At 35.8% G+C, this 144179-nt stretch overlaps 1 protein-coding gene and 1 pseudogene across 2 annotated transcripts; one reads left to right on the top strand and one right to left on the bottom strand.

Annotated features, from left to right (window-relative positions):
* The first annotated feature begins 39918 nt into the window (after positions 1-39918).
* On the top strand, positions 39919-98116 carry LOC131810486 (zinc finger protein 133-like). 2 transcript variants are annotated; one of them, XM_059138512.1, is made up of 3 exons: positions 39919-40251; positions 82092-82132; positions 92020-98116. In XM_059138512.1, exon 3 carries the CDS (start codon positions 93039-93041, stop codon positions 94956-94958), a length of 1920 nt encoding a protein of 639 aa, XP_058994495.1. In that variant the 5' UTR covers positions 39919-40251; positions 82092-82132; positions 92020-93038; the 3' UTR covers positions 94959-98116. The 2 variants fall into 2 exon arrangements, with proteins under 2 accessions (XP_058994495.1, XP_058994489.1); XM_059138506.1 differs by lacking the exon at positions 82092-82132.
* Positions 58196-58767, bottom strand: LOC131838673 (vimentin-like; annotated as a pseudogene).
* Positions 98117-144179: the final 46063 nt, after the last annotated feature.

A 144179-nucleotide genomic window follows, 5' to 3' on the forward strand; every position in this document is an offset into this window, starting at 1 on the left:
TTCAGAATTCTCCTTTAGTGTATATTTCTCAAGAACTATTAGATCATTTTTTTTTAACTGGGCAAATTATTTAGAAACTATTCTCCATAAATCAGCACTGAGTTCTAGACCCTTTTTTCTTTGTACCTGTGAGATTCAAAGAAATGCTAAGTGAAATTCTTTCCAGTCAACTGAATAGGAAATTCATGAAGGGGAAATATATTTACTAGAGGATTATAGACTAATAAAAAGGCTTAGAAATCATCTATGTTCTTCTGTTGTAACTTTGCTAAGATAACCCTCTAAAATTACTATTGAAGAATTACCCGTGTCACTCAGTGTAACTAAATTACATAGCACTGATACTGAAATTGTTAAAAAACAGGAAAACCATAGCCAACAGAATGTTTAATATTGTTACAAAAGAAATTTAATCATGGTAATATTTCAGCAGAAAACTTTTTCTTAGCATGAATCCAATCTGAAAAATAGTTCTTTCTTACAAAAATTCACAATCTTTATTGAAACCTTTGGAAGGAGATAGTTTTAGAATTCAGAATGTTGTGATTTATAAGGTAAGAAGGGCAAATACCATATATTATATAACTCTCCAAAGAAGTTTGATATGTTACTTTGTAATCAATCATGAATAATATTAGTGTAATAAAATGTATGCATAATCACAATAAGTGGAGTAAAATTAAAAAATAATCTCATGAAACTTTGTTTGAAGCCTGGCCATGAAATGAGTTTCAAAATCTTTGGTTAGAAGAGATATTTGTTACCTAGTATTAATATAAAAGTAGCTAGCTGCTACACATAGTTATTGCTTGCCATAGAAGGAAAACACAAATCATAAAGAAAAACATGTAAATGAAAAGCTAGAATAAAAATAGAAAAGCAAAATAAATATTATATTTCACACAAGAGGGCCTAGATAAACACCTCCAAAATTATGGGTAAGGCAAAATATGTGCTCCTGTCTATGTTTTAGATTTTTGTGAACTCTTTTCAGTAATTTTGAAAATTAGCAGGAGGCTAAGTTAAAAAAATAAGCACTTTTGAGTTTTTTTTTTTTTTTTTTAACAATAATGAAACATGGTAGTATACATTCCTTACTTCAATAAGCTTTCACTAGTTGTCAAAGTTAATGTTAGGATTTCTTCCGGACAACAAAATAATCTGTAACATGGTTTCTCAATTTCCTTTAGGTAGTTTATCAGTGAGAAAGTTTTGGAGTTAGTGGAGGTGGGTCTTTGGAGTTCATGAAAATCCTCTTATAGATTTATTTTGGTTTAAATCACCAACTTGTTAACTTTTTAAAAGGTTTTTCTAATTAACATAAATGTTCATTGATTGAGTGAATAAATGAATAAATAAACTAAACTAATGAGCATCATGGGGGAGAGCTGATCCTCAATGTACCTTTGAATGTAAGAGAATGGAGACAAGGGGGACCCAACTCTACAAACCAATATATAGTAATAAAATGTTTATGAAAATGGGAATTTCTTTGTTTCCCCACTGAAACTATGCCTAAGGCTGTTGTAGCTTTAACATAATTTTGACAAGAACCAGCTAACACTATGTTTAGTCACCAACGCATGGAAACTACAAACTGTGTGTAGGAGATACAGTATCTAACTAAAATATGGTTACAAAAATAGATTTGTTGGAAGCCAAAATTCTAGGTCCCTAGGAACTTTGTTGTAAAATTTCTACATTTAAACCTTACATCATGCAATTCATTCATTATTTCACAAGGTTGTATGAAAACATCTCTTGTTTTTTAATCTTGCTCAAAGAAAGGATGCTGTTACATTTTTGGGACATCCAAACAATCCTAAAGAATAACTTCTATGTACACTGATAATATGAAAAAGGCATGTGTAGAACTTGAAGAACATTTTTAGAATAGCAGAAGTCATCAGTGAATGCAATGTTTTTGTCTTCTCTATTTTGAATAATTTACCATATTTTTCATTTGGTATCATACCTAAAATTTGTCTTTGGTTAAGTTTACATTTTTCAAAATAAGTTCTGATAAAGAAATCCAAAAAAAGCAAATATTACTCAATCTTATAAATTTTTTATTATGCCTAAACCAATAAAGTTCTATAATAGCTCACAAAAAGAATACTTTCTTATTTAGTGATAATGCATCTATCTGTCTTTTTCTCTCCTTTAGTCTTAGTAGAAAAACTGGCATTTATTCTTTTTATACTGTTAATGGATATTTAGTCTATAAACAGCTTTAGCATATTTTTTACTTGATTTAAGTATCATAAAGTGAAATTACATTTGCAATTTTTCATTCCACTTCTATTAGTTTTGAGGATCTTACTGAGTTTGTTAATGTGTTAAAATATTACAAATGCAGCTTTCATAGTAGTTAATAAAATAGGAATTTTATTGACATTACCATTCTTTTTTAATGTCAAGAAATTGTTTTTTATGAAGCTATTATACTATATTATAGCTTTTTCTCATTGTAATAGAAATATACTTTCATAAAAGAATGCAACCAAGAAATAAAATCACTCATAATTCTACTCACACACAGCTCCTCTTAATATTTTGAAGTATTATAAATGTGCATATAATCATCGTGTTTGTAATTTCTTATACAAAATTGGGGAGATTAGTATTCTTTAACATCCCCAACATGTCTGATTTGGAAGTTCGCTCTACCTCTTCAAATTGTCTTTTTTGCCTTTGGTGTGCCTTGTAATATTTTCTTTCTTGCTAGACATGATGTATTGGGTAAAAGGAACTGTCATAAATAGCCTTTAGTAATGCAGTAGTGAGGTGTGGGGGCAGGGGAATTATTTTAGGCCTCAGTCTTTTAGTGAGCTTGTGCCTCTAAAATTATGAACTTCACAAGTGCTTCTCAGTTTTTTTCTCCTCCTTAAGTGGGGAGAGGTGGCTAGACTAGACTAGGTTGGGGTTGGGTCAGTTAGGCTTTGATAATAACCTAGCAGATTAGTCCCTCGTTAACTGGTTTCCCCTGAAGTCAGGACTTGTTAATAGTGTGCCCAGGCATATTCCAAAATGGCTCCTTTTCCTCTATCTCCAAAAGCATAAGGGGATTTTTTTTTTCTTGTATATTTACTGTGTGAACCTGGTTAAGTTCATAGACGTGTATCTCATAAAACTGAGGATTTTATAATGGCTGGGTCTCCCTAGAGCTTGTCACTCTGAGTTGTCCACACTGAGCCTCCGGTAAATCCATCAATAACAGTGCAGGTTTTCCTACCTGGGCACTGGTTTCCATGAGTTTCTGTTCTAGTTAGCCAGCATTCTCTCCGTCTCTCCAATCTTGGGAAGAGCAGTTTGTCATGTGTGCTCCCCACTCTTACAGATCTAAGAGGAGTGGTCATTTTTCAGTCAGTTCAACTCTTTACTTAGTGTAGGGTCGTGGCCCCTTCCGAGCTTCTTACATGTGGACCAGGTGAGCTTCTTTTTAAATCTTGAGTTTATGAAGGGTTGTAGTAATCACATTTTTCTGGAATTTCTTAAAGTATTTGAAACCACTAAAATTGGTTGTTTTAAAGTTACATTTCTATTAACCCATACTAATTTTGTCTCTAACTTATGCAATTAAGACAACTAAAAAAAAAATAAAACACCCAAGAACGTACATAGGGTCATGTATATATGGGAGTCCACAAATAAAGGCAGAGAGGAGAGAGAGAGATCATTAAATGTTAATTATTATTTAAAGAAACATTAGTAGAAGTTCTTGAAACATTAACTCAAAACTCATTTAATTTAGAACTAGATAAAATTAGAAATAATCTACACCAACAATTTAATTTACAAAAGTAGAAATTGGAGAGCACATAAGTTAAGTGATTTATCCACAGTTAATATGAAATTAAGTGGCAGATTTTAAAAGAAACCCAACTCTAGCTGGCCACTCATTTTCTTTGACCTGCTGTCTTTTTCTGTCTGTCAGGCAATGATTTTAGGACCTCTAGAGTTAGACATGGTCCCTACAAAGGCCATTATATACAGCCATATAAGTGCTTAAAATCATAATAAAAGTACTCTACAGCTAATAACTTCTTTGATGTCAGAAAATATCATGTTGCAATCAAGCAGGGAATTCTGCATCTATAACTGATAAAGAGTAGTATGTATGTGCATGGATGTGTGTGTGTGTGTGTGTGTGTGTGTTTGAGCGTACATGTTCCCACACATCTACACCAAATATCTTTTATTTTGTCATCTACGTCTATTCTTTATTCTTTTCCATGTTGGTCTTTATCCTAGAAGGCCGACCTGTATTAAGTAGATCAATGAGCTTCCATGCCTCTGGCTTCCACTTGTTTCACCCAGTGGGTATTACCAGTAGGAGCTCAAAAGGAAAGGAGAGTAAGGTAGTATGTATTCCTCTGGTTGTATAGTTCAAGTGGACTCTGTCTTTAGAGGAAAGATTTTTGTTCCTATCAGGGTGACCATTATACAACTCAGAGTTAATCAATACATATATGATTGTGTGTGTAGTTGCCCAGCTCAAAGGGAAATGATTTTAGGACAAGACAAAAATAATGATAAACTAAAGGTTTTCAAGTGTTAGGTGTCGGGGAAGAGGGAGATGACTATTAGGAATAGGATATTATAGTTGGTATAATGTCTGGACATTTCTTAATTGACCCATAAAAGCTGCAGTGGGAGGGAGGAGTAGGAAATAAAATGAGACTCACACTCCATGATAAATTCCCAGTTGTTAGTAGGAAAGATACTAATGGAGTTCTTCAGGCCTATGGATTTACTAAAGAGAAGAAATAATTAACAAGGGAGCTACAGGGAAATCATCTACTAGGAGCTACAGGGTTCTGGTTTTTAGGAAAGTAGGGATCCCTCCACTTAGTTTCCATTAGGTTCTTGGATTTTTACAATGCTATTCGGAGGCCCAAAGACCATAAGCAATTTGTAAAACCTGTGTTTTCAAAGTAATCAGAGTTGTTCATCCCATGCTTGATAATTAAATCTTTTATAATCCTGTATTGTCCTCTTCATTTTAGTTGCCAATGATTCTGCTCCCTATTCCAGTGTATGGAGATTTTTTCCACACCAGCAAGAAATTTCCAACACCAGTTGGGTGTCCTACAGTACAAGTCAATTTTGATACTATCCACGTAGCAAGAGCTTTAGCTCTCACAGGTTAAAAGTTCAAGACTGTCCCCACTTCAGATGCCAGTTAAAATTCCAGGTTGCCATCTATATGTCTAACTAACCAGCTATAGATGGAAAGTTCCAACAATCTCTCCCTTGGGTTTCATTAATTTGCTAGAGCCTCTTACAGAACTCAGAGAAATGCATTACCTATTAGATTACTGGTTTACTATAAAAAGTTGTAACTCAGGAACAGCCAGAAAGAGCAACATAGGGCAGAGTATGTGGAAGGGCATGGAGCTTCCACGCTGTCTTCTAGTGCACCATCCCCTCTCAATCTTCACAAGCTCTCCTGAACCCTGTTCTTTTAAGTTCCTTGCAAAGTTGAAGGAAGAAGTAAGAGAATGTGGCCAGACAATGGGACTATTAGGGCCATTAAATGGTACTCAATACCAACAGAGTCTCTTTTATCTACACCTTTAATTCTCTTTCATTTTCTCTAGCCTTCATCCCCTCATATGACACTGAATGGACTACTCTCAGCTCTAAGCTATACCTTTAACCTCATTTCCCTAATCTTCCCATGAGCTCCAGCAGAAAATCCAGAAAAATATATAATTGAACCAGCTTGGCCTTAATTCCCTAATTCCCTTTCCAACCCAATCACTGTGAACATGAAGCTTCTTTTTAAAAAGAAAACAGGTCTGTCACAGAAACAGTTTGTGAGGATTATGCCAAGTAAAATCAATAGCTAACACAGAGTCTTTATTTTTATCTGAAAAATTAGATACTTTTATCCAATACATAAGTTTAGAATAAGGATAAATTAAATCATGTATGGAAAGCACCTGGGTTACTCTGGGGGTTGAATAACTATTACCCTTACACTTCTTTCTCCTTCTCACTGTCCTGGACACTTGCTGCCTAAGACAAAGAATCATTAGAAGAAAAAGAGAAGAAGAAAATTTGCTATTACACCTCTCTACTTTATTTTTCTGCCCTATGTTCTAAACATTTTGCAAATCACCTATGATAATGGAAATAGACCAAGATGATACTCCTCTCAGGAGTTTTACTTCATGCTTTCTTGTCTGTGTTTTTATTGCATTTTACATTTTGCCCAATTATAAGATTATAGTTTCGTCACAATGCATTATAGTTATTTGTTTGCCTATCTTTATCCCCTGGTACACAGATAGGTGGTAAGAAGCATGTTTTATTCATGCACTAATCCCCATTAGAGATACACATGATAAATAGTCAACAATGAATAAATGAATGAGCTCTAGATGCATGGAGTTTATGCTGCAATTATGTATCTATTCCATTGTTTATAGCAGATACATAATAATCACCTCTGTTTTAAAGGTGATGTGTCACTTATGAAGAGATTACTATATGACACATGGTACTAATTTCTTTTCATCTATTGTTTCACTTAATTCTGATAACTCTATAAGACATATAGTATTATTTCCACCCACCCTTTCCTACTCTTACCCTATCCTTTAATTTTTCAAATACAACAACTTAGAATTAAAAAGGTCAAGTGATTTTCCCTCAGTACCAAATTAGAAAGAATCAGAGTCAAGATTCTGGAATATTTTTCAGTATAACATTTGTCTGAATGTCATATACTTCACGTAGGGAAATATATAAATAGAAAGTACTGAATGCTACTGCAGGCTTTGTCAGGGAACATCATCTGTAGTTCATGAACTGAGAGCATTCTTCCCCCCGGGGCAGGGGTGGGGGTTGCTAGATACTTAAAGGATATAAAGCAATTGTTCTGTTATTGCAATGCTTCTACCTTGTTTTCTTGCTTTGTTTTGTTTTCATTTTTTACTGAAATATACACCTTTACGAAAGTACTTTTCACCTGATTCTTTGTCTTTGTCCCAGGAAGCACTTTAAAACTCATGTCATGAAGCCCATCTTGAAGGATCTATCTTAGAGAACTTGCAATTCAACACAATTATGACAGCTGGGGAAGTCAGCCTTTAGAGCAGAATAGCTACAAATCAGAGGGAAATAATTCTGAATTTATGAACCTCTTTCCACCACGGCAAATGATGTTCTCATTACTTCTCAGATACAATAATGTCCTGGTATGGCTTTCCACAACTAAATTCATGTGAGAGACAGATAAACATTATTCCATATGTTTCTGTTTACAGTAGGAAATATTCGTTCTCAAAGATGAGGAGGTCTGAATGCTGATTCAGGATATCACTTCCAAGTAGGAAGTTACATAGGTAGGAATATATATATATATATATATATATATATATATATATATATTTTGTTTGTTTGTTTGTTTGTTTGTTTTTCCCATCTGAGCTTGTACTCAGTAATTCCAGAGTTAGAATGGTCTGGGAAGAACACATCCCAGAAGATCAGAGAGCACCTGTGTCTCTAGATTGACACTCTGGACCACAGAATGGGTTTTGTTTGTTTGTGCTGTTTTGGTTTTATGTGATATCTTTTATTTTTCCAATGAATGGATTCTATCTTGGGCAGTATTAGATTCAATGTCGAAGTTTCTTCTCTGCATTTTACTTTTCTAAAATGGTGAAATCCTATCTGTTCATCTTCCCTTCTCAGTTCAGTCAATGCTAAGTTGATGTTATATTTGGGCCCTTTGACCACAGCTCACAGTAAAAATTCATTTTGCATTTATATGTATCTCTACTCTAGATAAATATAACTCCAGTGGAACAAATTTTCACTTAATAACCCTTACCATGACCATGTGTGATATATTTAGGTATTTTCTATTTTATCCTACTCTCCCTTTCAAATATTATAAAACAAATTATGACCCCTCAATTGATTTCATGATCTATTAAAAGGTCTTGACCCTACCAAAGCAAACTTGAAAAAGAAAAGAAAATTTGGAGGCATCACAATTGACTCTTAAAGTTATATTAAGAAGCTGTAGTAATCAAAACAGTATAGTACTGGCACAAAAGAGATACATAGATTAATAGGACAGACCAAAAAACCCAGAAATGAACCCACAACCATGTGGTCAATTAATTAAACAAACAGGAACGAATATCCAATACGAAAAAGATAATCTCTTCCACAAATGGTACTAGGAAAACTGGACAACAAAAGCTAAAGAATGAAACTGGACCACTTTCTTATACCATACACAAAAATAAATTCAGAATGGATTAAAGGCCTAAACATCAGACATGAAAACATTAAAATCCTAGAGGAGAACACAGACAATAACCTCTTTGACATTGGCTATAGCAAGTTCTTTCTAGATATGTCTCCTGAGGCAAGGAAAATAAAAGCAAAAGTAAATTATTGGGGTTTCATCAAAATAAAAAACTTCTAAACAATGAAGGAAAAAATTAACAAAACTAAAAGGCAACCCACTGAATGGGGAAAATATTTGAAAATGACATACCTGATAAAAGGTTAGTATCCAATCGGATAAACTCAACACCAAAGAACCAAACAAACCAATTAAAAAATGAGCAAAAGACACGAATAGACTTTTTCTTTCCCACAAAGAAGATATACAGATGGCCAAAAGACACATAAAAAGATGCTCAACATCACTCATCATCAGGGAAATGTAGAGAAAAACTACAATGAGATATCACTTCACATCTATCAGAATAGCTAAAATGAACAATGCAAGAAATAAGAGGTGTTGACGAGGATATGAAGAAAAGAGGAACTTTAAACTGGTGCAGCCACTCTGGAAAACAGTATAGAGGTATGGAGGTTCTTCAAAAATTTAAAAAATAAAACTACCCTATGATCTAGCAATCACACTACTTGGTATTTACCTAAAGAATACAAAAATACTAAATCAAAGGGATACATGTACTCCAATGTTTATAGCAGCATTATTTACAATAACCAAACTATAAAAACAGCCCAAGTGTCTGTCAGTTGATGAATGGATAAAGAAGTGATGCACACACACACACACACACACACACACACACAGGAATATTATTCAGCCATAAAAAGAATGAAATCTTGCCATTTGCAATGATATAGATTATGCTAAATGAAATAAGTCAGCCAGAGAAGGACAAACACCACACAATTTCACTCATGTAGAATTTAAGAGAAATAAATGAGCATGGGGGGTAAAAGAGACAGAGCAAACCAATAAACAGGCTCTTAATTATAAAGAACAAACTGATGGCTACTAGGGGGGAAGTAGGTAAGGGGGCATAAATAGGTGATGGAGTACACTTGTAGTGAGTACAAGGTGTTGTATGGAAGTTCTGAGTCACTAAATTCTACACCTGAAACTAATGTTACACTGTTTACTGACTAACTGGAATTTTAAATAAAAACTCAAGAACTGGAGGAGATTATGCTAAGGGAAATAAGTCAAACAGAGAAAATCAATTATCATATGATTTTGCTTATTTATTGAATGTAAGGAATAACATGGAGGACATTTATTATTATTTCTCCTCAGAAGGGAGAAAGGAAGGGGGAGAAATTGGAGTGGGAGACGAACCATGAGAGGCTATGGAGTCTGGGGAGAGTTCTAGAAGGGAGGGGAGTGGGGGGAATGGGTGAACTTGGTGATGGATATTAAGGAGGGCACAGATTGCATGGAGCACTGGGTATTATAGGCAAACAATGAGTCATGAAATACTACATCAGAAACTAATGAAGTACTATATGGTGACTAACATAACATAATTAAAAAAAAAACCTTAAGAAGAATAAGTTGAAGATTAGGAGTTATATGAATTTTGTTCCATCTCCCATTTACTATATAATATAGTAATATAATATATATTTTATATAAAATATAATATACATATATAATATAACATATAATATAGTTATATAATATAACCATGCTGTTTAAGAAATCCATCCACAACCATCTCAACTGTGAAATAGTAATTAGAATAATGTCATTGCAATTGCCCAATAGAATTGTTTTGACAATTAGATGCAGAGACATTTTAATATTAGCACAACAAGCTTCATAATTTACTGAATTGTAAATTGTTTCTGAAAAATAACTATGCCCTAATAACCAGAGTCACTCATTGTATATAATTAATTAATTTCTCTTTTATGTATCTTGAATGGTACTAATTACCATTCTTCTTTGAGGATTGAGAAAATAATTATTCAAACACTTTTTTAAAAAATTCTGTGCTTAGATGGGAAACCTCAGTCATGCCTGTAATTTACTTATATCCAGATTCACAAAAGATCCAGTATCTCTTAGTCAATGCATCTTTTCCAAGATAAAGGCAGAAATCCAAGTACTTACTCTTGTCTAAAGATTCCAGGTCTGTCCCTGCTTGTCACTGCCCTCATCCAGGTGCCCACCCCAGGATAAGGTGTCTTCCCTCTTATGCTAACTCACCCAAACTAACCTCAGCTTCCAATGTTACAGTGATGTGGATTCCCTCATTCAGCCACTTCACAGGGCACAGCCTGTAAAGATAACAGTCAGTTATAATAGATTGTAGAAACAATGATTTTGTGCTCCCAGACCCGCTTCTTTATCTTAAGTATATATCTTGCTTTTTTACAAAAATAGAGCTTATATCTGAAATTAGTAATGATTTTCCTATTCCCTCACCATGTAGAATAATGTAAATGAATGAAAATACACAGTTTTCACCATCTAGGAATTTACTATCTAGTAAGGGAGATAAATATATATATACTATAACTTTCCAGCAAAGATACATTTTCTTACATTTAACCTCTCTTTAATCTGAGTCTCATGATGTTTCAGTATTTATTTTTCCCTTTAAAAGAACTGTTATTGGACATGAAGTGTTTTATCATCAGTTGCTTCTCAGAATCAAATTAAGAAAATGTATTACTATAATACAATTACAATACAACATTTAGTTTGCACTGTCTAGATTTGATTTAATTTATGAATCTAATGAGAGAGACTTTGAATAATGGAAGTCATGAGAGTTATGATACAGATTCTTCTCCTGTTTTACCCTGCACACATACTATCAGCAAACAAAATTTACAACTGTGGGACAGAAAGTAAGTCATCTTTGTGTCAGTCTCATTTTTTTCATCTATCTGAACACACTGGTAAAAAAAAGAACACTTCAAATCCACTTTGAAACAATTTTATAAGTATTTAATATTCCCCAAACAATGTTGAAGTGGTAGGGTACAAATTATTCTCAGTGAAACTCCAACGATCCATGTTAAACAGACATAAAGCTCATCTCCATGCTCTTCAATTAGCATTCCCATTTCTTAGGTAAGTAAGGATTTGACTGATGCATTGAAACCCAAAACTAAAACTTGAAAATATAAGGCCAAGCCAGAGGAGGAAATTATGAAAAAATATTTTTACTTAATTTACACAAAAGACTAATGCTGTCTAAAAACATGAGTGCAAAATATTGGTACTGTCACTCTTGTGGAAAGATTAGTATGTAGACTTACCAACAATCATAGATTTTCCAGATCCATAGTCAAAATAGAGTCTACTCTTGTGGTTTACAAATATTTACTTCCAAGTAACACATGTTTAGATATAATTATAACTCTTTGAAAATGATGCTTTAAATTATCTATATTCTTTTATAAACACGCACATTCAGAATGCTGTGGAGTGATGAGAAGTTAAAACATCAAGAACTTGAAGATACTCTTATGACTGCATTAAGAGGAAAATTCTAGCTTAAAGGAAAGCCTGCTTTTTACTGTGCTTTTATGTGGTTCTATTCCCAATTTCTTTCAAATTTGGGGGAAGAATTCAACGTCATTTTTTTTTTTTTTAAGTGGTGGCTTTATCAGGGAGCTGCCCTTGGGTCCTGGAGGTCACTGCCATTTTCTTTCAGGGAGCCCTTTCTATACATAGTTCACAACATGGCCATTTGCCTCTTCAAGGCCAGCAGGTGGATCTTTCTTTCCAGTCCGTTAAGGTGGAGTCATATAATATAATGAAATTACGGAAGTGACATTCTATCACCTTGGCCATTATTAGCGGTAACTCATAGATACTGACGATTTGAAGGAGTGGGGAATCACAGGGGCAAGACTGATGATGGGGTGGGGTATGATTCCTCAGGGTTCACTTAGGGGTGTTTATCTCAGAAGTGACAACAAACACATTTCTCCTGTTTCCTTTCATCATATTTGGGCTATAACATAAAGCAGGAGTGACTACAACAGCAGCAGCAGAACTGGGACGAAGACACAAAGGAGATGTGTCATACCAGTATATTTTTCTGCAGGTTCCTGGATCATGGCAGGAGAAGGGTGAATAATGCATGGGGAAACAGATGATCCAAAGGCAGATGTAAAGCTTGCTTTGTGTGGGTCACTTAGCCATGAGAAGTCTGTGTGTGCACGGTCTATGGTAATAAAGGCTAAAAAAAAAGAAAGGGATTTAGGTGGAAATTATTCTAATTGCACCACAGAAAGTGCTGCAGATTTACTGGGATATCTGCTAAAATGAAAGATTTTATAATAGACATCTAAAATGGAATTTATCACAGTAGCGAAATTCCTCAATCAATGTCAATGCCCATAACACTTCAATTGCCTGTGTGAACAGAATAGGTTAGGTTGAAATAATCCCCACAAAGTAGAAACTTCTTTGTGAATTTTCTTTTCTTTTTTTAACTCTCTTGTCATAACATCTGCTGTAGAAAACAATCTCAAACCTAAGTCGCCATTTTTGTTTCATGCTTAACAGGTGCATTTGAAAAATCTAAATGTATCATGATCACAGCAAAGTTAGTATTCATTGAGCTTTAAGGTAGATAATTATGTAGTAGTAATAACCTACAGGAAAATATATTGAATATCTTATTCATCAGAGTGGGTGAAATAGCTATCAATACCATACTCAGCATTTACTCTTAAAATGTTGACTTCCTATGTGCTAAATACCTTGCGTCTCATGTATTATATCTGATGGTAATGACTAAAGTGAGTGCACATAATTTTCTCAGGCTATGCTACCAGGAAGAAGTAGAACTGGTCTTCAAAATCCAGGTTTGTCTGACAAACTAGTGTTTGCCACAATACCTATTATACTTTGAACCCATGTAAGATAGATGTCTTCCTTCAAGGATGCTAGAAATGAGAGAGAGGAAAAGGGACAGATACAACAAAGAAGAACTACAAGTCTTGTCTCAACAGGGGCTAAAAAGCTGGGCAGAAGGCTGAAAATGTTTCATTGGCATGAGAAATTACAGTTGAGAAATGTTGTACTCGAATAGAAAGAAAATCTAAATGAGGGTAAATTAAAAACTGTAATAATTTTGCTCCTAAGTCTTAATATTGGCAAGATTAGTAAAGCAATTACTTGTTATATGGAGTACTATAGATTTTCCTCAATCAAGTTAAATTATAAAACCATCTCAAAGGATATTAACATACTCATTTACTTAACATCTAGTAAATGCCAGACCATATGTTAAAATCTATCTAAAAGGCTATAAAGACAATTCCTTTCCTCAAGTGGCTTACAGTCTGATGAGTTGAACTAGAAAAAAAGTCATGGCTATGTAAACAAGTAAATGAGAACACAAATAATTGCAACCTCTTTTTTATCATTAATTTCAATATTATCCTGGAGTCTAGTCACCATTGTCTCTTGGTTTGATGAAGAGTAGATATATACTCCATTTCAGCATTTATTGGAATATTGTTTATTGTTTACAGATAGTTCCTTACCCGCAATAGTAATATTTACAAAAGTTTCCTCATAAGTAATGCCAGGTCTTTGGAAATGTAGAGCATGTGTGTTAGGAGAACAAAAAATATAAGTAATTTTCAAAAATAGTTTAATAAAGTTCTTCTAGTAATTATGTTTACATAAAACAATTGGATTTCCAAATATAAATACACACCGAATAGAAATGTGGAGTGGGGGATAAAAATACCCTCAGGGGGTAAAAAATATCCTTAGTTCATTATTCACAGGAATAGTGAGAAAATAATGTCCTTTTGCTTGAGACCTGGGTTCTAACACCTGTGATGTTAAAATTGTGACCTTGAGACTGTTTCTTATATTTGAGTCCTAATCCTTAATTTTAAAAATAATCATGCTAATTCATGTTAAGGGCTTCTGTAAGGATTAATGGTGACAAACTAAACTATTCATTAAAGGCTACTTTCAATATTTACATGTCATTAAAAGCTTAAGAGAACACAGGAGAACCACTGTCACCTCAAAGTTAGAAGAAATACAGTTTTATTTTTGTATCTCCTTATTTTCTTTGCATTGGCTTGTGAATTGCTAGCAAATATGAAATGTGTTTCCAGATCCCTCTCCCATTGCCCACCATCTTATCAATTTATGACACTAACTTCTGTTTTTGAAGCAATTGTGGAAAAATAACACGAGATTCCTTTAAGAATTTCTTGTTTTTACTAAGCAAGCATTTGTGGTCTTCCAGAAAACAAATAGATTCTTTCTGTGGAAAATAAACCAAAAGTCTCTTAGGAGATTCCATTGAATATACAGACCTAACAAGGTGAAAAGAGTAAAGCAAAACAAAACAAAACAAAACAAACAAACAAACAAAAAAGAGGGGCATTTGGGTAGCTCAGATGATTGAATCCGACTCTCGATTTCACCTCAGTTCGTGATCTCAGGGTCCTGGGATTGATCCCTGCATCAGATTCCACGCTCAGTGGGGAGTCTGCTTGAGGACTCCCTTTCCCTCTCCCTCTGCCCCCCTCTGTCCATGCACTCTCTCTCTCTCATAAATAAATAAATCTTTAAAAAAATTCATTGTGTACCTGACCTTTGCTCTTGTCATTATTCCACTTCTCCAAGAAACAAAAGGAAAGACATCCTTACTGATGTGATTGGAGAACATTGCCTCCTCTGACTCTGGTCAGTGATGGATGTTTTTTGTTGTTGTTGTTTTTGTTTGTTTGTTTTTTAATATTCTTTGGTTTCTTCTAGAAAGCAATTCTCAGATTTTGACAAATATTTCTTAGAGCACAATATTAAAATAAGGAGAGAGTAGGACACTAAAAATCAGACTTGAGACACTTTTCACATATAAATTCATGGAATATAGGTGATAGATGAGCTCTCTCCTGTCAAATCTCTTCAGTTTAGAGAAATGGTACCGGGAATTCAAGAAAACTAAGTAATCATCCTAATATCATTCAGCTAGAAGGAAAAGGGCCTAAACCCATAGATCTTATTTCTGAGACTAGCATTGTCTTACTTATCTATTACCACAGTTTATTTACAAAGGTTGGAATGGTAAAAAATTGGAAAGAATAGAAAAGTAGAAAGTATAAAACTGAAGTGTATGTTTTCCTGAATAAGGTTATACTATTTTTCTTTCTCACATGGTCCTTTTCATTATGTAAGTAGAAAACACCTTCCATATTTACACACTTATCTCCTTTATGTTGGGAACATGGAATATGTTGTTAAATACATTTTAATGTTCACATATGCTTTTCAATATATTTTTATTATGGAATATTTGGAATACACAAATGAGTATTTTAGCAAATTTCTGTATGTGTAATACTGAAATGAGCACTTGAGATGCTGGTACCGAGTTGAAGAATTAGGACACTACCAAGACCCTGTTTCTCTTTCTGCCCCTCATGGCCCCAATTTCTTCCTCTGTCTCCCTTTACTCAAGAGATAGTCTTTATCCTGGGGCACTTGGGTGGCTCAGTCAGTTAAGGATCGGCCTTCAGCTCGGGTCATGATCTCAGGGTCCTGAGATTGAGTCCCACATGGTGCTTCCTGCCCTACGAGGAGCCTGTTTCTCCCTCTCCCTGTTTCTTCTCCCTGTGCTCTCTCTCTTTCTCTGTGTCAAAAAAATAAATAAAATCTTAAAAAAAAAAAAAGGAAACAACTTCATCTTGAGGATTTTTTTTATCCTGTTGCTTTTCTTCATAGATTTATATACCATTTATTTTTACTTCTTTTTAAAATCTATATAGTTATTATTCAATGTTATATATTGTGCTCCCATTTTATATTCCTTTTACACATTAATTTGCTTCTAAGATTAACCTGCAATCACGTTGTATGGTATTTAAAATATAAACTAGAAACAGTAATTTCCAGACCATATATGCTAGATGAAAACATACTTTAAGACCAAGGTTTGTTGAGATATGCCAAATTTAAAAAAGTGAAATATTAAAATTATTTGCAGTGTTACATCTTCAGATTTCATAAAATTGAAGTAATCTCATAGCAAATAAACACTTGGAAGCTAATGCAATAAAATTGAACATAATATTGCAGTTAGTTTGAGACAAAAATCATATTTCTTTGTGTGAATGCATGTAAAATTTAAAAAATACTACATTCCTTTTTTTTTCTTCATTAGGATGAAAAATATATATGAAATTTACTCTATTCACATTTTTTAAGTGTACAGTACAGTATTGTTAGCAATATGCTCATAGTTGTACAGCAGGTCTCTAGAGATTTTTCCTCTTATGTAACTGAAACTCTGTACCCACTACCCAGCGATGGCACTTCTCTACTCCCTCTGTCCAGCATCTGGCAACTAGCATCCTGCTTTCTCCTTGAGTTTTACTACTTTAGAAAACTCATATGGGGGTGCCTGGGTGGCTCAGTCATTAAGCTTCTGCCTTCAGCTCAGGTCATGATCCCAGGATCCTGGGAAGGAGCCGGGAAGCCGGCTTCTCCCTCTCCCACCCCCTTTGCTTGTGTTCCCACTCATGGTCTCTCTGTCAAATAAGTAAATAAAATCTTAAAAAAAAAAAGAAAAAAGAAAAAAGAAAACTCATATAAGTGGAATCATGTAATTTTGCTCTTCTGTGAATAGCTTATTTCACTTAATATGATGCATTCGTAGTTCACCGAGATTGTAGCATATGCCAGAATGACCTTCTTTTTTTTTTTTTTTTTAAGGCTGAATTATATTCCCTTATATGTATATAATACATTTTTCTTATACATTCATCTATTGATGAACACTTGAGTTGTTCCCACCTCTTGAACATGAGGATGTTAATATCTCATTCAGATCCCAGTTTCAGTTCTTTTGGATATATACCCAGAAGTGGGATTGCTCCATCATAGGGAAGTTCTATTTTTAATTTTTTGCATCTTCTCCATACTGTTTTCATGTGGCTGTACAAGTCCTGATTTCTCCATATCCTCACCTACTCTTGCTATAAAAAATTTAAGAAATTAAAAGTTGTTTGTGAGGGTCAGTCATCATTGAAAGTAACATTTCTGGTTAGTTGAAACAAGTCTTTACAATTTGTATCGTAAATAAATACATGAAAAAAAATCAACAGCCTATACACATAGAAATCCTATGAAGCCAGGATGCTTGTGTGTGAGTACACATTGGCTGGTGCATTTATATGGAGGTATCTTGGATTTATGTTAGCAATTAATAGTTGAGCAGTTGCATTAATCTTTAGTAAGTTAATAGTTATTTAACTTTATCTGTTGTAAATGATGTATTTGCATTATCTGATCTTTGAGTCTCTCCCACGTTTACACTTTCTCTCCACACAATGAAAATAAAGTTTTTCTGCATATAAATCATGATAATTCAGAATGAACAACCAATTTTTGGAATCCTTATCCACAGGGAATTTAAACTGATTTTCTTGGAGGAAAAAAAAACACCTATATTATACAGAAATTTTCTATTAGCCTGCACACCTGTTATTCAAATGACTACCAGACTTCAATTTCACAACAACCTTGAAGACTGATGTCTAGGAATGAACTCAGTGAAGCTAGACAATATGATAGACAATTACTTGTCTTCACCTACTACATGATATGAAGGGGATTGATGCCTATAACGTCTGAGATTAATATGAAGAGTATCAGCTCTGTCTGCAACATGTGAAGTCTGTGGATATTGTTAAAGAGCATGTTTAAATGTTACAAGTTAACAACACACATTCAAATATATTATACTAGGTGGAAAAATGTCAAATCCTGTATATAAAAATTTTGGAGGGTAGTATTTATCTTATCTGAATTAAAGTTCTTTAAAATGACTTGCATAAGATGTAGTAAGCATAAGTACATTGCATAGGTTCAACCACTGTAGGCAAGCTAATTGAATGCACTGCCTTTGAACACTGAATATACATGAATCCCAATATTGACACTTACCAGGATTTGGACCATGGACCATTTATGTAATCTTTCTGAACTTTGTTTCCTAAATTCTAATAGGAAAATGGTAATATTGATTCTACAGGGTTGGCATGGAGTATTCAATACCAATTCATACAAATTCCATAGCATATGTCCTGGTATTTAGTAGGCGCTCCAATATAATACAGTTATTTTAGTGTCATATAAAAATATGTAAGAGTTAAGCTTTTTAAAAGTCAGTTACTTTGCAAAATAATCTACACCCTAAACTTCTTTTCTATGGTACTCTGAAAATCACTTCAGTTTTATATTTTGATCATTAGGGTCTTGAGAAATTATGAGAAATTTGAAAAATGACAGGAAGAGCTCTTTTCCTCAAGAAACTCACAATCTGAGTTAGACTTTTATATAAATACTCTAAAACAAAGAGCCACAATGGAGGTGTGATAGTTGGAGAGATTATTTCTGGCAGCCTGATCTAGTATAATTTTATTTTAACAACACAGAGCCAGCCAGTGGAAAGATTTCTGTGATTGATCAACTCCTGCACTAAAAGTCTGTTTTACTTACAGGAAAAATCAATATAAAAAGATTGCTGTGTTCCACTAAATGTCTATAAATTCTTCAATGCATCTTATTTAAAGAGAGTCATGCATGCTACATTTGACTGCATTTGCTATTCAAAAGAATAAAAAGAAATAAGCTTAAAGAACAGATGACAGATTCATGCTCCAGTGAAAATGGGCAAAAATCTCAGTCTCATGAATATAACAAATTATTAAGAAAAATTATACTTCGAGGACTTTGCATGTTGGAGTCAAAACACTTGGGGTGAGGTGATGAGGCAATTTATGCTTGGTGCTGACTAGAATGAATCACGGTTATGTGGCTTTCGCTGAGGCCGAAATGCTTTTTATTTTTCCAAACCTGGCAACATGCTACTTTTCAGAATCAAAAGATTGTGGATTTGGATTTTTAAAGTGGCAGTTGACTTCTGAGAGAGGACTAGATAATAATTTTAAAATTGTGTGACACCAGAATACTTTAAGGTTAAAATATGGCTGTTCTTTTAAAAGGAAATGCTTAGCCAAGATTTTGATTATTGAATTATTTTAAATTACCTCAGTTTCAATTACTGTACAACATGGGGCAAATTTTGACCCTATCTCTGAGTTTTAATTTACCATCTGTGAAATGGAAATATATAAGTCCAGTTAAAATCACAATGTTTTCTAAAAATCAGATAACACATCCATTTAAGAGCCGGTTGCTGTCTTCCTCAAAGTTATCTGGTCAATGTATTCCTTGACTCATACATCTTAGAGTTTCCTAAAGAGCCATCAAGACCCAGAGGTGGGCTGGAGTGAATAGTGAGCCATGTCATTTGGAAAACATATTGACATATTGAGATCTTTTTTTTTTTTTTTTTAAAGATTTTATTTATTTATTTGACAGACAGAGATCACAAGTAGGCAGAGAGGCAGGAAGAGAGAGAGGAAGGGAAGCAGGCTCCCTGCTGAACAGAGAGCCCGATGCAGGGCTCGATCCCAGGACCCTGGGATCATGACCTTGGCCGAAGGCAGAGGCTTAACCCACTGAGCCACCCAGGTGCCCCACATATTGAGATCTTAAATGTGCCAGTATTGTCCTTGAGGTTTTACCATTATATATTATTAAGAGTTTTCTTTCAGTCTTTAATTCAGAAATTAAATACGTATTCATCTTTTTAATTAACCATGATTATGTTTCATTTTACCTTTTCTCTCCTATTTGCAAAGTTAATTTTCCTAGTTTCATTACTAACTAGTCGAGTCTTTCCCTCTGTTAATGTCATCTCCTTCTTAATCTCCATCTTTCTGAGATTTTATCTTAGACAACTCATTTTACTTCTCACAGATCTGGTTTTATCCAAAAACTCTGGGATTGAGTTAAAATAATCTTTAGATCACTTACACATCTAAAATTCAGTGATTCTAACTTCTCTGTTTATTCTTCAATTCTCAAAATGGAAATGTATGGGGAGTGGTGTTACAGGCTGAATTGTATCCCTCCCCATCTCTTGCCCCCAATTCACATGACCTCAGTACCTCAGAAGGGAACTATATTTTGATTGGGGCACCTGGGTGGCTCAGTTAATTAAGAATATGACTCTTGGTTTCAGCTCAGGTCATGACCTGAAGGTCCTAAGATCAGCCTTGTGTAGGGCTCCGTGCTTACCACCAAGTCTGCTTAATATTTTTTCCTCTCTCCCTCTCCTGTCCCCTCTGTCTGTCCCCTCACTTGGGCGTTCTCTCTCTCTCTCTCTAATAAATGGAAAAAGAAAGGAAGAAAGAAAGAAAGAATGAAAGGAAGGAAGGAAGGGAATATTAAAAAAAAAAAAAAGGTGACTATATTTGGAGACAGGATGTTTAAAAAGGCAATTAAGTTAAAATGAAGTTATTAGGGTAGGCCATAATCCAATATGGTTAGTGTCCCTATAAGAGGAAATTTGGACACAGGTTTGTACAGGGGAAAGACCATGTGAAGATACAGGGAGAAAATGGCCATCTACAGGCCAAGGAGAACAGTTTGTTTCAGAAGAAATCAACCCTGCAAGCACCTTAACCTTGAACTACTAACCTCCAGAACCTTAAGAAAATTCATTTCTGTTCTTTAAGCTCTCAGTTTGTGGTATTCTATTGTGGCAGCCCTAGCAAACTAATACAGGTTGCATACTTCAGAAATGCTAAAAATGTATTTTTCAAACTATCTAGTGGTATAAAAATGTAAAGCAGATATGTTTAATGCAGTGTTGATAACGTTCACAAAACTCCTGCAATATTTGGCCATCTGTTTTATTTCTTACTTTATATTTATATAGAATAAAATGCAGTCTGAAAACTGGAAACTGAATCCCTCTCTTTGGGACTTTTTGGACTCTTTTTTTACCCCCTGATTTCTGCCCTCCTACGTCTACTGCCTGCTGCAGTTTTGAGCTGATAAAAGAGCCACCTTTCTTTGTTTTCAGGTGATTTCCCTGCAGACTGGGGAATTCTTTTATCTGTGGCCTTGACTCTGCTCTCAAAGACATCTGGTTAGTGCTCCATTTTATGACCCATCTGAAGTCCTGGGCCTATGCAGCTCAGGGTTATCCCTGCTGGTCATGGTAAAATATGATGGGAAGTTCACATAAAATAAGAATTTGTAAAGTTTGGAGGATCTCCTAAAATTTCCCAAGTCTCCAAAAGAACTGCGGTTTAACACAACTTCTACCTTGGTCATTCTGTGTGCCTATGAACAAGTTGCTTGGCTTCTCTGAGTCTCAAAGTCCTTATTTATAAAACAAGAATTTAAAAAATTCTCCTCTAGGAGTTATGAGCTGTGAAGTGTGTAAACCTGGTGATTCACAGACCTGTACCCCTGGGGATAAAAATACATGTTTATAAAAAATAAAAAATAAAAAATTAAATTAAAAAATGAACTGAAAACGCTTAACTGCTTGCTTTTTATATGTGCTTGATAATTTTATAAAAAATTTCTATTCATCTTTATTCTTTAATCTTAAACATTTCTAATTTATTATTTATTTTCTTCAAAATTTTTTAAATTTTTTATTTTTATCAGTAACTGAAATTATATCAGTTACATTTTTTAAAACCTATATATTATCTTAGTCTACCATGAAATCACCTGAGTAGGGACTTTGTTTTATTTCTGTGTTACATTTTCAGTAACAGGGACAGTGTCCTTTATTATGTTTGAAGTAAAAACTTTTAAATAAAATAATAAAAATGGTTTTATTTAATTTTAAGGATATACCTTTGAAAAATAAAATATAAATGATTATAGTTTGTTATTTCTCTGATTACTGCTAGTATAGCTAAATGTTTAGAATCTGTGCTGACCAATATTCATAGAACCAAAAATAATGAGGATCAAGAGACCCTATAATGCTTTATTCTATTTGGTATCCTATGGGTACTGGTACTGTAATTATGAGCTAGCTCAAGAGTTTTAATATAGGGAAGACTTGACTATGAAAAGGAAATTATAATGTGTTCTAGTTCTCCAATTTTTTTTGCATATAATCACATTAATATCATAGAATTTTAGAGCTGGAAAGATCATGAATTTTTTTTTTCTCACTATCAGTGATACTGTTAACCATTCAGGTATTTATTGAACACTTACTTTAAACTGATAATGGTAAATTTAAAAAAAAAAAAACAAAACACTTTTTGTTGCCCTATTGAAGTTTACACTTCAATGAGTAGAGATACTCATTCCTTTATCTAATATACATCTATTGAATGCCTATATATATATTTTGAGTCTAATTTTTCTCCTAGGTGTTTGAGACATGGGGATCAAAGATCTCCATGTCTGTCTCTCTGTCTGTCTCACTGTCTCTCTATGTAAAGAGCTCACAGTCTTGAAGAAGTAAGCCAAAGATGATTCTACCAACTAATGGAAATAATAATAAGATGTAGTTCTGCACTATGTAGTAAATTGGCAAGGCAATGAAAGGTTATGATCAGAAATGACATAGTAAATTTGGTGATGGATGAGCTATGTCTTTAAGCACATGCAAACCCAAAAAGAAACTCAGCAGGGAAAGGATATTCCAAAAAAAGAGATCACCACATGTGAAAAGTACAAAGCTGAGAGGGAACTTCAGGCATTTGCTCAACTGCAGGTAGATTTGTAGGCCTTCAGAAGAGTGATGGATACTGGATAGTGATGGCTGAGTGTAGAAAAGTGGAGACCAATGGTTTCGGTGCCAAGTGAATTCTAATTTTATAGCCTCTGCTACTGTAGGGTCTAAGAGCAGGCCATTCCAAATGAGCCACTTTGATGTGAAGATTATTATGAGCTGAAGGCAATGGAGACCCTGTGGCCTCAAGAGAAAAATGTGCTCCTCCCTTCACCCAACGGAAGAATCTAAATTGGGAGTCTTGCCCAGAATAAAGGTTATTAGCAGAAATAATTTTTATCAGAGTAATCCATCCATATGGCAGGACAAATATCTAATTATCAAACATATGTTCTTCACTTACTGCCCTGTGAATTGCATTCTATTCCTCTGGAGTCACAGACCCCTACTCCTTTAGTTCTGGATGAAATATATATATGTGTGTGTGTGTATGCATATGTATATGTATATGTACGTGTGTGTGTGTGTGTGTGTGTGTGTGTGTGTGTGTAAAATCTTGCCTGCCTTTGGAATTTCCGTGTCTGTGTGGATTTTCTACATGTACACTATTAAATTTGTTTTTCTCCTGATAATCTGTTTCATGTTGATTTGATCCTCAGAAAGACCTTCGAAGGGGACAGAAATTCTTGCTTTCTGACACTATAGAGACATGTAGAATATGACACGATCAAATCATTATTAGAAAACAAAACAACACCACCACCACCAAAAGCACTTAACCAATGTAGGGAAAAGGATGAAAACAATTCATGGGATCACAGGCAAGATAATCTAGATTCCCTAATGAGTATAAATCATTCAAAACACAACCATAGACAAAACAACATTTGAAATTAAATATATTTATTTGTAAAGATCACATTTGGAAAATAAATTATTAAAATATATTTCCCATATTTTTCCTTCTGCTTGCTGTTTCTTTTTATCTTCAACCAATTCAGTTTGATTCCATTGACAATGTTCAAGTTTTTTAATTCCTCATTCAACTTTCAAATGGAAAATTTCTTTTTTTTTTTTTTCAAATGGAAAATTTTTAAATGTTGATGTCAAAGTATTGATGAAAAATTGACTCGGAGAATAGGAATACTAACATGTGTATCACTGTATTCATGGTGAATCTAGATTATCTTGATTCTATGGCTCCTAAATAATGATTCTTTCCTTTTACTGTCAAAATATAACAAATAGAGGAACGTGTCATATTTCAAACTTTTTTTAAACATGATTTATGGTGCTTAAATTCTGTATTTGAAATAATGATAGTAATAAAGAGGCTCTGTACAGAAGTAGATCATATCTATAACTATTAAAATGTTGAAGGCACCAAATAAACTTAAAATTATACTAATCACCTCTTTTAAAAAGTCTCATTCCTGGAAACATTATTGAATACTTCTGCTAAAACCTAAGAAAACTACAATTACATTGTCAACATGGTAACAAACTTCTAAAAAAAGTATGCAAAATAATAATCTGTATCATACAGATAGTATATCAATGTACAATTTGTGTTATATAACCCAAATGGGCAATCATCAATCTGAGTGCATTTCTAATTACTTTCATATTATAGTTTTTACAAAGTAAGTATTTACAAAGTATTATCAGTCTTTACAAAGATGAAGGAAAAATGCTAATGAGGTTGTATTTTCTATGTTCACTACATTAACATTTCAGATTTGAAAAAATTCTAGTGCTATGGAAACGAGTATACAAAATTATCATATTTTTCTGTATGTTAAGTAAGTTATTAAGCTTATCTCTTTCTCAGTACCTTCATCAGGGACAAGAGTATAATTTAAGTATATTTTGATTCCTGTTTACCTGTGATTGCATATGAATTTCTAGAATATATTATAATATTCCAATATTTATTGTGTTCAAATTACATAAGGAGGTTTAAAAGAAAGAAAAAAATAGAACTTTTCCTTGAAAAAAGCCCAGAGTGGAACTTAGACTTCCAAGGCTTTTAATTTTTCATGTTTTAAAAAGATGACTCTGGAGATACTGTTAAAGTTGGATTAGATTTGGGATAGCTAGAGGTTGAAAGACTGGAGGCAAATGGGGAAACATGAATATCCTCCTGAGAGATAATGAACATCATTCCTAATCATACCCCTTCAGCTACATACACTTAATCCATCACACACAATCTGAAGAAAAATAAGGAGAACATACATCAAATTTAAGAAACATTTTTTAAAACACCACAAAAGTTAAGAAAAATAGTCAAGAATTGCATAAGGAAAACTTTGGGCCTAGCTGAAAAACATACCAAATTCTAAACTAGTAGCAATCTAGGTCTTAGAATGGATCTGATGACAAAGTCAAGCTGGGTTATTTTGGTAAGTTTTTAAAAAAATGATTATTTTCAGGGCTCCTAGATGGCTCTGTTGATGAAGCATTGGATTCTTGATTTTGGCTCAGGTCATAATCTCAAGGTCATGAGATCAAGACCCATATCAGGCTTCATGATCAGCGGGGAATCTGCTTGAGATTCTTTCCCTCTCCCTCCCCCTTATCCCAATCTCTCCCTCCTTCCCTCCCTCCCTTTCTCTTTCTCTCTCTCTTAAATAAAAAGAATAAATCTTTACAAAAATGATTATTTTCAAATATTTGGGAGATGAAGGAAATAATAACAACATAAGAGCATTGCTCCCAGCCTAGGAACATGGATAGAAAGCAGTTACCAGATTTAAGAGGGAGAGTTACAGGGATAGTGGGGCACAAAAGTACTCATAGACAAAGGATAAAGAGAATCAATATCCCAGTCTCACTTTCTTCTTATCCCTAGTGAATTCATTCTGGTACCTAACTGAATTTTATGAGAGGCTGGGTGTCAAGGATGCCTGATACTATCCTTAACAATCAAAATTCTGGGGCACAGAACATAGTAAGGAAGGAGGATAAAAGTATTAAGGGTTAAATGGAAAATGCTCAAAAAAATCACATAGAATAGTCACAGAGAGAGGATATTATTGATAATACAGTCTTCTAGCAATTAGGGAATGAGAGATGAGCAATTGCCTACACTATATTACATTTTTAAGATCATAGCCATCAATAAATCAGGCTATTCATCATAGAATTTCAAATGCCTGATACTTAGGAAGTATATGATGAGTATTTCATGAATGAATTAATGGAACAATGAGTGATTCAATTTACCTTTATCTTCTAGCCAATGCTCCATGTCTTATATAATACTACATTGTTATCTTGTGGACTTGGTGTTTTAGCATATTACATATTACATATATGCTTCACACATATATAAAGTTGAACATATTATATATAAAAATATATATAATATATGTATATATTATATATATACACATACATATATATATATATATATATATATATATATAATTTTTTAAATCCTGATTGAATTCTGGTGCTGTAATCTCTGCTTTCATCTCAGTACTCACCTGAAAAGTAGCACTTACATAGAGTGGGACTCACGTTAGAGCAGTGGGAAAGTGATCCAGAAAATCTTTAAGATTTTAAGAGCTGTTTAACAGATAGAATCAGTAAGATTTAACAACCAATGGGATTAGGCCATATGGGAGACACAGGAGTCTTAATGAATGTCACATGAAAGGAGCCACAATTTGCGATGACAAATTATGTCTCTTTGACAAAAAGATTATCTTGAAGACATTATTTTTTAAGAAATACCAGGCATAAAAGAAGCTCTGACAACTGAGTAGAAGTTACCCTTTCCTAAGGGATATTTACACCTATGAAGAAAATCTCCATTTGTAACGGTCTCTCTCTTTTTTTATTTCTCTCTCTCTACAAGAAAGAGAAGGATGACTCTAAATGTCTTAGGAAATTATCAGTGGAAAAGGCAATGACTTAAGTCTGCATAAAAACCTCACTTTTATGCACTGTGCTTTTCCTGGTGACTTCCTATAACTGCACCCCCCACCCCGGGCCTCATCTTTTATCTTCAGCTGGCCATAGTATTTAAAGTGATGTGGCTGGCTTTGGGAATTTCAGAGAGTTACTCAGTTTTCTTGGTTAGTGTCATTAAACTTTTGTTTTTCACCTCTTAATCTGCCTTTTACTACAGAGGTTGTCTCAGCCAAGAACCATTTTCCTCCCCTAAACATGGATTGTGGCTTAATTAAACATTTCTTTTGGTTAATTAGAGTCCTATAATAAACAAGCCCACAAACAACAACAGCAGCCGTGGTAAGAACACAAAGAGCAAGAAATAGTTCCAGTATGTTTTTAACAAAACCACTAAATGCATTGTTGCCTTCAAGTGGTCTGCATGAGAACGGCCATCAGAGCCCCACAGGGAACACTGCATGACTGCAACGAGTGTATAGTATATAATCATGTAATTTAAGGATGCTCCACCAATTCTGGAGCTCCTGATGGTTAACTCCTACAAAATGAAATTTGTAATCACTGGAAAAAGTGATGCACATGCTGTGACTTAAGGGACTCTGAGATGTTCTAAATACCATCTTCCCTCCTTGAACATCTCTTGTAACATTTCTCTACTTTGGATTATAGCAGTCCCTGTCAGTGTCTTCCCTACCTCCTTGTCAACATAGACTATGCAATGTCAAATGCATCTGTATTTACTTATATCTGAATCTCCTTCAGTAATGAGCATAGAATCTAATATAATATTCCATATATGTTTATTTATATTCTTTTTTTAAAAGATTTTATTTATTCATTTGACAGAGAGAGTATAAGCAGGGGGAGCAGCAGGCAGAGGGAGAAGCTTGATCCCTGCCAAGTAGGGAACCCCATATGGGACTGCATCTCGGGACCCTGGGATCACAACTTGAGCCTAAGGCAGATGCTTACTTGGCTGAGCCACCCAGGTGACCCTTTATTTCTATTCTTAATGCAACAATTTAAATTCTGTTCTTTTGCATCTTTGAAATGGATTTTAGAAATGGCCTCCTATGTAATGTTCCTGACCTTTATCTTTTATCATTACAATTCTCCATTATGCCATTTTAACCTCATTATCATCCCCAAACACACCTTTCTAGCCTCATCAATTTCTATTTTGCCCAACCAAGGCTGGTATAAGCACCAATAACAATGACACTTGGTATTTTCTCTGAAAAATATCCCTGCTTTCTTGCCTTTGCCTTTAATCATGATTTTTCTTTTCTTTTCTTTTCTTTTCTTTTTTTTCTTAAGATTTTATTTATTTGACAGAGGGAGACACAGTGAGAACAGGAACACAAGCTTGGCTGAGCAAGGAGCCTGATACAGGGCTGGATCCCAGGACACTGGGATCATGACCTGAGCTGAAGGCAGAAGCCCAACAACTGAGCCACCCAGGCACTCCTACTCATGATTTTTCAAAGGCCTAGTCTCACAGTTATTATTTTTTTCCCCTCCATCTATTAAAATCTTCTTAGTCTTCAGGAGCTATGTCAAATAAAACTACAAACTTTTAATCACATAGCATATTGGTAATAATTAGACTATAGTTTGATACACGGGATATATTGGATATTCAATAAATGCTGATTGTACTAAATAAAATTGCATTATTCATTTCATTTAGAACTGTTCAGTAGTTAGGTGTTTATTTGCCCCTGAATCACAAGTCATCACATTTTCCCCTGAATCACAAGTCATCACAAGATGACTGTGGTCAGAGACCAAGTCTAAAACATATTTGCATGGAGAACAATGTTGTGTATGTAACAGTTTCGAGATACATTCTTCTTATTAAATTTAAGTATTTCTTTTTTTCTTTTTTTTTTTAAAGATTTTATTTATTTATTTGACAGAGAGAGATCACAAGTAGGCAGAGAGACAGAGAGAGAAAGAAGGGAAAGCAGGCTCCCTGCTGAGCAGAGAGCATGATGTGGGGCTCAATCCCAGGAGCCTAGGACCATGACCTGAGCCTAAGGCAGATGCTTTAACCCACTGAGCCACCCAGGCACCCCATAAATTTAAGTATTTCTTTTTTTTTTTATTAAATTAATTAATTTATTTTCAGTAAAACAGTATTCATTATTTTTTCACCACACCCAGTGCTCCATGCAATCCGTGCCCTCTATAATACCCACCACCTGATACCCCAACCTCCCACCCCATGCCCCTTCAAAAACCTCAGATTGTTTTTCAAAGTCCATAGTCTCTCATGATTCCCACCCCCTCCAATTAACCCCAATTTCTTAAGCACAGGGAAAGACATGTGACTCAGGGCCTTCCAAAGATTACTGGAAACACATCTTTAGTTTAATAAAATTGGGTGTAGGGACGCCTGGGTGGCTCAGTTGGTTAAGCAGCTGCCTTTGGCTCAGGTCATGATCCCAGTGTCCTGGGATCAAGTCTACATCGGGCTCCTTGCTTGGCAGGGAGCCTGCTTCTCCCTCTGCCTCTGCCTGCCATTCTGTCTGTCTGTGCTCGCTCGCTCACCCTCTCTCTCTCTGACAAATAAATAAAATCTTTAAAAAAAATAAAATAAGATTAAGAGTCACTTATGATTTGTCTCCCTCCCAATCTCATCTTGTTTCATTGATTCTTCTCCTACCCACTTAAGCGGGGGAGGGGGGTTGGGAGAAGGGGGGTTGGGGTTATGGACATTGGGGAGGGTATGTGCTTTGGTGAGTGCTGTAAAGTGTCTAAACCTGGCGATTCACAGACCTGTACCCCTGGGGATAAAAATACATGTTTATAAAAAAAATTAAAAAATAAATAAATTAATTAAAATAAAATAAAATAAATAAAATTGGGTGTATTGATTTGTTCAATGAGGGAAAACTCAGAGCTTGAGGAACTATGGGGATGTCTTAAAGGCATGATTTGAACTTGTGTTTTAAGCTTTTCTGTGTATTGTTGCTATCGGGAAGGAAGGATAATTCTATGATTCGATACTCTTATAATTCTGATCTAGTAGTAAAGAAGCATGAGGTAAATTTAAAACTGTAATTTGTAAAGAAACAGTAGTTACTCATAGTAGAAATGAATTATGGAAGTTCTTTGTGGTTGGTGGTGGATTGCTTTGTTTTGTTTTGTTTTTGGTTTAGACAATGTTCTCATTTTTTATTACTACATGATTACTCAGAATCTTCTTTTTATCTTACTTTACCATGGTCATTAAGTGGCCTTATCTGATGTGGTATCTTTGGTATTTTTATGTTCAACAGCAGTGCATGGTTTAGCGTGTTCACTAGACCAAGTCAGAAGCTACTTTCCTTCTCATGAGTGAGTGGGACAGCCAGATCCAATCCAGACCTCTATCAAGTAGTTGGTTATAAAGGAATGTTGGGGATCACTGCCTGCTATGGTCAACATCATCGTCTCCAGTAGAGATTATTATTGTGCATGTACTGTGTGTCTAGCCCTGTACACAGAGGTCTGCAATCGTCTTCCCGTGTCATCCTCACAGCGATGCTACAGAAAGTGGCTACTAATCATGCTCACTTCACAGACCAATAAATTACCCCACCCAACCACATTGCTAACAATTCTACTCCTTTCCCTCAATCATCTAATTTACTTCCTCTCTATTTTCAAATCCCAGCTCCACCAGTAGTATAAAACATTGAAGAGCTATAATTCCTATGAAATTTCACAAATGTCAGGAGGCTAAGTCCCCTTAAGATATTTAGAAGATGTAGAAGATTTGGTACACCACCACAGAGCAGAGCTCAACATATTCTGATTTACTTTCTTTTCCCTCAACAACAGAATATTTGCAGGCATGCGGCATTTAAGCTTTCTTAATATATAGCACTTCTTACCAGAACATTTTAGAATTAAAAATAAAGAAATGAACTAATTTTAATAATACATATTTTTCAAGGAATAATTTATTCAATACTTTGTCCTTCGTAAGGCTGATTCTACTGATACCTAAGATAGAATTAAGGAAGGAACTTAAAAGCAAAAAGGAGACATCTTCCTGCTACCCATAATACTGAAGTTACCTACATTATCTCAGTCTTTTGGGACCATGATTCTGAGTCCACTTCTACTCTCCAGTCTCCCTCTAGAGTTTTTTAGTCTCTTTAGAAAAGTGATATCCCTCACATCTGGTTTTTGAAATCAGCTGTAAAAACAGCTGTAAAAACAGTTCTCAAATACAAATAGCATGAGGAGAAAGTAGAGCCTAATTCTTACAATAATTTACAACTTTATGGGGCACCTGGGTGTCTCAATCAGTTAAGCCTCCGTCTCTTGATTTGGCTCAGGTCAGGATCTGAGGGTCCTCAGATCTAGTTCCGTGCTTAGTGGGGATTCTGCTTGTCCCTCTCCCTCTCCCGTTGTCTCCCTTCCCCTCCCCCTTTGGTTCTCCCCTTCACATATTTGTGCTACCTCTCTCTCTCTCTCTCTCATAAATAAATAAATAAAATCTTTAAAATCATTTACAGCTTTTAAGAAATAAATAGTTCATGCTTGACTAAGTAAAGAAGGGGAGAAGGAGGACATAAGCAAAATATCCCAGATAGCCACAAGGTTATGAGTTATCACATTTTATTAATCCTTAACGCCTAGTACACTGCTTAACACACAGGAGTACTCAATAAAAAGAAAGCTTGCAGAGGACTTACAGCAGTTAGACGAGTAAATTGGATTTTGGTCCTTATCACAATCCAGCTCACTGATCATCATTCAGGGTGACTTTGGGAACATTACTTTAACTCCCTGTGCTCCATTTTCCACGCAGTATAATACTACCTAGTTTTATGTCCTGCATGCTTTGAGAATGTCAGAGTGTTATAAGAACCAAGCTTTATTTTCAATTACGTTTGTATTCAATTTTAATCAAAATCTCGTCCAATCAGTTCTTTTCAGAGACACATTCCCAATTTGAACTTTCAGATTTTTCCATGAATGGCTGAAGTCTCTGTGTCACTCCAGGTAGCTGTTTATGGGCAGCCTGATTTCCTTAAACAGCACAGAAACAAAGTAGATGTAATAGTAAGACTAAAAAAATAAACACCTGATTTAAATACAGATTTCAGATTTCAATGTTTCATGGCTTTTAAAATCACCTGACAGGCCAGAATACCATAAAACAAAATGTGTCTTTGATCATCCCATGGGGCAATGCATGGAAACATACAAAATCCCCGTATTTAAGGGGCGCCTGGGTGGCTCAGTGGGTTAAGCCTCTGCCTTTGGCTCAGGTCATGATCCCGGGGTCCTGGGATGGAGCCCCACATTGGGATCTCTGCTTGGCAGGGAGCCTGCTTCCCTTCCTCTCTCTCTGCCTGCCTCTCTGCCTACTTGTGATCTCTCTGTGTCAAATAAGTAAATAAAAATCTTTAAATAAAAAAAAAATACCCTTATTTATAATCTCAAACTGAAGATCATGAAGAGGAAAACTAAACAGCAGGACAAGGCTTAGTATGGAACTGAACTTTGAAGACTCATGGAACTGAATGAACACAAGGTTTGCCATCGAGTGAAATCCCATGTTATAACGAGAAGAGGGAAAGTGAAGTGGGTCAGACAGCTGCCGTCACTTTCACAGAGGCCAGAAAGAATAAAGTAAAATGGAATTTCAAATGTGGTTTAGAAAGTCCTCAGAGGTTGATGGGATACTTTGTGTGGGCTTTTGTACTATAAATCGATCCTCATGAAGGTCTGTTGTCTGACTCTTACTTTGTGACTCGAGGGATAAAATTCCAATCGGCCAGGGCTAAGGCACATGTGGGCTTCTAAAAGGATTTCTTGTGATGAGCACTGAGCATTGATTAGAAGTGTTGAAATACTATATTGCACTCCTGAAACTAATATAAAACTGCATTCTAATTATACTGGAGTTAAAAATAAATAAATAAAATCTTGAAAATAACAAAAATAAAATAAAATGAAATGAAATAAAAATATGTAGTATTTTTTTAACCCTATTTAAATACAAGAGGTTCTGCCGGCAACACAGTGATTATAGTTAACATTGTACTGTATATTTGAAAGTTTGTAGGAGAGTAGATTTTAAGTATTCTCAGCAGACACACAAGATGGTAACTACATGAGGTGATGGGTATGTTAATTAACTTGATTATGGCAATCATTTCACAGTGGATATGCATATAAAACTGTCACACCTACAGCTTGAAAAGTCATATTTTTCAATCTAAACATACAAAATTTTTGTCAATTTTACCTCAATAAAAGTGAGAACAAATAAAGAGCCAAGCACACACACACACACACACACACACACACACACAAAAGAGCCAAACACAAGAATGAAGAAAGATGAGGATTATTTATTTCTCAAAGGAAAATCAGTGTTTATTTTAGAAGTAAGATAATGGAGATAGGATAAACCAAAGAAAAAAAGTTCTAATATTTATATTAATTTGCATTTATATTTGTATTTGTACATGCATTTGGAGTATATTTATTATATATAAAGAAATACACAAATATACATGTTTGTATAAATGTCTGTATGCATACACATACATACACTACAATAACTCACTTCTTTCTTACTCAGCTAAAACTATTTGAGTCCCAGGTATTTGTTGATGTTTGTGTGAGGGTATCATTGGGTGGCATTCTGCATGAGATCTAGGTTTTGCTTAGTATGTGCAGAGGCACATTTGGGTGATCTGACTTCATGAGTCATATGACCTACAGTTTGAGTCAGACACCTTACCTTTCTTGGAGTAAATGCCACAAAGATCTATAACACACATTATTGTATTTCTAGGTTTTGTGGATGAATTACAAGAAGCAATGAAGCAATTATATAATTCAATCTATCAATGGAGACTTAATAGAGTGATTATTAATGCCTTCTTTAATGTTGTTCTATACTGCAGGTTTTCTAAGTGAGTAAATTAAAACAAAGCAAAACGCAGGATAGTATCTTCAGTAAAACCTGAAAATAGGCAGCTTTAAAGATGGGGAAGCTGGTTAAGTCCCATATCAACATATTTCATTACAAAAGTTTTATTTTATTTTTTCATTGTAAAAATTTTAAACCAGAAGAGCTTAAGATAAGCCCTTATCATGTCTTTATTGTGTAGTTTTCTCATTAGCAGCAGGTATTATAACTCTAATACAAGGCATTTACAACATTTGGTGAACATAATTAAGATCCTTAAAGAAATAAGCTTAGGTCACTAAACTATGTATTTAGTTTACATGCATATATATATATATATATATATATATATATACACACATTTGTACTTACATATGTGTATGTTTGTGTGTGTATATATAAATAAATAAATAAATAAATATATATATATATATATATATAGTGAGTAGTGTACATTGAAAGAGGCAGTTTACTAGTTTACTATATGGTGTGATACATACAAAAACAAAAATAAGACTGGATTTGGATTGAAGTCAAACCTCTACAATTAATACACTATTGTCTTCAGGCTTAAAAATGCAAAAGTGAAAACCAAAAATATGTTGAACTGGGTTAAAGTCAGATGTTGTTACCTTTTAGCTGTATGACCTCTGGAAACTTACGTAGCTTCTGAGTCTCTTTTCTCCAGTACACATAGTCATTAAATAATTTCCTATACATGAAAAGAATAATATAGAAGTTACTGCTCCTTGTAAAGGAGCACAGTTAGCCCTTGAAAATTCATTATAGATCTCCAATTCAGTAGAATTTAGCCAATAACACAACTGGTTAAATTCTATAGGCTAAGTAAGCTATGACTTATGTTATAAAGGTCATAATACATAGCATGTTTTAAAAAGCATTTATTAAGAGAATGAATAATTCATTTTAAGAGAAGAGATAAATGAAAAGAATAGGTGTAGCAAAACCAGGGCCAAACTTAATTATGTATGCAGACATTCTGCAAATTAAATCATACTCCTCAGATGGGATTATTTACAGTGAAACCCTGATGGATGTAATTGTCTCCCAATCCTGTTAGATTATGGAGAGTGGGTTCTCTGTAATTTTTTTTTTTTTTTTACATTCTCCAAAATCATTTATCTAGGTGTAGGAAGAGAAAACTTTTCCCTTCTTCCCTTCTAGATTCTTCGCTGGTCTAATTAAATTGATATAAGACAGACCAGCAGGAGAAAAACAAGTTGAATTTAGTACTACAGGAGTCCCAAAGATATAAGACTCCCAGAAGTGACCAAAGCAGATGGTCTTAGTACCTTTTAGACAAGGAAACAATGTATTTGTGAAGAATTGGCAAAGCATAAGCGTTTGGGCTTGGGGTAGCAAGTTAGTGAAGAAGTGACAAGGTTTGTTTATACAGCCTTTTGGTCCTAAATTTGATATCTCTGACATAAAGAGACTTTATTTCCTGCTTTCAGAGGGAAAAGCGGGGGGGTCAGAGTATCCTTCATGCACTGGTAATTTCTAAAGTAACTTTGATTCGGAATCATTAATATGTCAAAATGGCATATTTGAGGGTGACGTATTCTTTCTGTCACAAACTGATGTGCAGGTTCTCCAAAGGGCTCTTGCTCATCTGTGTTGGACTCAACGGAGTATAGAAGCTATCTGCTAAGTATCCGAGTAGCAGGTGGATGTTTGAAGCTTATGTACAAGTCCTCTGCTACTAATATGTCACTTATGGATTTGAGTATCCCTGTGACTGGTGACTTAATATATTTGATGATGACAAGTTATGGCCTTATAGGTCCCCAAGAAGAGAAAACTTCCCCTGAAAGGAAGAGTGGCATTAGAATTCAAAATATTTCTTTGATCATCTAAAATTGCAGGGATTTTGAAACCTTACCTAGGCCCAAATTCTAAGAGGTGTTTTCCTAATACTCCTACGGCCTTCTAAATTGGATGACTTTTATTTTTCTTGCTGGAAATGGATAATGGGCCAAATAATTTCAGAGTTACTTGAAGACATCTGATGCAGTAACATACTCAAGACTCACTTTGTACGAACAAATCTAAGAAAAGTTCATTTTGATATTTCTTGGGTTAATATGATTGATAAGGATTGTTGTTTAGTGCAACAAACAATATGAACAGACACTTCTCATATTGCTTTCTACTAGACATACTGTCTAGTAGACATATTGTTCTTTGGGTGTTGAGTTTGCTAAGTTCTTTATAGATTTTGGATTCTAGCCCTTTATCTGATATGTCATTTGCAAATATCTTCTCTCATTCTGTCAGTTGTCTTTTGGTCTTGTTGACGGATTCCTTTGCTGTGCAAAAGCTTTTTATCTTGATGAAATCCCAATAGTTCATTTTTGCCATCGCTTCCCTTGCCTTTGGCGATGTTTCTAGGAAGAAGTTGCTACAGCTGAGGTCAAAGAGTTACCACATCATCTTTATCCATTCATCTGTTGATGGACATTCAGGTTCTTTCCATAGTTTGGCTATTGTGGGCATTGCTGCTATAAACATTCAGGTGCACATGTCCTTTTGGATCACTACAATTGTATCTTTAGGGTAAATACCCAGTAGTGCGATTGCTGGGTCATAGGGTAGCTCTATTTTCAACTTTTTTAGGAACCTCCATGCTGTTTTCCAGAGTGGCTGCATCAGCTTGCATTCCCACCAACGGTGTAGGAGGACTCCCCTTTCTCCTCATCCTTGCCAGCATCTGTTGTTTCTTGACTTGATAATTTTAGCCATTCTGACTGGTGTGAGGTATATCTAACTGTGGTTTTGATTTGTATTTCCCTGATGCCAAGTGATGCAAAGCACTTTTTCATGTATCTGTTGGCCATCTGGATGTCTTCTTTATATACAATGGAATCCTATGCAGCCATCACAAGAAGTGAAATCTTGCCATTTGCAACGACATGGATGGAACTAGAGGGTATTATGCTCAATTAAATAAGTCAATCAGAGAAAGACAATTTTCATATGATCTTCCTGATATGAGGAATTTGAGAGGCAAAGGAATTTGAGAGGGGGCTTGGGGGTTAGGGAAGGAAAAAATTAAACAAGATGGGATCATGAAGGAGACAAACCATAAGAGACTCTTAATCTCATAAAACAAACTGAGGGTTGCTGGGAGGAGGGGGTTAGGGAGAGGGTTCTTGGGTTATGGACATTGGGGAGGGTATGTATTATGGTGAGTGCTGTGAAGTGTGTAAGCCTGATGATTCATATACCTGTAACCCCTGGGGCTAATAATACATTATACATTAATAAAAATATATTAAAAACAACCTTAAAAACAGAAATTAGTATAAGTAAATGTGGGGGGAAATCTTTAATTTCACAAGTAACAAAAAGATGATACTTTTTAAGTAAATGAAAATTTTGAAGTGATGCAGATTAATGTTGAAGGCCATTTACCCTATGTTAGCGATTTAGTGAACATGAGCGAATTATTTGATCTTTTTGTGATAATTTCTTCTGGAAAAGAGAAAATTGGTAAAAAATGTCTGGAATACTTGCCTTGCATTGAGCACAATGAGATACCAACATAAATGTGCCATACAGTAAAAAAATGTACACATTTGGTGTTATTTCTTCTCATACACATTTTCATCCCAGATACTGATCATATGCCTTTGTAGAGAATGCATTTCAAATGATTGCTTTCTAAATGGCCACTAAGAAAAGCTATCATTAAATATATATATATATATATATATTTAAGGTGGTATATATATATATATATATATATATATATATACCATAGAGATCTACTTCTGTTTAATGTTTTGTTTTTACTTTTTTATTCTGAAATAATTATATTTTCATACCCACTGGAAAGATAGTACAGAAAGGTCCTCTGCACCCATTACCCAATTTTTCCCAATGGCTTCTTCTTACATAATTATTGTAGAGTATCAATATTAGAAATTTGATATTGCTACAATGTATGCACATAGTTCTGCAGTAGGTTTTTAAAAATGGCCTCCCAAAGACTTATTCAACTCCTGATCCCAAGAATCTGAAAATATTACTTTAGATTGCAAAAGAGTTGAATATTAACTAAGGTGTGATTAAGTTAAGGATCTTGAAAGAAGAAATTCATCCTGGATTGTCCAGTTGGGTCCTAAATGATATCATAGTTGTGGGTGACTATGTGGGTGACTATGAGAAGTTGTGGGTGACTACGGACAAACATAGAAGAGAAGGTGAAGATGGAAAGAAACAAAAGAGATGCAATCGCAAACCAAGGATAGCTTCCAGCCACCAGAAACTGGAAGAGGCAAATGATGAGTTTCCCCCTACAACTTGTGGAGGGAGGGTTGCCTTGCCAACATGTTACTTTCAGCATAGTGGTACTGATTTGGGACTTCTGTCCTCCAGAATTTTAAAAGAATAAATTTCTGTTGTTTTCAGCCATTCTGGTTGGTGAGAATTTGTTTCTGCAGCCACAGGAAACTTATACAAGTTCCATCTCATTTTTATCATATGGAAAGATTGGTATAACTACAAATGCAATCCAGACACAGAACTATTTCATCACAACAAAGATCTTCCTCTTGATAACCCTTATAGTCTCTGCTTTTAAGAATTTTTAAATTATTTTTTGAAATATATACAAGCATAGTGATCTGAAGGGGCACGTGCACCCAAATGTTTATTTATAGCAGCAATGTCCACAATAGCATACTATGGAAAGAACCTAGATGTCCATCAACAGATGAATGGATAAAGAAGAGGTGATATATATATACAATGGAATACTATGCAGCCATCAAAAGAAATGAAATCTTGCCATTTGTGAGGAGGTGGATGCAACTAGAGGATATTATGCTTAGCGAAATAAGTCAGTTGGAGAAAGACAACTATCATATGATCTCCCTGATATGAGAAAGTGGAGATGCAACGTGGGGGGTTGGGGGGTAGGAAAAGAATAAATGAAACAAGATGGGATTGGGAGGGAGACAAACCATAAGAGACTCTTAATTTCACAAAACCAACTGAGGGTTGCTGGGGGAGTGGGGTTGGGAGAGGGTGGTGGGGTATGGACATTGGGGAGGGTATGTGCTATGGTGAGTGCTGTGAAGTGTGTAAACCTGGAGATTCACAGACCTGTACCCCTAGGGCTAATAATATATTATATGTTAATAAAAATCTTTAAAAAAATTAAAAAAGAAATATAATGTCCAGGTTTTTATTTGTAGTTAGTGAGAAGTATAGAGAAAACTACACTTAATTGTAATTTTAAACATAAATGTAATTGAAGATGAAAGTCCCAATCTCTTATGGTAGTAGAAGTCTCCAGAGTCTGTTGTTAACAAAGTGTGCTGTGGTTTCCTTCCCAAGTAATATGCAATTCACATGCGAGTCCAATTGTATATGCCTAGTTATATCGGTTGTGAATTTTACTGTTACCCAAAGGCAGGTACACAGCTTGCAAAACTACTCATATATTTTAATGGATATTAAAGACATTATGTCTACTCTGTATTTATGTTTTAAATTTAAATCTCATTAAAAGAAGACAGTGGGTTAGCAAAACTGCTTCTCTTCAAAATAAAACTTTGAATAGGAGAGGGTATGCATTTGTTCCAACAAATAACTAGACATTTTTTTAAAAAGGAAATGAGATTTTTTTTTTTTCAAAATAAAAGTTATCGAGGGCTGCAGTTTTATAGGAAACTTGAAACAGATAAAAAAAAATCAAAAGCATAATAACCCTAATCCGGCAACCCCACCTCTCTGCATTCATTACTGATCTATTTATTATTTTATTATTTCTATGTGATGAGTCTCGCCAAAAGGAAGGAGTCCAGGTATGGGGTTGGCAAATGCCATTTGGCCTTAGTATACATTTGTGGATGCTGTTCACTCCTCCCTCAACCCCTTTCCCCCTCTAGAGTTTGCCTCAGATTACTATGCCTTTTTAATCACAATAATATTTTAGACAATCTCTTTGGAACATACTGGTCTTCCAAACACTGGGTAATCAGGTCAGGGACACCTGCCTGTGACTCTAAGCCTGCGACAGTCCTTCCCAATGAACTCAGCGTCACCTCCTATGGCGCACTCAGGTTCCACTCCTGGCAGATTGGAGTTCTCTTCCCCACCACCCCTCCCCAGCCCGACCCTCCCCATCCTCTAGAGAAGCCGGACCCAAGAATCCGCCTCTTTGGGTGTGCAGCGGAAGACCCGAGCGCGCGGGGCCATCGCTGGGCATCCCCTCCACTCTCCAACTCAAGCGAGAGACAGCGCACCCTCTGGCCTTGGGAGCAGCGGCGCCCAGCGATCCCCGGCAGGGCTCTCCTAGGCCGCCGGTGACATCACTGGCGAAACGGATTCCAGGCGCCCGGCTCCTGGTTTTAAGAGACGTAGGTCGGTCAGTCCGTCTCTGCCTGTCGGCCGCGGAAGAGGGCTGCTCTTCGTGAGTTCCTGGGACACCGGAGGAGGAGGGAGAGCGCAGGCAGCGAGGGAAGGAGGACCCCGGCAGGCGACAGCAAGGAGTTCAGCCCCGCGCACTTCCCTGCTGCCTCCGCTGCTCGCGCTGGGCCTCAGCACCAGGTGAGTCCGGGAGCGCGAGGGACTGGAGCCGAGGGGCTCTGCCTATGTGAGGCTGGTCCTAGTGTGAGTCACTTATGGGAGCCAAAGGCACACAGTTCAGCTCTATGCATCTCCTGCCTCTGTTAGAGAGTTGCTGGGATCAGGATTCTGATCTGCTGGGGCCATAAAGGCCTTTTGGAGGACAAAGGATTTTTCTTACCAAAGACCTGTTTCTCTCCAGCCCTAAGAGTAATGAGCATACAGTCTACAAGTAACAGAGACCAAAGAAGTAGGATAGAATCAAAATACAGGGAGGAAACTGTTACCAGGGAATGTCCCTGCAGCAGCAGCCTCCTAACTCAGGTGCTTGGGTTTGGGGTATAGAAAGCCAGAGAAAGAGGACTGGTTCTAGGATACCTGAAACCTTGTACAAAAAAGAGAAGAGAGAGGAGAGAGAGAGGAAGAAGGAGGGAGGGGAGAGAGAAAGTAAGAGGGAGACAGAGACAGAGAGAGAGAGAAGGGAGAGAGAGAGAATGAGGAAGAGAGAAAGGAAAGAGAAAAAATGCACAGAACTCTGCAATGACCAGGTTTAACTTCTGGAGGAAGCTAAGTGGTGTAGAGAAAGAATGCATACACTTTCATTTGTGTGTCCTCTGACCTGAGCTAAATAAACAGCAACAGGGCCAATTATAGTTAGAAACATTTAGAATACTGAGGCTTTCTCACTGACTCCAGATGTGGCCTTTTAAAGGTATTATTTATAGGTAAGAGACTATGCACATTTTAAGTGAACAGTCAAACTGAGTTTGGACAAACATATGCAAATTACGATACAGGATATTTATGTGCATCACTTCAGAAATTCTCTGAGTATCCCCCTTCAGGAAACACCCCCTCACATGTAAACCCTTTTCTGACTTCTGCCACCATAGGTTAATTTTGTCTGTTCTTTAAATTTTTATAAATAGAATTATGCAGTATATACGCTTTGTACAGTTTCTTTTACTAGTAAAAACAGTCTCAAATTCATGTGTATTTTCGAATCAGTAGATTGCTCCTTTTTAGTGCTGAGTGATATTCCATCGCATGAAGAAAGCACAGTATGTTTTAGCCTTTTACTTACTCTTGGGGCATTTGAATTGTTTTCAGCCTTGCCTTATAAAATAAAGTTACTAAGAACATTCTTGTAAATCTTTTTTCAGGTATTTGGGAATCAATCTCTCTCTCTCTCTTTCTCTGTAATTGCTGGGTTATAAAATAGGTATAATTTCACAATATGAAACAGAGGCCACCTGTTTTTCAAAGTGCACCATTTTTTAGTGTGACCAGCAAGGTAAGAGCAATCTAGCTGTTCCCCCATCATTCACAACACCTGGAATTTTAATCTTCCTCATTTAGCAACTCTAAATTATAGTTTGCCTTTTCACTTTATTTATCATGCTCTTTGCAAAGCAAGTATTTTTTCATATTGGTGAAATCCAATGAATCATCTTTTAATGATTAACGTTTTTTTTCCTTATCTAACAAAAATTTTCCTACCACAAAGTCTTAAAAATATTTTGCATATTCACTTCTAGAAACATCACCATTTTAGCCCTTATCTTTATGTCTGTGATCAGCTCTAATTTTATGTATTTGGTAAGAAATAGGGGTCAGGGCATTTTTGGTTTGTTTGTTTTATTTTTCCAAATGGATATCCAGTAAGCAATTTCAACATTATTTGCTTAAAAAGCAATTCTTTCCCCATTGGATTGCACTGGTGTCTGTTGAAAAGCATTTCACTGTACTTGTGTGGGTCTATATCTGGTATTGTGATTTTGTTTCATTGACCTACTATCTATATTTATAACTTGAGATTATGTACTTTAAGATATTTTTATAGAACTTCTTAAAATCAGGTGATGTAATTTTCAATTTTTTTTCTTTCTCAAAATGCTTGTTTATCTACAAATATTTTAAAATCAGTTTATTAGATCTATAAAATGTCTACTGGAATTCGATTCAAATAACAAAGCATCTTCAGGAAAGATTGAGGAGAATTGACACTCTAACAATTATAAATCCTCCAAGCAATAAGTCCGATATATCTTTCATTTATACGGATCTTTTAAAATTTCTTTCCGGAATGTTTTATAACTTTTAGTGCATCAGACTTGCACATTTTGGTTTAAATTTAATCCAGTGCAATTTATGTATTTTGGTGCTGTTGCAAATGGCAATACATTTTCCAATTGTTTGTTGTCAATTTTTAGAAATATGATAAAATCTTGAATATTTACTTTGTATCCCTCAACTTTGTGACATTTGCATAGTATCTCTACATATTTTGTTGTTGAGTCCTTAAACATATCTTATGTACACAACTATTTTGTCTGGAAATAAATATGGTTGTGTGTTTTTCTTTTCAATTATTATGTGCTTTTTTTTTCTTGTCTTATTTCACTAAGTAATTTCATTTGACTAGGTTCATTAGCACATACTGAATAGGAGTATGAACACCCTTACTTTTCCTCAATCTCAGGGAGAAATTATTTAATATTTCACCACTTAGTATTTTGATAACTATAAGGTCCTTTTACCAGAAGAAAAAGTCCCTTCTTCTCCTATTTTTGCTGGGAATTTTACACATGAGTGTTAACTTTTGACGTTTACTGCATCTATTATAACAACATATTTCTTACTTGTACTGTTATTATGGTGAGTAACAGTTTCATATTTGGTTGTAGAAACAATCATGCATTCCTGGGATGAACTCAATTTGGTCATTTTGTCATATAGACATTGCTAGGTCCTATTTTAATTAATTGATTAATTAAGACACAGAGACAGAGAGAGTGGGTGGGGGCAGAGGGAGAGGGAGAGACAGAATCCCAAGCAAGCTCCATGCCCATTTTGGAACTGGTCCCATGACCCTGAGATCATGAGTCAAAATCAAGAGTGGGATATTTAACTGACTGAGCCATCCAGGCACCTCATTAGTTTTTATTTCTAATGTCCTATTGATGAATTTTGTGTTATGTTCATGTATGGTATTGCTTTATATTTTCTTTTGTTGTAATATTCCTTCCATGTTTTCTTATCACTTTATATTGGTCTCAGGAAATAATTTGGAAAATTATATATTGTTCTACTTTCTGAAAAAAGTTTTGTAAGATTGGTGTGATTTCTTTCTTAAATGTTTGATAGCATATAGCAGTGAGCTAATTAGTGCCTAGTTTTCTTTGAAAGAAGATGACAATAATTCAATTCCTCATAGTTATAGATAATAGGTTTTCTATTTTTTAAATTCATTTTAGTAAGTGTGCTCTTTAAAGAGTGTCAATTATATCTAAATTGTTGAGTTTGGGGAATATGAAGATGTTCATATTTCCTTTTAAAATTATAATATTTATAGATATAATAGCCATATCCTCTAATTCATAATTTTAGTACTTTTATTTTCTTGATCAATCTTACTTGGGATTTTTCAAGTTCCTTTTTTCCTCCCAAAAATCTTCTATTGACTATGTTAATTTCTCTTCTTGTTTGTTATTTTTATTCCCATTCTTCTCTTTATATTCTTTCCTGTACCTAGTCTGAGTTTATTTTGCTCTTAATTTTCTAGTTTCTTATGGTAGAATCTTTTAAATTGCTTTCAAATTGTTTTATTTTTTAAGTATTAAATCTAAGCATAAATTTTCCTCTAAAACTGTTTTAACATTTCCTCATAAATTTGGGGGGTTTTATTGCTTTTTAAAATTCATGTTGAAATATTGACTAATTTTTTGTATGCTTTCTCCTTTGACCTATGGTTATTTGGGAGTATTCTACTGAATTTCCAATCACTTGGGAATTTTTACAATATCTTTTTGTTACTAATTTTTGCATTAATTCATTTTTCCTGAGAATGTACTCTATGATTTTAATCACATAAAATGTATTGAAGCATATTTTATCATCCAGCATATAATATATCATGGTGAATATTCCTTGTGTATTTGAAAATAATGTGTGTGTGGGGGGGGTTGTGTGGTTTCTTTTTTTCATTTGTTGTGCAAGGTGCTTCATAAATGTAAATTAAGTTAATTTCTGTGGTAGTAATTTTCAAAATTTCAATATTTTTATAAAAATCCCAAACTATGGATTAAGGATTTAGTACTGTCAACTTTTTTTCACCATGTTGTTTGAAGTGCCTTTCCGAGAGGCAAACACTCTTAGGTTTTTCTTCTTGATGAATAGACCATTTTATCATTAAGAAACTTCCCTCATATCTCTGGTAATATTCTTTCTTTTTCAACTAAAGTCCACTTTACAAGCTATTAATATATCATCTCCAGTTTGTTCTTTTCTTTCCAAATCAGTAACACTTTCAGTTTTTCTTTACCAATAATATTAGGACAGAGCCTGTTCTTTCTAGGAGAGTTACTTATTTTATGTATTTATTCCAATCATCTGTAAGCATTAAACAGAAAAAAACTTACATAATGCACCTTTATACTGGCACTTACTGCTTAGGGTTGGAGAGCAGGGGCACAAAGGTACAACGGAGAAGTTCTTACCCTGTGCTTCAGGGATCTGAAAGTCAGAAGATGGGCTGGCATAAGCCCTTTGAAATTGTTTGCAACTTCAAAGATTATGTATGTGTACATTTTTCTAGGTAGGAGATCTGAGCTTTCTACAGAAGATTTCTTACTTTCCCAAATAAGAACAAGACATAATTGAGGCAGCTTTCTTAAATCTGTAAATATCATGTGGATAGTTTCTCTCAATCAGAAGATATAACTCTAGCCACTTTGTGCTTAGCGCCCTAGCATAACTAAAACTAATTTGTGCTAATCCCTTAACAATGTTTTATCATTGAAATTTCGGTTGCTACAGTTTATGCCTCAGCAGTTTTTACATCCTTAATGAGCCTTTTTTTCTATTATGAAAATTTTAAAACACATTTGAGCAAAAGAGATTTTAATAAGGCCATAATTATCTCATGCGTATAGATACAAATTAGAAATAAAATAAATTAAAAAAGACAATGATCATTACATAAGGAACTATTTCTGCAGAAAGAGCGCTCAGGCCCTATGAAACACTCTCCTCTTTCATGTTCTTTATAACTGTATGTCAGAGTACATAGTATATGTGCATCATTGATTTGGAAATCATCATTGAAGAACAAGAGGATCCCTGTTATGGATGTGGGGGCAGGTGACTTAAATTTGGTATCAGCCCTTGCAGTATCGCCCATAGTGATTGTGGACAGGTTGTCTTCCTTAAGACCGAGTTTCCGCCTCTCTGGGACCAATGCTATCTATTGGAAATTGATATGTGTGAACCACATACAAGCACATAGGAATTTTAAATTTTATAGTAGCCATTAAAAAGAGTAAAAGGATAACAATGAAGTCAATGTTAATACTATATTTATCTCAATATCAATATTATTATCATTTCAATATGTAATCAATATAAAATATTATCAAAATGTATAATATTTTATCAAACTAAGTTTTTAAAATCTATTTATACTTTATGGCACATATCTCAATTTGGATTCGTCACCTTTCAAGGACTCAACTTTGACATCTGACTATCTTCTATTTTATTGGCTTATAGGCTTATATAAAATTACTGCTTTAATTCTATGAACATGGAAGTTAATGAGAAATAAAAATTCATCTTTAGAATTTTGATTTGTGGTTTTATTATATCTCCTGTGTCTGATTAGTATGTTCTATGATTTCTCTATCTTTTTGAAGACATGTAATAAAATCGTACTAATTGCACTCTTATCCATTACTGTGATGGACCAATTTTTAAGTATACATCTTTCTCCATGATATTAAAAAATTATTGTAATTAAAAATACAAAAAAAAAAATCGTACTAATTTAATAACCCTATCTACTAATTCAATCACTTGCTACTATGGTTCAGTTTGGATTGACTGAATTTCTCATTATGGATTGTGCTTTCCTGTGTCTCTGAATATCTGGCAATTTTTAATTGGATGGCAGTGCATTGTAAAGGTGACGTTATTTCATACTGCATATTTTTAGATTTTTTAAATGTTCCGAGTCTTGTTCTAGAATGCTGTTATTTGGAAACAGACTTATCTGTCTAGGTTCTGCTTTTATGTTTAACTAGCTAGGACTAGAAGGATGTCCAGTCTAGGGTTAATTTTGTCCACTGCCAAGGCAAGTTCTTTCTTAGCACACTGCCATGTGAATTATTAGATTTCTAGGTCTCCTGTGAGTGCTAGAAACTTTCCCTTGTAATGCGTTTGGTTGGTTCTTTCCTCGACCTAAAATGGTTTCCTTATGTGCACATAGTGATCAATACATCTGAGGGGAAGCAGAATCTGCCCTTCTAAGTGAGCCACATTGTTCTGAGCGGAAGGCAGTTAAGACCCAGGAGATCAGGAAAGCTTTCTACCTCTCCCCTAAACTGCCTACAAGAATATAGATAGGGGGCTTGAACCAGGAAGAGAACTGTTACCAGTAAAAAGACTTTTTCGCATGGTATAGGAACCATTTGTTCATCAAACTTTCGCTCTTCTCATCTTTGTGTAAACTGTCTTCCTCTCCTTTGGAGTCCGAGTCCTCTGCCCCTTTCTCCTAAGCTCAGACTGATATATAAAGCTGAATTACTTACCAGCCTAGGAGTCTCATATTTTTACAGGACTCCCATAGGTATGAAATTAAATTTGTTTTTCTCTTGTTAATCTGTCCTTTTCAGTTTTATTATTAGCCAGCCAGAGAACTTAGAAGGAAAGAAAGGAATTTTTCACTATCCTTCAATCTAGTGTAACTGGGCTTTCCTTTCAGTATAAGGATTGTTGGATCATTCTCAAGTATTCTGCTTTGTCTTCCTTTGCACATGAAAATATTTGAACTTCACAAAATAAAATTGGACGCCGCTAATATACATTATTTTCCAATAAAGTTAATACAATATGGACTGTTTTAAAGAAAGCAGTTCCTCAGTATCATTATATCTTGCTCCATTTATAGGTATTTAATTATTTTTCAATTGACTTTACAAAGAAACAGCCAAATTTAAATCATAGTTTTTCTGTGGAGCTTTCTGCCCCTTTTTCTAACTCTCGAGCTGAAATTTAATAATCACATATTTATTTTTCTAGAAAAAAAGAAATGCTCATAATTATGCACTTAGGCAGATGCTTCTCAATATATGCTAAAACTTACTATAAAAATTATATTTTTATATACATAATTTATAAACCCTCATGATGCAATAATATTCAAGACAGAGGAAATAACATTCCTAAAGTTGCAATGGTATATTTGCCTTCTGAGCATCTTATAATTTAAGTGTTTCAGAAATCTTTATTATTCTGGCTGCCAGAAAAATAATAATGGTTAAATTAGGTGAAGAAAACTAACTACAATTACTTTTTACTGTAAAGTTTCACAAGACAAAGGATAAAGTCTTTATTTCAAAAATTTGCATGTGTATTAGCACAAAAAATTAGAGTAGACATTCCTACTAGTGAATTTGGGCAGGAAATTTCTGAAATATAAATTTATCTCGAGGCTGTGATAGATTCTTCTTAAATTATCCTCCCCTGTCAATTCATCCAGAAAACAAAACAAAACAAAATGCAAGAATGGTCTTGAAAAACAAAACCCAAAGAATCAAAGTATAACTTGTTGGTATGTTACTGTTCAATTATTTATACTCCTGAAAACTTATGGCGCTCCATCCCTGTGGGCCGATTTGAAAATGAATATGGTGCTATCCATGGTTCATTTTGCCAAAGAGGTTATGATTTAATTGACTCTAATAAAAGGTCATTCTCTTTTCCCCTCCTTCTCTTTTTCCTCCTGTTCCCTTCCCTCTTTACATTCAACAGTCCTTGTTTACATTTAGTTATGATGCAGGCTAGAGTCTGAGCCACTCAGGTTCAGACAAGAACCACTTGCAAAACCTGCTGTAGCACTGAGTGGCAAGTTCATCTTTCTGCCTCTGAAAACAGCTTAGCTCCTCAGGTTACAAAACGTCTTGTAACCTAAGTTCTATGTAAAGCAGTATCTCTAATACCCACTTTGCTAGTACTGAGTTCTTTTCAAATGTTGGGGAACGTGAGATTGAAGGCGTTGATTCAAAAATGTATTATTCAGTATTTGCTGTTTTTTATTTAGTAGATCAAAAGAGCAACATTGTTTTAAGGTAACGTATGCAATTAGAAAAATGATAGTTCTTGTATAATATAATGACAAAGATAAAAGGTCTTCATTTAAGTATGAAATCTTATAAATTTTAAGGTTTTGTCCAATCTCACCTTTTCATGAACAGTTTTAATAGCTGAAGCACTGCTGCACTTATTAGTCCATAATTTTCCGCATATTGAACATATATTAGGGCCCTGGTGAGACTTTCTTTACTCAGCCTTCAGGAAAAAGCCAAGCATTTTGCTTTTTTTGAAGTGGCAAATCCCATAGATATAAGAAAGCTATTTAGTCTTGACAATTGGCTCTTCCCTTCAGGAGGTGGCAGGTAAAGTCAGTAAAAAGCAATTTAATGATACGAATAATAACCAATATAGAAGTTCATTTAAGGTATGCACAAATAACTGTGGTCAACGAAAGTAAACATGCGTTGGTTTAATGGATACAGCATAGAATGACTGCACTTTTTAAAATGCCTTCATTCTGTCGAAACATTAAATTGCTATTCCAAGACAGGCAATAATTTCCTTCACAAGGAAAAAATGTTTAGATATTCAAAGAAGTAATATGAAGTGTTCTTTAGTTCTTGGTGAATAAAGGACCAGTGGGATGCTTGAGAAGGCTTGTGTTTTATTCTGCAGAAGCTTTTTATTCCTTTGCGCTGTGGTTCTGCTGTTAGTTTCTTGGTTTGTTAAGTATGAAATGACTTGTTAGGGAGAGGGACTTCACAGGCAAGAGGGAAACTCTACCAACTTTTGGTAATTTTTGCTTCAAGCGAGTTTAGCAGATGGTTGATTGTAGTCCTTCCAAAAGGAGGCAACTTGGGGTTCTCTACTGGGCCCTCAGATCTGTAGCCATCATACTACACATTTATTTGTATTCTATTTTAAGAAAATGTTATATATTGATGACTCCTTGGCCGCCTCTTTTTCTCTCCTGTATTCTCACCTTAGTATCAAGCAAATAAGTTTGATGTTGGAAGCGGTTCCAGTTTAACTTCTCTGAAATACTCTCAAAGAAATTTGAGCTACTTTTCCTTAGTTCTGAGGGGGCAGAGCTGACACTCTTTTTTTTTTAAGATTTTATTTATTTGGCAGACAGAGATCACAAGTAGGCAGAGAGGCAGGCAGAGAGAGGAGAGGAAGCAGGCTCCCCGCTGAGCAGAGAGCCCGATGTGAGGCTAGATTCCAGGACCCTGGGATCATGACCTGAGCTGAAGGCAGAGGCTTTAACACACTGAGCCACCCAGGCATCCCCTAGTTTTCCTTAGTTATATTCATAAAATAAGATTTCCACAACCACTTCATATGACTCTCTATGCATTCATTTATTTGTGATCAGTTCTACACCATTCTGAAGCGTCAAACTGTAGGATTTTATTCCTCCTATATTTAGAAGATATTAATATGCCAGTGATTTTTTTTAGGGGGGGGGGTGAGTGCTACTTTCCTGGGCAAAAAGTGTAAAATGTTCCAAGGAATGAACAGTTTCCCTCTGCCACTCATCTTTCATCTCTGCCAACTGAAGTGCTGGAAATACTGTTTTATTTTATATTATTTCAAGAAAAAAAAATGGAAGCAAATTAATTTCACTTAGTAACTTTGAGTACCCAATAACTAGTCCACTGTGTGTTTTGTTTTTGTCTTATAAGGATGAAAAGTAACAGGTTTTAATAAAAGGTCATCATTTTTCTGGAAGAGTCTGACATGGACGGTACAATGGGAGGAAACCATAGAACCTCCTTGCTTTCCCTCATGTCATCAAAACAAGAACATCACCTCTACTGTACTGGCCTTTAAATTGTGTCAAAACATATATCATTTTAAGAGCACTTGGGTGGTGCAGTCAGTTATATCCAGCTCTTAGTTTCAGCTCAGGCAGCGATCTCAGGCTTGTAAGATCCAGTTCCCAGCTTCTACTCCCCACTGCCGTGCACTGGGCTCCACACTCAGCATGGAGTTTATTTGAGATTCTTTCTCTCTCTCTGCCCCTCCCACTCATGCTCTCTCTCTCTCAAATAAATAAGTCTTTAAAAATGAAACAAAATATATATCATTGTATAGAAGAAAATATAGATTATAGCATGAATATCAGTATGTTCCACTTCCTTAATTCTAGGAACTCTTGTCAAGCATCTTTGTCAAATTGTTGGGTGTTTCTCCATTTTACTAAAAATAATAAAAACTGAACCATGCATCTAATCATATGATTTAAAGATATTAACATACCCCTGATAATGTTAAGTGTGTCTCTCTAAGCAATCCCAGACATGAGAAGTAAGTAGAAGGTACTCCATTAGACAGAAAGTCTTTTGAGGGCAGAGTCCCAAGTCTTAGGATTCTCGATGCCCTGCATGGATCATTTTTGAGTCTGGCAAGTGTGACATATATACGTGCCATATATATATTTGAAAAGAAAAAGTCAGATTTTTTGTATTCTCAGCTGACTTCTAAGCACTATTCCTACTTTTATAAGATGCTGTGTCTTTTGGTGTTTATATAATACACTGGGAGAATATGATATGTTTTAATTGAGTCCCATGAGTGTTATGATCATACTTTTGACAAGAAATTTTGTTTCAGTTGTATTTCTAGTTTTAGTCCTGTCCATATAATTATGATACTTTTCAAACAAATTTACAGAGTCAAACTCTTCCAGATTTCTAACTTTAAGAAGTAGACAACATGCTTTTTAAAAAAATATCTTCTGGTTCCTCCTAATTTTGCACTTAGGAATTACTTCATTTATATTTACTATGTTCTTTTTCTCTGCCTTCTCTCTCTGTCTCTTTCTCTGTGAATCACACACACACACACACACACACAAACTGCAACTTGCTACCTTGTTTCTTTCAGCCACATAATAATAACCTGACACGGATTCTTCCTATACTTCTGAGGTGGGAAAGCTGAGGGGGACTCCATTTTAGAAAAGTTCCTTCTCTGCTGGTTTTCTGCTAGGTCCCACTGACTCATCTTCTATATTTTGCATGTGAATAAGCCACAGAAGCTAAGCTCCCACTCTAAGTGGGAAGCAAGAAAGTTAATCATTCTTTGAGTTTTGTCCTAGGCCCCCAAACACATGATAACACCTAAAGAGAGCCAGATCCCAAACACATTCCAGGTCATCAGCTGCAAACAAATCTCAGCTGATCATCAGTACTCCTTAAAGAATATCTGCTCTTTACCTGTCACTCAGCTTTGATCAGAACCTACTCTGGATTCCCTCTTAGACCTTTTTCTAATACAAACCCCAACCCCAAGTGATGGAGAGACTCACTCTTCTTTCCTTCCTGAGTCTCCCAGACACTCCATCTGCTCTACTCTATCACTTAAGCTGTTTAACAAAACTCTGTTTTCACTTTCTCTGGCTTGCATATGATTTCTATCCTGCGTGAAGTCAAGGAATATTTTGGCTGGTATTGCAGGACACTCCTGAGTTCTCAGACCCAGCCTACCTCCATCACTAACCATCCAATTCATACTTCCTCTTTCTTTCAAGGCAGATCATCTGATTGTCTCTAAGAAGTCTCTTCCTGACTAGCTTTCAGCTAGCATCACGTTATAGGGTGAATCTGCCATATGCTTGCATAAGTATTACCTTCTATTTATTCTTTTTTAAAATCTTACTTAAAATCAATTAATTAACATATGGTATATTATTAGTTTCAGAGGTAGAGTTTAGTGTTTCATCAGTTGCATATAACACCTAGTGCTCATTACATCAAATGCCCTCCCCAATGTCCATCACCCAATTACCCAATTACCCCATTCCCCCATCAACGCCCCTCCAGCAATCCTTAGTTTGTTCCCTATAGTTAAGAGTCTCTTATGGTTTGTTTCCCCCTCTGATGGTGTCTTATTTTATTTTTCCCTCACTTCCCCAAAGTTCATCTGTTTTGTTTCTTAAATTCCAATTATGATTGAAATCATGTATTTGCTTTCTCTGACTGACTTATTTTGCTTAGCATAATACTGTCTAGTTCTATCCACATTGTTGCAAATGGTAAGATTTCCTTCTTTTTTATGGCTGAGTAATATTCCATTATATACATTAATTCTAATGTTAAACTTTTCAGTATATATATTTCTCATGTAATTCTATTTATTCTTATATACAAACTCTTTAAGAACTATAATTCTGGTCTAAACTATATGTCCTACTGAACTATACCTTATATTAGTAAAACTTCTCAAATATACAACTTTAGGAAATAAGTTCCTTCTTTTTGAAGAAACATTTAATTTCCAGCATACCACATTATATATACTCATTTTAAATTAAAGAAAAGTATAAAGACAAAAATTAAAGCCTCCTATAATCCAAGTACGTGAGCACTGTTGCCATTTTTTTAAAAGATTTTATTTATTTATTTGACAGAGAGAGAGAGATCACAAGTAGGCAGAGAGGCAGGCAGAGAGTGAGGGGGAAGCAGGCTCCCTGCTGGGCAGAGAGCTGGATGTGGGGCTCGATCCTAGGACTCTGAGATCATGACTTGAGCTGAAGGCAGAAGCTTAACCCACTGAGCCACCCAGGCGCCCCTGTTGCCATTTTTTTAAACAATAATGAGTTCAATATATAAGAAAAGTTGAATAATGATTTGTGATTACATCAGTTCACTTAATAAGTTCCAAATTCCTTGATATAAATCAAGCTCGGAATTTAGATTAATTCTAAAAGCTGATTAAGAAAAGATTAATTCTAAAAGCTGAACTAATTTTGATAGTTCATGCTTAATAATACATTATAATGCAGGTTTGGTCATATTGCTTAACCTATCAGATTAGTAGTACATTTAGATCATTTATTTGGTTTCAATTAAGGATCTTAGTAAATAGGATTTATAAGTAAATTACCCAAAGGAAATAACTTATTACTTTGATAGTTCAAATGAGGATTTACCTAATTTCTCTGAGTGCATAATCTTCAGTTGACTTGTTTCTAAGTGTATGCCTGCATTAAAACTTTAGATCTTAATAAACCATCTCAAATCTTGGCCTTTAGAAGCAGGGCATGAGAAAACATTAGCTAAAATTGTGGCTATTATTTAAAGGTGTGTTTTGTTTAAATAAGGTAAAGATTTTGAAATTTACTCTGTGTGAAAACTTATCAAAATGCTCGTTAGGTGGAGCAAAAGGAGAAAGAAGGGGTGAACTGATTTTTTGTTGTTATTTATGACAAGAATGAGACAATGTAATTTACATTTTAAAAAAATTCTGTTGGATATATAATTCTGGCCCTCAAATTAATGACCTTGAATTCTGGAAGTGCTTCCAGAATTTAGCTGGCCAGTTTCATTGTTTTCTGCCAAGTGATAGAGGTTTTAATTGCTGCATTTCATTAGGAAAACAAAATAAAGCATAGTTATTACAGCCTGCACACTGTAATTTAAGTCCTATCTGTTGGTCTCTTCCAGCGACCACCCAATGTAATGGCATGAGACTGGTTTAACCAGGCATGGCCCAACTCAACTGCCCTTTTCTGTAGAAAGATTCTATCCTTTCAACTATTGTGACTTCTAGTTTCAAGTTTATCTATTTTTTTCTTTTCATTTAAATTCAGAGTTTGAATCTTTTATATAGACTTTAAGTAACTCAAGGTGAAACAATAGTCCTTTTCCTGAGATCTGCTATGCATAATACCACTGATATATTTATTGAACAGAAAATAGCATAGTTTGCACATTAGTCCATTAACTGCTTCATATTTATTGTTTTAGCATCAAGGGAGAATGACAACATGGTTCTAAAATTAAATCAACCCACCATGTTAGATACATAGCATTGAAAAGCTGTTTTTGAAATTAAAATGATGGGCAGCAAAAGGTTAGGCTCCTGAAAAGGATCTGAAACCTTGTCTCGAATATCATTCAATATATATGCATTCTTCATTAATTTGTAGAACCAAAAAAGAAGCATTTCACCCTTTTTTGTTGTTCCAAAATTATGATCTCAAAATCATTCAGTTTTGAACATTTGAATCTCTATCAACTAGTTTACAAAGCTTATGGAGCAAGTTGTAAGTCATGGAGCAGGGACTAGAAAAAAAAAAGAGTGCAGAATCTTACTGCCTTTGCTAAACTGAAATAATCCATCTCTTAGCTTTCAAGATTTTTATATGAAGCCACCATGAATCATAATCTTTGCTTCAGGGAAAGTGTCCAAAAAGTTTAATTTGTTAAATCAAACTCATCCTTGATTTGAAGGAGGCAATTGTAATGATGTCATTTCCTGAATTATCTCAAATAACGGTAGAATCTGAAGGAACCATAGTGATTAGTGACCTCATACAGATTAAGGGTAGCCACAAATACAAGCAAGGGCATCCCCTCCCATTCTTCATCTCACAGGCAATGCACCTTCTGCAGAGTAGTTCAACAAATATTTTAATTTCTTTATGTCTCATCTGTCCCTAAAATTATATTTTATATGATAGCAGATGACTTCAGTAGTAGATGAACAAAGGCATGGATAGATAGGTAGGTAGGTAGGTAGGTAGATAGAAAATGTTTGCTAGATGTGGTCCATAAATTGTCTTTAAAAATCTGAGGGGTTGGGCGCCTGGGTTGCTCAGTGGGTTAAGCCGCTGCCTTCGGCTCAGGTCATGATCTCGGGTCCTGGGATCGAGTCCCACATCGGGCTCTCTGCTTGGCAGGGAGCCTGCTTCCTCCTCTCTCTCTGCCTGCCTCTCTGCCTACTTGTGATCTCTCTCTGTCAAATAAATAAATAAAATCTAAAAAAAAAAAAAATCTGAGGGGTTGGGGAGCCTGGGTGGCTCAGTGGGTTAAGCCTCTGCCTTTGGCTCAGGTCATGATCTCGGGATCCTGGGATCTAGTCCTGCATCGGGCTCTCTGCTCGGCAGGGAGTCTGCTTCCCTCTCTCTCTCTCTCTGTCTGCCTCTCTGCCTACTTGTGATCTCTGTCTGTCAAGTAAATAAATAAAATCTTAAAAAAAATAAAATCTGAGGGGCCCTCAAAGATAAAAACATTCCAACTCTCACTCAACTAAAATTGTTACTATCCTATCGATAACATTTAGAATCACTTTCCTTAAAATGGTGTGCTACAAAATCTGACTTTGAAATTTAAAATCCAGAGTTATTTTAATATGGAAAGTTCAGTGAGTATGATAGTGGAATCTCCTACTACTTTGACTTTTTTTGTTTTTCAAGCACCCAAACACACACACACACACACACACACACTGTTCTTTTGCCTGGTGCTTGATTTGACACGTATTTCTCCTTATGATTTTAAGTTTTTTTTTCTTTTCAATTACTCAGGTTTCAATTAACCTCTCAAAGATTTAACATTTAGCACACTAATTTATAATAATTATAATACTTAAAGTTCTTGTCATAAAGGTATGAAACTAGGTTATTTACTGACAGTTTTTTTAACATGAACACAATTCACAATACAGATGCCACTTTCTCTTATTTTCCAAAAGTTTATAGAATAAAATACAGAGATTTTTAAAAAATCTTTTAGCTTTATTCACTGTATGTTTTTTTCTTAATCCCACTGAGTGAAAGGATTCAGGTCTAGTGATGTCTGATTCCAAGCTGATGCATAATTGCTACTACTCTACCATTACACAGAGAATTATATTATTTATACTTCAGTACTCAGTCAATTTAACCAAAATCCTTTAAAAATAACACTTGACTGAGATGAAACATTTTTCACACCTGAAAGTTTTCCATATGTTAAATCCTGTTCTTTCATTGAACCATTTATATTTCTTGCCTCTAAGAAATTGTGACTGTTGCAATGCCTTTAATTAGATTCCCCTCAAAACTTTTATTAGTTAATAGAGCTCAGTTTTATTAGTTCTAACCAAGATCCCATTTCCTCTTTACAATATTCTCCCTGGTTTCTGATAATACTCAAATCATTATCTGTTTTTGTTCTATGTTATTTTTTTCCTGATATGCATATTTAACGTCAACTATTGGAGAGTTTCTTCTACTAATCAGTGAAATAAATTATGGCCTTTTAAAAAAATAGATTTTGTGGGGCGCCTGGGTGGCTCAGTGGGTTAAAGCCTCTGCCTTCAGCTCAGGGCATGATCCCGGGGTTCTGGGATCGAGCCCCGCGTCGGGCTCTCTGCTGAACGGGAAGCCTGCTTCCTCCTCTCTCTCTCTCTGCCTGCCTCTCTGCCTACTTGTGATCTGTCTTTCAAATAAATAAATAAATAAATAATCTTTAAAAAAAAAAAAATAGATTTTGTTTATTTGAGAGAGAGTGCATGTGCACATGCCCTTCAGCCAGGGAGGGGATGGAGGGAGAGGGAGAAGCAGGCTCCCCACTGAGCAGGGAGCCTGATGTGTGGCTCCCTGGCACCCCAGGACCTGAGCAAAGGCAGACAGTTAACTGACTGAGCCACCCATGCACCCAGTTATGGCCTTTTAATTTTGGTTTCAGACTACTAAAACATTTTTTAAAGAGGTAAGTATAAGAAGACTTGCTCACACATTTAGAAATGCAGGTGTATCACATCAATGCTTATGGACAACTTAGAAAAAAACTTGAGCAAACAAAAAAGAATAATTTAAGATAATATGGTATATTAGGCAGCATTAAAAATGATGATATGTACTGAAATGAGACTCCACAGTTTAAGAAGCTAAATAAAAGTGTACAAAAACATGCATTTGACATATTTTACTGAGCATTAACATGGTATATTATAAAAATATGCATAAAATAAATTTTTTTCATAAATATAAAAAAATTCAAAATTGTGTTTATAGTCTTGTGTATATTCAGTAATAAACTTGTCTTTATGTGTAATATAACCAGTAAATATAAAAAATTAATTTTCTTACATTCTAGAAAGTTTGGATTATACAGAAAAATTCAAATAATAAAATTAAAATTAACTGTAATGTGTAATGGTTTAAGATCTCTTTTTGACTTTTATTAAAAATTCTGCTCCAGATTTTTAATTTTTCCAAAGAACTTCAAAACAGAAACAGGACACACTTCATCAAGTCTTTCTGGAAAAAATCTCAGTCAATGTAGTAATTTCACCTTAATTTTTGAGCAAATATGCTAGGAATTCTAACTGCTAGTTTCTTTGTACCACATTTGAAAGTGTGTGTTTACCAATTCTTATTTAAGAATTCCAGTGTTCTTTGTAGATGACCAGGTCAGCCCAGTGCCATGTCTCTTTCACATTTGATGTCTGTTTCTCCATCTGTTTCTCCTGCTGGTCAACAGTTAGTTGATTAGGATTTTTCCCATAGATTATTTTACAGACTTTCTTGCAGCTTTTTCATCTGTTTTTGGATGTGGAAATGTCCATACATTTTTCATTACACCCTGAGGAATTAGTCACAAATTCCAAAAGTGATTTCTGTTCTTCTTCTATGTCAAACAGTTGTCTCTCTCAGTTAAATACTTTTTGTTGGACATGTGTGTGTGTGTGTGTGAGAGAGAGATTATTGCTTGTCTACTTATTTTATCTTTTATTTTATTTTTGAGTTTTCCAAAAATTAACTGAAGCAGAAACAAGTTGGTCAGATACTTGTTGGTAAAAAGTAGTTGTAATGGTATTCAAAAATACTTTTCAAAAAGTATTCTAGCACAGGTTTTCTTCACAAACTAGATTATGCTGAAAACTTTTTTTCCTAAATCTTTCAGGAGTGTTGGTTCTTAAGACAGAGATTACTCCTATTCTGATCTATCTTGTGCTCCTGAAAAACTGCAGAAAGGCATCTGAAGGCTGTTTGTTTAAGATATGGATTTCTTTTTTATTCTTGCCAGTAATCTATTGCTGCACTAAGTGTGTGTAATTTTCACTGAAGGTCATGGTGATGCCGAGAAGTTTCACTGATAACCTGCCCATCTCCAGTTTCAGCCATCTTAATCAGAAGTATCCTTTCTGAGTGAGGGTCAACCAGACGGAGTGAATCCAGATTGGTTTCTCTCAGGTTCAGGGAAGAAGTGTTTGGAAGGGGCAGAGCCATCCCTCTCTCCTGCCTTCCGGCAGTTCCTTATAGGTGGCAATCTCCCCGTCAAGAGCCATCTAGACATTCTGCACATCTTGGTATTCCCAAAGGTGACCTTCCTTCATGCTCCGAATATCATCCTGCAGGCGGCCAGTAGTGTCTTGATAGTCAGCTTCAAGGGCATTCACTTCTGTTTCACTTATCTGGTGTTCAAGGGACTCCGTTCCTCTAAGTGCACCCACTTCACAGGTGAGGGACTGCACCTGCCTCAGGTACTCAAGTAACTCCAGCTTCTGGTGCAGGCCATCATTTTCCAGTCCACAGCCTCAGAGAGGTCAGCAGACTGGGACGTGTACCTTTCCGCAGCCTCTAGAAGCTTCTCTGCAGCCTCTTTCATAGGGCTGGCGCGCATCACTCATGACTTGCCTCCTTATTTTAAATTTAGTTTTACTTACATTGAACATTTTGAGATCCAAATTTATTTTCTTTCCAAGCAGTCTTTTTCTATTTTGTTGATATCCTTTTAGAAGGACATGCTTGGAATTTAGATAAATGTTTGTTATCTCAGTCTCATCAGCTCTAGGTGAGTGTTGTCATACATCTCAGGAACCTAATCCTCATTCCTTTGTGTTGCCAGAGCATTTCATGGGGGCCTTTTACAAAATTTGCTTAAACAATGACTCTTTGCTATCGTTTTATTACTGATGTTTGCCACCTGTCTATGGCAATTTATTCAAACATCATCCCTCACTCATAGTATGTGCATATGTAAAACCATATTTAATAAAAGCCATATTGCAGGGGTTAAGATTTTATGAGGTATGTGTATGGCACTGAATCTGTTGATAGTTCCCTGAACACGTTTATATCATTTATCCGTGCTCTCTCTCCTTGTTCTTTTCACTCACCTCCACCCTTTACCGTAGGTAAAATTGTCCTGTTCTCTTTTGTAAGATCTTCCTAAACTTCTGTATTTCTCTAGTACATGATACATGGAAGGGAAAGCTCTGAACTAACATGCATTTATTTGGATTTTTAGAAGTCACCCCTTTATTCAATGCAAAAGACATTAGGATTGTGGGGGGGATTAAAAATATCCTGTACAATAACCCCCCTTTTTTGTTCATATCTTAATATTTTCCTAACATCAGGCTCAAGTTAAAGATTTAAGAAGTGATTTTACTTTGTTAATTTTTATGATAAATATATGTACATTTAAAAATATATATATTTTATTGTATATGAGATATTTTTGTAAGAAGGATTTAAAGTGCAAATTAAATAGATCTACACATGTGTATATATATATATATATATATATATATATATATATATACTTATGCACATTTATGTATTTGAAGAATTACCAGCAGAAAATAAAGATCATAAAAAGGAAGAGAGAGAAACATCCCTGAAGGATAAAGTAACTGAATATTAAATTCATTTCTGAGGCACTTGGGTGGCTCAGTTGGGTAAGAGTCTACCTTCAGTTCAGGTCATGATCCCAGGGTCCTGGGATGGAGCCCCTTGTCTGGCTCTCTGCTCAGCTAGAAGTCTGCTTCTCTTTCTCCCTCCACTCCTTCCTTGCTCATGCTCTGTCTCTCTCTCTCAAATAAATAATTAAAATCTTTAAAAATTTTTTGAAAATTCATTTCTGAAAATTATAGACATGAACATTCAATAATCATTTGGATTAATAATCAGAATAAAAGCATATTGATTTCTACCAAGAAAAGATATTTTCATAGCATCAAGTTGTGAAAGAATTATTTTGTAAGACTGTCTTTCGTCAGTTGAGCAACATGTTGGTTAATGTCATCAGGAGAGTGTTAAAATATGGAAGTGACTATTTTTTTTGCGTGAGCTTTGGTGATGCAGACCGTTGGAAGTAGATCAACTGAATTTCTAACCATCCCTTTAAGACATTTCCCACCACAAATTACATAAAGATTGACCTCAGCTCTTTGATTTGTTTGTACTGAGCTCTATGAAACAAGTCAATGTGTTGATGTTTTCAGAGCTACCAGTTAGGATACAACCAAATTTCTGGATTTATAATGATATAGTTAATATATAAATGTCATTGACAAATTAAATACAAGCCTACTTTCTAAAATTAAGATGCTGCTTATTTCTGAAAAAGACCTTTGCATATGAATGTAAAAATCTTTTTATGATAATTTTTAAATTGAATGTCTTATTTTATTGGAATGTTTTAAAAAAACATCTGTAAATACTAATAATGACTTGGTCCCAAGGTGACTATTTTATTAGGGATATGTTTTATTTAAGTTGAGGATATACATATTGAAATTAAAGGTATATTTATATTGACAGAGAGTAGATACTAAAAGTAAAGTGGTCATTTTTTTCTTAGGGATGTTTCAGTCTTCATTGCATTAACATATTTGCTAAGGCAAGCACCATGAAATAAATTTTCTTCCTTCTATAGGTAGGATCTATCTCAGTTTTTAGCTTAAAACTTGAAATTTTATTTTGCTCCCTAGCTTTATTTTTAAATAAGGCAAGATGTGTTAGATTTAAAAATATACATAATGTTGAGTTACCTGTGTATTTACTTTCTTCAAGAGTAATAATTTATATTTATCACAAATATGCTAATATAGTTTTATTATTGTTCATGCCTTTACAATTCTTCTATAAAATGTAGGAAAAGGCCTTACACATATTCATCCTGTTCTAAAATAATTAAGATGACATAAATTATTATAAGAATTATTCGAAGAATTATTAGAATTAAAAATATGAAGAGAAAAATCACAAACATAATAAAAATCAATCAGATATATGAATATGTTCTTAACCTTCCTAATAATATATGAAGTACAAATAAAAACAATAGTACAATCATTTCTAATATAATAGTTTTGCAAATTTAAAAAAAATCAGTACTGACCCAATAAGTAGTCAAAAGTCAATTCTTCCTTTTTTCAAGATTTATTTACTTAGGGGCACCTGGGTGGCTCAGTGGGTTAAGCCTCTGCCTTCGGCTCAGGTTATGATCTCAGTGTCCTTGGATAAAGCCCTGCGTTGGGCTCTCTGCTCAGCATGGAGTCTGCTTCCCATTCTCTCTCTCTGCCTGCCTCTCTCCCTACTTGTAATCTCTCTCTGTCAAATAAATAAAGTCTTTTAAAAATTATTTATTTATTTATTTTGTAGGGGAGGCTCAGAGGAAGAGGATGAGAGAGAATCCCAAGCAGACTCCCTTGGAGAATGGAGCTTGATGCAGGGCTTTATCCCAAGACCCCAGTATCATGACCTGAGCAAAATCAAGTTTGACTCGCCACGACTGAGCAACCCAGGTGCCCCAAAAATGAATTCTTATACATAGTCAAGGAGGAGTACAAAATGATACAACATTTGAAAAAACAAATGATAAATTATAAATGTATCATTAAATTTTAATGCATATACTATACCAATTTTATTTTTTGCAATTTATTCTATATAAATATTTTCATGAAAGAGAAATTGTATAAAATATTCTAATATCTCTAACAATGGGAATAATAATAGGCAACAGTACTTTCCTTCTCAGAAAATTTGTTTTATTTATTAATGCTAGATTAATAGTTCAAAAGAACTAATCATATGGTGCCAAGATGATAAATACATAGAAATCTTATCAATATATGATCTTCATGAGATGAATTTGTAAATGTAACTCTATCTTTTTGTTTATATTACCATGACCCCTGCCACGTTACCCCAGATTCTAACCATCTTCTGCAAAGTGCATATAATCTCACACGAAGTTAATCTGTAGCACTTGCTGACTGTGTGATATAGGAACTAACTCAATGAAACTTAGCTTTCATGTTGTTATCATCATCACCATTATCAATATAACTTTCCTTGATCATCACAGTTCGTACACACACAGATACACACACACACTTAAAACTAAATGGAACTTTTATTTATTTATTTATTTTTAAAGATTTTATTTATTTATTTGACAGAGAGATCACAAGTAGGCAGAGAGGCAGGTGATAGGGGTCAGAAGGAAGCAAGCTCCCAGCTGAGCAGAGAGCCTGAAGAGGGGCTCAACCCCAGGACCCTGAGATCATGACCTTAGCCAAAGGTAGTGGCTTATCCCATTGAGCCACCCAGGCACCCCTAATGGAACTTTTAATATTTTCCAAAGTAGAAGGAAGTATTACACCTGTAAGAGAAGCTTAGAATACTTTGAAAGGTAAGTAAGATGAGTATGTTATGTAGTCTTACCATAAGAAATGTTTATCTTTGAAATAGAGTGGTTAAATTTTGTATTTTTAAGATCACAGAAGGATAATGTTACAGACACAGGACTGCATAAATCATGCCTATTTTCATGCATCAATTTTTTTTTTAAAGATTTTATTTATTTATTTGACAGAGAGAGATCACAAGTAAGCAGAGAGGCAGGCAGAGAGAGAGGGAAGCAGGCCCCCTGCTGAGCAGAGAGCCCGATGTGGGGCTCGATCCCAGGACCCCGAGATCATGACCCGAGCCGAAGGCAGTGGCTTAACCCACTGAGCCACCCAGGCGCCCCTTCATGCATCAATTTTACATAAAGCCCAGGCTAAGTACTCTGGTTGTCTTCCATCAGAGTATCTTGTTCGGTGAATAGCAGAGGGATGGAGGCTGGGGAAAGATAAATGTGAAGATAATGTTTTTCATTATCTTTGTAACATAGTTATTGTCCCATTCTACAATCTTAATTGGATATAGTTGTCATAAAGACAAAGCAAAAGAATAAAAAATAATCTGACTATAAAATAAAACCTGTGTAGCTGTCACAAAGTAAAAACAATGAGCAGTGAGTTGGAGGCATCCTCTTGTGGATAGTTTAGTCCATATGATGACTACATTAGAAAAGAAAAGTAAATAAGGAATATCTTCATTTGAATTTTGCAGTGTATCTCAGTTAACCTAGTACTTTACTGGTGTACCATGCTTCTAATAATTCCCAATTGAGACGTCATGAAAAAAGATTCAGGAAAAGCTCATTTCTCGTGAGAAGTTCATCAACTTTTTTTGTCTTTTTATCATCTCTCTTTATCTTTGTGCTACATTTATTCACTAAGGAGTGTGCGCCTGTATTCACTTTCACCTTTCAGCTTAAGAAATTTAAATGTCAATAGATCTCTACATTTATCTAGTGATCTACATGAGACTGTGACTCTATATTTTCATGGATGGGGTATGTGTGTTTGTGGGTGGGGTGGGGTGGTTGGAGGTGAGGTTATATAATTTGGAACCAGACAGATTTGTGTGTAAATGTTATTTTTTCATATACTACCTATTTCCTTAGTGTCAACGGACAAACATAAAGACAAAGACCAACGTATTAAGGACTGCAGAACAAATCTAAAGGTAGAACTTGAAATATTGAATAGCTTCACCAACCATGGATTTCCTGCCCTTGCATATTTTGAGACGTAGGAAAAACAGTACTTTGTTTAGCTTAAGTCTAATGCTTCCTTTAGAAACATAATAGGCTATTACATAGCATTATTGACCTATCAGTGATGTTAATTTGACATGCATGTTTCTTTAGCTACCTAAATATTATACAAAACATATTCTAATATGCACTTATGATGTTATGAACAAAATGAAAATGCACTAATATGTATAATATATGGTTGTGTGTGTGTATGTGTGTGTGTGTGTGTGTGTGTGTTGCTGCAATTCATGAGTATAGCTATCTTCCTGAGACACAGAGGTGAAAATTAAAGGACTAACAGGAAAGGGACAGGCACTAAGGAAGGCAGGAGATAACATTTCTTCTTGGAAAACGCTAATCCCATTTAGATATTATGGGGCAGTTGGGTAGAGGAAGTGGGATGAGATAATAAATTTCCAAAATTAATGAAAATATTTACCTAGAGACATTCTGGAAGAGTGCTCTTTGTAGAGTGTGATAGATGACAACATAAAACTGTTTCCATACAATATTCTAGTTAATTAGCTTAATAATGGATTAGGTAATAGTCACTTCCAGTCATAAAAAGATTTGGTCCATGGTTCTGATGAATGGCTGTGTCACATTTAGCAGTTTAGTGGTTATTTATAGATCCATGCTGAAGATTAATGCAGATTACAGTTATTTGTCCCTGACTATTTAAGAGGTTAATCTTCAGTTAGATTTTCCCAAGCACCATATGAAGAAAGACCTGGAATAGGAATCGGAAAAGGTATAAAGGATAATACCATCAAATGTCTGCTCCAACAAAATTAAAATAAATATAAATGTATTTTCTTTATGTCCCCATTACTCCTGGCGGAGTAAACAGTCATCAAAAATCCAAGTAATGGCATTCTCAACAGCTTGATACTTTTGTCGGAAAAAAAAAAAAAAACCTCAAAAACAAAGCCAAAAAACACTACATTTATTTACTTTGTTTTATGATGGGATGAATTTATTTGTTTATTTCCCTGTACCCCATCTTCTCTTCTAAGAGAAATAACATACTAGATGACTGTGAAATAGTTGTCCAAGAAAACTGATTAAGAAAAAGAAAAAAAATTCACTTGGCTCATTTTATTTAAGTAACACAGTTCTGAAGGGAAGGTTTTGGACTACTCTGCTTTAAAAGCCTGCTAGAAACCACTCCAGACTATAAAAATATCTGATAAAGATTAAATATACTTCTGTCTTATTTTCAAATTGGAATAACTGTATAATTGGCCTTGTCTTCAGGTAACAGATATGTCAGATCCTGAGGACTACCCTGAGTCTAGTTGGAAGTGTGCATAGGTGACTCAGCATTTCAGTTAGGAAGCAAATACAGGCATAGCCACAATAATAGCAATTATTTCTGTGCCCTTCTTCCTTCTTCTACTGAAGCAGATGCCTTTGAATGAGATCAATTATAGGACTTTATCTGGCTAAAATACTATTCATATTGCTGTGAATGGTAATTTTATGTGTTATCAGTTGGGAAATTCAGAATAACAAAAAAGAAACAAAATTGCAGTTGGTCCAAAAAGAGATCAGGAGAAGAAATCTAAACACTGGTTTAGAAAATGGTTTATGAATACTATTCTAATGACCGAACTTTTAAAATTGTGTCTGCATGATTTCTCCTTAATATTCAAACTTCTATATGAAACATTTTCAATGATTTAGGATTTTTGAATACCTATGAATCAATTTCATTGCTTTGATGTGCAATATATCTGTTTCATTACACTGGCTCATATATGTTATATTTTCTATTTTAATTCCTATAAAAGTCACTCTGGAGTAAATATTTAAAAATAGAAGCTGCAGTATACATTCTATTTTAAAAATATATGAACGAAATCATCCCTAGGATGTGTCATTGAGGAATAATTTGGGGGTTTTATTTTATGTTATTTCAAATCATTTTCCCAGTACTAAGCTAAAAAATAAATCCACTTTTCAAATTCTTTTAGAATTAGATTAAGGGAATTATTGGCAAATTTCATTTTACTAAATAGACAAAATTAAGTAGTGGAAACAACTTTGTTAGAGTGACATATTTAGACTCAAGTAGAAATTTTTTTGAAGATGTATTTATTTATTTGAGAAAGAGTGCATGCATGCATATGTAAGTGGGGGGAGGGGAAGAAAGATAGATTCACCAGGCAGACTTCCTGCTCAGTGTGGAGCCCCAACATGGGGCTTGATCTCATGACCTACTCCTGAGATCAGGACCCGAGCCAAAACCAACCAACTGAGCCATGCAGGTGCCCCTCAAAACAGAATTATAGTTCATTGTCCTCCAACTTCCTACCCATTATTCAGTTCCCTGTATGGAAATAAAATATCCACCAAACCACTATCTGAAACTTCTGGAGAGTTTTTAAAATAAGTTGTTTCTAATCAACTATAAATTCCTCTATAACTGTCACTAATTTGTTCTTACTTTGTCATTAGGAGAAGGACCAACACTACTTCACACTGTGTGTGACCTTTCTCCAGTATATACATTCTTTTTTTTTTTTTTTTTTTTTTTTTTTTTGATTTTCACTGTTTTTTTTTTTTTTTTTTTTAAATTTTTTATTTTTTATAAACATATATTTTTATCCCCAGGGGTACAGGTCTGTGAATCACCAGGTTTACACACTTCACAGCACTCACTAAATCACATACCCTCCCCAATGTCCATAATCCCACCCCCCTCTCCCAAACCCCCTCCCCCCGGCAACCCTCAGTTTGTTTTGTGAGATTAAGAGTCACTTATGGTTTGTCTCCCTCCCAATCCCATCTTGTTTCATTTATTCTTCTTCTACCCACTTAAGCCTCCATGTTGCATCACCACTTCCTCATATCAGGGAGATCATATGATAGTTGTCTTTCTCTGCTTGACTTATTTCGCTAAGCATGATACGCTCTAGTTCCATCCATGTTGTTGCAAATGGCAAGATTTCATTTCTTTTGATGGCTGCATAGTACTCCATTGTGTATATATACCACATCTTCTTGATCCATTCATCTGTTGATGGACATCTAGGTTCTTTCCATAGTTTGGCTATTGTGGACATTGCTGCTATAAACATTCGGGTGCATGTGTCCCTTTGGATCACTACATTTGTATCTTTAGGGTAAATACCCAATAGTGCAATTGCTGGGTCATAGGGCAGTTCTATTTTCAACATTTTGAGGAACCTCCGTGCTGTTTTCCAGAGTGGCTGCACCAGCTTGCATTCCCACCAACAGTGTAGGAGGGTTCCCCTTTCTCCGCATCCTCGCCAGCATCTGTCATTTCCTGACTTGTTGATTTTAGCCATTCTGACTGGTGTGAGGTGATATCTCATTGTGGTTTTGATTTGTATTTCCCTGATGCCGAGTGATATGGAGCACTTTTTCATGTGTCTGTTCGCCATCTGGATGTCTTCTTTGCAGAAATGTCTGTTCATGTCTTCTGCCCATTTCTTGATTGGATTATTTGTTCTTTGGGTGTTGAGTTTGCTAAGTTCTTTATAGATTCTGGACACTAGTCCTTTATCTGATATGTCGTTTGCAAATATCTTCTCCCATTCTGTCAGTTGTCTTTTGATTTTGTTAACTGTTTCCTTTGCTGTGCAAAAGCTTTTGATCTTGATGAAATCCCAGTAGTTCATTTTTTCCCTTGCTTCCCTTGCCTTTTGCGTTGTTCCTAGGAAGATGTTGCTGCGGCAGAGGTCGAAGAGGTTGCTGCCCGTGTTCTCCTCAAGGATTTTGATGGATTCCTTTCGTACATTGAGGTCCTTCATCCATTTTGAGTCTATTTTTGTGTGTGGTGTAAGGAAATGGTCCAATTTCATTTTTCTGCATGTGGCTGTCCAATTTTCCCAGCACCATTTATTGAAAAGGCTGTCTTTTTTCCATTGGACATTCTTTCCTGCTTTGTCGAAGATTAGTTGACCATAGATTTGAGGGTCTATTTCTGGGCTCTCTATTCTGCTCCATTGATCTATGTGTCTGTTTTTGTGCCAGTACCATGCTGTCTTGATGATGGCAGCTTTGTAATAGAGCTTGAAGTCCGGAATTGTGATGCCACCAACGTTGGCTTTCTTTTTCAATATCCCTTTGGCTATTCGAGGTCTTTTCTGGTTCCATATAAATTTTAGAATTATTTGTTCCATTTCTTTGAAAAAGTTGGATGGTACTTTGATAGGAATTGCATTAAATGTGTAGATTGCTTTAGGTAGCATAGACATTTTCACAATATTTATTCTTCCAATCCAGGAGCATGGAACATTTTTCCATTTCTTTGTGTCTTCCTCAATTTCTTTCATGAGTACTTTATAGTTTTCTGAGTATAGATTCTGTGTCTCTTTGGTTAGGTTTATTCCTAGGTATCTTATGGTCTTGGATGCAATTGTAAATGGGATTGACTCCTTGATATCTCTTTCTTCTGTCTTGCTGTTGGTGTAGAGAAATGCAACTGATTTCTGTGCATTGATTTTATATCCTGACACTTTACTGAATTCCTGTATAAGTTCTAGCAGTTTTGGAGTGGAGTCTTTTGGGTTTTCCACATATAGTATCATATCATCTGCGAAGAGTGATAATTTGACTTCTTCTTTGCCGATTAGGATGCCTTTAATTTCCTTTTGTTGTCTGATTGCTGAGGCTAGGACCTCTAGTACGATGTTGAATAGCAGTGGTGATAATGGACATCCCTGCCGTGTTCCTGACCTTAGCGGAAAAGCTTTCAGTTTTTCTCCATTGAGAATGATATTTGCGGTGGGTTTTTCATAGATGGCTTTGATGATATTGAGGTATGTGCCCTCTATCCCTACACTTTGAAGAGTTTTGATCAGGAAGGGATGTTGTACTTTGTCAAATGCTTTTTCAGCATCTATTGAGAGTATCATATGGTTCTTGTTCTTTCTTTTATTGATGTGTTGTATCACATTGACTGATTTGCGGATGTTGAACCAACCTTGCAGCCCTGGAATAAATCCCACTTGGTCGTGGTGAATAATCTTTTTAATGTACTGTTGAATCCTATTGGCTAGTATTTTGTTGAGTATTTTCGCATCTGTGTTCATCAAGGATATCGGTCTATAGCTCTCTTTTTTGGTGAGATCCTTGTCTGGTTTTGGGATCAAGGTGATGCTGGCCTCATAAAATGAGTTTGGAAGTTTTCCTTCCATTTCTATTTTTTGGAACAGTTTCAGGAGAATAGGAATTAGTTCTTTAAATGTTTGGTAGAATTCCCCCGGGAAGCCGTCTGGCCCTGGGCTTTTGTTTGTTTGGAGATTTTTAATGACTGTTTCAATCTCCTTACTGGTTATGGGTCTGTTCAGGCTTTCTATTTCTTCCTGGTTCAGTTGTGGTAGTTTATATGTTTCTAGGAATGCATCCATTTCTTCCAGATTGTCAAATTTATTGCCGTAGAGTTGCTCATAGTATGTTCTTATAATAGTTTGTATTTCTTTGGTGTTAGTTGTGATCTCTCCTCTTTCATTCATGATTTTATTTATTTGGGTCCTTTCTCTTTTCTTTTTGATAAGTCGGGTCAGGGGTTTATCAATTTTATTAATTCTTTCAAAGAACCAGCTCCTAGTTTCGTTGATTTGTTCTATTGTTTTTTTGGTTTCTATTTCATTGATTTCTGCTCTGATCTTTATGATTTCTCTTCTCCTGCTGGGCTTAGGGTTTCTTTCTTGTTCTTTCTCCAGCTCCTTTAGGTGTAGGGTTAGGTTGTGTACCTGAGACCTTTCTTGTTTCTTGAGAAAGGCTTGTACCGCTATATATTTTCCTCTCAGGACTGCCTTTGTTGTGTCCCACAGATTTTGAACCGTTGTATTTTCATTATCATTTGTTTCCATGATTTTTTTCAATTCTTCTTTAATTTCCCGGTTGACCCATTCATTCTTTAGAAGGATACTGTTTAGTCTCCATGTATTTGGGTTCTTTCCAAACTTCCTTTTGTGGTTGAGTTCTAGCTTTAGAGCATTGTGGTCTGAAAATATGCAGGGAATGATCCCAATCTTTTGATACCGGTTGAGTCCTGATTTAGGACCGAGGATGTGATCTATTCTGGAGAATGTTCCATGTGCACTAGAGAAGAATGTGTATTCTGTTGCTTTGGGATGAAATATTCTGAATATATCTGTGATGTCCATCTGGTCCAGTGTGTCGTTTAAGGCCTTTATTTCCTTGCTGATCTTTTGCTTGGATGACCTGTCCATTTCAGTGAGGGGAGTGTTAAAGTCCCCTACTATTATTGTATTATTGTTGATGTGTTTCTTTGATTTTGTTATTAATTGGTTTATATAGTTGGCTGCTCCCACATTGGGGGCATAGATATTTAAAATTGTTAAATCTTCTTGTTGGACAGACCCTTTGAGTATGATATAGTGTCCTTCCTCATCTCTTATTATAGTCTTTGGCTTAAAATCTAATTGATCTGATATAAGGATTGCCACTCCTGCTTTCTTCTGATGTCCATTAGCATGGTAAATTCTTTTCCACCCCCTCACTTTAAATCTGGAGGTGTCTTCGGGCTTAAAATGTGTTTCTTGGAGGCAACATATAGATGGGTTTTGTTTTTTTATCCATTCTGATACCCTGTGTCTTTTGACAGGGGCATTTAGCCCATTCACATTCAGGGTAACTATTGAGAGATATGAATTTAGTGCCATTGTATTGCCTGTAAGGTGACTGTTACTGTATATGGTCTCTGTTCCTTTCTGATCTACCACTTGTAGGCTCTCTCTTTGCTTAGAGGACCCCTTTCAAGATTTCCTGTAGAGCTGGTTTGGTATTTGCAAATTCTTTCAGTTGTTGTTTGTCCTGGAAGCTTTTAATCTCTCCTTCTATTTTCAATGATAGCCTAGCTGGATATAGTATTCTTGGCTGCATGTTTTTCTCGTTTAGTGCTCTGAAAATATCATGCCAGCTCTTTCTGGCCTGCCAGGTCTCTGTGGATAAGTCAGCTGCCAATCTAATATTTTTACCATTGTATGTTACAGACTTCTTTTCCCGGGCTGCTTTCAGGATTTTCTCTTTGTCATTGAGACTTGTAAATTTTACTATTAGGTGACGGGGTGTGGGCCTATTCTTATTGATTTTGAGGGGCATTCTCTGAACCTCCTGAATTTTGATGCTCGTTCCCTTTGCCATATTGGGGAAATTCTCCCCAATAATTCTCTCCAGTATACCTTCTGCTCCCCTCTCACTTTCTTCTTCTTCTGGAATCCCAATTATTCTAATGTTGTTTCGTCTTATGGTGTCACTTATCTCTCGAATTCTCCCCTCGTGGTCCAGTAGCTGTTTGTCCCTCTTTTGCTCAGCTTCTTTATTCTCTGTCATTTGGTCTTCTATATCACTAATTCTTTCTTCTGCCTCATTTATCCTAGCAGTTAGAGCCTCCATTTTTGATTGCACCTCATTAATAGCTTTTTTGATTTCACCTTGGTTAGATTTTAGTTCTTTTATTTCTCCAGAAAGGGCTTTTATATCTCTCGAGAGGGTTTCTCTAATATCTTCCATGCCTTTTTCGAGCCCGGCTAGAACCTTGAGAATTGTCATTCTGAACTCTAGATCTGACATATTACCGATGTCTGTATTGATTAGGTCCCTGGTTTAGCCTCTGGAGCGATGTCCCTCAGCGGAACAGACTTTTAAAAGTCCTGATTTTGTGCGCGGTTGCTCCGCCGCTTGCCGGGAGCCGGCCCCTCCCCCCGGGGTCTATCTTCCCGTCGCTTTGGATTCACTTCTCCGCCGGTCCTACCTTTCAGAAAGTGGTTGTTTTTCTGTTTCCAGAATTGCTGTTCTTCTTCTCTTCGATCTGCCGATGGATTTTCAGGTGTTTGCAATCTTTAGATAAGCTATCTAGCTGATCTCCAGCTAGCTGAAGCAGTCTCAGCTTGCTACTTCTCCGCCATCTTGACTCCTCCACCCAGTATATACATTCTTAATTGGACACTGTGTTTCTTTATAGATAACCCCAAATTAATCTCAGGATCCATTAATACATAAAACTTAGAGGTTTTTTTTTTTTTTTTTTTCCTCATTCAGTGAGAAAACTGATACAAAATTAGTTTCTTGTCACTTCATGGTCCCTTGAATTTTTGGATACAATTGTCCAATGAAAGTCTACTTCCAAAATTACAAGATTATTTTTATTATGACTGGATACTTGAATTGGTTCCAAAGAATTATATTTGGGACAATTTTTAAAGATATGAGAAAGAGTGTGCTCACTTGCTCCTTTCATATGGGAAGTTTAAGACTAGCTCCTAAATTAGGTTATAAATATGTGGCATGCCTCTGTTGCTTCTGTAAATACAAAAACTAAGAAAATTCAAAGCTTTTTTTAACTGTTGTATTCTAGAGTGACTTATCTGACAGCTGATGTCACACCATTACTGAAATTGACTGAACTTAACTCTCTCTCCCCACTTTTAAGTAGGAAAAAAAAAAAAAAAAAAAATATATATATATATATATATATATATATATATGATGTGAACACTAGAGTTAACTGGGGCAATTGTCACAGTAACAGAAAGTGAATTGCGATTTTTAGACCCAAAGTAACAAAAAACTTTTGAAATGATAAATCACATCTATATTTATAGTCTTGTACATAGAATTCTTTTAAAGAATAGAGAAGTTTATGCCAAATTTTATTTTTATTTTTTTAAAGCCTTAGAAATGACAAAAATAGAACTGATGATAATAATAAAGAAAAAACTTTGACATCTCACATCAATTTGAATGGCATGTTATGTTGCTTTCTTGTAAAACGAAACCTAAGGTAAAAAATATTGCTTGTTGGATTCAAATAGGCAATTGTGTGTATTTTTTGATATTTCTGTTTGAAGAGGAAAGATCAAGGTTGCAAAAAAATTCATTTTTCACAAAAAATAATTATGTTGGCATTTTTCTTTTATTAGGCAGGTCCTCTTTAAGGGATAGGTGTTACCTCAGTATATAGGACCCCTAATTTCAACATTTTAATTTATGGAAACACCAAATGACAAAATATATGAGTAAAGGCTGACATAAATGGGTGATGAATTAGTTATCCCAACTGCTTTATACCCAAATGCTCTTTTATGTGTGCTTGAAAAAACATCATTTTTATATATGATAACTTGAAAATGCATATCCATGTAGGTTCTCTTGGGAAAAAATAATTTAGTTGTACAATAAACTTAAATATGAATAAAAGCCTTTATAATGATGGAAAAAAATAAGTAATATTGTTATTTGTTTATTCTAAGTTTTTAAAAAGCTGTCCAAGGAAAAAATTCCAAAATATATTTCGTGTTTAGGATTAATTGAGTTTCTTAGATCTGTGGGTTTATAGTTTTCATTAAACAGAGAGATATTTTTGTACTACTTCTTCAAGTATTTTTCCTGATCCTTTTCACTGAGGGATTCCAGTTATATGTATGTGTTATTAGGCTGTTTGAAATTATCCCATAGCTTTTTGATGCTCTATTTATTTTCTAATCTCTCTCTCTCTCTCTCTCTTCTTGGTCTGTATTTTATTTTAGATAGTTTCTATTGTGATGACTTCAAGGTCACTAATACTTTCTTCTGCAGTAACTGATCTGCCCTTAATCTCAGCTATTGCATGTGTTATTTCAGACAATGTTTATTTTTCTATTTGTCTAAAGTTTGATTTAGATTATGGTTTGGATTTTCTACATCCTCCATTAAAAATCTCAGCATTCCTCTACCTTCTTGAGCCATATATAGTTCAAGTTATGGTTATATATTTATAATAACTGCTGGCATGCTCTTGTTTATTAATTCTATCATTTGTGCCATATCTGAGTGTCTTTCTATTGATTAAATTTTCACCTTCTTATGGATTGTCTTCTTCTTTGCATACAGATAATTTTTTATTGAATACCAACTGTTGTGAATTTTGCTTTCTTGCATATTGGATATTTTCATATGCCTATAAATATTCTTTATCTTGTTCGGAAGAACATTTATTTTTAAAACATTTTATTCCCTAGAGGCTTGCTTTTAAAAACCTGATAAAACCAGCACAGCCCTGAGTTTATGACTAATCTTGCCCCACTACCTAGCCAAAATCCTTCTGACAACTCTACTTGAAGCTCTCTGAATCATGAGTTGTTTTCCATTTTGGCTTGTGACAACAAGAATTATTCCTGACTCTAGTTTTATTTCAGATTAAGTGGTAGTATAATCCTTATCAATTGTCCTTTCACTGGTCTGGGTTATTTTCTTCATGATTACATGAATCATTCCTCAGCTAGGAGATCTAGGATGATCATTTTTACAGATCTCTGGAGCTCTCTTGTGTAGCCCTCTTTTCTATGGTATTCTGCACATGAGACTACAGTCACCTTGACTTCTACAGATATGCAGTTCTCCTTCCAGATAATTGCATTTTTACCATGGGGACTTTTGAGATTTCCTTTCTGCATATTGGTCACAGGTTCCTGACTTTTTCTGGTTTTAATTCACCATGTAGGTTGTCTCTGTTAAATTTCTGTTGCTTTTCAATTTAGCTTCTCTCTTGAAACATGCATAAAATATTTGGAAATATTCAGAAGAATTTCGATTGTTGGTTATTTACTCCTTCTAACCTGCTGCTATTATTTTTCTCTTGCTTTTTAACTTTGAATTCTATCATATGATTTTTCCTTGTTACATTATGTTAACTTATCAATTATTTTTCATGTTATTGTGGTAGAAGGTAAAAACTTATTCTAGGTTTTGCATCATTTTAAGCCAGGGGTAGGCAAACTTACCACCCATAAGCCAAATCTGGCCTTCAGCCAGTTTTGTAAAAAATTTTCATTGCTCATTTGATTATGCATTGCTCATGGTTGCTTCCCTATTATATTGGCAACACTGAGTAGCTGTGACAGAGCTCACACATTTAGCAAAACCCAAAATGTTTACTGTCTGGTACTTTACAAAAAATGTCTGCAACCCTGTTTTAAGCTTTATGTGTATGTGTGTTGGGGGGCACTTGTATTTACCTAGTGTTTATATATCAAAGCCAAAAGTTTTTCAGACTTAGTATCAAAGCATCAGAGTTAAAATTCATCTGTAAAGCTTATCAACTATTTAATTTTATCCAGGTTACTAGACCTGCTTAAGATAGCCTAATTTCAAAATGGAAATATTTATACATTTAATACTTATAATTAGGAATAAATGATAAAATGCACTGAAATTACTTCATGCATAATGCACATTTAGTAAAGCCCCTTACTTCCCCCCTTACTAAAATGAAGCTAATGAAAACCAAAATAGGGACTATATACATTTCCTATACAAAATAGAAGTTTGCATATCTGAAACATCATTAGATTGGAAGTTTGTTCTCTTTCATTTTTGTTTATGTGTCAGTGTAACCTCTAAATTCAGAAATTCTTAGAAGAGGCAAGTACTCATACACAATCTTTAACAAGAACCTGACTTTTAGACTGAAGTCTTTGGGTAAATTAGATCATTTCATAGCTATGGGATAATATAAAGACTCTTATAAGTCTGGACATGTTTTACAGCAAAATTCTTTTTCCTTTTTTTTTTTTTTTTTTTTTTCAAAAATCCTCTTGTTGAAAGACAGTTTTCTCCTTCCCTTTTTCTTCTGGAGGTTTATTTACCATTTTGTGCATATTGTTTGTGATACTCTGAGATAAGTGAGAACCTTAGTCATGGGCTGGGCGCAGTAGATCTGCGCCCACATCATTTCTGTTTCATCCCCCACTTACATTTTAAGTTCTAAAACATCAATTTGCACATTTTAAGTTATTCAAACAGGCCACTTCCCTGCATGGAAACTCTTCCTCTCTCTATGAGAAGAGATGAGTAAAACTCCCAGAGTCATGACTTGTCCTCTGGCTCTCCGGGGACTGAAAAGACCTTGAAAGTGTTTTTGTCTACAGTTCTGGAGAAGAAAGATTTTGGGCAGGCCACACCAGAAACTGTTTTTCCTTCTGGCGCAACTGCTCTGTAGTGCACAGAAGACTGGGAGTTTGATGTTTGGTTTTCTTTGTAAATGTGACACCAAAGTGCCGATGGCTGTGCTTTCGCTTCTGTATCCAGTCTAAAGTGCCAACAGGGAGAACATGAAAGGCTAAATTGAGAACTGCAACTTCAGAAAACTGAAATCTTTTGGGTAGGCAGAGCTTTATTTTTCTACTAGGCTGATTTATTTCCTGAACATTCTAAAAATAAATGTATGAGATGTCAGACATGTCCCGTGAAATATAGTCATAGAAGTAAAGAAAATATTTTAAAATATGTGTGCATATTATTCATGTATTTGGATCAGGACTAAGAGAAAACAAGAAAATGAAAAGCCTATAAGAAAAAAACAAAAAAATAAGAAAATGAAAATACTGAATTTTTCGTCATAGGCTTGTAGCACATTAAATAATTTTTCTTGTTTTGAAATGTCTTGCTAGGTTTCATAATAAAAAAGGGTTTATTTTAGAAGGTGCATATTTAAGATGAAATGACAAAATGTGAAATTGTTTTGTGAGGAAATATTATGCTTCATACTGTGTATATAACTTTAAAGTATTTAATTTTTATTCATAGTATTTATTAGGAAAATGTTTTCCTTTTTATGTGTTTCAGTTTAGCCTAATTTTAAATCCTTTGAAAATACAATTTGATCCCTATTGTTTTCACCAAAGTCGCCCCTCCAAAAAATCTTGACTTTGTTTCTTTAAAATGTTTTAATTAACAGAGGACATGTTATTGATTTTATGAATGCCGGGTGAGATATCGGAGTTTTGTGTGCCAAAATGCTAAGTCTCAGTGTTGGTTATTCATTGCCATCAAGGATTATTAGATTCAGAATCTAAAAGGCTATCGATAGACAAAAGTTTACTTTATCTTGTATCTGATGTGGCTCTGCATGTAGCATATATTGAAAACATCTTGGGCATTTTAGTTAACTGGTAATTTGGCTACACATGAATGGAATTTAGTTGCCAAGAAAATTAGTATAATCCAACTGGGAATTAATAGAAAAATAGTATCTCAGAAAAGACATAGGGACTCCCATGTGGCTGGCCAAGGGTACATCTTTAGGATCCTATTCTGTTCTGGCTGTTGAGTTATAAGGAAAAATAAAACCCAAACTGAACCCATTCAGGGCAATGAGGACATTTTGAAAGCATTTTGAATAAGAGATGAGGGAACTGGATATGTCCACCTTGAAGAAGATTAGATGACAGGAGGAAGATGTTGTCAGTCTCAGGTATTTGAGAGATATCATGTAGGAAAGTGTTGTAAACTCTTCTCTTTGGCTTCCTAATGGTATAATCTATATCAAATGCCAGAATTTAGGGAGATGAGTTTGCGTTTAATAGGAGGCAGAATTTTAGTTCTACCCGGAGATAAAAATTATAGGTTTTGACAGGGAGCAAGTTCCCCATCTCTATTAGATCATCTTTTGACAGGCATATGTTCAAGAAAATTGAAGGATTGTCAGCTCAATCAGATATTTTAAGGTTCTTTCAAATTCATAGAGTATGAAATCTATAAATTTGTACACGCGTGTGCACACACACACACACACCCCAAAAGCAAAAACACTTTCTGCACCAAGTTACAGGCTCCTAGTCCTCAGATTTTATACTTTCCTTACTTTTGTTAACGTGATAGAAAGAACTACATAGGATACATGCATTTAGAATAAATACCAATCTGACCAGATTTTTATTTTTAAAAAATATAATTTCTTAAATTTTCAAAAAAATCTGGTTTTTGTTATAGTAGAGGATGAGAAGAAAGAAAGAAAGGAAGGAAGGAAAAGAAGCTGAAGGGAAGCTGGAGGTTCTTAAGGGACCCAAGACTTAGACAAAGAAGTGCTGCTGTTCCCTGCATGGCATGGTGCAGCCCAAGGTTACAGCACATATTGGTGACGAACTTGGATTCTGAAGTCATGCTGATATGAGTGCACATTCTAGCTTTGCTCTTTTCTAGCTGTATGTCCTTGAGCAATTTATCTCAGCAGTCATGGCCTCAGTTTTTGTTCATCTGCAAAACTGAAACAGCAAGAGTACATAGCTCTGTACAGTTACAAGAGAAACACAAGATAATGCTTGTGGAGGGCATGGTACTTTTAGGACTCAGTGATTATAATTATTACTGTACTGTTACACATGAAGTACACTTGCTTTTACACTGATAAATTCTCAACTTCGATGACACAGTATACGATTCACATTGGGGAGAGCATGTGTGTGTGTGTGTGTGTGTGTGTGTGTGAGACAAAATCAATAATTACGACATAGTGTTTAGAATTCTGTTTTGTTTTGTGTTTTTTTATATGAAAGGGGAATTTGACCCTCTGCTAATAAACAAGGAATGATAATTATCTAAAGCTATAATCTCATCTAAATAGAAAATAAAATTATTTTTATGTTCCCAAGATACATTGAATGGTTGTTTTCAAATTATTTTAAACCAATATGTTCAGATTAAAGAAATGAATTCAAATATGTGGCTGAACTCATCTTCCTGAGAAAGAAATGCTGTTCAAAAGTAGATACAATTACTTTTCTTTGAGTTTGTTCTTCCATTTAACCCATCTGTAAGTTAGTGTTTTCTTCAGTTTTTTTAATCAATGGTGAATGGTGGTGCTCTTCCAACTGAAAAAAATACATCCCATTATACAATATAGTCTCAGTAGTATCAGCTAAACTGACAGTAAGAATCAGATGATTGTTTAAAAAATAAATAAAATAACCTTCTGTGAATTTCCAACCTCCCCACCTCAAACAGGCTTACACATTTGGTGAAATAATATTTTGATTTAATGTGTAAGTCTTATGAAAAGCTATAACATCTCTTTTTTTAATGTTTTCCCTATACCTAATTAGTGTTATTTAATTTAATAGTTTGTGATTTAATAATAAAAATATGAATGACCATATTATAGGGGATTCTAAGATGTTTAAGACATGTCCTCATCTAGTGGGAGAGGAAGATAAGTTTACAAATATATACAGCTCATGAATATGTGTTGAAGATATTATATAAGAGGGAAAAAAACTAAACAGAATTATGCAGAATCAGAGAAAGGAGAAATAAATTTATTTGGTTAATTCAATGGAGGCTTCATGAGGGAGGCTACATTTGATGGCTACATAAGAGAGGGTGTGAAATTTGGAAAGAGATGAATGAAGGCACCTTAGAAAGAGTTAAGAGTCTGAAGAACACACTCCTGTGAAGAATTGTATTTATGTTCTATTGACCATTTCCTGTGGCTGATGTGTGGAAGCCTAGAAAATCAGAGGTCTTTACCAGACCCCTCTTCTGACTTGAGTCACATCCATTTTTATTATTTACATTGTTTACCAATGCAATGCCCTCTGAGGTTTTCTTTCACCTCATTACCCCAGCCTCTGTTCTAGTTCCCTCCTATGCTCACTCTTAAATGTACAACCAGTCTCTCTCTCTCTCTCCCAGGACCTATGGTATTCATTTCACTTTCTCAGATCTGCTAAGCTCTTTCTGATCCTTCTGCCTAGAAAGTTCTGTATCCCTATCTGCCCCAACACCCAATCTTTCCCTAGTTAATTGCTCTTTATTCTTCATTCGGTAGCTACTATTTCCTTCAGGAAATCTTTCCTGACACCCCACCTTGCGTACCTCCTGTGTGCTTCAATCGACCAAGAATTCTGCTGCGGCACTACCACACTTGTTTTTAATTTCCTATGTTCCTTTCTGTATTCTCTATCAGCCTAGAAATGCATGAGAGCAGGAGCCGTATTACTCGTTTCTCCATTACTAGCACCGTGGTTTCCAGAACTATATATGAGCACAGCGGTTATTCTTGGCTCAGTGAATGAGTAAGCAAATGAGTGCTAGATTCATTAGCATCTAATGTTTTGAGAATTATTAGAGTGTGAATATAGACTACCCAAACTAGTGGCATAGGAATCGCAGGGCTGGAGACCCTGAGTAGTCTGGGGCAGCTGAAACATCATCTTGATTAGACACTGATGACTAGTCAGTGAGACAATATCTCTTTGGAATTCACTCAAATAATTAAAATGTGAGAAAAAGAGATTAATATCAAGAGACAAAAGATCTTCCCATATTGTGTGTCAAATATAGATATATTAAAAGTACAAGACACTGACAAAAAGAGTATCAATTATACAGCTAAGAAAAAAGCCAATAATGGAACATTTTTTAATGGAACATATTTTTCAATAATGGTTATGTCACGTCGAGTGGCATAAAATAATGGCTGTTATTGATTAGTGAAATTTTAAATAAACATGTTAACTATGGATGGAAAAATTTTAAGACCAAGTTCTATTTTATGCTTATGTTTTCATTTTTGTTTTTGTTTTTAAACATGAGTAAATGAAACATACATGTGAAGTTATAAAGATAGTTGATTTAAAGCTACACTAGAAAAGCTCTATTTTTGGGGACCTATGGTATTCATTTCACTTTCTCAGATCTGCTAAGCTCTTTCTGATCCTTCTGCCTAGAAAGGATGTCTGGTTTTTTGACTCTTGGGCAAGATAAGGGCCGTTAAATTAAAAATGTAATGTTTAGGGCACCTGAGTGGCTCAGTGGGTTGAGCCGCTGCCTTCGGCTCAGGTCACGATCTCAGGGTTGTGGGATCGAGTCCCGCATCGGGCTCTCTGCTTAGCAGGGCGTCTGCTTCCCTCTCTTTCTCTCTCTCTCTCTGCCTGCCTCTCTGCCTACTTGCGATCTCTGTCTATCAAATAAATAGATAAATAAAATCTTAAAAAAAAATGCAATGTTTAAGGTCAGAAACTTCCTGAAGACCCTCTGGGTAATTTCTTTACTTATGGTTTGCACCTGACCTAACCAGTTTGACAAACTTGCCTTGATCCTCACCCCAAACCAAGATTCCTTATACAGATGTTAGTGGTTCAAACCACAGACACAATGACCACTTGGGGAGCTCGAACGTGGGAAATCTCTTAAACTATAGATGAAAAAAAGTCTGCACTCCTAAATAAACTTATAGTATTGTGCCTTTCTAGAGCCTTAAAAAAGCCGAACACTTATTTAAAAGACATGGAAACTGAAATCAAACTCATAATAGTGTTCCTCCCTTCTTCCCTCCTGTATTTTCCTTCCTTCTTTCCTTCCTTCCTTCCTTCCTCTATTTCTCCCTTTTTTCTTCCTTTCTTTTTTTCTTTCCCCTTTGTTTTCATGATAGCTTTAGCTCATCCAATTTTAATGCAATCCCCCCCAAAGTATCTCGAGATAAACAGGTAAATGTATTTAACGGCCTAAATTCAGTGCAAGTTTTAGAAAAATAAACTTTAAAAGAAGCATACCATGTATGCTGGTCATTGTATCCAGCAAAATGATTTCTTTTATAATTCCTATAATTTATGGTTATTTGTATGTTAGATTTAAGAACAAAAATATATGTTTATAAAAAAAAAATTAAAAAAAAAAAAAAGACATGAGGGCACCTGGGTGTCTCAGTTGGTTAAAATGTCCTATTCTTGGTTTCAGCTCAGGTCATGATCTCAGCGCCATGAGACTGAGCCCTGTGTCAACTCCACGCTGGTCATGGAGCCTGCTTTAGATTCTCTCTCTCTCCCTCAGTCCCTCCCCCACACCATCTCTCCCTCTCTGGAAGGGGCGGGGCTGGGAGAAGAATAAAAGGCATGAGAAGAAACACAATTATATTTATCTTAAAACCAAGTCATTAACTATTTTATTGCCTGATTTGTTTCTCAGGTGTAATACAAAATGAAAAAAAATTCAAAAAAATTCAAAAAAAATCAAAAAAAAAATAAAAGAAGAAAAAAACACTGTTTCTCAGATAGCACATAACAATAACTATGGTGATTTGGAGGCTACAAATTTTGTGACTGGCACTGTGATGAGTCCCCTACCACTATTTGATCCTCTCGCTTATTAAAATAATTATTACTACACATTTATGAATAAAGCTTTTTAAAATTTTTAAAACAAAATCCTGATTGAATTTTATATCATACCCATGAGGGAAAAGCTAATATATTAATAGCAATTGCATTAAGTAAAAAACAACAACAATAACAACAACAAAAATCCACCACCACCAACAACAAAGTTAAACAGTAGCTTAAACAAAATGAGAGAAGTCTAAAAGCAGGCATTTTAGGACTAGTATGGTGGATCCCTGATGAAATCAAGATTTTGGATTTTAATATCTCTCTCTATACACCTAATCCTTTACTCCTGTGTCCATTGTTTCCTTAGTGAAAATAATAATAATAATAATAATAATGTTGCTTAAATTCTATAATCTGATTTTTCTTTTAGAAAGAAAAAGGAATAGCCAGAAGGTGACAATTTCTTGCCAAGTAAGTCTGTCTCACCATTTAAGATGCTTTCTCAAACCCCTTCCAGAAACTTCCACTGAAGTATCAATAACCAGAAATACATGACTTAGTCAGTTTTCATTGTAAAGAAGTCTGGGGAATAAAGCTTTTTATCTGAGCATTTTGCTATTACATCAAAATCAGAATTCTAGTAAGAGATAAATTTTTAAAAAATGGAAGAATATATTTTGCAGTAACCAGAAATCTGTATTTATAAAGGGTCAGAGCTAAAATTCGAAGCCAGATTTTCTAATCTCAAACCCTCAGCAAATCATTACTACATTACAGAACATTCCTTAGTTGATCTGGCCTCAGTCACATGCTAAAACTTGGAATGGAATGGAATGAGATGGAATGTGGTAAAGCACTCTTTTGTGAATCTGGTGAATGTCACAAATCAGTTAGTATATCAATAGGGAAATGGAACAGTTGGGGAATGCCGTATAAATATGGTGTGGATCACAAAAGATACGTTTATTTTCTAGTTTATTTCTTTTCTAGTTTATTCTCCTGATAATTGAAACCCTGTAAAATATTTACTATTTGCCAGGCTGACTTTACTTGATTGAACTAGTTTAACTGTCAGAGAACATTGTGAAATTTCAAGAATAAGAGAAATATGTTCTGTTAGTGTAAGATACAATTTATTTTAGGTGCTTGCATAAAATCTAAGACCAATATAGCCATGCTGATTTATTACTCTTTCCATTCCCCATTTTTCTATGGCATAGAAGCATATTTCTGCAGAATTATAGGAGCAAAGTTATTATAAATACTCAAACTGCTCCATTTTAACATTTGATTTGTTTGCCTTACAAATCCATATTCCTGACTCTGATCAAACCTTAAATCATGTTGGTACTGAAATTATTACAGGATCACTGAAGATTATTTTTTTTTCTTGGCCCTTGCTTGAAAAATCAAGGCATTTTTAAGATATATTAATAAAATATACTCAGTAGCAAATCAAAGTCATGTGAAACTGAGTTAGCTAAGTATATTCTAACTGCAGAAAAATGCATTAAAAATAAAATCACTTTTTTTAAAAAATCCAGTTTTATGCTAAGAACATGGCCATTTAGAAAAACAACTTAGGATATTTTAAAAATATGAAGAAAATACTTTAATGAATGTGGACAATTCTAAAATTAATTAATTTTGAGAGGAAACCTCTTAAGCATATGCTAAAAAGTAAACTTAGAAATCTATTATTGGTATTTATTTAAGCCACTGATATTAAGTATAATTTCTCTGCCAGTCAAAATAGACTTATATACTAACAGAGTCAGATTCTAAGTTACATCCATAAGTTTGTGTCTGTCCTACTTATATTCAAAATTTTCCATAAAGTACAATACAAGGAAAAATTTGAGCTGACAGATATGTGCTGTTCCTTGTATTTATGTGTGTAGCATTTAACATTGTGGCTGGCGTTAAACGGAATTCAATAAATATAAGTAAATTAATAAGTGAATATATTAAAAGAAGTTGGTGAAATAATTTCTAGGATAGATATTTTTTTATATTTAAGAGAAGCACAGGATGCCCTACCTGTTTCAATTTTGTGTCTGTCTTATAACTTGTTACCATACATCCCTTGGTGTTTAATCATGTTTGAGTAGAGCTTATATATGTTTATGCACAGACCTTGAAGATTTTTCTTTTTCTTTTTTTAAATTTAGTTCAATAGCACTACTCAACTTATTGAAATGAAACTTACTTTAGGTTTTAAAATATTCCAGTTCAGTTTAAAGACAATAGTGTATATCCTTTTTCTTTTCTTTTTTCTTTTCTTTTTCTTTTTTTTTTTTTGCTTCAGACATTCTAGGTCAGACAGTTAGAAGGAAGACAACAATGCATTTGTTGCCTACAACACTGGGAAGATTCATTTTCTTTACCCATTAACTGTCATATCAGATAAATAGGATGCAAGTTTATTTGTGATAAATGCACTCTGTTTAGCAATGAGACAGTCTTTTAATTGAGAACCTAGCATAGTGTCCGTTAAATCTCTTCTGCTTGATTTAATTAGCAAGAACTCAATGTTAATTATTTTGCATTTAAACCTTAGGAGCCTTAGAGATGAAAAAATATATAATCCTTTTTGAAAATGAAAAATAAAAGCCCAGTAATAAAATCAGTTTATATGGTTTTAAAGGGTGTGTAAATGTGTTAAACAGCTAATGAATTTTCAACACTGTACATGCTTGGAAGATGTAGAGATTTTAATGAGCCTCCCTAATTCTACTTTAATACCATCTTACATTCTTTTATTGCAAGTTTTTTTTATTAGTTAGTATTCATTTGAAGAAATAGTCATCAATTTACCATATCTTGAAAATGAGGAAAGATAAACTACTTATTCATCACAAATTCTTATCAACTAACTGATTTTACTACCTTATATAAGGTAAGCAAAATATAAGCAGAAATCTCGTTTTGATTGCTTTTACCCAAAAGCTATATGTCAAACAATTACATGAAGTCTAATTTTAAATATGTGTCAACATTCTAAACCATTTTGTTGTGCCTCACTTTTGAACTCCTGGCTCAGACAAAGCTCAGAAAGAGAGACTGCTAGATAGACTAAACCTGGCTTCATTATAATTTTTTCAGAGGAACAGAAAACATTTCTTATTCCTTTTACTGACAAAGTGACATTGGGATGTACTGGGATGGTTCTAAACCCTGCTAAGAAGAAGTGTGTTGGGTTTTGTTTTGGCTTTTGTTTGATTTTGAGTGGAAAAAACTAAAGACAGGCTCAGCATAATTGTGTTTGAGTGTGCAAAGAGGTGTCATGATTCAGAGAATAGAGGACCTAATTTCACATCTAAGGATCTAGAAATCCGTGTACTAAGGGGTTACCAATGGATGTTTCCAGAAGAGAGAGTCTGGAAGGTTTCCTTGTTTTCTTCTTCTTTTATATATATATATGTTTCCTCCTGCAATAAACATGTTTTATCTTTTGGAATATTACAATGAAATTTTTTAAAGAAGCATAGAGAATTCTAAGCTAAAGGGTCAAGGAAGAGTAGGTGAATATCTAAAAATTGTTATTTCAGATTTCAAAATCTCCACATATTTCAAACTCAAACCCCCATTGGTGGTTACATGTCTGTGTTGGTTGCTATTCCTAACCTATTAAAAGGTTAACTGATACCACTTAATGTCCTAGTCTATCCTGGTATTGAACATGGATCTGTAGGGAATGGGGTACTGAAAATTAGAAGCAGGAACTCAGAGAAGTCTTCAAGAAATAAGATAGATCTAGGAGGGAAAGAATGATCTAATATGGCAAGTAAGCAAATGCCAAACTTTGTCCACTTAGTTTGGCTAAATTCAAAAGAATTTCCTCATCATTTCCAAAACAATTCAATTGTACTTAATGTTAATCCATGCTATTATACTCCAATTTATTTTATTTTAATTTTGGGATTTGGCTTCTTGTAGTAGTTTGGAATTCCTATCAGGAACACAAACTTACTTTGCATAGCCAGAAGAATTATTGTGAGGGAGTTAATCACATGGGTTCAGGAACATGACCTTGGGAAGGTGGTTTTATTTCCCCAGATTTTTTTTTTTTTAATCCAAGTGGACTTGTGTTTTGTAACTATTAAACCACAGATACATAGAAGTGGTGAGAGATTCACTAATAATAGTTAAGAACGCCCTCACTGTGATTTATTGAAAGTCAGTCCTCAACACAAGGGTTTGCCAAACTGTGGGAGGAGCCAAAATACCCTTCAGCAGTTGAATAGATAAAGAAGATGTGGTTCATATAAATAATGGGATATTACTCAGCCATCAAAAAGGATAAATAGCCACCATTTGCATCGACATGGATGGAACTGAAGGGGTTATGATGAGTGAAATAAGCAGAGAAGGACAATTATCATATGGTTTCACTCTTATGTGGAACACAAGGAGCAGCACTGAGGACCATAGGGGAAGGGAGGGAAAACTGGACGGAAAGAAATGAGAGAGAGGAAAAAACTTTGAGAGACTCTGGGTTCCAGAAACCAAACAGGGTTACAGAAGGGAGAGGGGTGAGAGGATGGAGTACCTGGGTTATGGGTATTAAGGAGGGGATATGTTGTGATGAGTACTGGGTCTTACACACAACTAATGAATTTTTGAACACTACATCATAAACTAATGATGTACTATATGCTGGCTAATTTAACATAATGAAATAAATTAAGAAAAACAAAATGCTAAAAAAATTTAAAAAACCGAAACAAAAGAAAAAATATATATATAACACAAAATAATATTAGTAACCACTGTTGGGCACTTTCCCATTTTATTTTCCTTTTTAAAAAGCCACTATTGGGGGCGCCTGGGTGGCTCAGTGGGTTAAGCCGCTGCCTTCGGCTCAGGTCATGATCTCAGGGTCCTGGGATCGAGTCCCGCATCGGGCTCTCTGCTCAGCAGGGAGCCTGCTTCCTTCTCTCTCTCTCTGCCTGCCTCTCAATGTACTTGTAATTTCTCTCTGTCAAATAAATAAATAAAATCTTTAAAAAAAAAAAAAAAAGCCACTATTGAAGTATAGTTGATACAAATATTGCTCATATTTACTATATATAACTTGATGTGTGGACAGATGTTTACCCCTGGTATATCCATCACCACAATCACAATATCCATCACCTCCAAAATTTTCCCTGTGTTCTTTTGTGGTTTTCTTGGGATTTTTTGTTTGTTTGTTTGTTTTGTTTTTGTTGTAGTTGCTTGGAATGAAATCTATCTCTTAAAATAAATGTAAGTGTACAAATGCCATATGGGTACCTATAGAAACTTTGTCATACAATACTATCTCCATTTCACTGATGAGAAGTTGGTGTGTAGAGAAGGAAAAGGAACTTGCTCGTCACTGAACCCACCACTTTACGAGCAGGACCAGGAGTCATATCTAACTGCTACCATCTGTAAACTATACTGGGGGTGCATCCCACTGAGTTCAAGCCATTATTTAATTCCTGATTGCTTTACTTTAAGGGATGTAAATCCTGTGTTCTCTAACACATATAAAAATCATCGTGTAATATTCATCAGGATTCTTATTAACTTATAAAATGTTGGTTTTCTCACAAACTCTAACTATAGCCTATTTGAAAGTTCTGAAAGTATTTTTTCTTGAAAAATTTTCCAAATGAGTCTGAGGTTGGCAGTAAATACAATTATTAGTGTGATTTTTGCTCACTTTAATCCCGAATTTATTTTCTATAAGAAGACAGATTGGAGAGAAAACGGCACCAATAAACTGATGTTATTATCTATAAGGAGATGTATCTGATATTTTATTTTTTATTTTTTAAAGGTTTTATTTATTTATTTGACAGACAGAGATCACAAGTAGGCAGAGGCAGGCAGAGAGAGAGAGAGGAGGAAGCAGGCTCCCCGCTGAGCAGAGACCCCCCGATGTGGGGCTTGATCCCAGGACCCTGGGATCATGACCTGAGCCGAAGGCAGAGGCTTTAACCCACTGAGCCACCCAGGTGCCGCTATCTGATATTGTACTATAAACTTCTGGCTTTAGCATTTTTCAAGAATTTGAGATAAAGAACTGAAAGTCTTTTTCCTTTTTCATTAATCTGATTTTTAAAATTTACGTAGGTTTAAAAACTGACCTAATCTTAAAAATGTATTACACTCTTATAAATAATGAGCACCCAATACACATTGGTTTCCTCAGGCCTTCCTCTAAAACTTTGTTAAAGGTACAAAAGTTTCGTGTATATGGTTGGTACTGTCTCTCTCTCTCTCGGTACTGTGTTCCATATTACATATAAGAATAATATACATAACATAGTTCTAGAAAAATGTGTTTTCTTCCTCAGGTAACAGATAATCTCTGAGTTTGCTGTTCTACTTCTGACTTTGCTGTTATAGTACAGATATATATTTAAATGTCCTTATTTATTTATTTATTAGTGAATTGGCAAGATGGTAATATAAAGACCATCTAGCTATTTAATTAGAAGGAAGTTAAAAAAGAATATATGAAACCAGTCCAAATCCTTCCCTTGGATTTACAGCTGACACGTGGTGAACAGATGAGAACATCTGGGAAGCCTAACCCTATGCAACTATTTCTTGGATTTGACCAAGGAAGGAAAAGGCAGTAATGGCATGAAAGATAGCGCTGGGTGTGCTTTCATGGAATCTTCTGTGCCCAACTCTTGGCTGTCTTCTATCCTTGATCACTGGCCTTTCTTTATAGTTGGCATAATAATAGTTAAGCACATGTCCTTAAAAGACACTGACTGTGACTGACTACTTATTCCTACAGATATAGAGCTAATACTATATCAATTCAAAATTAAAACAAGCACATAATCAAACAAGTTGTTATTTCTTAGTGTTCTTTTTGTTTGTTTGTTTGTTTTTTAGGAAATGGCTTACTCTGTTCCCTTGTTCTCGGCTCTGCTTATGGGCTCAGTTTCTTCTTATAAAGTCATCTGGACCCATATTAGAGGGTTTATGTCCAGAGAGTTAGTAGATCATACTGATGAGGGCTCAGATTCCAAAACTAGATTGCTGTTTGAATCCTTAGCTCTTTTAATTTCCATATAGCATTTTTAAGTATATATATTTGAAGTGGTTAACAATTGTCCCCAGGATTTCCTATATTTTCAGAATTTACTATGTTAGACACTTCCATGTTGAGAACAGCTTATTGTGACTTGGTAAATTGGAGGGAACTTTGCCCATTCCATTTCCATTTCTCCTTTGTCCTTACCATTCTCTGATAATCTTCCCATGCCTTAACAGTGAGTTTAACTTCTTTCTCATGTTGGTTCTGATTTTACTCTAACACTTTGAAAATTGACTTAACCTTACCATGTCAGTGCCTCATTCCTCGGATGAGGAACATGAGAACATTTACCTCATATTTTAAATACACACACACACATACACGCACATAAACAATTATTTTTATAGAAAACGTAGAAGGATGGATTTTTCACAGAAGGCACTGTGTACTGCCGTTACCAAGACCATTGTCCAAGATAGCTATGACTCATTCTTAAATATTATTAAACTTCATTCTTTTGTCACTGCACTATTATGAGAATATGAACCCTTATTTCACTCTTTTAGCTTCTTTCACTTTTACACTGTTGCCATTTGATCTAACTTAATCTACTTCCATTCCCACCCTCACTTCCCTCATGGTCTTGCCTTTATTCATGCCCCTACCACTGACCACCGCAGTGCCCTGGCTGAAATTTTGGTATGACATTCAGAGGTCCTCTAGTACCTGAAATATTTATAAGTTGCTCTTTAGTCTCCCTTAGTCTTATGCTGAAATTGACATTCTTTTTTTTTTTTTTTTGTTCACCTGGAAAGAAAAGCACTAGTCTCTATCCATTCTCTAATTATACCTCTGATTATTACTTTTCCAGGTGGTTAAGGGTGTATGAATACCTTAACTTCTCTTGATCAAGCAGAGAGCCCTCTAGTAACCTAAATGCTATTACAGTTGTAGCTTTTTCACAGCTGTTTAGGTTTCCTAATTAAAGTTACTAAGCTCAAACACCTCCATATTAGGAAATAAACTGTGCTCTAAATTTTTTAGCTCCTTGATAAATGGGCAGTGGAAATTGAAGAATCCTTAGCATGTGATCTATATCACCTGGCCATATTATACATTTAAGAAATGTTTATTGTTATGTATCTTAGGAAAATGATCTTGCAAACTGTAGATTGCAAAAGATAACAATTTTTTAAAAATTTTATTTATTTATTTGACAGACAGAGATCACAAGCAGGCAGAGAGACAGGTAGAGAGAGAGGAGGTAGCAGGCTCCCCTGCTGAGCAGAGAGCCCGATGCAGCGTTCAATCCCAGGACCCTGAGATCATGACCTGGGCCGAAGACAGAGGCTTAAACCACTGAGCCACCTAGGTACCCCACAAAATACACCAGTTTAAAAAGGACCTACATGAAGTGGTTTAATTACATGAAGTGGTTTACTTCAAAGCTTCTATTTGTTTTATAGGCACAATTTAGTTTTGAAAGACAAAAATGGTAACAGCTAGCTGGTCCTTTCCCTTATGGAACTCACTGTTTAGTTTCATCAGATGTTCTAAAATGCACAACACACACACACGTACACACATCTAAATCAATGGCACAACACAACACTACCTCAAAACCTCCTGATGAGGATATGAAACATGTTGCACTTAGAAAATATGGGAGGAAAGGGTCGCTGTTTAATGATTACTTTCCTTGAGCATTAACTTAGGACAAAAACCAATCCTTTATGAATGTTATACTATATACTTTTCTCCATATATCTTGAGTTCCTCTGGTTTCTTCCTATAAAATAAATGATTCAATTTCCATAACATTTTCTAAAGAGCTATGAATGAAATAAAGCATTCCTTTTGGCCTTTTTTTTTTTTAACATTTTTTTTTAGAATGGTTGTCTCAGAAGATAACCTTTCCTTTGGGAAAGGAATGTCTTCATCAAATATGTTTCAGAAACACTACATCCCATGTCTTTATCTTGGTGCCTGAGAGTGAATTTAGACATATAAAAGTATCGGAGAAGATTTTTAAGTAAGAAACATGTATAAATGGATTAACCAAATGATTTTCAAGTTTACTGGATCAAAGAATTCCCTTTATTTCCCTCTTCCTATTGGCAGCTTTAGTTACACTGGTATTTTGAGAATCGTCTTGCTTGGGGCCTCAAGTCTGAGGCTCAAATGCTGAGAATAAGCATTTTATCTTTTATCTTTTCATATTACCCATAGAGAATTCTATAGTGAGCAGTTAGTTTCTTGAATGATCTTTGCTTATATTTGTGCCTACAAGCTGACCTCTACATGAAACATAAAGAAATCTCATTTATTATTATCATTCTTATTATTAACCATTATTATTATCATCTAATCATGCCCTTCTGTGTGAACAGGGTGAAGTGTGCTGCCACTCAGATAACCCTTCCTGTGCAGTCTGAATGCTGAAACATTGCTAGGGGAGGGTAAACATGGGAAAATAAGCAAAAAACAGGGAAAGCACACAAGGAGACTCTTTTCTTCCTTCATATTGTCTCTTCACTTTTCTTACATGCCTTGAAAGACTGTAGGAGTGCCAAAGTGAATGCTGTCTTTAATAAAACAAAAACAGTTTCAAACAGTCAGTACATGTAGTGAAGCTGTGTTTAACTGGACTTGTCCAAATGCTCCCAGCTAGAATCCAAGACCCAGGCTTACTTGTGAATCAATAGCCAATGCCAGGCCCAAATAAATGTTCCTGTTATCAGCTTCTTGTGTCTTCATTTTAAGCCTCACTGTGTCATTGTAACCAACAGGGATGATTTCTCTAACTTACTTTTAAAAAATTATCTTATTTCTGCACTTCATAATGTCATGGTCATCATTCTCTTTCTTATTTAAATGATATATATCCTGCCGCTTTTTCATTGTGAAATAATGAACAAACTTCTGACTTTACTCCGCAGTGTCTGCTGAAAAGAACTTTCTCAAGGGTCATTGAGAAGGCCCTTTTGGATAGCATATTCAACAGCCAAATATAAATAACAGGAGAAAAAATTACGAAGGTGACTCCTGTTCTTTTGATGGTTATATGCACCTCTATCATTCCATTTTATCTCCCATCACAAAAGCAAGGTAAAACTGATATTTGATCCTAGAATAATGTTACTAAAGTTAAATATTAACTGCAAAGCTTATGAGTAAATTTCAGTGGCTGAGGACAAAAAATAGCCATTTTATGATAACTATGATAAGAGGAAGAAAAAAATTGGTAGCACAAAAGGTTCAAAATGTGAGTTCTTTTTTTATTTTCCTGACAAACAATTCTAATCTCTCTCCCTTTATTTTTCCTCGCCAGGAATACTTCTGCTGTCAGTTAGACTATAAAAGAAGAGAAAGACCTTTGTTCCAATGGTAACAACAAGAAAAACATTAAAAAAAATAAAAATCACATTTTTCTATGAAGTAGAGAAGAGTGGAGGATTGGAAGAAGCTAACTGAACTGAATTTTATAGAGAAACAAACACTTCAGAGAAGAGAGAGCAGTAGCTACTTCTTTCTGGGGGTCATTGCCAGGTCATACCATGGGAGGACTGAGAATGCCAAGAGCTAGTTGGAGGAGACTGTAGATTGGAGGAACCTCAGCTCAGACAAGGAATTGTGCCTTTCTCTCTCCCACCCCACCTTTGAGAAAAACAAACAAACAAACAAACAAACAAAAAACAGTGGATAAAGACCTAGTAGGTAAAGAGAAGTCACCCAGTCTTGGCCATTCTCCAAATGACTGGATTCCAGAACTTTGTGAAATTGAGAAACTAAGCAAACCTATCTGAAAGTGTAGCCAAATCTTCTAGCTCCCTTATGGACACCATCAAAAGCTAGCAGAACATAGCAGAGATCAGACTAGAGTCAAAAATGAGACCCATACTTATATAACCCAATGGGTTCAACAAATACGTCAATGCACTTAAAAGGGAAAAGAGAAGTCTCTTTAAGAAGTGTTGGGAAAGCTTCCTTTCCATATGGGAAAACAACAACAACAACAACAACCCTGGTCTCTATTATACACCAAACAGAAATGAATTTGAGATAGATCATACCCTTAACATAAAAGCTAAAATTATAAAACTTCTTAAAGAAAGATATGTGTGATATAAGGAGTCTGCCTCTAATTTGTTATCGCTTCAGTGTCATACCTGCCGTGGGACAGACATTGCAACTGTGTCCCCACTGGCTTTAGCCTCTCAGTGACAAGTCCCCACATCCACGGTCAGACATGTAGATTCTGTCCTGGGGGTAGTTACTGCATAGGAGCCAAAACTGAGCAGAGAGAAGACCTCAACCTTTTTCTGGGAGACCATTCAGGTGACCAGAAAAATGGCCTCGGGGCTAATAGCCAGGAGAGAGGCAGCCGTTGTGTCATTCCAGGATGTAGCTGTGGACTTCACCCGGGAAGAGTGGTGGCTGTTGAGCCACACTCAGAGGATGCTGTACAGGTGTGTGATGCTGGAAAACTATAGCAACTTGGTCTCCCTGGGAATCCCATTTCCCAAGCCAACACTTGTCATTCTGCTAGAGCAGGGGGAGGAACCCTGGACAGAAGAGGGTGAAGCTCTGCCCAGCTCCTGCTCAGCAGATGCAAAGCCAGAAATTCAACTTGGTTCCTCCTCTGCTCTGGACTTCTGCAGTTGGCAACGCCAACACAGGCTACATGATCATTGCCTTCCAATCTACCCAGGCTTGCTAGCAGGCACTCTCTGCCCAGCCTACCAGAAACAGCAGCAGCAGCAATCACGCTCTTATGAAAGCTTCTGCAATGACAGAGTGAAAGACAATGGCAGAGAAGAAGGCTCCAAATCATTGTTGGATACGACAAGGAGAAGGTTCACCTCCAGAGCTTGCCTCAGCCCACCTGATGGACATCTAATAAGCTTGAGGGAAGGCAAGACAGTGCTGGAAATAAAGCTCAGCTCAGCTGAGAAGGCAAACCATTTAGAAACAGAGAAATTATTAAAGTGGGTAGATTTCTCAGGATTTGAAGTAACGAATTATGGAAATTGTGGGCTAGGCTTTAGCCAGAAATCAGCCCTCTTTATTCATCAGAGGACCCACTCAGGAGGAAAGCCTTATTTTTGCAGTGAATGTGGTCGAAGCTTCAGCTATAAATCAGCTCTCATCACACACGAGAGATCACATACAGGGGAGAAGCCTTACATCTGCACAGAATGTGGGCAAGCCTTTAGCCAGAAGTCTAACCTAGTCACCCACAAGATGGCCCACTCTGGGGAGAGGCCTTTCGCATGTGAGGAGTGTGGACGAAGCTTTAGCCAGAAGTCAACTCTCATCAGACACCTGAGGACACACTCAGGGGAGAAACCCTTTGTGTGCCAGGAGTGTGGGCGGGGCTTTCGGGATAAGTCAAACCTTATCACCCACCAAAGGACCCACTCATGGGAAAAGCCTTATGTGTGTAGGGATTGTGGGAGGCTTTTTAGAGACAAATCAACTCTCAGCAAACATCAGAGAATTCATTCGGGGGAGAATCCACATTTGTGCCCCGAATGTGGCCGGAGCTTTAGTCAGAAATCGTACCTCATGAAACACAAGAGGACGCACTCAGGAGAGAAGCCTTTTGTGTGTCAGGAGTGTGGACGAGGCTTTAGTGATAAGTCAAACCTTACCACACACCAGAGGACACACTCAGGAGAGAACCCCTATATGTGTGCAGAGTGTGGTCGAGGATTTAGTGTTAAGTCAGCTCTCATGACACACCAAAGGACACACTCTGGAGAGAAGCCTTATGTGTGCCAAGAATGTGGGCGAGGCTTTAGACATAAGTCAACTCTTGTTGCACATCAGAGGACACACTCAGGAGAGAAACCTTTTGTGTGTGGGGAATGTGGGCGAGGCTTTAGACAGAAGTCACATCTCATCAGTCATCAGAGAACGCACTCTGGGGAGAAGGCATATGTCTGCCCTGAGTGTGGACAAGCCTTTAGCCAGAAAGCAAATCTAGTCAGGCACAAGATGGCCCACTCAAGGGAGAAGCCCTTTGTCTGTAGGGAGTGTGGGAGAGGCTTTACCCAGAAGTCAGCTCTCATAAGACATCACAGGACACATTCTGGGGAGAAGCCTTTTGTGTGCCAAGAGTGTGAGCGGGGCTTTAGTGATAAGGCAACTCTCAGCACACATCAGAGAACACACTCAAGGGAAAAACCTTATATTTGCAGTAAGTGTGGAGAAGGCTTTAGGCTGAAATCACTCCTTGCTAGACACCAGAGGACACATCCGTTGTAAAAAACCTTCATGCACAAAATGTGTAAGCAAGGCTTTAGTAATAGATCACAAATCATACCTCGTCATGCAAGAAGAGATAACTTTAGGGAAAATCTCATGTTGTCAAGGGTGGGACTTCAGAGATATCAACTTTCATCAGAGGATAGAGAACCTACTTGTGTGAAACAATGGTTTTCGATTAGTAGCAATTTCATCCCCTGCCTCTGTGACAGTTGGTGAAATCTAGAGACATTTTCTTTTATCACAACTGGGAGGCTGCTACTGGGGTATAACGGATAGAGGTCAAGGATGCTTCTAGACATCCTATGGTACACAGAGCTGCCTCCCACAATAAAAGTCTCCCACCCTGTAAGACTTGGATCTCTTCAAGGCTAGCTTTGGTTCCCAAATCCCCACCATTGGCTCAGAGGAAAATTTCTTACTCTCTTGTAGCCTGAGTCTTTTGCCTAGACCTCCATCCTTCCCACTCATTCAATCCAGATCTGATGCCTCTCCCTGCCTTCTTTAACTCTTTCCATTTGTTTTCTCAAATATGGTTTTCCCAATAACTCCTTGAACATCTAATTCCAGCCTCTTTTTCAGAAGACTCCAACTCACACAATCACAAGGAAAGAATGGTAACATCATAGTGAAACAACTAAGCCTACCTACATCACATTAACAAAATTAAGCACTAACATTGAGACAGATTGCCATCCTAAGCCCCCTAACAGGATTCATTGAAAAAGATAACATGTATTTTCAAAATATGTTTCTGCCAAAAAAAAAAAAAAAAAGCTGTTACTTAAGTCTCATCTCACAAGAAATGATTAAATTAAGTAGAATTTTATAAAACAACTGTTCTTAATTTTTAAAAACATCAAAGCCAGGAAAAACACAAAAAGGCTGACAAAGTATTGCAGGTTACAGGAGACTATGGAGACATGGCCATACAATGCTTGGTATAGGATTGACTTGTGGACTTTATATACTTAAAAAGTATATATACTCTACTTATACTTTATATAAATACTATATAGATGTGTGTGTGTGTGTGTATACACTATAAAGTATATATACTATACTTACACTTAAAAAGTATAGTCATGAAAGACTACATACTAGACAATATCGCTTAATCAATGTTAAATCAATGATAAATGCAGCATACTGTGGTCATGAAAGTCATCTTTGCTTTGAAAATACACAAGTCAATGTTTAGGATTAAAAGATACAATGACTTCAACTTACAAATTGTTAGAAAAAAAGAAGTGATCTGAAAATGTTCATAGAAAACAAAATAAATATAAAAATATAAACACATTCTCCAGGAGTGGGAGGAAGAAAGAAAGACAGACAGACAGAGGGAGGGAGAAAGAGGACACAAGTAGAACCAATATGAACTCCTGATAAATCTAGTTAAAAGGTATATAACAGTGCCTTATAGTCTTCTTGCAACCTTCTTTTTTTCTGATATTTTATCAAAGTAAAAACATAAGCAAAAAAGAAAAAAAAATGAAAAAGAAGGAAGGAAGCAAGCTCCTGGGATGGTGGGTTGGTTGGTGGTTGGAATAATTACTGTTAGTATTGCACTTGTAACACAGCCTACAATAACTCAACTCCTGAAGAAATAAAAAAGATTAACCCATATTCTAACTGACAGATAAAGGAAAGGCCTTGCACTTTTTGAGAAGTATCCATACTTCCATTTTTAAAAAAATAAACAGTGTTCTGAATATGATTAAAAAGGACCAGGTATGGAATGAAATAGAAAATGTAACCTTACTCAAAGGAAAATGGTAGAAACAGACCAACAGGTCACCTAGTTACCGGAAATCACAGCCATGGCTTTAAATCAATTATTATAACCACTTTAAAGAGTTTATAAGAGAACTGGCAGGTAATTTCAAAAGGAAAAGCAAAAGTCAAAAAAAAAAAACAAATATGAATACTAACATTGAAATATGCAATATCTGAACTTTTTCCATGCCTGCCAATGCAGTAAAATTAACTGCCATTTTCCTTCCATTTCTTTCTGAAATAACTTTCATGAAGATGTAAATGAGTGATTTAAATAAACCCAGAAATAACATTAGAAGGGAGCCATTGCTTTGAAAGTTATTCATCGACTCATTTTTTAGAACCAGGAAAACCAGTCAATAAACCCTGATCTATTCAACCATATTATGAAGAGGCACTACATTTAAAATTTGTTTTTCATATTCTGGACTCTAAAAATTATGCTATTCCTCTCAAATCTGTCATTTGCTTCTGTGATCCTTATTTAGAATTGTTTTTATTTCCAAATTTTAAACAGGATATTTGCTTTCTTTTGAAGCATCTGCCCATGGGGCACCTGGGTGGCTCAGTGGGTTAAGCCTCTGCCTTCAGCTCAGGTCATGATGCCAGGATCCTGGGATGGAGCCCCGCATCGGGCTCTCTGCTCAGCAGGGAGCCTGCCTCCCCCTCTTTCTCTGCCTGCCTCTCTGCCTACTTGTGAATTCTGTCTGTCAAATAAATAAAATCTTTAAAAAAAATAAAATAAAGCATCTGCCCAATTAGTTTTCTTTTTCATAAATAAATGTTTTAAAACATATATCCTGTTCCAGATGAGCTAGAATCTTCGGTCTCTTTCTCTGTCCCTCTCTCACTGTCTCTTTCTCTTACTCTATTTTTGTGTCTATTACGTTTCTGTGTCTATTACATTTAGACCAACCCTGTCCCCTAAGTCAGTAAATAAAACTTCTCAGTTTTTGTAAGTCAATTTCAAAGGAGCAATAGCAATTTTCCTGGTTGAGTTATTTTCATTAATCAACATTCCTTTATTAAACATGGTATAATAACAATGGAATGGCTAGATGTGATCCACCTACTGTTGGGATTAAAATGGGTGAAATTTCCAGAGAATGATTAGTGTTTATTATGAGAAAGTGACTTTGCAATGAATATAATATAATGAAATGTTTTGGGCAACAATGATTTGTGTTCTTTTCCTCATATTATTTGACATTAGAGAATGATAAGAATCAATTTCAGTTCACTGTGTTAGTATGAAATAAGACTTAACAGTTTTGGGTTATTGTAATTTATCTGTTTTCCCCTTTTGGCAGAGAGTATGAGCTTATGTTAGATGACATTATTATTTCTTTATATCTCAAATAAACCTTTTTGAAACTGAAGGGATTTTCCTTGTCATTACACACATACACACACACAAATACACACACTTTCCAACCACAAAACTTGATTTTGTACATGATTATTATTAACAATAATAATCGGAGAGCCTGGGTGGCTCAGTGGGTTAAAGCCTTTGCCTTCATCTCAGGTCATGATCTTCATCTCAGGGTCCTGGGATGGAGCCCCGCTTCGGGTTTTCTGTTTAGCAGGGAGCCTGCTTCCCCCCCTCTCTCTGCCTGCCTCGCTGCCTACTTGTGATCTCTGTCTCTGTCAAATACATAAATAAAAATCTTAAAAAGAAAGAATACTTTCTTTGGAAAAGTTTGGAACAAAATGAGCAGCAAATGCATAAGGATTAATTCCTGTAAGTTTTATATTATAACTCAATTTGTGTAATCTTGGACCTTTCGAGGTTATCTGCTTATGCTCAAATACATATTGCCTTATGAGTCCAACACGTGAAATTAAAAACAAAATGTGAAAGACAGCCATGGATGGTGTTAATCTGGAACTCTCACATGAGAAGTGGGTAGTAAGTTTGTCCACAATATCTCCTTGCCAGACATTTCTTTCTAGTCTCCTCCAGCAAGAACAGAAAGAATCTAGATAGAGGAGTTTCTTTCTAGATATTTGGTCCTCGGAGGAACATATCTACGGATTCCCCATCTGCTAAATCTGGGTTGGGGGACAAGATCCTCCGTCAACTTTAAAGTACTAGCTGTGATATATAATAGTAAGAGGGCCAAAGGAAAATACTCAGAATGATGAAAGCAAGCGACAGATTCGGATAGATTTGGATATTGATGCATTCAATTACCTCCTACTTTCCTCACCTTCTTATACCCAAGTAGCTAAATCAAAATTGCTGTGTCTATGCTGTAATCTTAGGAAACACAGACAAACTGTCATAGTAATAAAGAACAACCTGCAAAATGCAGTGAGAAGAGTCATAGGAAATCATCTGCATTCACACTCTGGCTCTACCCTTGAATTTGCTCCATGAACATGAAAAAACATTGGGTACCTCTAAAAGCTTCATTTTCTCATCTGCACCATTATTAAGATTAAATGATAATATGTAAACCAGCCCTTTAAAAAAAAATACCCTCTTTCTTCTGTTGTGCCCTATTTAACTAGAGTTACTAAGAAACGGAGTAGGTCCGTGGCAGTTGCAGCTTCAAATCATTTTATGACCTTGATCGAGTCACGGAACTCCTGAGTTTCTTTCGACCATCTGCAAAACCAGGATAATCAGAGTTGACACCTGTTTGCCATGCTGTGAAGATAAATGTAGTAACATCCACAATGCGGGGTACTTCAGAGGAAGCCAAATGCCACTTCAGTAAAAATAACAACAATCGTAACATTAAGAAATATTTTATTTCCCAGATACTCTCTGAAGAGATTTAGGCATCTGTTGTCCAGGACATATTGGCCTCTAATTAAAAACAAATACGTGCCAGTTTTCATTAAAGTCCATTTTAGCAAATTGTTACTGTCCTATAATATACCTATCGAGTGTCTTGCAGATAAACAAAGAACGGTTGGAAGAGCCGGCAGCCAATGGAAAACCCCGCCAGGGCGTGTTTCTGTGCACAGTTACCAGTCAGCCAGCAGCATTTTTCACTCAGATTTTACGTGCCTTCCCCTGAGCAAATATTAAGCTTTTTAACTGAGAGATTTTACCAGGATTTTTGATTCTATGTTGCCTAATAGCAGTGTGTGACAAAGACATATGATGCCATAAATCTTTGTATTACATTTAAACAGATCTAGTCTTGTTTGGGCTCTTAATAATAGCTGTGGGATCTTTCTATATTTAATTTGAAGTTTTGATTTTTCACCATATCTCTAGAAAAAGCACTGTCAACATTAAACTGTTTTTTTTTAATGCAACTGTGCATTTAAGAGATGAACAAAACAATGTGTTCAAAAGCTTGACATGTGCTTATTAAGGAAGCAAGCATGTTTTATGATATGTCTTTAGTTTTCAAAATTCTTCAGCTATCATTGTCTAGATATGGTTTTCAACATATGGCTTATAGAATTATATATGAAAATCTTTCTTCTAGACAGAGTTGTAGCCCGAACATATTCTATTGAAAGCTAAATGATTCAATGGAGTGTATTTAAAGCACAGTCCACACATTCAGGGCTAGAATGCTGGAGAAAACCTTTATCTGAGTGTCATTCTCTGGACTGAAAGAGAAATCATAACATAAATAACCTTCTAGATATGTTGGCGGTCAAGTCATTACCTAGTAGGTAAAGAAGGAAAACATTTTTTTTTAAAGTCAGCGCCAAATAATACTACAAGTAAAGAAAGAGAATAGTGGAGAAAGAAACAGCCTTTCAGAATTCTTTGTGCTTTTCAGAACAGAATCCATCGAAGATATACATCACTGATGCACAAAATTCAAGCCATGGTTATTCTTCAGTTTTCTGCTAACTTAAATGGACTTTTAGCCTTTTCTCTGTAGGATTTGAATGTTACATTAAAATAGACTGATTTACCAGAGTCTGTTTTTCTTGCTGAAGAAAATTAAAAGGATGAGAGAATAAAAGGAATCCTGTTTATAAGGCTGAGCACGTTCAGAATTGTAAAGGCTCCCTCAGACTCAGTAACCCTCAAGGAGTCAGTGAGATGGTCTCTCAGTAGGACTGTCAGTTTCTTCCATGCTCCCCATCCATCCTCTACAGAATCCCTGGGCTGATCTTCCTGAAGCCTGCTGACTCCTGATTGTTTTACAAATAAATGCATTCAAAGCCTTCCAAGATTTTATTCCTACTTGAGTTTATGACCTCTTCTCACTGCTCCCTGATACTTCCTTGACTTTGTGCCTAAATGACCTACAGATTGAATCATGTCCATGGTTTCTGACTTCGATCCATGCCCTGGACACAGTTTTGGATTTACTGTATTCACATGTAATGTGTGTTACTTCTTCAACTACTACTCTATTTCTACCCCTTACGCCGTAACTAATTTGACTCCCTTTAGAACTTCCACAGCACTGTATCTGGATCTTTCATGGAGGGTTTCATCAGATCCTCTACTATTAAACCATGTGTGTAGATGCCTCATGGCCTCCACTAGGCCTAACATTTTGATCCATATATGGTATAATCTCTCTGGGGTCAGGATTTAATTTGTGATTATATCAGGGTGTGCATCAACCTCTGAGCATGCACTGTATTCAGTGAAACATATATAACTCATTGAATAGATACAAAAGGGAATATTTTTATCCTAATTTCATCATTCCTTATTTCATCTGGTACAATTTTGTATTTTGCTCACATTTTTCTTCATTTGTTTTGTTGAGAATGACAAAGTTGCTTCAGTTCACAGAAAGAGAAGATAAAATAAAATACCTTAAAGAAAGTCCCGAAGTCCAGAAAAGCAAGCTTTAAAACCACCAGGATTATTATTATTAAAGGACAGGGACCCAAATGGCACTTTCACAGCAGGAAAAGTCCAGTTAGGATACTCCTGTCTGAAAAAATAGAAACCAAACTCTTTTCTATCCAATTGTCAAATTCCAAGAAAGGAGCATGTAATTGGTCTAATTGGTCATGCAAGGCTTGTATTGGGGAAGATGAACTACTGTTTATGGTCTGTGTCTGAAAGACTTCTTCCAGTAGTGATGACATAGGTTCAGGAAAATAAATGAGAGCACTATTAGCAAGAAAAAATAGAAGTTGTCAAAAACGGACACACATCTGCTGCAGAAGATTCATCATGTGGAGACATTAGGTGAAGTGTGAGAGATAATTGTTATTATTTTTTATAATCTGTAATTAATGAACATTTACTTCAAATATTTTATTATACATCATTGTGATGCATCAGACCGGGGCTCTGTTTGCTGTATAAAGGGACTATATTGCATAGTTTTCCACATGATTGCCACAGAATGGCTTTATTCAAAATACCTCCAGATATGATACAATGCCATTTAATTTTCTATAATCAGATTTCTGGGCTGGTATATAATAATAGGTGCCAAACATTCTGATTGTATGCATAGTATGCTGGTGGGTATGGCTGGGATATCCTTAAGTACAGAAAGATTTAAGGAGATAAATGGCAACTAACTTAAAAAGAGGATAAGACTTGATATCCTTTAAAGGAAGTGATTTCTTCTGTGCACATCTAGTTAAAGCAGTAGATTCTACATGAGTCCTACAGGCTGGTCCTCATGGCAAAAACATCCTATGTTGTATAAAGCAAAATAACAGTACTTGTCTTGCAATATCATCTTGGAATTCCACTGCCTGTACATCAGAGAGCTGTTTAGACAGGAAGAAATAGTATTGACTCATTTGTTGCCTGGCTAAAAACATTCACCAAGTGCCTATTCTGTCTTGCAGGAACAGGAGTATTGGGCAAGATCCTGAGAACAAAATGAGAAAAGCTAGCAGCAGTCTTGTAGGAGATGAGTAACCTGATGATTTCAGTAATTATAGTAAGGGGTTATTATTCCCAGAGTTTTTAAGAACCTAGAGGAGAGCTAGCAAGAAGTAAAGGAGAAACACAGTTATGCTGTCATTGACTTCTATAGATGATGCTTGAGTGCCATATTTAAGTAGGCTTTAAAATCATTCAGATGAAGAAGGTATGTATGTGGGTAGGGTTGGGGAGAGGTGAGGATGGGTAGAGACTAGGAGTTGGAAGTACACATCTCTCATTTGTTGATGAATGAAAAATACGTTCTGCCACATTGTTCCTGAAAATGAGCTACATTAGTTAAAGCCAATGAGTATATTTTTTGAAGATAACTCTCAGGCTAGTTGCTATTCATCTTTAGAAAAAGAACTTTGCAAAAGTAAAAACAAAAACAAAAACAAGCGTTGAAAAACAAAAATAAAACTAGAGGCATCACGTTACCTGATTTCAAGCTTTACTACAAAGCTGTGGTCACCAAGACAGCATGGTACTGGCATAAAAACAGACACATAAACCAGTGGAAAAGAGTAGAGAGCCCAGATATGGACCCTGAACTCTATGGTCAAATAATCTTTGACAAAACAGGAAAAAATATACAGTGGAAAAAAGACAGTCTCTTCAATAAATGGTGCTGGCAAAACTGGGCAGCTATATATAGAAGAATGAAACTCGACCATTCTCTTACACCATACACAAAGATAAACTCAAAATGGATAAAAGACCTCAACATGAGACAGGAACCCATCAGAATCCTAGAGGAGAACATAGGCAGTAATCTTTTCGATATCAGCCACAGCAACTTCTTTCAAGATATGTCTCCAAAGGCAAAGGAAACAAAAGCAAAAATGAACTTTTAAGACTTCATCAAAATCGGGCGCCTGGGTGGCTCGGTGGGTTAAGCCACTGCCTTCAGCTCAGGTCATGATCTCAGGGTCTTGGGATCGAGTCCCGCGTCGGGCTCTCTGCTCAGCGGGGATCCTGCTTCCTCCTCTCTCTCTCTCTCTCTCTGCCTGCCTCTCTGCCTACTTGTGATCTCTCTGTCAAATGAATAAATAAAATATTTTAAAAAAAAGACTTCATCAAAATCAAAAGCTACTTCACAGCAAAGGAAACAGTCAAGAAAACAAAGAGGCAACCCATGGAATGGGAGAAGATATTTGCAAATGACAGTACAGACAAAAGGTTGATATCCAGGATCTATAAAGAACTCCTCAAACTCAACACACACAAAACAGATTATCATCAAAAAAATGGGCAGAAAACATGAACAGACACTTCTCCAATGAAGATATACAAATGGCTATCAGACACATGAAAAAATGTTCATCATCACTAGCCATCAGGGAGATTCACATTAAAACCACATTGAGATATCACCTCACACCAGTTAGAATGGCCAAAATTAGCAAGACAGGAAACAACATGTGTTGGAGGGGATGTGGAGAAAGGGGAACCCTCTTCTGCTGTTGGTGGGAATGCAAGTTGGTGCAGCCTCTTTGGAGTACAGTGTTGAGATTCCTCAAGAAATTAAGAATAGAATTTCCCTTTGACCGTGCAATTGCACTACTGGGTATTTACCCCCAAAGATACAGATATAGTGAAAAGAAGGGCCATATGTACCCCAATGTTTATAGCAGCAATGGCCATGGTTGCCAAACTATGGAAAGAACCAAGATGCCCTTCAACGGACAAATGGATAAGGAAGATGTGGTCCATATATACTATGGAGTATTATGCCTCCATCGGAAAGGATGAATACCCAACTTTTGTAACAACATGGACGGGACTGGAAGAGATTATGCTGAGTGAAATAAGTCAATCAGAGAGAGTCAATTATCATATGGTTTCACTTATTTGTGGAGCATAACAAATAGCATGGAGGACATGGGGAGTTAGAGAGGAGAAGGGAATTGGGGGAAATTGGAAGGGGAGGTGAACCATGAGAGACTATGGACTCTGAAAAACAATCTGAGGGGTTTGAAGTGGCAGGGGGGTGGGAGGTTGGGGGAACCAGGTGGTGGGTATTAGAGAGGGCATGGATGGCATGGAGCACTAGGTGTGGTGCAAAAATAATGAATGCTGTTATGCTGAAAATAAATAAAAAATAAATTAAAACAAACAAACAAAAAAGCAACAAAAAAACCTAGTTGTGTCCATCTAAAATGATACTTGATAGGATATGTGAAGGCTGCAGATGTTGATAACACAGTGGGATATTTTTGCCTCCAGAGAAACAATCCCAAAGATAGATTTGTTGCCAAAACAAAAGGGTCGGGAAGAAATAAGAATTTAGTGTAGGAATCATAGTGAAAACACTGATTCTGTACAAATGGTCAAATGATTGTTTTTCTGTTATCTGAGCCAGATTGTGGTTTTTGGAATTTTTCTCTTAAGTAGCTTGTTTAGGTAGAAATTTTATGAACAAAGCTTATTTTTTTCTTTTTTAGTTTTATACTATCTGAGTTAATAACTAAGATTTATCAGCCTCCATCCAAGATAGGGAAAAAAATTTAATCCATCAACAAAGCAATGAGAATATTAAGACAGTCATCCCTTTCTCTTTGAGACAGTCAGGTGGAAAGAAAGGCACTAACATGTAGACACCAAAGGAGTTAGCTTTACTAAAGTTGAACCAGGAAAAATATATCACAGTTATAGATTCACATTTCATATTACTATTGTCACCCAAACTCTGAATATATCAGTGAATCTCTACCAGGTCTTCACGGGCAGCAAGTCAGCTGACCTCTCTAGTTATTTCCCTCATAGAAGACAGCCTATTTCATCTCTGGGACACTTGAATTGTTAGGAAATCCTTCTGAAGTTTGTTTGCAATTGAACCTACCTTTAGTATCTTGCCTACTGTCTAATTGTTCTGCCTGCTGACCCTTCCAAATAGCAAACATATTTCACAATATTTTACTACCCAGGCTAACCAACACCCCATTCCTCAAATGTTTCTCATGTGCTATCAAATCTGTTCTCCTCATCCTTCTTTTCTAGAACATGTGACATTCTTTTACATCTTCCTCAAAAGGCAAGATAATTTATGAATCTCACTAGTATGAGATCTGTGTCAATAATTCCCTTAGAGTTTTAGAGACCTCAATGAATTTGGGAAGTAATGAAAAGGTGAAGATTTCTTTTATTTCACTTATATTGTTTTTCTGCAGGTGTAATCTGCAATAGCCCAAATCTTTTCCAGTCATTTACACACCAAGTGTGGTTTTCTATTTATAGACAGGGGAAGGGATATTCAAATTATAATACTCTCACCTCCTTTTTCTACAGAGTTTTAGGGTTCCCACATTAGGAAATGTTTCCCTGATGTTTGAGAATTGGTATAATGTAACAGAAAAGGCAGTCCTCAGAAAGATCTATGTGTAAATAAATCCCTGTTCTGTCACATTTAGCTATTACTGTCTTGATTCTCAATGTTTACATCCTTTACTTGAAGACCACTTTCAAGAAGTTATGTTGGGGCACCTGGGTGGCTCAGTGGGTTAGAGCCTCTGGGTTCAGCTCAGGTTATGACCTCAGGGTCCTGGGATCGAGCCCCACATAGGGCTCTCTGCTCAGCAGGGAGCTTTCTTTCCCCCACTCTCTCTCTGCCTGCCTCTCTGCCCACTTGTGATCTCTCTCTCTCTGTCAAATAAGTAAATAAAATCTTTTAAAAAATAAAAAATAAAAATTAAAAAAAAGTTATGTTAAGATTTAATGATAGTTTGGGGCACCTGGATGGCTCAGTGGGTTAAAGCCTCTGCCTTTGGCTCAGGTCATGGATGGTCCCAGGGTCCTGGGATTGAGCCCCACATTGGGCTCCTTGCTCAGCGGGGAGCCTGCCTCCTCCGCTCTCTCTCTCTGCCTGCCTCTCTGCCTACTTGTAATCTGTCTGTCAAACAAATAAATAAAATTTTTTAAAAAATCCTTTAAGATTTAAGGATAGTTTATTTGGAAAGTATTAAGAGTAGAGAATGCCTTGTTCATGGGAAATGCTCTATGAATGTTAGCAATGTTGGGGGAAGGGCATCTAATTCACCTCTAATTTAACAATAAAGGCATATTCTCTAGACATGACAAAGAATAAGACCTTCAAAACCAAAATGTTTTGCCCAACTTTATAGATCTACTTAAAATAAGACTAAAGACCCTAATCCTTCATGGTGTTTTCTTTCCATGATACCAGAACTATTACAGATTATGACCTTGCTTCTGTTGTTATATATAAATGTAAATCTAAGAAAGTAGATATTGACTAAAAGAACAGATATTCTATCAGACTTACTTCAAAGTGCCTCTGTGCAATAAAAATCTAAGGCACTATTATATTTAAAGTGAAAATGGTATTTTGAAGATTAATATGGGCATAACACTAAACTACAACTGTATTAATATAGCAAATATCAGACGTAAAGATATCATTACAGGGTTATAATCTGTTTCCCTGTGTCTTAGCCGGATTTGTCAGTCCTTGATCATGACAGTAATGCTGAAATGTAAGATATGGGTAGACATAAATAAACTCAGGTAAGTATGCATCTCTACAGTAGTAGAAAAAAAATTAAGATACTATGGGCCATTACTTATTGGAATATTCCAGAATTGTGACGATTATATTTTCAAAATATAATATATATACATTTTTTTTTTTATTTTTTATTTTTTATAAACATATATTTTTTATATACATATATTTTTATCCCCAGGTCTGTGAATCACCAGGTTTACACACTTCACAGCACTCACCAAATCACATACCCTCCCCAATGTCCATAATCCCACCCCCTTCTCCCCATTTTAAATGGTCTTTATTAATGATTTTGTGGCTAAAGTTTGAGGGTGATAAATTAAATTCTCCCCAAGTTCTAAGCTTGAAATCAGTAACAAAATATGGAGCAGGAAATAGACTCTTAACCTCATTTTTCGTTTACGAAATAACCTGATCATGGGTTCTCTTTTCCCCAGATGCCATTTGGTTTCCCAGAGCCAAATAACAGACTTTCTCCTGTCATGACTAAAGAAGAAGTGTCCTTCTTAGGATTGGTCTAAGAGATAAATCCATCACTTATTTTTTTTTTTCTTCTCTTCAAATAAAAAAATTAGATGGTGGTCTAATATAATAACAACATGAATAATAAAAAAATTATTAGATAATTATTATGTAAACACTTTATACAGGTTAACTAGCTATTCCTACATATTTTATTTTTAGTAGTAGTACTGAGGTGGCAAAAAAAAAAAAAAAAGAAAAAGTAAAGAAAAAATAAGTGAATTAACCAGAACACCCTGTCATTCAGCCATACACATACAAACAAAAACAAAACAAGCAACTGAATCTCACAAAAAGTATCATTTCCCTAAATGTTGCATTGAAAGGTCCTTTTTTACCTGACACATTGACATTAGTTCTCATAAGACATAATCTTTTTTCTTCCTTCCTGATGTTAGAACTGAAACCATGTGTAGACTAATGAAAGGAGAAGCTTAAGCACCAGTCCAGTATACTTGGGGAAAACCCTTAAGAAGGAGGGAGGGGCACAGATTTCAGTTCTCTCCTTGCCACTGACTTGCCATATGACACTAAGTTGCTAAGTTGCAAAGATGGAGCTCTATCTCTCACTCTAGGTGTATCTCCTTCTGTGTAAAACATTGATAACCCTCCCTGAACACTACATTAGATTATAAAAATGCTCAACTACAGTAGAAAGGAAATAGAGCTATAGAGAACTTTAAGGTGCCAATTATGCCTATTAGGTGAATAAATACAAATTACTTAACTTGAGCTTCATTTTTTTCTTCTGCCAAATAAGTAGTTGAACTAACTCTCTAAGTAACTCTTATGCCTAATGCAAAGTATATAACCCTTCCCTCAGCACACACAGATTTATTTCCATATGCTCTAATAATGAGAGATATACTTGGGTTTTTCATAAAATGTATAGGTTAACATATGTTGTGCTTTAGAAATATGCAGATAACAGATGTAGTGAAAAGAAGGGCCATATGCACCCCAATGTTCATAGCAGCAATGTCCACAAAAGCCAATCTGTGGAAGGAGCCAATACGTCCTTCAGCAGATGAATGGATAAAGAAGCCGTTCATATATTCCATTACAATGGAATATTCCTCAGCCATCAGAAAGAATGAATACCCACCTTTTGCATCAACATGGATGGAACTGGAGGGGATTATGCTAAGTGAAATAAATCAAGCTGAGAAAGACAATTATATGGTTTCACTCATATATGGAACATAAGAATAGCGTGGAGGACCATAGGGAAAGGAAGGGAAAACTGAAGGGGAAGAAATCAGAGAGGGAGCCAAACCATGAGAGACCCTGGACTCCGGAAAACAGAGTTACAGAAGGGAGGGGGTGGGGGATGGGGTAGCCAGGTGATGGGTATTAAGGAGGGCACATGTTGTGAGGAGTACTGGGTGTTATATGCAACTGATGAATCATCAAACAGTACATCAAAAACTAATGGCGTACTATATGTTGGCTAGCTAAACATACTAATAAAAAAAATAACACATATCAGCATCAGTATTATATCTTATTGCTTAGAAAAAAATGTGAACTCTTCTGAACTTCAATTATAGCTAAGTGTATGATACGGTACAAAGAACATGAGATATGGAATAAAGCTCCAATTTAAATACTGTTTCTGTATTCACTTAACCTCCTCAAGGGTTTTCTTCCTCTTAAAATGGGCCCAAATGAGTACTTGATGTTTTCAGGGGGATTTGATGGAGTCACATTTGCAACACCTTTCTCAGGTAAAAGTACTTGGCTATTTAAGGTAACAGCTAGCTAATCTTATTTAATGATTGACATGGATGGATGCCAGAAAACTATTCCTTCTCTCCCTTTTCCTAGAATGAAATCCAGAGGAGCCATGTGAACAGAGAAGACTAGGAAATTCAAGCTGGATCAGGTTAAAACTTCTGAGACTGGGATAAGCCAGAGTGACTATAAGCAATCTCCCAGGGGGTAAAATACAGAAAAGTGGTAAACATTGTGCTCAAATTGAGTCATCTGTGAAGGCTGCTCACCCAATATATGGCTTTTTTTTTTTTTTTTTCTTTTCTGTCTTAGTGTTATTTTAAAATTCTACAGGGACTTTTCCTCTCCATCTGGTGGGTGATGTGTGTTTTCACATTTTAACAGTGGTCTTCAATAAATCCAAAGCAGAGGGAATTTTAATGAGATATGGGACAGATGCATTCACACAGAAGATGGTGGCCACTTCCTTTTCTAAATTCTGGGTTGAATTTGGTGCTGCGATCAGCTCTGGTGAGCAGTAAGTGTATGTTAGGGGATTCTTCCATCTTACCTGTGAAGATGGTTTCTCCATTACTTTCTGTGTACCATGTGAAAGCTTGGCAGGTAAACTGAGATCATTTAAGATGCTGTGACTGGCTCTCATGTATCCATTTTAGGAACATTGAATTCTTGAGAACCCACATTCTTTCTCAGCTGTGAGAGACTTCCCATGAACAAGTTAAGTACCACAAGTGAAGGAAAGCCCTCTCTGCAGCAGTGCTATTATACATTATCTGGAAACAGAAAACTGGGAAATGCAGGCTGAATCACTATAAGACTACAGACAGTGACTTGAGTTCATTGAGTGCTGTATTTTTACAGTGACAAGTTAGGTAAAGGCCATTGGTTAACCTATTGTGTTTGAAGGTCATTTTAAAATCTGTCCTTTGCTCTCAGTTCACTAAGAGGTTATCAAAAACTTAACATACCAACGGCATCACTAAAGCATCTAACAGTCCATTTTCAGGAACTATAGGACATCTTAGAATGCTGTTTGTGCAGCTTTCTGATGAAAATTCTGTACTTGGCTAAACGGAATTGGAAGGAAATATAAAATGGGGAAGCAACCGAAAGATAGTAAAGGGCAGATGGTAACACACTTTCTATGAATATCTAGCTTTTTAATGTTTTGGTTTAAGAAATAGAAGTTAAAAAACAAAACAACAAACAAACAAAACCCCAAACAAAGAAACAGTTATAGAAATAAGAGCTACTCTTATTTAATGTTTCTCTTGCTATAGACTCAGATCTCCTTGTGAGGAAAGATCACGTTCAATTTTCATTAGCCAGGGTACCAATGTCTAGCACAGTGCTCTGCATGGAGTTGACTCACAATAAATATTTGTGTAGTGAAAGAATGCTGTGAGGCCTCCTTTTTTTTGGATGGAGACATTTTTTGGTGTCATCAATAAAGATTATTCGGAAGGTCACAGAATTCAGTGATTCTGCTTATGAGGTATGAGGCAGTTACTGTTAATTTAGCATACTGAAATTCAGAGCCAGAATACAGAAATATACATATCTAGAATTGTATATTTTTTTGAAGAACTACACCAGAAGATGAACTTATCATTGTGACATTGGACTGTGGACTAATGAACACTTTTTTGGGTACTATTTTGTATTGAGTCATGGTCTATGATTTAGAAGTATTACTTACCTAAACTACAACATCCCTAATGTTTCTAAATCCTGTTTTAGGGAGATATAAATGCAGTAAAAGGTCTTAATTTGTTTTCATTTAAATCTTGGTAATTTGGAGCATTCATTCATAAGTTAATGAATGTTTTTTCTCCAGCTTGAAATATGGCTGCCATACAAAAATTGTATATTTCTAAGATGTACCAGATGATGTTTTGAATTATGTATTCATTGGGAGATGATTACCACAATCAAGCTAATTAACATACCCATCACCACACATCGTTGCATTTTGTGTGTATGCATGTGTTTGTGTGGAGAGAACACTTGGCACCTACTCTCTTAGAAACGAGCCAATTTCACATATAAGGTACATTAGTGGTTATGGGCGCAGTGGAGTTAGGTCTCCAGGACTTCCTCATCTCACAACCAACGGAGAGCTTGCACACTTTGGCCAACATCTCCCCATTTCATCTACCCTCAGGGCCTGGTAACTATACTCTACTCTGTTTCTGAGTTTGGCTTTTTTTTTACATTCTATAGATGAGTGAAATTGTGTTTAGTAAGTGCCCTATGTGGTGGGTACAGGAGATGTGATAATAAATAAAACAGTCTCCTCTCCAAGGAAACCAAAGGTTATAAAATTAAAAATATATATAGCAACCACAAATTAACACTGGGATGTTGCTCATGTGTGTCAGACACTTCAGGAAGAACTTGACATAAATATATCACTTAGCCATCATAAAGTCTTATGATGTAGGAAGTATTATTTTACTTTACAGAGACATACATGTATTTATACCACATAAATATTATATGCAATAACATAGCAGTAAATACACACAGTATTCTAGGATATGCTCTATCACAGATACTTGTGAACTCAGGCAAGACTTGTTTTATAATGTGAGATGTTGCCTCTGTCAGGAAAGATGATCAGAGTTTGCCAAGCCCAGGACTAGAGTGGAAAAGATGGTGTTTCTGCAAAAGAAAACACACATTACAAATATACTGAGGTTTGTGTCTGCATCAGCATCAGTACCATTATCATCATTGTACCAGAACTAATATTTACGGAGCTATTATTCTATTCCAGGTGAGTCCGTAAATGTTTAATTAACCCTTTTAAAAGCCATTTACGATGTAAGTACCATGTTTATCTCTATTTTACAGATAAAGAATTGAAGATGCAAAAAGAGTATCCAACATCACATAGCGATAGATGGCAAAGCAAAATTTAATCAAGATATCCTCTCTCTAGGGTCCCTGGGTGGCTCAGTGGGTTAAGCCTCTGCCTTCACTCAGGTCATGATCTCAGGGTCCTGGGATCTCAGGTCCTCAGCAGGGAGCCTGCTTCCCCCTCTCTCTCTATGCCTGTCTCTCTGCCTATCTATGATCTCTGTCTGTCAAATAAATAAATAAAATACTAAAAAAAAAAAAAAAGATATCCTCTCCCTAGAGCTAAGCCCACACTCTCAACCATTAAATATGCCCATTTTCACAAGGAATATGATATTATTGCTAATTTAGCCCATTGTATTTAGAGCCTGCACATATATAGAATTGTATAGTATTTTGAAGAACTACACCATAAGATGAATTTATCATAGTGACATTGAATTGTGGACTAATGAACCCTTTTTGGGTTACTGTTCTGTATTAAGTCCTGGTCTATGATTTAGAAGTATTACTTATCTAAACCACAATGTCTCTATATATGAAATAGCAAATCATTAAAATGGTTGTAATGTTTAGGTAATTATAGGAGATAAAGGATATAAAAGTCTTAGATAATACTATCTATGTAATGCCAATATATATAGCTTTGTGGAAGTATTGAGTTACTAATAATTGCGTGAAAGGACTGGTTTTCAAATAATCAACTTTTGTAGAGTTCACTCAGGTATTGAAGATATTTTGAGGAAGATAAACCAACTTTCAGGAAAGTATGAGAGTCTAAACCAAGCAGGATGAGAGTTTAAACCAAGGGAATGGGAATGAGAATAAAAAAAGAAGAAGTAATTCAAAACAACAAATTAAAGATAGAGAACGGCAAATGAGATCATCAGTTCGTGTCAAGGAGTTACAGAAACAAACATTGTGCTGAAACAAATATTCTAATGAGATGAGTATAACCTTTATCAACGAATCCATTTTTCTTCAGAAGTATATTACAATGCTCAATTTCTTGTGTGTAAACAGCTTATTACAACAAACTCATTTTTTAATTTAAAGCTTTTAATATAGTTGAAATATTCGTTTAAGGATGAAAACTGCATGTAGTGTTGCTCTAATTTCCTTCATTGGGTTTGACCCTCTCGTGTTTAATCTGTAAAGGTACTATATATATATATATATATATATATATATATAACGTATTTATATATATATTTATATATATAATATATTTAAGATTTGTATTTATTTATTTGACAGAGAGAGAGAGAAAGCACATAAGCAGGGGGAGCTGCACACAGAGGGAGAGGGAGAAGCAGGCTCCCCGCTTAGCAGGGAGTCCAGTGTAGGGCTTGATCCCAGGACCCAGAGATCATGACCTGTGCCAAAGGCAGACACTTAACTGACTGAGCCTTCCAGGTGCCCCAGAAGTACTATATTAAATGATTCACTATAAAGTTGTCTCTTTTCCCTGTCTTTGGTATGTTAATATCAATCACATCATCAGTTTATTTTTGTTTCTGTTATCTTTGTAAATCTGAAAGGGACTTATATTTACCATATAAGATTATTGTGTATTCTCCTTCCTTAGTTTGTCATATCCATTTTGTCGCTTCTGCCACAGTATGATTTTATTTGCATTGATAACCTTGATTCCTTTGAAGTACACTGACTAGTTACTTTGTACAATGTCTAACGATCTGGGTTAGTCTGATGTTTCCTTGTGCTTAAATTCAGGTAATGCGTTTTGGGCTAAATTGCCATAGGGGTGATGCAATACCCTTTTTAATGCATAACATCAGGGGGTACATGATGTTGAAATTGCTTTTTTATGATGTTAACTTTGATCACTTATTGAAGCTGAGTAGTAAAAGTCAGGTTTCTCCACTATAAAGTGACAATTTCTCCTTTTATAGTCAACAAGTTTATTGGAGAAAAATCTTTAAAGCTCTACACGTACATTTTTTTTCTCATCACGTTTGCTTACTAATTTTGGTATTCATTGATGAACCTGGTGTTTGTCACACAACTTCTTGTGTTCCTCGGACATGTGTTAACTCCAATTCTGATGTAAATAATGCTGTCCTTTTACCTCATTTAGTAATTAAATTATTTAATCACTATAGACTTATTTATTTTATTCAGTGGGTTTTAATCTATTACTGTACTTTTAAATTTTTCATTATATTGCTCCAGACCTGACCACTGTCTTCTGTGTAATCTCAACATAGCTCCATCATTTTTTAAGTATCTCTTTACTTTCTGGCACAGGATATTTAGACTCATCTTGTACTTTTTGTCTGCCCAACTCTGGAATCTGTCCATCTTCCCAAGGAGTTCTCCCATCTTTTATGTAACAGTGATATTTATAAACCAAAACTGAGGGTGCTCTTTACCACTGAGATGCCATTGTTTCTACACCCTTCCAAAGGACATAGCTAGAAAATACATGTATTATCCATGTACAAATACACATATTTATCCTATTAATACACATATATTTACTATTTTAATGCCTGTATCTAGATCTATGTTATTCTCACAATTCTGATTCTAATCCAACACCAAAAGTTTCATTCTAGTCTTTTCCCTTTCCCTATTTTTAAATTTTTTCTTGGAAATAGTAAGTTTTACACAATTTATGTTTTTGTTCAAACCTAAAATACACATAGTTTCAGAATTGTTAACGCATAGTCCTGTGAAAAACAAATTTACCAACTAGAGTACAGTATTTGTGTATAGTAATTTTGCATTTCTGTCAAAATCTTGTTTCTAGAATTAACTTTATTCCACACCACCTAGTGAGGTTTTGCTAGACATGCAAATATATGCATCTGTAATACATTTAAGATTATTTATTGTCATTAGTATTCTAATTTATCTTCCACCCCCTCCCTGGTTGAATTTAAATTATTTATTTTAGGGGTATGTAAAGTTTTTCTATGGTTTGAAAAGTAAAAATATACAGAAATTTATCATCACAGAAGCAGCACTCCTTCCATAGCTTGAAACCTGTTTCCCTTCCCCTGTTCCTTCAATCCCATTCTATCCTATGCCCTGTAATTAACATACCTCTTTAGTCTCTTAATTTTCCTACTTTTCCCCCATATATTTATTTTTCTTTCTTTCTTTTTTGCACACATGTATATTATCATACAGGTACTTTTTTCTGACTTGAAAGGAAACCTTATAGATGCACTTTGATTTTTTTCATTTAACAATATATGCTAAAAATGACTCATAGGAGGTCATAATCTTTCTCCTTAATTTAAAAAAAAAAAAAGATTATACTTATTTATTTAGAGAGAGAGCACACACAAACGGGGGAGGGGCAGAGGGAGAGGGAAAGAGAGAAATCTCAAGCAGACTCTGCACTGAGCATGGAGGCTGACATGGGACTCCATCCCATAGCCCTGTGCCAAAATCAAGAGTCAACCAACTTAACAACCAGCTGAGCCACCCAGGCATCTCCTTCCTTTTTTTTATAACTACACAATATTCCATCATGTAAATATAACATAGTTTACTCAATCACTTTCCTATGTATGACATTCAGGTTATTTCAAATGTTTTGCAATTACAGACTTTAGTACACTGTTGGAGGAAGTTATTGAGAGGATGTGACTACTGGAACCACTGCTACTACTACTACTACTACTACTACTACTAGTAATAGTAGTGTGACTACTACTGGGGTGATCCTGGAACTGGATCTGAGAATTAGATGCTCCTCATCCCCTCCCTTGTCCTTGTAATGTGCTTTCTACCCAACATTTGCAAAGTAGGAGCTGTTTCAAGCCTTGAGATCGTAACGTGTTGTTGAGACCACCTGGTTTGTATATATGGGTAAACCCCATTAAGGTCTATATGTAAACTTTTAAGATTCTGGCAGGTAGATGAGAGATTTGCACATTTTGAGACCACCAGAGGCAAGCCTAATATTTAAGTTCCCTTGCGTATTAAATCTGCCACCTATCAGTCTGGAATGGCCTGTCTCTCTCTTGGTCTTTCCTAGCCCTCTATGTACAAGAGCTGGTTTGCAAATCAACACGTGTATATATGAGTGTATATCATTGAATCTTTAGGATATGCTTCTAGAAGTGGGGTTGCTGGGCCAAATGGCAAGCATCTACATACAGCTTCCAAATTTTCCACCTGAAGGATTGCAAGAGGATGTATTCTACCAGCAATGTGTAAGAATGCCTGTTTCTCCACAGCATTCACCCAAATATGTGGTCACTTTTAATTTTTGCCCATCTGATATGTAAAAAAAAAAAAAAAAAAAAAAAAAAAAAAAAAAAAATTTGGTGTTTCAATAACTATCAGATTTGCATTCTTTAACTATGAGTTCGAATGATTTTTCATATGCTTCAGGACCATTTTATTTCCTTTTTTATGTGAATTGTCTATTGATGAGTTTTCTCATGTTTTAATCATGCTTTTGTCCTTTATTCCCCATTTTGCATTTGTGGAATATTTTGCAAGTATTTTCTCATTTTGCCAACTGTCTTTTGACTTAGTTTATAGCTATTTATCTGACCATGTAATTAAAAAATTATATATTTATATGTATCAAAATTTTATTGCCTCTGGATTTTAAATCAAGTTTAGAAAGCCTTTTTCTACTTATATATTTTTCTAGGGCTTTTATTATTTCAATTTCTAATATTGAATCTCTGACATATTTTAGTTTTATTCTTATATATGATATACTAAAGGCAACATTTCAGATTACAGGAACAAGTATTGAAATAAACAATGCCTAGACAATTGGGTAACTTTTTATAAAAAGATAAAATTAGATACATGCCTCATACAATTGAAACTGGTTCATGGATCAGTACTACACTATTTTAATTACATAGATTCTTTGTGATATGTTTTAATACCTGGTTCATGTGTTTTACATCCTCATTTTTAGTTTTTGATCTTCAATATTTTGTTAGCTATTTTTGCCTATGTGTTTACCTATATGAGCTTTTGAACCACATAAAATCTTTATTTTAAAAAAATATTGGATTAAAACTATAAATCAACATAGGGAGAAGTGATATCATCTTAATAAGAGTCATTCAGATTAAAATGGAGGGATGTTTTACCACTTGTTAAGGTCTACTTTTGGTTCCTTCAGGAATACCTTTGGATTTTTCACATTTAGGTTTTGCTTATAATTCATCTACTTCATGGAACCAATCAATATTTCCTTTGTGACCAATTATACAACCATTTTCTGTAAGTGCTGCATGAATAGACAAGAAGAGGTTAGGTTCTCTCTCACTGGGGCGTAAAGTTTGACATGTCTATAGTATCTGTTCAACTTATATTTTTCAGGCTACTTACTACTTTATCTTATATCAAGATTGTTAGTGAAGAATGCTTTCATATTTTTTCCACTCATCTTGTCTATCAGATATTTTGGGAGATCTTTAGGGAGTTTAATATTTGTATTCTAGTGCCGACCTGTGTGTTTATACCTTTTTTAAAAAAATAATGTCCTTAGTTCCTTGCTATCTTACTGAATGTTATACAAGCTGCTTGGCCAATTTCTCATGTTGTCATTTAACTTCCACTTATTAACTCATCATTGAGTTTATTCTCCTTTCCTCTTCTTCTCTCCCCCTCCTTTTATTTTTTTTCTTTTATGACTTCAATTTTATCTCAACATATCATATATTTTACATATAACGAATTGTAGGTATGAACTCCTCCAAGGAAACTTGCCAAAGGTACTCTACTGGCAGGTATACTTACTGTATCTGAAATTTCTTAACATTTTTTAACTTTCAAGATGTTTTTTATCTCATCGAAATCCAATCTTTTCCATAAAACCTTGTATTCTTTATATAATACTTCTCTCTATATATATCAGACTCGACTGATGCTACTGTTTGTACACAGGCCATATCATCTGTATCCTCAGATCACTTCAGTAATTGTTTAGTACAATCAATATTAGTAGTAGCTTTTACAGAGACTTTAAGAGTGTTCTGAAACACTTTTACTAAAAGTGAGGATTGTTTTACCCATCCTGTATGATTGTTTTCATTTTTAATCCTTGTTGTTGCCTCTTGTCCTACCAATAATCTTTTGCGAATTCCAGTTTCAAGGTTTCACTAAATAAGACATATTTCAGTTACTGGTTCTAAAACCCAATTATAATTTTGTTAACTAACTCCTTATAAAAATGGCATTCTGAAAAGAAGCTTTTGAGATGAGAATCTGCTTCTAAAATTTATATGTTTTAGAGACTTTGGAGTAAAGTAATTTCCAGACTTTTTTTTTAAACCATAAAGACTGAAATGAGAACACTTGTGATAGTTCTTTAATTTTACATTTTTAAGCCCCTACATATTTCTTTGGATATTTCAGTCCACAGTTTCAAAACTCATTTTCGCTGTCAAGATACATTTTATCTCTCTCGTCTCAAATTCCTCATTTACAAAGGAGAGATGATGGGAATACTTGCCCACTTTTGCTCCCAATGGTATTGCAGCAATGAAAGCTAACTTGAAGAATATTTGTAAATTATTGAATAGCTGCTGCATATCCTTAACCATATTGTTATAAGAATTACATTTGATGTTATGAAAGTACTTTGAAAATGGCAAGGTTCTATACAAATGAGATTGTCTGTGATTTGTAGGTCAATTTAGCTGGATGATACTATGTGTGCGGCCAGAGTCATCAACTTAATACTATAAATTTAATTTAAAGTTGTAAGTAATGTGGTATTGTTGTTGTTTGAAACCTGGACTATGTATTGATTACTAGACTGGATGTCCTGAGGAGCTTACACACACACACACACACACATACATACACACACCCACACGGAATAGGAGCAGAATATTAAATTATAATAAAGTAAGTTCAAAGTGAAGATGAATTTAAGCTGTGATTTAATTTGTCTTTTAACCTAAATCTAGACTGACGTTTAGCTGTTACACAAAAGGATAAATGCTGAAATTTTTCCACAGTATTTTGAAATAGCTACGATGCTGCGCATCACACTGCCCTGACCCTCCCTAGAACTTGCCATTATCCAACTCCTAAGGGTTAATCCTTTATTCAACAGGGTCTTTCTGGGCTCTGCACCAGTGCTGGAGCAGCTAGTGTTCTCAATCATTGGAACCTTAATCTTCACTCTTTTCTAGCCTTATGTGAAGCAAACTATGAACAGCTGAAGATCTGGGTTGGTTCTAATCTTGATTAACGTGACCTTTGCTTTCTCTCTGGCCTCAGGATCTGTCATCTACCAGGATCTATTGTATTGTTAGAGGCTGGAAGTGGCATACTCCAGTATGCCCTGACTCTGGACCACCTTCAGTTCACCTAGTTTGAGAAAGCTTTCCTGCCTCCGCTTTCACCTGACTAAAGGCATCCTTCATCCAGCTGAGATGCTGCCTCTTCCGGAAGTTTTTAACTCATACTCCGGTCTGTCTGGGTGACATTCCTGGGTGTTATTCTAGCACCATGTACTTTTTCTATTACGCTACCCTGCAATGCCTAATACCTTGCATATCTTTATTTCTAAATTCACGTTCCTTGGGCCAGGATGTTTGTGATCCAGTACTTAGTATATGGCATCACAAACAAATACAGCTAATATGTGGAAGCAAAGAATATATCATCAGACCTTCTTTTGATAGATTCCCTACACATTTTACCTTTTAAAATCATTCTTTTGAAAACCAGATAAAAACTCAGGGGGATAAACTAACCTTCTCCAGTGTACAACGCCTGGACTAGAACTGGAAGCTTTCTAACTCCAATGTCCTTGCCTTTTCAGGCACATTACACTGTAAATATGTCGTTTCCTATTTATCTCATAAAGTTACTGAGTATTTCTGTATGTCTCAATACCCAATTTGCTCTTCTCCATTGAAATCTGAAAACAAAACAAAACAAAAAACGCACCTTTTAAAACCATTTCTAAAGGAGTTCATCCTATATTTGTCACAGAACTTCAACCAGTCTCAAAAGTTAACTCAATTCAAGTTCACAGACTTGCTGACCTAAGTCCCTTGACCCACAGCAGGCAGACCATTGGCCTCTAGAGAAGGAAAAAAAATTTCCTGTGCCACAGAGGCCAGCAAGCCTGTTTGAGCTATCTCAGCTTTCAGATTCGTCTAGCAAATTTTTGGCAAAATCTTTTTCTTTTTAAGGTCACACAGATGATTTTACTAGCCTCCCTTTGTGTATCTGTAGACCTTGTCCTTCTTTGTAGAACAGAAGACTCCTCCACATTATGAACAAGGATGGCAGCCCCTTGCCACCCCAAGAACCAAAATAATGTCTGTCGCTGGCATGATAGAGCCTGCCCATAATCAAGAAATGTTAGGGTGCCTAGGTGGCTCAGTCAGTTAAGCATCTGACTTCGACTCAAGTCATGATCTCAGAGGCCTGGGATTGAACCCCATGTTGGGCTCTCTGCTCAGCAGATAGGCTGCTTCTCCTTCTGCCCCTCCCCACCTTTCGTGCTCTCTTTCTCTCACTCTCTAAAAAAAAAAAAAAAAAAAGAAGAAGAAAGAAAGAAAAGAAGGAAATATTACCGACCACTGCACTCCCTAGATTAACTACCCTAAACAACTTTAAAAACCCCTGCATACAGGCAGAAGCTGAGGCTGGGTTTTGGACAAGAGCCTGCCTTCTCTCCAAGTGGCTGGCCTTCTGAATAAAACTCAAATTCTTTTCCAGACTAAACTTATCTCCTTAGTATTGGCCTTTTGAGCAATGAGCAGTATAACTTGGGGCTTGGAAACACTGAATTCTTGAAACACACATGGCATACTGGATTTAGCAATCAAAACAACGACTGGCTTAAAATTCCCTTTTGTCAAAAGTTAAAATTCTGAGACTCTTAATCTTAAAATCTTTGTGCTTCTGTATTCTATTTTTTTCTGGATTGATGGAATACTCTTCTTTAAACATTTAACTTTTTAAAAGAATTTTACAATTTCCATTGCTCACATGGAAGAGTTACATAATAGAGTGGAACGCTATCTCTGTACTCTCCACTTTAATAGAATACTGTCTTTATAATTTGTCTCTTTAACTTGTTTTAACCAACCTAAAATCTGGGGGAAGAAATAGCCAATTAATGCATAAGGTGACTTGTGATCTTGTTAATTATTTGTTATTTATCCTGCTTTTTCTAAAGAAGGAGCATTTTGTGAACATAATAATGCCTCACACATTAGGCAGGTAGGTGTGCCGACTGGGGGAACAACTGGGTTCATTCCAAGAGCTACACAATTACATGGCAAATTTAGGCAAGTTATTTTAATATTGTTAATTCATTTTCCTCCTTATTAAGAAATATAAGAATAATGCATATATAAATATAAATATAGCAAATATATAAATATAAAATACATAGAAATTTTATATAAAAGTATAAAATTGGGACACCTGGTGGCTCAGTGGGTTAAAGCCTCTGCCTTTGGTTCAGATCATGATCCCAGAGTCCTGGGATGAGCCCTCCATTGGCTCTCTGCTCAGCAGGGTGCCTGCTTATTCCTCTCTCTGCTGGCCTCTCTGCCTACTGTGGTCTCTGTCTGTCAAATAATTTTCTTTTTTTTAAATCTTAAAAAAATAAAAATAATAAAAGTATAAAATATAATATTTATTCTTCCAAAACTATTCCAAAAAAATAGAAGGGAAAGAAAACTTACAAATTCATTCTATGAAGCCAACATTATTCTGATGCCAAAACCAGACAAAGACACTATGAAAAAAGAAGACCACAAGCCAATATCTCTGATGAAGATTGATGCAAAAATCCTCAACAAAGTATCAGCACACTCAATCCAACAATACATTTAAAAAAAATCGTTCACCATGATCTAGTGTGATTTAATCCAGTGATACAGGGCTGGTTCAATAGTCTCAAACAACCAATGTGAGACATCACATTAACAAGAGAAAGGATAAAAACTATATGATCAAATAAACAGATGCAGAAACAACACCTGACAAAGTACAACATCCATTCATGATAAAAACTCTCAACAAAGTAGGTTTAGAGGGAACACACCTCGACAAAATAAAGCTCCTATATGAAAAACCCACAGTGAATATCATACCAAGTGGGCAAAAAATGAGAGTTTTCCCTCTAAAATCAGGAATAAGACAAGGATATGTCCAGTCTCACACTTCTATCCAACAAAATATTGGAAGTCCTAGCCACAGAAATCAAACAAGAACAAGAAAAAAAGAAGGCATCCAAATAGGTAAAGAAAAAGTAAAATATTCACTATTTACAGATGACATGATACTATATATAGAAAATCCTAATGCCTCCACCAAAAACCTACTAGAACTGATAAATGATTTCAGTGAAGTCACAGGATATAAAATCAATATACAGAAATATGTTGCATTTCCATACACTAATAAGGAAGTAGGCGAAAGACAAATCAAGAAAACAATCACATTTACAAAAGCACCAAAAATAATAAAATGCCTAGGGATAAATTTAACCAGAGGCGAAAGACTTGCATTCTGAAAACTCTAAGACACTGTAAGAAATTGTAGATGATGGGGTGCTTGGGTGGCTCAGTGGGTTAAAGCCTCTGCCTTCAGCTCAGGGCATGGTCTCAGGATCCTGGGATCGAGCCCCTCGTAGGGCTCTCAGCTCAGCAGGGAGCCTGCTTTCTCCTCTCTCTGTCTGCCTCTCTGCCTACTTGTGATCTCTGTCTATGAAATAAATAGATAAATAAAAGTCTTAAAAAAAAAAAACAAATTGTAGATGACACGAGTGGGAAGACACTCCATGTTCACGGGTTGGAAAAACTAATATCGTTATAATTCTCAACTTACTTCTTCTGTTCTGCCTCCATTCTGAGTATTGAAAAACTAACTATTCACCCTTCCAGCCTCTAAAGCTGCATGAGTGGTCACATGAAATAAACCAGGTCAATACATTCTAGCCAATATGACCAAAGTGGAAGTCTATAGGAAGTTCCTAAAAAGATGTGATGCACAAAGCATATCAACACCATGCGGCAAAAGCAGAATAATGAGATGCAGCCCTTGATCTTGTTAAGTGGACAAACCAATGACAGCAACTGTTTACTTTCAGATTTTCTGTTATGTGGAAAACAAAAAAAAAGCCAAAGCCCTCTATTTGTTCAAGTCACTGATAGTTGTGTTTTCTGTTTCTTGCAGACAAAGCATAAATAATAAATAATTACAGGCACTTGAATTAGTGCAGATGGAAAGAGGAAAAATATACAATTAATAGATAAATCGGTTGATGGAGCAAGATACTGAGATGCTGAACTCCTAGAATATAAGTAGGAAAGGTACATTTTCTACCAGAAAAAGGAAGAATGCTGGGAATATAAGTACAGGTTCATGTAAGAGGATGACAAGTGAGGGGGGTGGGGCAGACTATTGAGAAATCTCTCACCTGAAACTTCAATTTTCTCCATGAGATATGAGGTAAGATCATTTGCTGTGTGTGCATTCATGTGTGCGTGTTTACACATAGTTCTTTGCCAAGAGTTTTGAAGAGGCTAAGGAATAATAAAGTTTGAAGTGAGAGTTTAAATAAAGGAGACTAAGATTTGACTGGACTAATACAGATAGATCAGACAAAGTTGAGGACACAGCTGTAGTTTGAAAATGTGACTTGGTGGCTTTTCCACATCTTTTCTCCCCCTAAGTCCCCTTTTTAGAGAATTCTTTTTCCTGACTGCCCTCCCTATAAAATTTAATATTATGATATACTTTTCATGTACATATGCCTTTTGAAGGACAGAAAACCATTATAATACTCAATTTTTTTTCAATCCCCTCTCCAACTCTAGAACCAATTTTTATTGGAGTGAATAATGATTTAGAGGTTGCTCTGTGCAGCACAGATGAGAACAGATGTGACCAAAAAAAAATATAGTGAGAGATAATTAAAGGAATGTATCCTCGTTTTTCTAGCAGCATGGTGTAGTGGGGGAAAAAAAAATGACCTTGGAATCACACAGAAAGGAATGTTTCCTTATCCTAATTACATCATTTATGTCCTGTGTGAATTTGGATGCTTTGCTTCAGCTCTATAATCCTCAGTTGTGATAAAAATAAAGTGCCTAACACATAATTGTTTAAAAACAGATGGAATTAGTTATTTTTAATGCTGTTATCATTTTGCTCTATTGAGATAGTAATTGAAAAAATAAGGGAGTTAGCAGATTAAGATAAAAATAAAGTTAAGACATGAAAGAGTAATGATGAGGTAAAGAAAAAAAAAGCAGTTAAAGTAATAATGATGGAACCACTTGTGTTATCAGTGAAATGTTGAAGTTTTAGTATTTCACACATCACGTGTTTGGGGTTAATGACAATGTCTAGGCACATCCCTGGGTATAGTTTGCTGGACTGGATCTGCAGAGCCTTGGAGAAGCTAACGATAGATGCTAGTATTAAGGTACAAAGTAGATTGTCAACAGGAACATTAAAATCATCCAAGGCCAGGTAAAAGGCTCAGTATAAATAATGGGATTAACCAGGAGTTTCAGAGAGGATTCAATAATACAATGGAAGTTTAGCAGGATGACATGAGATTAAAACAAAACAAAACAAAACATTCTTATACAGGAAGGTGGAGATATAGTAAACAGGAAGTGGTAATAATGGTCTGGAGAACCCTGATGTTCCCTCCACTTGAAGGCATTATGCTATGCAGAGAGAGAGAAACTCAGGGCTAAGAGCAAGTATTACAACTCAAATGATCTGATGTGTTATGTTACAAGATCAGACAACTTATCAAGTGTTTTGAATCTTGGGTTCTACAAAATTGGGGTAAAATGTCAAAAATTGGGAATTGTTGTTTGATAGAAGAGGCAATGTCTATGAAATGCTTAACAGAAGTCTGGACACTAGTAATCCCTCAACAAATGGCCGCTACCTCCATTCCTACCTTCCACTGGGGGGGTAAATAAAGATGGACATGCATGGGGTCCAAGGGAAAGCCTGGTTCCAGTTAAGACTAGAAGAAAAGAGTCTATATTCCTTCAATTTTGCCTGTGAGAAAGAAATTTGGGAACTGTCATTGGTACAGCCTTGCAGTGATTACCTATGGTTTAAGACACTGGTTTATAAGCAGGAAAAAACAAATGAAATTACTTCTCAAGTGTGAAGTCTTAAAACAGATTGCCAAGTGGAATTTCAGACTAAATCACAATTGCATTTTCCCCCTTTAGACATTTCATCGATAGTTTATATCGTCATGTCTCCTGGTAGACTTCTCGTCAGTGAGAAGGCAAGTTTTAGCCAGCTATAGAATGAGTCAGGGAAGCGGCAATCAATGAAACTTATGGGTTCTGTAAATGACACTGCCAATTTCATAGTTTCTAACCTGCTGCTCTTCTCCCAATTATTTGAAAAGAAAAGACTACTGAGAAAAAGAAACTATTGTTATTAAAATAATGACAGTAGGAAATATTGTAATAGAGATAGAAAATATAGTTTTTATTAGGTCTTATAATTATTCAATAATATAAAAGTTGTTACAATGTTGGGTAGGTGCTTCAGTTTGTCATCCTAACACACTCAAGCCTTGACTCAATATCCATGTTGGCATATGGCAAAACACCATGGGAAGTACTGATCACATTATTTCATGAGTTATACGAAATGTTGTTATAAGACCTTAATTTTTACTGGTCTATGAAGATAGTTATTTACTTTTATATCTGTGGTATTGTGGCTTATGGTAAGAAATACATATTTATTCTTTTTCCCATTCCTTTAAATTTCCTAAATGGTAACAGTGATAAAGATGTCCTGATACTTACAACAAACCCCTTTCAACTACACCTGAGTTTATGTTAATGAGGTGTCTTTTGAAAGGCACCTAAGTGTGAGGGTTTGTTGCCAAGATTCGAGATTTGGAACTTTTTTGTAATAAAGCAGCAATCTTTTAAGTAAACTGCTTTCCTGATTTTTTGTGAGCTCCTCTAGCAGCTTAATCATACCTAAGAAGGAAGTCATCAGAACCTCCAATTCATAACCAGGAGGTCAGAATCACCTAGATTCGTGATTGGTGTAGGGTGTGTGTGTGTGTCGTGTGTGTGTGTGTGTGTGTGTAGTCTTGTAAGATTAAGCCCTTAACATGTGAGATCTGATGATATCTCCAGGTACGTAATATCAGAATAGAGATCAATTTTTAAGACTCTAAGCTGGTGTTAGACAAGTGCCTGGTGGCATGGAGGGAAAAAATAACATTGGAGCTGGGGTAAGAATCATAATATCCAAACTTAGGATGCATCAATTTCTATCAAATGATTATTAAAATGACACCTTATACACACTACATCTTATAAATATGAGTTTTGTTTTACCTCAGAGCCAAATAATCACTTTTTAGAAAAAATCAAATTTGTACTTATTAGTTTATATGCAGTTGATCAATTTTATTATTACATGTTGACACTAAAATTTCCCAAAGCAATCTGGTCTCTGAGAAGCGGAGAAGCACAGAAACTCATAGCCTCGAATTAAATAGCAGTTAGAGACTTTGGAACATTTGTGTTGTTTAATAAACATAAAGGGAAAAAGAAGATAAATCACCTTTGTACACAAGAATGCCAAAGTAAGACAGCCGTTTTAAAACACCCTTAGTGCAAGTTTTTAGTATACAGAAACTACAGACAAGTGTTTCAAAATAGAAGAAACATGTGAAGTTTTATTATCAGGGAATATGATTTTTCAAAATTATATTTAATGCCTTAGAGCAGACCTTAGCAAAGGCAAATGGCTGTTACGCTGGCAAGATGTGACCATGATCAGTTGATAAGATATTAGAGAAGCCTCTGTAGAAAACAAGGAAGTTTTAAGACAGGTAATAGTACAACAGAGAGCTTTTGTATAGCCAGAACTGGTAGTGTCCATTAAGGCACTCACCAATGGTGAAAGGGCTCCAAGGGTTCTTTTTCTTCTCTATTACTAGACCTTTCTACTCTGGTGGCATAGAATGCCTGGACTGACAGCTGGAGATATTACTCTATTTTTTTCTGATGCAATTAAATCAGGGTGTCTCAAAGTCAGTACTATTAGCATTTCGGGTCCAATACTTCTTTGTTATGAGAGGCAGCCCTGTGCATTAGAAGATGCTAAGGACCATTCTTGGCCTCTACCCACTTATGACTACCCAAAAGTCTCCAGACATTGCTAAATGTCAGGGGAGGGGGAGAATAGACCCTTAATTGAAACCACTGAATTACATATTTGTTATAACTGCTGTGATAATCTACTATTTTTAAGATCAACTTGTCAATTTCTATAAAGTAGCCATTATGAATTTTCATAGGGTTTGCAATGAGTTTATACATCAAATTGGAAGAATTGCCGTTCAATAATGAGTCTTAACAATCTATGAACATGGAGTTTCTCACCATTTAGTTAAATCTTGTTTAATTTTTCTCAGCAATGTTTTGTAATTTCTCAGATAAGATTTTTATACTTCATTTGCTAAATTATCATTTATGCATATTTCATATATATTTATATTTTAATATATAGTATACATGTATATATTGATTTTTATGTGTTTATACATTGTATTTTTTCATGGAAGAGCCTTGCCCTTCCTTTGCTAAATTTATTCATAAGAATTGCATTAGTTTTGTTGCTATTGCATCTTAATTTCATTTTTAGAATGCATTTTTCTAGTAAAATAGCAATCTGAAGATTTTTTCATATTGATCTCTTATGCTGTACAATCACTAAACTCATGTATTAATATATTTTTAAAGGTTTTATTTATTTATTTGGCAGACAGAGATCACAAGTAGGCAGAGAGGCAGGCAGAGGAGGAAGCAGGCTCCCCACTGTGCAGAGAGCCTGATGTTGGGCTGGATCCCAGGACTCTGGGATCATGACCGGAGCCGAAGGCAGAGGTTTTAACCCACTGAGCCACCCAGGCGCCCCATGTATTAGTATTTTAGTAAATTCCTTGCTATTATTTCCTTATAAGATCATGTTTCCCTTGAGTAAAGACTATTTAACCTCTTCCTTTCTAATCTTTATGCCTTTTATTTCACTTGATGGCCTTATTTCGTTGGATAGAACATGCATACGAATGTTGAACAGAAGTTGTGAAAGAAGAAATCTTTATCTTAGCTCTGAACTTAGAAAAGTTTGAAGTAAAAATGATTTACTTCATATATGAAGTAAAATATGATTTTGGCTGTAGCTTTTCTATAGATGCTTCTTTTGATTTTAAAAAGTTTCTTTTTCTCTGCTTGAAGTGTGTAAACCTGGTGATTCACAGACCTGTACCCCTGGGAATAAAAATATATGTTTATAAAAAATAAAAAATTAAAAAAAAAGTTTCTTTTTATTCCTGTTATGTTTATAGTATTTATCATAAATAGATGTTGAGATGTTTCAAATTTCTTTGAGTTGAGATTTTCATGTAGTTTATATCATATGTTCCATGAATACAGTAGATAATATCCTTGACATTCAAACATACTTTGCATTCCTAGGGTATACTATACTTAGTCATAGTATATAATTCTTTTTATGTGTTGCTGGATTTAATCTGTTAATGTTCTGTTAAGGATTATTGTGCCTATGGTCATGAAGTATATAGGTCATGTTTTGTGAAATGTCATTTAATATAAACGAAGAAATGGTTCTTCCTGCATTTTCTGATACATTTTATGTAGTGTTGGTATCATTGCATCCATAAATATTTGTTAGAATTTACCAAAGACACAATTTGGGCTGGAGCTTTTCTTTGTGGGAAGATAGTTAATTACAAATTCACTTTCTTTACATGTATTATTCAGGTTTTCTATTTCTTCTTGAGATAGTTTTTATGTTTTCATTGGAATTTCTTCATTATATCTAAGTAGTATCATATGTTGCATTAAAGCTTTTCATGATAGTCCCTTATAACCTTAATTTTGGTAAGAATTTTAGTAAGGCCCTCTCTTAATTATTCATTTTGCTGACTTGCATATTCTTCCTTCTTATCTTACTCATTCTAGCTAAAAATTTTTCACTGTAGTTTATGTTTTCAAAGAACTGGTTTTTAGTTTCATTGATTTTCTATATTACTCCTCTATTTTCTATAATTTTTATTTCTGCCTTGATACTTATTATTTCCCTACTTACTTCAGATTTTATTTTCTTTTTTTCCCTGACATTTTAGCTTAAATTATTGATAGTAAATATTTCTTGTTTTTTAATATAGGTATTTATAGCAATGAATTTCCCAACTTTGTCTTTTACTTGATGTGTGATTAGAAACAAATTACTGAATACTTAACAGGTCAGTTATCTTTTTTGTATGCTATAAGGATTACTTGAATTATTGAAGAGTTAAAAATGTTAACAGCTATTTGGAGAATGTCCTATACATGTTGGTTTTTAATATTACTGTTACTTGGATGGATCTTAGGTAACATGATAAACACAAATTGTTTGGTTGACATGATAGAAGGGTTTCAAAACTAGTTAAAGTTACTGTTGACACACTAAAAATACTACAATTTAAATCTTGAGAAAACACAGTATCTTCACTCAGTCTTCTGAATTCATTGATTAAAGCCAGATCTTTCTTCTTACATTATCCAAATGACATTCTTCAATTTAGTCAACATCTATAGCTGGGGACTTAATTCAGTAATATGGGAGGCATTCCCAGAGCTCTTCAGCATGATATGCCACAGGAACCTAGAACAGATTAAACAAACTCAGTAAATAAAATTTTTCATTCCTTATGGATAGATGTTTATTTTTGAAAAACAGCTAATTGTTTTAGTTGCTAAATATGTCAGGTAATGAAGTTCAGCAATGCAATTTATGGTTTTAAATGAAATGAGATAGAAACAAAAACAGTTGTTGGTTTTTCTTTTTACATGACTGAATGACTATACCTTATAAAATGGAGTTTTAAAAAAATGTCTTGGAGATGTGTAAAGTCTTGGGAGGTGACTAATTGATTTTATCTGGGTTTGGTGATTTATTTAAACCAAAATCAAGAAAATAACCTAAAAATATTTAACACTACAGTGAAATTGCTAGATGTGAACATCATGGATTTATGGGCTAATCCTTTAGAAATACACATTACACTGTTTGCGTTCTGTTTGATTGAAATAATATTTGAATTCTATCCACAATCAGATATTATTGAGCTATATTGTCCAGGCATCCTAAAGCTAACTAAAATCACACTGGGTTTATCGAAGTCTGATCTAAACAAAATAGCAATCCACACTATAGAGGTTGATGTTTTTTTCTGGATCCAAGGCAATCAGAGGCATCTCAACAGTGGTAGCTATGTGGAGTTTCTGCTCAGGATTTGCCACATGTGGTAATAACTAACTCTAAATCTGCTTCTTACTCTCTTTCCTGATCAATCCTCTTCATCTACTAGTCTACACATATGTTCTCTCTGTGTATCTTGATTCATTGTTTCTGCCACTTATCTTCAGCTTTTTTCCCACTGTCTTTCTTATGCTTCTTCTGCTTCCATTCTTACTTGCTGCTAAATTTCATGATTTCTTTGGCATTTCTTAGTAAAAATATTTGAGAAATAACATCTGATTAGATAAATCATGTTTTTATGCCAGGTTTGTAATCAATAGGTTGTTGGTCAACCTAAGGTTTGGCTACGACTGAGCTCTGTCCTAAGTTTACCTATTCTACTATGGCTAGAAGTGGAAGTGGGATGAAACCATGGCACTTGGGAAACTTTCTAACAGTGGAGATGGTGGGAGGTTCAGGCAGTCTGACCAGAATCTGCTACATTAAGTAGGCTTGATGCTATTTATCTAGCTGAATGCAAGGAGCCTTAGAATTCTGTATGTGAGAAATCCCTAGCCTAGTGGATCTACTGATTTCTTCAAGTGCTACCTATTGCCCCAAACAATGACAGAAACATTAGCTTATAAATGTTTTGACACCTCCTTCCCCATCCCTCAACCAGCGTTAGCACAGGACCAGCTCTGACTTATTTAAAATAAAGACAAGACTCTTGAGCCAGTTCAAGGCAGCCACCAGAAAGGCCGGATATGTAGCAAAATAACTGCAATTCTTGACAATGGAGGTTGGTTCAGAATCCTCTAGCATTGGGAATGAGGGCCATTATCTTCATGGCTAGTGAAGTTGGTGAGTGTAAGTGGGTTCTGGGGTGACTTATAATAATACAAAATTTGCTGTTCTTAGAGAAAAATTAGACTTTTTTTTTTTTTTTTTGGTAAGTGCTCTTGGGTTGCTATAAAATTGTTTAATTTCCAGAGTTCCAAAAAAGTTGATTCCCATAGTTAATACAAGTTCTTTGTTGTTTTTATGGAGAAGAAGAATTTCTTACTCCTCCACCTTCAGTGACATTACCAGAATATTAGAACAATTACCAAATTATAAAATGAGTGTAAATAAATCTGATACCTTTTTGACATTTTTATCATAGCCTACTATGCAGACACTAAAATAAGTTTACCCAGTCTCTGTTCTCTCTCATCTTTCCTATGAGCAAAAGCTTTATTTTGTAGGTGGTAACTGATGAAGTTCTTGAACCTAGGTGAGGTTCGGTGGGGTGAGGTTCAGAGCCAACGGCTAAGAAAGAATTCTTAAGACGTCTTTGGTGTAAAAAGGTGGTTTATTAGAACACAGGGACAGGACTTATGGGCAGATGGAGATGCTGCCCCGTTATCCTGACGAGTGACTGATTATATATACAGGACTTGGGTAGGTGAGAACAAAGGGGTTGATGTTAGTCTCTAAGGAATTTTGGAAGCAAGGTCTCCAGGACCTTGAGGGGCTAGCTATTGTTGGAAGAAAGTTTATTTATTACTAGTAGTAAAAATCTTCTTATGAGACCCTTTTGATGTATATCAGTAGACCATATGCTTGGGAATGATTCTCGACACTATCTTGGAGATCTAGAGATAAAGTTTCACATTTCTCCTATCAAGTGTCCTTGTTAGTGAGATTTGGGTTTAGAAGAAATTTAACTTTATTTAGGGCTTGAGGAACTGAGTTATTTGGCTCTGGAAATTGTGCTATTGTTAAGATAGCTTCTTTGTTGTAAATCTCTAGGACACTGGTAAACCAAGGATTGTGATCTCTGCAAGTTAACTATTTGTTTTTTTTTTTTTTTTTTTTTGGGCAGTCAGGGATGCCTGAGGAATGTTACACATATTACCAAGGGGAGTGGGTGGAAAGGGGGTGCAAGATGCCAGCTTTTGCTTTGTCCTCAGCCACCCTCCTGCTCCCTCATCAGTAACTGTTAGATCCCCCCAAAATGGGTACCCCAATAATGGGTCCGTGATTAAAGGAGTGAGACTGATACAAAGTGAAGGTCAAACAAAGCTTTATTTCGCGCCAAGCATCAAGAATCAGACGGACCCTCAAACAGACAGGCTGGGGCCTCCCCTTACAGAGGATGACGCCTCCCTGCTTTTCAGACTAACTTTTATAGAGCAAAGGCCATGTGGTTGGGCCTTGCCACACACAGGTGGCTAATTGAATTACAATTCATCCCACAAGGCCATGGAAACTAGCCCATCACCTTGGTAGCTAGGAGACAGTAAGCAGCCACACTGTTCAGGTGTCTCCACCTGGCCTGACCCACCCTTGTATTTGAGCTTTGTTACCTGAGGCCGGTTTCCAGGACTTGTTTTTGTTTGTTTGTTTGTTTGTTTGTTTTTTAATTTTTTATAAACATATATTTTTATCCCCAGGGGTACAGGTCTGTGAATCACCAGGTTTACACACTTCACAGCACTCACCAAAGCATATACCCTCCCCAATGTCCATAATCCCACCCCCTTCTCCCAAAACCCTCTCCCCAGCAACCCTCAGTTTGTTTTGTGAGATTAAGAGTCACTTATGGTTTGTCTCCCACCCAATCCCATCTTGTTTCATTGATTCTTCTCCTACCCACTTAAGCCCCCATGTTGCATCACCACTTCCTCAAATCAGGGAGATCATATGATAGTTGTCTTTCTCTGCTTGACTTATTTCGCTAAGCATGATACGCTCTAGTTCCATCCATGTTGTCTCAAATGGCAAGATTTCGTTTCTTTTGATGGCTGCATAATATTCCATTGTGTATATATACCACATCTTCTTGATCCATTCATCTGTTGATGGACATCTAGGTTCTTTCCATAGTTTGGCTATTGTGGACATTGCTGCTATAAACATTTGGGTGCACGTGCCCCTTTGGATCTCTACGTTTGTATCCTTAGGGCAAATACCCAGTAGTGCAATTGCTGGGTCATAGGGCAGTTCTACTTTCAACATTTTGAGGAACCTCCATGCTGTTTTCTAGAGTGGCTGCACCAGCTTGCATTCCCACCAACAGTGTAGGAGGGTTCCCCTTTCTCTGCATCCTCGCCAGCATCTGTCATTTCCTGACTTGTTTATTTTAGCCATTCTGACTGGTGTGAAGTGATATCTCATTGTAGTTTTGATTTGTATTTCCCTGATGCCGAGTGATATGGAGCACTTTTTCATGTGTCTGTTGGCCATCTGGATGTCTTCTTTGCAGAAATGTCTGTTCATGTCCTCTGACCATTTCTTGATTGGATTATTTGTTCTTTGGGTGTTGAGTTTGCTAAGTTCTTTATAGATTCTGGACACTAGTCCTTTATCTGATATGTCGTTTGCAAATATCTTCTCCCATTCTGTCAGTTGTCTTTTGATTTTGTTAACTGTTTCCTTTGCTGTGCAAAAGCTTTTGATCTTGATGAAATCCCAATAGTTCATTTTTGCCCTTGCTTCCCTTGCCTTTGGTGTTGTTCCTAGGAAGATGTTGCTGCGGCTGAGGTTGAAGAGGTTGCTGCCTATGTTCTCCTCAAGGTTTTTTTTTTTTTTTTTTAAAGATTTTATTTATTTACTTTTCAGAGGGAGAGTGAGCACAGGCAGACAGAGTAGAAGGCAGAGTCAGAGGGAGAAGCAGACTCCCCGTGGAGCAAGGAGCCCGATGTGGGACTCGATCCCAGGACGCTGGGATCATGACCTGAGCCAAAGGCAGCTGCTTAACCAACTGAGCCACCCAGGCATCCCTCTCCTCAAGGATTTTGATGGATTCCTTTCGCACATTGAGGTCCTTCATCCATTTTGAGTCTATTTTTGTGTGTGGTGTAAGGAAATGGTCCAATTTCATTTTTCTGCATGTGGCTGTCCAATTTTCCCAACACCATTTATTGAAGAGGCTGTCTTTTTTCCATTGGACATTTTTTCCTGCTTTGTCGGAGATTAGTTGACCATAGAGTTGAGGGTCTATTTCTGGGCTCTCTATTCTGTTCCATTGATCTATGTGTCTGTTTTTGTGCCAGTACCATGCTGTCTTGATGATGACAGCTTTGTAATAGAGTTTGAAGTCTGGAATTGTGATGCCACCAACTTTGGCTCTCTTTTTCAATATCCCTTTGGCTATGTGAGGTCTTTTCTGGTTCCATATAAATTTTAGAATTATTTGTTCCATTTCTTTGAAAAAGATGGATGGTACTTTGATAGGAATTGCATTAAATGTGTAGATTGCTTTAGGTAGCATAGACATTTTCATAATATTTATTCTTCCAATCCAGGAGCATGGAACATTTTTCCATTTCTTTGTGTCTTCCTCAATTTCTTTCATGAGTACTTTATAGTTTTCTGAGTATAGATTCTTAGAATCTTCGGTGAGGTTTATTCCTAGGTATCTTAGGGTTTGGGGTGAAATTGTAAATGGGATTGACTCCTTAATTTCTCTTTCTTCTGTCTTGTTGTTGGTATAGAGAAATGCAACTGATTTCTGTGCACTGATTTTATATCCTGACACTTTACTGAATTCCTGTACAAGTTCTAGCAGTTTTGGAGTGGAGTCTTTTGGGTTTTCCACATATAGTATCATATCATCTGCGAAGAGTGATAATTTGACTTCTTCTTTGCCGATTTGGATGCCTTTAATTTCCTTTTGTTGTCTGATTGCTGAGGCTAGGACTTCTAGTACCATGTTGAATAGCAGTGGTGATAATGGACATCCCTGCCATGTTCCTGACCTTAGCAGAAAGGCTTTCAGTTTTTCTCCATTGAGAATTATATTTGCGGTGGGTTTTTCATAGATGGCGTTGATGATATTGAGGTATGTGCCCTCTATCCCTACACTTTGAAGAGTTTTGATCAGGAAGGGATGCTGTACTTTGTCAAATGCTTTTTTCAGCATCTATTGAGAGTATCATATGGTTCTTGTTCTTTCTTTTATTGATGTGTTGTGTCACATTGACTGATTTACAGATGTTGAACCAACCTTGCAGCCCTGTAATAAATCCCACTTGGTCGTGGTGAATAATCCTTTTAATGTACTGTTGAATCCTATTGGCTAGTATTTTGTTGAGTATTTTCGCATCTGTGTTCATCAAGGATATTGGTCTATAGCTCTCTTTTTTGGTGGGATCCTTGTCTGGTTTTGGAATCAAGGTGAAGCTGGCCTCATAAAATGAGTTTGGAAGTTTTCCTTCCATTTCTATTTTTTGGAACAGTTTCAGGAGAATAGGAATTAGTTCTTCTTTAAATGTTTGGTAGAATTCCCCTGGGAAGCCGTCTGGCCCTGGGCTTTTGTTTGTTTGGAGATTTTTAATGACTGTTTCAATCTCCTTACTGGTTATGGGTCTGTTCAGACTTTCTATTTCTTCCTGTTTCAGTTGTGGTAGTTTATATGTTTCTAGGAATGCATCCATTTCTTCCAGATTGTCAAATTTATTGGCATAGAGTTGCTCATAGTATGTTCTTATAATAGTTTGTATTTCTTTGGTGTTAGTTGTGATCTCTCCACTTTCATTCATGATTTTATTTATTTGGGTCCTTTCTATTTTCTTTTTGATAAGTCTGGCCAGGGGTTTATCAATTTTATTAATTCTTGCAAAGAACCAGCTCCTAGTTTCGATGATTTGTTCTATTGTTTTTTTGGTTTCTATTTCATTGATTTCTGCTCTGATCTTTATGATTTCTCTTCTCCTGCTGGGCTTAGGTTTCTTTTTGTTCTTTCTCCAGCTCCTTTAGGTGTAGGGTTAGGTTGAGTACCTGAGACCTTTCTTGTTTCTTGAGAAAGGCTTGTACCGCTATATATTTTCCTCTCAGGACTGCCTTTGTTGTGTCCCACAGATTTTGAACCGTTGTATTTTCATTATCATTTGTTTCCATGATTTTTTTCAATTCTTCTTTAATTTCCCGGTTGACCCATTCATTCTTTAGAAGGATGCTGTTTAGTCTCCATGTATTTGGGTTCTTTCCAAACTTCCTTTTGTGGTTGAGTTCTAGCTTTAGAGCATTGTGGTCTGAAAATATGCAGGGAATGATCCCAATCTTTTGATACTGTTTGAGTCCTGATTAGGACCGAGGATGTGATCTATTCTGGAGAATGTCCCATGTGCACTATTCTGTTGCTTTGGGATGAAATGTTCTGAATATATCTGTGATGTGCATCTGGTCCATGTGTCGTTTAAGGCCTTTATTTCCTTGCTGATCTTTTGCTTGGATGATCTGTCCATTTCAGTGAGGGGAGTGTTAAAGTCCCCTACTATTATTGTATTATGTTGATGTGTTTCTTTGATTTTGTTATTAATTGGTTTATATAATTGGCTGCTCCCACGTTGGGGGCATAGATATTTAAAATTGTTAGATCTTCTTGTTGGACAGACCCTTTGAGTATGATATAGTGTCCTTCCTCATCTCTTATTATAGTCTTTGGCTTAAAATCTAATTGATCTTATATAAGGCTTGCCACTCCTGCTTTCTTCTGATGTCCATTAGCATGGTAAATTCTTTTCCTCCCCCTCACTTTAAATCTGGAGGTGTCTTCGGGCTTAAATTGAGTTTCTTGGAGGCAACATATAGATGGGTTTTGTTTGTTTGTTTGTTTTTTTAAAGATTTTATTTACTTATTTGACAGAGAGAAATCACAAGTAGATGGAGAGGCAGGCAGAGAGAGAGAGGGAAGCAGGCTCCCTGCTGAGCAGAGAGCCCGATGTGGGGCTCGATCCCAGGACCCTGGGATCACGACCCGAGCCGAAGGCAGCGGCTTAACCCACTGAGCCACCCAGGCGACCCTGGGTTTTGTTTTTTTATCCATTCTGATACCCTGTGTTTTTTGACAGGGGCATTTAGCCCATTAACATTCAGGGTAACTATTGAGAGTTATGAATTTAGTGCCATTGTATTGCCTGTAATGTGACTGTTACTGTATATGGTCTCTGTTCCTTTCTGATCTACCACTTGTAGGCTCTCTCTTTGCTTAGAGAACCCCTTTCAAGATTTCATGTAGAGCTGGTTTGGTGTTTGCAAATTCTTTCAGTTTTTCTTTGTCCTGGAAGCTTTTAATCTCTCCTTCTATTTTCAATGATAGCCTAGCTGGATATAGTATTCTTGGCTGCATGTTTTTCTTGTTTAGTGCTCTGAAAATATCATGCCAGCTCTTTCTGGCCTGCCAGGTCTCTGTGGATAAGTCAGCTGCCAATCTAATATTTTACCATTGTTTATTACAGAGTTCTTTTCCCGGGCTGCTTTCAGGATTTTCTCTTTGTCACTGAGACTTGTAAATGTTACTATTAGGTGATGGGGTGTGGGCCTATTCTTATTGATTTTGAGGGGCGTTCTCTGAACCTCCTGAATTTTGATGCTCGTTCCCTTTGCCATATTGGGGAAATTCTCCCCAATAATTCTCTCCAGTATACCTTCTGCTCCCCTCTCTCTTTCTTCTTCTTCTGGAATCCCAATTATTCTAATGTTATTTCGTCTTATGGTGTCACTTATCTCTCGAATTCTCCCCTTGTGGTCCAGTAGCTATTTGTCCCTCTTTTGCTCAGCTTCTTCATTATCTGTCATTTGGTCTTCTATATCACTAATTCTTTCTTCTGCCTCATTTATCCTAGCAGTGAGAGCCTCCATTTTTGATTGCACCTCATTAAGAGCTTTTTTGATTTCAACTTGGTTAGATTTTAGTTCTTTTATTTCTCCAGAAAGGGCTTTTATATCTCTCGAGAGGGTTTCTCTAATATCTTCCATTCCTTTTTCGAGCCCGACTAGAACCTTGAGAATTGTCATTCTGAACTCTAGATCTGACATATTACCAATGTCTGTATTGATTAGGTCCCTAGCCTTCGGTACAGCCTCTTGTTCTTTTTTTTGTGTTGAATTTTTCCGTCTTGTCATTTTGTCCAGATAAGAGTATATGAAGGAGCAAGTAAAATACTAAAAGGGTGGCAACAACCCCAGGAAAATATGCTTTAACCAAATTAGAAGAGATCCCATATCATGAGGGGGGAGAAAGGGGATAAAAAGAGGTTCAAAAAGGAAGAAAGAAAAAAAAAAAGAAAAAAGAAATGAAAAGAAAAGAATTTAAAAAAAGAAAACAAATTATAAAAATATAAAAAAGAAAAATATATATATATTAGATAAACTATTTAAAAAACGTTAAAAAAGAAAGAGGTAAAAGTTAAAAAAAAATTTTAACCAGAAGGCGAGAAAAAAAACAAAAAATGAAAAAGAAAAAAATTAAATTAACTGCAAGACTAAAAAAAAATCACAGGGAAAAAGCCATGAGTTCCGTGCTTTGCTTTTTCCTCCTCTGGAATTTGCTGTTCTCCTTGGTATTGAAACCACACTCCCTGGTAGGTGAACTTGGTCCCGGCTGGATTTCTTGTTGATCTTCTGGGGGAGGGGCCTGTTGTAGTGATTCTCAAGTGTCTTTGCCCCAGGCAGAATTGCACCACCCTTATCAGGGGCCGGGGTGAGTAATCCTCTCGGGTTTGCTTTCAGGAGCTTTTGTTCCCTGAGCGCTTTCCGTAGAGTTCCGGAGGACGGGAATACAAATGGCGGCCTCCTGGTCTCCGGCCCTGAGGAGCCGAGAGCCCAGGGCCCCACTCCTCAGTGCGCCCTCAGAGAACAGCGCCCAGTTACTCCCATCTGCCTGACCTCCGGCCGCGCTCCGAGCTCACCGAGCCTGCGACCGGTTCAAGGTAACACCGAGCTGTGAGCTTACTGTCGGCTCTGTCTCTGTAGCCGGCTTTCCCGTTCCAATACCCGTAAGCTCTGCGACACTCAGACACCCCTGATCCTTCTGTGACCCTGCGGGACCTGAGGCCACGCTGAACCCGCGTGGGCTTCCCCCCAGTTTAGCCTCTGGAGCGATGTCCCTCAGCGGAACAGACTTTTAAAAGTCCTGATTTTGTGCACCGTTGCTCCGCCGCTTGCCGGGAGCCGGCCCTCCCCCCGGGGTCTATCTTCCCATCGCTTTGGATTCACTTCTCCGCCGGTCCTACCTTTCAGAAAGTGGTTGTTTTTCTGTTTCCAGAATTGCTGTTCTTCTTCTCTTCGACCTGCCGATGGATTTTCAGGTGTTTGCAATCTTTAGATAAGCTATCTAGCTGATCTCCGGCTAGCTGAAGTAGTCTCAGCCTGCTACTTCTCCGCCATCTTGACTCCTCCCCTGTTTTTGTTTTTTTTTTTTTAATTTAAATTTATTTTTTATTTATTTTCAGCATAACAGTATTCATTATTTTTGCACCACACCTAGTGCTCCATGCAATCTGTACCCTCTATAGTACCCACCACCTGGTACCCCAACCTCCCACCCCCCTGCCACTTCAAACCCCTCAGATTGTTTTTCAGAGTCCATAGTCTCTCATGGTTCACCTCCCCTTCCAATTTCCCCCAACTCCCTTCTCTTATCCATCTCCCCATGCCCTCCATGCTATTTGTTATGCTCCACAAATAAGTGAAACCATATGATAATTGACTCTCTCTGCTTTACTTATTTCACTCAGCATCAACTCTTCCAGTCCCGTCCATGTTGCTACAAAAGTTGGGTATTCATCCTTTCCGATGGAGGCATAATACTCCATAATATATATGGACCACATCTTTCTTATCCATTCGTCTGTTGAAGGGCATCTTGGTTCTTTCCACAGTTTGGCAACCATGTCCATTGCTGCTATAAACATTGGGGTACAAATGGCCCTTCTTTTCACGACATCTGTATCTTTGGGGTAAATACCCAGTAGTGCAATTGCAGGGTCATAGGGAAGCTCTATTTTGAATTTCTTGAGGAATCTCCACACTGTTCTCCAAAGAGGCTGCACCAACTTGCATTCCCACCAACAGTGGAAGAGGGTTCCCATTTCTCCACATTCCTTCCAACACATGTTGTTTCCTGTCTTGCTAATTTTGACCATTCTAACTGGTGTGAGGTGATATCTCAATGTGGTTTTAATTTGAATCTCCCTGAGGGCTAGTGATGATGAACATTTTTTCATGTGTCTGATAGCCATTTGTATGTCTTCATTGGAGAAGTGTCTGTTCATATCTTCTGCCCAGTTTTTGATATGATTTTCTGTTTTGTGTGTGCTGAGTTTCAGGAGTTCTTTATCGATCCTGGATATCAACCTTTTGTCTGTACTGTCATTTGCAAATATCTTCCCCCATTCCATGGGTTGCTTCTTTGTTTTTTTTTTTGACTGTTTCCTTTGCTGTGCAGAAGCTTTTAATTTTGATGAAGTCCCAAATGTTTATTTTCGTTTTTGTTTCCTCCTGGGGGAAGGGGAGCAGGGACTGGTTAAGGGTCAAACAACAAAGTTATTGTTTAACCTCAATGAAAGCCTCTGGCTAAAATAAAAATATAAAATAGGTCTTTACAGTAACCATTTGCCCAGCTAATCACTTGCTATCCTTTGCAGCTAGAGCTAATAGTTGGACTCAGATATAGACAATAAGACATGAGCAAAACTCTTCTGGAGATGTGGGAAATCATCTTTTCTGAAGAAAAGGAGCAGAATTAGTTGTTTCTCACATATGGCACACATCCTCACTTCTTCCTATATTGAATATGGATCTGGTGGGTCTAGCAGAAACAGTCATAGTACAAATATGAGACTAACAACAGGAGAACGAAGTTAAAGCCAAAAATAGCAAAACTTTGCAATAGAAAATCTTGAGTCTCCAGTATTATCCCTGAGCAAATGAGCCACCAGTGCTGGTAGTAACACACTTCACTGCCTCCCCTTGCCTGAGAAAATGAAACCCTTATAGGTAAAGACACTAGTGGTTGGGTTCTTTGTCATTTATAAATAAGCACTTTTTGTAATTTTTAAGACCTATTTGATACTTATTTGAAAGTCAAATGTAAACCATTCAGTTTCATTTTCTTTTCTTTGGCCTTTGGAGACCCTATGCTCTCACTACACAACACTCACGCTGAATTCAGTTAGTCTGAGCTTAATGGAGGTGAAGGGGAAAGTGTCTGCAGTCACTGAGCTCATACTACCTGCTGAAGAACTGAAAGCCAGCTCTTATTCCTTATCCTAGAAACTTTATGGATACAGTGTTCTTGGTGTTCATATTTTATAGATAGAATCTGAGGTTTGAAATGATGAGATAGTTAGTACAGGGTTACGCCTCTAATGGATGCAAAATGTAGATTTGAACTCAAGTTTGTCTTGCTCTTATTTTTATTAGTCACTGTGCAATATTGCTTCTAGAATTAATGATCCATTTTATCATATAAAGTGAAAGGGATCCAAATGTAACTTAATGTGCAAGCCTTGATTTGCTCAGGATTGATGGAGAAAAGAAGAAAGTAGGAAAGAACCTTTCTACGAGGACATCTAGGTGTATTGTATACAGTCAAGTTTATTGTTAATGCATACTTCTATAATATTCTTTAGAATTATTTCTTTATCCTCTTTCAAGAAATAGTTACAACCAAAGGGCCAAAAGGTGTCATTAATGGAAGTGAATATGGCCAAGTAATGCATGTTTTAAATTTTTTGGAAGACTACCTCAGGGAAAATACTAGCAAGTGGTTAGGAGGCCAATTACTGGGCACTTTGCTAATTAGTTTTATGGAACATAGGGTGTTTCTGTTTGTTTTGAAAACTTATATTTGTGGAAATATTTGAACAGAGCTACTGGAGCAGTCAAATGTTCTTGGATTAGAGCTCTCAGTACCCATACCTTCCCCACCCAGAGGGCTGTGGCCTAATTTCAGGGTTTGGGGACTACAGAATCCAAGGACAATCTGCATTTCAAAGAAACATGAATGGCTGCAGTCCAGCCAGTTCCACTCCTACAATTATGCAAATGACAATTTGATAATAAGAGGCCTTTATAAAAATGAGTTAATTGGCTTTCAGTACATTCAAGTGAACGAATTCATATTTTTCATCTTTAATGAAAAGAGGAAATTCTTGAAAACCTCCCAATACTTGTCTGTGCTTCTCATCACCCCTCCTCACCCCCACACACTCCTTCTCCTTTGAAATCATGTTTTCTTCTTTCCTTATGAAATTGGCCATAGGCAGGCAAATTGTAAGCCGGGTATCCACATCATTATTGTACACAACAAGCAGGCTTCAGAATGGCTTGTATTATACTCAGAGTAGAATGAAACATGAAAACACTTTTGTAAGCGGAGTTACACCAATAGAACACTCAGGGAAGGGAAAAAAAGGGAAAAATAATTAGAATTCAGGGCATGAAAATGGACTTTTCTTAAATATTTATCACCCCTAAATCTCCAGCCCGCTAAGAATAGATATATACTGAATTTTGTTTTTTGAGAACTGTTTTGATTTGAAACTCTTTGACAACAGCTATAGTTTTTAATTCTTGGAGGGAATCATACTCCTTAGTTCTGAAAAGAATGAACGGAATGGGTCCTCACATGTTATTACATTTGTCTTCAACTGCATGATACAGAGACACTCTACTTACACATGATTGTATATGAATATATTTTAGAATAAGAGTATATGAATATGAATATATTTTTAGAATAAGAGTATATGCTTAAATGTTTTCTAAATATTACTCAACCAGAAAATGTTAACACCAGAATTCAACTTAGGTCCGACTGACCTCAGCACTGCTTCTCTTTCAACAAGGACAACACAGAACGTCCTACAATGTATTACTATTGCAAGGTACATTTTTATGAACATTAAGAAACAAGATAACCGGGGCCCCTGGGTGGCTCAGTGGGTTAAGCCTCTGCCTTCACTCAGGTCATGATCTCAGGGTCCTGGAATTGAGCCCCACGTCGGGCTCTCTGCTCAGCAGGCAGCCTGCTTCCCCCTTCTCTCTATGCCTGTCTCTCTGCCTATCTATGATCTCTGTATGTCAAATAAATAAATAAAATATTTTAAAAAAAGAAACAAGGTAACCTACTAGAAATTGGATTATTTTCTCCTTGATCAGATGAATGTTAAGTTTGTTTGATCAGATATTCAAGAGGAAGACCTGTTTTCTATTACTTTTAACAGAGAAATAACAGCATAGATTAAAATTAAATAAACAAAACAAAACTGAAAATCAATTACTATTAGCATTAACTTGTTTGATGCTAACCAAAGGTAGAGTAGGTATTAAAGACCCATAGGAAATTAAAATTGACCTCACAGTTGTATAGGAGTTAATCAACTAAGAAGGAAGCCATTCCTTCTTGGAAGGGGATTCTTTTATTCAAGAGAGTAACTCCTAATTGTTTTTTAACAGTAGAAAATTTGACACTTTATTTTGAATACTTATTGTCTGTATGTAAACTTAGAAATATGTGGAGAAATATATGTGCCATTAAATTGATGTAGGCTTTTACCTGCCGAAAAGTAGTTTGATGGTTGGTATTATAAATTTAAAGTCACAATATAGTGTGCAAGTGGACGAAAACACAGCCTTAGGCTTTAAGTTAGATAAGACTCAACTCCCAGTTCTACCTAGGTTGATTTTCTAACTGTAATCAGATCACTAGGTTTCTTAGCCTCTATTTCATTACCCATAAAACAATGGTAATGGTTCCTATAAAATACTATTGGGAAATAAATTAGAACACAAAAAATAAATATTCAAGATAAAGTGTTAACATTCTTTTATATAGTCAATATACTAATATAGTGTTTGATACTTGTGCATATTCAATAAAAGTCAATTATTCAATAATTTTTTCCCCAATTAATTGGGACTTTCCAAGAGACCAAAT

The sequence above is a fragment of the Mustela lutreola genome, chromosome 1, assembly GCF_030435805.1.
Source record: "Mustela lutreola isolate mMusLut2 chromosome 1, mMusLut2.pri, whole genome shotgun sequence".
NCBI lineage: Eukaryota > Metazoa > Chordata > Mammalia > Carnivora > Mustelidae > Mustela > Mustela lutreola.

What these genes read in the sequence shown, in the direction of transcription:
- LOC131810486 (XM_059138512.1), top strand. Translation starts at nt 93,039, where the DNA reads ATGGCCTCGGGGCTAATAGCCAGGAGAGAGGCAGCCGTTGTGTCATTC.